The sequence below is a fragment of the Dendrobates tinctorius genome, unplaced genomic scaffold (assembly GCF_039654945.1).
Source record: "Dendrobates tinctorius isolate UK_male_01 unplaced genomic scaffold, ASM3965494v1 ptg000063l, whole genome shotgun sequence".
NCBI lineage: Eukaryota > Metazoa > Chordata > Amphibia > Anura > Dendrobatidae > Dendrobates > Dendrobates tinctorius.
In genome coordinates this window covers 5,599,857-5,730,863 of record NW_027361731.1, presented here as the reverse complement: position 1 = coordinate 5,730,863, position 131,007 = coordinate 5,599,857, and the positions used below count along the sequence as shown (strand labels likewise).

Sequence of the window (131,007 nt, the reverse complement as noted above, 5' to 3'; positions counted from 1 at the left end):
GACTCCCCAATAGCAATGTATATATACACGGTAAGTACAATCACATACTGAAATGGTGGACAAACAAAAACATGGACTTGTTATTTACTCACACAGCCGGTGGGGCCGCCGCACCCACCACCCAGTCAAGAAGAATCTAATGGTCGTCTCATCCTGCCCACCGCTGCCGCCTCAGCCTGCCCACCAAATAAATGGAAAGGGTATATTATTGCATATATAATCACTGATTATACACTACCAAAAATATCTTTATTGGTAATTATTAAAAACCGATATATTATAGAACGTAAATACACCTCAAAACGTAACTGTAAGTGATTATGTAAAAAAAACAAAAATAAATAAAATAGGAGTCAAGAGTAGAGGGCTGAACACCCCATTTATTTAGTTTACTAACTTTTATACAGTCATAATTCAAAAACTCTTTAGGGTATGTTCCCACCATCCATAAACACAACGGTAAAGTTGACCCCTTAAGGAACTTATCTAGATGTGTGGTGAGCACTTTGAACACCTGTATTGCCAACTGTTTAGCAATAAGGTTCGGATACGGCTTTAAAGAAGGCACCACTTGGATATAACACAATTTTATTATACAATGATTAATTTAAATGATAAAACACCAAATTAATGGAATGGCAGATATAATATTATCCTGTTTTGTTAATTAATTTCATGTGAATCATACAATCAATATGAATTATAATACATAGAGAAGTAAGCATCCATACATTACCAAGTAATATTGCAACATCACTTCTCCACTGGAGGAACCACAGTATCAATGAGAAGGAAAAACTCTGGTCTTTTCATCACAGAAACTGTGCACCCATGATAGCTTCTGGAAAATGTCCCTCCTCGCCGAACCTTGTCCACCTTTTTATATACAACCCTCCCCTATAACATATGTGCAGTATGTTTAGGCTGCACCAGAATCTTGAAATTGCGTATTGTGTATCACAATCGGTCCTCGATTATCGATGTCATGCATGACCATTCATGAGACCATAACATTTTGGTCTCTCTTGTCTTCAAGAATCATACTATTATTGAGCACAAGACTTCCTTGTTCAAGCAGCATAAATATTCATTATCTACACAGTTGTTATTAATATCACTTGTGTGCAAATCAGGATAAGGAATCTTTGAAACACAGAGCTTCAAAGACCACAGAACAATTCCTTGTCTTACGGTATTGACACAGAGCAAACGCTTTGTGTCTCAGTATGAAAGTTCAGCATTAATGATATTACACCATAGTATGTTGCAATATAGTGTTTGGATTCAAACAACCATATTTCATATTTGCAATACTTTCCACCCTTGGTCTAGTGACCACACTATATCAAAGCATATAAACAATATATTACAATATGTAGGCTATAAGATATCCATATTTTTAATAGCACCACAATCCACCCTTGGATATCTTATAGCCACACATTATCTATCCAACAACAAACCAATGCATGCATAATTCAAATTACTCCTTAAAGCTATCCTAGAGCTAACACCTGACCCACTAGCTATATTAGTTGGAATATAACGAAAAGTGATATTTCCAAAGGAAAACATCCCACCTCTAGGCAATCTTACATGTTCTGTAAATGATGGAGAGATCACTATTGCCCGCCCTCATAACTGGAGCCACATGTAATAGCCCTCTCCCCATTCCCAGTCTGATTCATCATATTTAACCCCTTAACGACCAGGGGTATTTTTGGTTTTACATTTTCATTTTTCCCTCCCCTTCTTTCCAGAGCCATAACTTTTTTAATTTTCCGTTTATATGGCCATGTGAGGGCTTATTTTTTGCGGGACGAGTTGTACTTTTAAATGACATCATTGGTTTTACCATATCGTGTACTCGAAAACGGGAAAAAAATTCCAAATACGGTGAAATTGCAAAAAAAGTGCAATCCCACACTTGTTTTTTGCTTGGCTTTTTTGCTAGGTTCACTAGATGCTAAATCTGCCTGCCATTATGATTCTCCAGGTCATTACGAGTTCATAGACACCAAACATGTCTATGTCCTCTTTTATCTAAGTGGTGAAAAAAAATTCCAAAGTTTGCTAAAAAAAAAAGAATTTGCTCGATTTTCCGAGACCCGTAGCGTCTCCATTTTTCATGATCTGGGGTCGGGTGAGGGCTTATTTTTTCCGTGCCGGACTGACGTTTTTAATGACACCACTTTTGTGCAGATACGTTCTTTTGATCGCCCGTTATTGCATTTTAATGCAATGTCTTGGTGACCAAAAAAACGTAATTCTAGCGTTTTGAATTTTTTTCTCGCTACGCCGTTTAGCGATCGGGTTAATGCTTTTTTTTTATTGATAGATCGGGCGATTCTGAACGAGGCGATACCTAATATGTGTATGTGGGATTTTTTTTTTACTGTTTTATTTTGATTGGGGCGAAAGGGGGGTGATTTGAACTTTTAGGTTTTTTTAATTTTTTTTTATTTTTAAACATTTTTTTTTTTTACTTTTGGCATGCTTCAATAGCCTCCATAGGAGGCTAGAAGCTTGCGCAACCCGATCGGCTCTGCTACATATGGGCGATGAGCAGATCGCCCATATGTAGCAGATTTACTGCTGTGCTTTCAGTGCCGACCACCGGGTGGCTCTGAAAGCCTTATGCCTGGAACAACCATAGAGGTCTCATAGAGACCTCTGGTTGTCCAGGCAACGTGACGCCGACCCCCGATCACGTGACGGGGGTCGGCGATGACGTCATTTCCGGCCCGGCGGCCGGAAATGCTATTTAAATGCCCGCTGTCAGCTTTGACAGCGGCATTTAACTAGTTAATAGGCGCGGGCGGACGGCGATTCCGCTCGCGCCTATTGCGGGCACATGTCAGCTGTTCATAACAGCTGACATGTCCCGGCTTTGATGCGGGCTCAGCGCCGGAGCCCTCATCAAAGCAGGGGAAATGTCTGATGACGGACTGTGTCCATCATTGGACATTAAGGGGTTAAATGTTTATCACAAGTCCACTGACAGCATGGATTAACTGGCATAATTCTTGGAATCCTTCTGTTAATCATTTCTCCCATTAGACATTTTTTTCAGTACAGTTCACACTTTGGGTCACATCTTCTTGGTCTTTGCCCTTCAAAAATAGCTAGTGTTCATCTGTTCATCCACTGAGCCAAGTAAATCCATAGATTCTGTTTGGTTTTCAGAAATCCACATTTTCCATAGCTGGTATCTGTTTTCTGTCTGAAGATTGCTTGGCTCTTGAAAGCAGTCGCACAAGATGAAAGCAATAATACAACACTTACAGATCAGATTTTGATCTAAAGGGAAAACAAAAAACATTATTATCTGAGATCACACTGACTGCTACTTGAGAAATGACTTGAGCAGATTCTGGACACCGAATTGATTCCACCAAATTTTAGAAATCCACTGGCTGAGCTATTCTAGCTTCTCTCTGTATTATTGACATGTCACTTTACTCAATATTCATACATTTCTGCTGGATAAATAAAATCTATCACGTTACCTCTATTCATTGAAATATCAAACATAACTGTTCAAGATACATCTTACATATGGATTTTACAAACCTATTATGTTCCTAATTGAAAATAAAGATTAAAAAAAACATACATAAAAATAAACCATAGCTAAATACAGTCCAATTCATCACAATGGGATGATTACTTATTTAATTGTTTGCAAACAATTATTTTAACCTTTACCTTTGAGCTCATTAGTCTAACCCCATGTCTTATATATAGCTAAATGCATTGAATCCGTTTCCTCTGAAAAACTGGTTTGTCTAGCCTGGAAAAAGAAAACACAAAGAGAAGGTTAGAATATGTACAAGTCAAATACTGCACTTTGTCCTTATCCTATCTGTACAAAAACAAACAACCTCACTGGACACTGTCTTAAAAGGATAACCCAGGAATGATGACTGGTGACCAAGGTAAAATGATCCAGCCCCATAGACAGAACACAGGAATAGTAGCACCGTCTTTTTGGGGTCTACAATATGACAAGATCTGCTCTTTCCCAGTCTCACTCTTATCCACCGTTGGGATCTGCATTTCTTGCGACTTTTGTGCAGTTGTAGCAAAGTCGGCTTTTTTACAGGAGTCTGTAAATTCAGTATCGTAGATGGCAGGTTCTTCCTTATTCTCAATGCTATCAATCTTCTGGTGCAATGAATGGCTCTCTGGTCTGGGATTACAATAACGTTTAATGTGGCCTATCTTCCCACATTTTAAGCAATACCTAGGCCTGTAAACAGCAGACACATTCTCGGATACTTCATCCTGCTCTTTTGACTCAAGACACCACTCAGTTAATAGTTTTACAAATTTTTCGTATGAACTGGTATTTCTTAGAGACACTCTTGTGGCATAATCTACATTACAATGATTTGCCATTGAAAATAGAAAACTAGGATCATTCTGAGACATATCTGGATGATTGCAAACATTTCTGTACAATGCCAAATAATTACTACAGACCAACATGGGATCATCAGATCGCCTGAATCTGAACCTTGCCAGGGCCTTGCCACCCCTAGTATTTCTTCTACTTAAGGTAGATTGCAACTCAGATCTATTAGACACACTGCAATCTTCTACCTCATTCTGGTCTTGCTTCCCTGTAGCTGTCTCTACAACCTGGGTCTGGCAAATACGATGAGCTTTTAATGGGTTAAGAAGAGGATCCATTTCCATCTCCCCATCAAAATGATCATCCCCCTGTTCTGGGTTGATGACAGTTTCGGAGTCAGTTGACTCCTGTGCATCACCATCCCACTGATCTGGGTTCCTCTCCATCTCTGCTCTGGCCATGGCCAAAGCTTCATTCCTGTTCACCTTCTCTCTCTTCTTTCTGCACTTATACTGTGTTACACATACAGCAGCCTGTCCTGCATCATGCGGAGTTCCAACACATTTGTTCCTTACTAACTTATTCTGACCCTGTGCTGCCACCAATGCATCCTGGGCCTCACATAGCTGTAATTCCAATTCCTGCACTTTAGTTAACATTCTTTGCTTTTCCTCATGCTGTTTTCTATATGCAGATAGCAGGATCCAGCCACACCTACCAAGATCCCATAATTCTTTCCCTTTTTCTACTTTTACTTTCTGCAAGCATTCTGCTACATCAACAGGCTCTGCATCTTGCCCATATTTGTCCCAATGTTCACTTGAACCAACACTGTGTGACAAAATATGATATGGAGTTTCCTCCCACCCTGGAGTCTCAATAGACTCACTTACAACCACTTTTTGTTCCATTTCCGACAACTTTCTTTGCATAGGGGTGTTTTGCTCATGCATATCTCGGTATGCACTGAGTAAAATCCACATACGCCATCCTACAGACACTACATCACCTGCCTGAGCAGGGACACCCCTGAGTACTTCAACAACATCAGTGGGTGCTGACTGCATCACCTGCCTTTGCAGGGAAACCCTCGAGTAACTCACCAACATCGAGGGGTTAACCACATCACCTGCCTTAGCAGGGACACCCCTAAGTACATCAACAACATCAGGGGTTAACTGCATCACCTGCCTTTGCAGGGACAACCTCGAGTAACTTACCAACATTGAGGGGCTAACTGCATCACCTGCCTTTGCAGGGATCCCCATGAGTACACCAACAACATCATGGGGCTCTGAGCCCTTGAGCTTATTCTCCCAGGGTTCTGCCAAGCCACAAAAACGCATTTCCTGTGCCATAATATTGTATGAAGCCCTGGTCCAGCCAGGGATCTCCACACAACCATCCTCTTTTTTCTTAAAGAGAGACATTTTGTACGCAATATCACACAATTTTTCTGGACTATCGGAAGTTTAACAAAAAATTTAATTCTAAGCCTTCTGCGTATCCTGCCGACTACGCCAATTTATGTATTGCCAACTGTTTAGCAATAAGGTTCGGATAAGGCTTTAAAGAAGGCACCACTTGGATATAACACAATTTTATTATGCAATGATTAATTTAAATGATAAAACACCAAATTAATGGAATGGCAGATATAATATTACCCTGTTTTGTTAATTAATTTCATGTGAATCATACAATCAATAAGAATTATAATACATAGAGAAATAAGCATCCATACATTACCAAGTAATATTGCAACATCACTTCTCCACTGGAGGTACCACAGTGTCAATGAGAAGGAAAAACTCTGGTCTTTTCATCACAGAAACCGTGCACCCACGATAGCTTCTGGAAAATGTCCCTCCTCGCTGAACCGTGTCCACCTTTTTATACACAACCCTCCCCTATAACATATGTGCAGTATGTTTAGGCTGCACTAGAATCTTGAAATTGCACAGTTGGGTGTTGCCTTGATAACAGCACAAGACTTCAAGGTTTGTTTGTTATAGACTACTACAATCTTAGTTTGTTTGCACCAACCAGAGATTTGTTTGCCATTAGTATGTCTCTTAACAATAGCACAATGCATCAGGGTTGTTATAACCCAGGCTCTGTTTGCCTCTGGTCAACTTGTCAAAGTTGTCTATCACTGTTCAAAGTTCAACATATGTTGCTTGTTACAAAATTAACTCTTCATGTTCATTGCATAACTGTTGTGAGTTCATTTTCCCCTTCGTCACTGAGGTCTGGTGAACTCCCTATTCTGGTAAAGGAAGGTAATGAGCCTGATTATCAGGCACCTGAGCCTAATGATGATGACTGGCTGAGTGGAGTCACGGACTGGATATAAGGCTGCCGACGCCCTTCTGCCCTGCGGTGATTTCTCTGTGGACTTCTAGGAGACCAGTCTGATTCCTGCTCCTCTAAAGCTAAGTTTTCTTCTTTGCCTTTTTGCATTTGTGTTTTGTTTTTGTTTGCCTTGCTTTTCTGGATTCTGCCATTCCCTGCTGGGGTGAATCTCCTTTTGCCGGTTGCTCTGTCTTCAGAATATTCCTGAGTACTGACATAGTCTTTTTGAAGCCTAGCGTCTTCAGAGCCTTTTTCACTGTCAGTCTGTTGGCTCTTATTTTCATAGGGTTTTTCACGGATTGCAGACAGCAGCCTTCCTGTCCTTACCTATCTAGTTAGCTTGGGCCCCGTCTTTGCTCAGTCTATCTTTCTGTCTGTGTTAGTGTTCTTTCTTCTTGCTTCACCGTCATTATATGTTGGGGGCTGCCTTTTGCTTTGGGGTCTGCTCTGGGGCAGTTTAGATTTCCCTTTCTGTCTTTAGGCTATATAGTCCTCCGGCTGTGATCGAGGGGTCTAGGGCATCGTAGGAACCCCCCACGGCTACTGCTAGTTGTGTTGATAGGTTCAGGGGTCTGCAATCCAATAGCTGCCAACTTCTCTGGTTTTCTGGACTTAGCTAGCATTTCTGTTTTTGCCTCCTACGGTGACTCATTCATAGCAGAATCACCTGCCATACCGCAGATCCTAGGGTACTCAATAGCAGGAAAGAATTGTGTTTAAAAAAAAAAAAAAAAAAGAAAAAAAAGAGTGTGTATATTCTTTCCTCTATATCTCTGAGAACGTAGGGGGAATTTTTTTTTCTCTCAATGGAGATAAAGCAATTGTCTGATCGTGTGGAGCAGCTCGCTGCGGAAGTGCGGGGAATTTCCGCCTACCTTGCTCATTCACATGCTGTTGAACCAAAGATCCCTACACCTGATGTATTTTTTGGGGATCGATCTAAATTTTTGAGTTTCAAAAATAATTGTAAATTATTTTTTGCCTTGAAGCCTAACTCGTCAGGGAGCTCCGCGCAGCAGGTTAAAATTGTCATCTCTTTGCTGCGTGGCGATCCCCAGGATTGGGCGTTTTCTTTGAAACCAGATGATCCTATTCTGACTAATGTGAACGCATTCTTTCAAGCCTTGGGGTTGTTGTATGACGAACCTAATGCTATTGATCAGGCTGAAAAGACCCTGTTGGCATTGAACCAGGGTCGAGATTCTGCAGAGTTGTACTGTCAAAAGTTCCGAAAGTGGGCGGTCCTTACTGCCTGGAATGATAATGCCTTGGCAGCTCTCTTTCGGAAGGGTTTGTCAGAAGCCGTAAAAGATACTATGGTGGGATTTCCTGTTCCCTCTGGTCTGGACGATTCTATGTCATTAGCCATTCAGGTTGATCGGCGTTGACGTGAACGCAGGATTGCACGAGAGGTGTTGCCACCGGTTGAACAGACGTCTGAACCTATGCAATGTGATAGAGTTTTGTCTAGGGCGCAACGTCAGGAGTTCAGAAGGTGTAATAAGCTGTGTTTTTTCTGTGGAGATGCCTCGCATATTATTTCTGTTTGTCCTAAACGAGAGAAACGCTTTGCACACACGTTTTCTGTTGGTGGTGTTCAACCTAAGTTTCTTCTGGCAATTACTCTGATCTGCTCCCTGTCCACATTTTCCGCCAAGGCTTTTGTGGATTCGGGTGCAGCGCTAAACATAATGGACTTGGATTTTGCTAAACGTTGTGGATTTCCGATGACACCTCTGCAGACGCCTATCCCTTTGAGGGGGATTGATGCTACTCCTTTGGCGAAAAATAAACCTCAGTTTTGGGCCCAGGTGGTCATGCGGGTCACCCCAGACCATCAAGAAAATTGCAGATTTTTGGTGTTGCATGGTCTGCATGATGCCGTTGTTCTGGGGTTTCCCTGGTTGCAAATTCATAATCCAGTTTTGGATTGGAAATCTGTGTCTGTGGTGAGTTGGGGTTGTCGGTGTGCCTTTAGTGAGGCTCCGGTTTTTTCCACCTCTCATCAGTCGCATGATGTTCCTGACTATTTGGCGGACTTTTATGATGTATTTAGTGAGAATGAGTCTGCATCTTTGCCTTCTCATAGGAGTTATGACTGTGCAATTGAACTGAGCCCGGGGTGTAAATTTCCCAAGGGTCGGCTCTTCAATTTATCTGTACCCGATAACGAGGCTATGCGATCCTATATTAAGGAGGCGTAGGAGAAGGGTCATATTAGACCATCCTCTTCACCCTTAGGTGCCGGTTTTTTTTTTGTGGCCATAAAGGATGGTTCTTTAAGGCCTTGTATTGATTATCGTGCCCTCAACAAAATTACTATTAAATATCAGTATCCGTTACCCCTGATTTCGGATCTATTCTCTAGAGTTAGAGGTGCTTGCTGGTTTACCAAGCTTGACCTCAGGGGGGCGTATAATCTTATCCGCATTAAGCATGGGGATGAATGGAAGACGGCGTTTAATACTCCGGTGGGACATTTTGAGTACCTGGTGATGCCTTTTGGGCTCACTAATGCCCCTTCTGTCTTCCAGTGCTTCATGAACGATATTTTCCGAGACTTTGTTGATAAATTTTTGATTATCTATCTGGATGATATTTTGATCTTCTCCAAGGATTGGGATTCTCATGTGGAACATATTCGGACTGTGTTCTGGATCTTGAGGGAGAATTCCCTGTATGTCAAAGGATCGAAATGCCTTATTGGAGTACAGAGGATTTCATTTTTGGGATTTATTTTGTCTCCGTCAACTATTGAAATGGACCCGGCCAAGGTACAGGCCATTTATGATTGGGTTCAGCCCACTTCTTTGAAGGCCCTCCAGAAGTTTTTGGGTTTTGCTAATTTTTATCGGAAATTTATAGCAAAATTTTCTAGTATTGCCAAGCCATTGACTGATCTGGCTAAGAAGGGTGCTGATGTGTTGAATTGGTCTCCGGAGGCTGTTGCTTCCTTTCAGGAGCTGAAGCGAAGATTTACCTCCGCCCCGGTTTTGCGGCAACCTGATGTCTCACTCCCGTTCCAGGTAGAGGTGGATGCTTCTGAGATTGGTGCAGGAGCTTTTTTGTCCCAAAAGGATCCTGTAACATCTAAAATGAATCCCTGTGCTTTCTTTTCCCGAAAGTTCTCTCCATCTGAACGTAACTATGATGTGGGGAATCGGGAACTGTTGGCCATGAAATGGGCATTTGAGGAGTGGAGACATTGGTTGGAGGGAGCTAAGCATCAAGTCCTGGTCCTCACTGACCACAAGAATTTGATTTACCTAGAGTCGGCTAAGCGCTTGAACGCTAGACAGGCTAGGTGGGCCTTGTTTTTTACACGTTTTGATTTTGTGGTTTCTTTTCTTCCTGGAACTAAGAATGTCAAGGCAGACGCCCTCTCTAGGAGCTTCTTTGCTGATTCTCCTGTGGTGACCAAGCCTGCTACCATCTTAGGCGAAGGGGTAGTTCTTCCTGCCATCTCGCCCGATTTGAGACTTGCTCTGCAAGAGTTCCAGGAGGACAAACCTGAGCGTTGTCCCAGTGGAAAGTTGTATGTTCCTGACCAGTGGAAGAAGAGAGTGATGTCTGAAGTTCATTGCTCTGCATTGGCTGGTCATCCAGGTATTTTTGGTACTAGAGATCTGGTGAGTCGCTCTTTTTGGTGGCCCACCTTGTCTCATGATGTCAGGAATTTTGTGCAGTCCTGTGGGACTTGCTCCCGGTCTAAATCTTGTTCTCGCTCTAGTGGGTTGTTGATGCCTTTGCCGGTCCCCAGGAGGCCATGGACCCATATTTCAATGGATTTCATCTCTGATATGCCGGTCTCTCAAAGAATGACTGTTATTTGGGTGATTTGTGATAGGTTCTCTAAGATGGTTCATCTTGTACCACTCCCTAAGTTGCCGTCTTCCTCTGAGTTGGTGCCCCTGTTTTTGCAACAGGTGGTTCGCTTGCACGGGATTCCTGAGAACATTGTATCTGACAGAGGAGTCCAGTTTGTGTCTAGATTTTGGAGGACTTTCTGTTCCAAGCTGGGAATTCAGTTGTCCTTCTCCTCTGCTTTTCACCCTCAGACCAATGGGCAGACAGAGAGAACAAACCAGACCTTGGAGTCGTATTTGAGATGTTTTATTTCCGCTGATCAGGATGATTGGGTTTCATTTTTGCCCTTGGCCGAATTTGCTTTAAGTAATAGAGCCAGTTCTGCCACTTTGATGTCACCTTTTTTTTGTAGCTTTGGGTTTCATCCTCGATTTTCTTCAGGGCAGGTGGAGCCTTCTGCCTGCCCAGGTGTTGACACTGTGGTGGAGAGAATGCACCAGATCTGGGACCAAGTGGTGGATAAGTTATCTCTCTCCCAGGAAAAGGCCCAGCGGTTTTCCAATCGACATAGGACCATTGGTCCCCAGTTTAAGATTGGTGATATGGTGTGGTTAGCATTAAAAAATATTGCTATGAAGGTGGCTTCTCCTAAGTTTAAGCATAGATTTATTGGACCTTACAAGATTTTGGAGATTATTAATCCGGTCTCTTTTCGTTTGGCTCTTCCTGTCACATTTAAAATCCATAATGTGTTCCATAAGTCCTTGTTGAAGAGGTTTGTTGAACAAGTTGTTCCTGGGGTGGCACCTCCGGACCCTGTATTGGTTGAAGGTAACATGGAATATGAGGTAGAGAAAATACTGGATTCCCATCTGGCTAGACAGAGACTCCAGTATTTGGTTAAGTGGAAGGGTTATGGTCAGGAGGATAATTCCTGGGTCTCTGCCTCTGACATTCATGCCAAAAGATTGGTGCGTGCCTTTCATCGGGCTCACCCTGATCGCCCTGGTGGCGTGGTTGAGGGTTCGGTGACCCCTCCTCAAGGGGGAGGTACTGTTGTGAGTTCATTTTCCCCTTCGTCACTGAGGTCTGGTGAACTCCCTATTCTGGTAAAGGAAGGTAATGAGCCTGATTATCAGGCACCTGAGCCTAATGATGATGACTGGCTGAGTGGAGTCACGGACTGGATATGAGGCTGCCGACGCCCTTCTGCCCTGCGGGTGATTTCTCTGTGGACTTTTAGGAGACCAGTCTGATTCCTGCTCCTCTAAAGCTAAGTTTTCTTCTTTGCCTTTTTGCATTTGTGTTTTGTTTGCCTTGCCTTTCTGGATTCTGCCATTCCCTGCTGGGGTGAGCTGAATCTCCTTTTGCCGGTTGCTCTGTCTTCAGAATATTCCTGAGTACTGACATAGTCTTTTTGAAGCCTAGCGTCTTCAGAGCCTTTTTCACTGTCAGTCTGTTGGCTCTTATTTTCATAGGGTTTTTCACGGATTGCAGACAGCAGCCTTCCTGTCTTTTCCTATCTTGTTAGCTTGGGCCCTGTCTTTGCTCAGTCTATCTTTCTGTCTGTGTTAGTGTTCTTTCTTCTTGCTTCACCATCATTATATGTTGGGGGCTGCCTTTTGCTTTGGGGTCTGCTCTGGGGCAGTTTAGATTTCCCTTTCTGTCTTTAGGCTATATAGTCCTCCGGCTGTGATCGAGGGGTCTAGGGCATCGTAGGAACCCCCCACGGCTACTGCTAGTTGTGTTGATAGGTTCAGGGGTCTGCAATCCGATAGCTGCCAACTTCTCTGGTTTTCTGGACTTGGCTAGCATTTCTGTTTTTGCCTCCTATGTTGACTCATTCATAACACATAACGCTCTAAGATGGTAGCTATATGGGCAGCATGACTTCCATAATCACCTATTCTGAAAAACTGGATACCTATCGTAACCCAGGCACACACTCATACTTGTATTCATGTGTATCACAATCGGTCCTCAATTATCGACGTCATGCATGACCATACATGAGACCATAACATTTTGGTCTCTATTGTCTTCGAGAATCATACTATTATTGAGCACAAGACTTCCTTGTTCAAGCAGCATAAATATTCATTATCTATACAGTTGTTATTAATATCACTTGTGTGCAAATCAGGATAAGGAATCTTTGAAACACAGAGCTTCAAAGACCACAGAACAATTCCTTGTCTTATGGTATTGACACAGAGCAAACGCTTTGTGTCTCAGTATGAAAGTTCAGCATTAATGATATTACACCATAGTATATTGCAATATAGTGTTTGGATTCAAACAACCATATTTCATATTTGCAATACTTTCCACCCTTGGTCTAGTGACCACACTGTATCAAAGCATATAAACAATATATTACCATATGTAGGCTATAAGATATCCATATTTTTATTAGCACCACAACCCCCAAGTGCTTGACAGAAGTTTATAATGTAGAGCCATAAAAATAAAAAAATTTAATTTTATTTTCACTAAAATGATCTTTTCACCGCCAATGTTTGTTTTTCCCAAGTGTATCTTGAGAAATTGGACCCTAAAAGTTGTTGTGCAATTTGTCCTGAGTAGGCTGATACCCCATATAGGACTATGGGCTGAGCTGCAGCTGGTGACAGTCAACATGATGTTGGTACTGGTCACAGCACAGTCTGTGCTGACTTAAAGGATAGGGCTACAGGCTGAGCTGCAGGTGGAGACAGTCAACAATGTGCCTACTAATCATGGATGCTGGAGATTTTTCCCCCTGGGCCCTGGCTCACCCCATCACCCCCCTGGCTCACTCCATCATCAACCGGGCCTCCTGGCTCCCCCCCATGAACAGCCGGGACCCTGTGCCCCCATGAACAGCCGGGCCCCTGGCTCCCCACAGAACCCCCATGAAGTAACAGCCAGGCCCCTGGCTCCCCACAGGACCCCCATGAACAGCCGGGTCCCTGGCTCCCCACAGGACCCCCATGAAGTAACAGCCGGGCCCCTGGCTCCCCACAGGACCCCCATGAACAGCTGGGTCCCCCATGAACTGCCGGGCCCCTGGCTCCCCACAGGACCCTCATGAAGTAACAGCCGGGCCCCTGGCTCCCCACAGGACCCCCATGAACAGGCAGGCTCCTGGGTCCCCCATGAACTGCCGGGCCCCTGGCTCCCCACAGGACCCCTTTGGACAGCAGGGCCCCTGGGTCCCCCATGAACTGCCAGGCCCCTGGCTCCCCACAGGACCCCCATGAAGTAACAGCCGGGTCCCTGGCTCCCCACAGGACCCCCATGAACAGCTGGGCCCCTGGGCCCCCACAGGACCCCCATGAAGTAACAGCCAGGCCCCTGGCTCCCCACAGGACCCCCTTTAAGCAACAGCCGGGCCCCTGGCTCCCCACAGGACCCTCATGAACAGCCGGGCCCCTGGCTCCCCAAAGGACCCGCATGAAGTAACAGCCGGGCCCCTGGCTCCCCACAGGACCCCCAAGAAGTAACAGCAGGGCCCCTGGCTCCCCACAAGACACCCATGAAGCAACAGCCGGGCCCCTGGCTCCCCACAGAACCCCCATGAAGTAACAGGCGGCCCCTGGCTCTCCACAGGACCCCCACAGCCAGGCCCCTGGCTGGCTTCCCCAACCCTCATGATCAGACCAGATGGGGACGACAACCGGGCCCCGGCGCCGGGGCCCCAGACTCCCCCCCATGATCAGCAACCGGGTCCCGACAGACAGAGACAAAAAAAGAAGAATACAAATACAATCTTACCTGCTCGCACCTCCCTCGCCATCCACCGCACCGACGCCTTCTTCTGCTCTGCCTCCGCTACCCTGTGCAGCCACTCTCAGTCCCACGCCAATGCCACGTGCTGTGTTACGTCACGTGAGCCGGGGGCGGTGCTGGACCATGCTGCACTGGGGGAGGGAGAGAGGAGGAGGAGCCAGGCGCTGATATCCTTCCCTCTGACTCTCTGGCAGCTGCTGCAGCTTAACACACAATGAGGGAGAAGAAGCCAGAGCGGGGGGAGGAGGGAGGGGGAAGGAGGAAGGGAGGGGGGAGGGCCAGGACGCAGCAACGCTAAACAAATTGTAGGGGGGCCCGGCCGGGACCCGAGCGGTGAGCACAGACGGGGCTGCTGCCAGCGGCGTGCCCAGCGTGCTCAGGCACCACCGGGCCTGGGCGGGCCCCTCTAATCACAGGGCCCCATACAGGTGTAATGCCTGTCATGCCCTGATGGCGGCCCTGAGTACACGTACCTTTGTAACCACTGGTAGGTCCTTGTAGGCCCAAAGTTGGCTCCGAATTCATGGGTTTCATTAGCCACTTCTTTGGCCATTCCTCCTGGGATGACCACCTTGCACCTTACTTCAGTGTCTTCCGACTGTTGTCTCTTGCGATATAGTACCGATTCGCGCACCTCCAGCCTATCCCACTGGTATAAGGTACTCTTCATCACAGCATCCAGATTATCCCTCTCTTGTTTGCCTGGCTTCCGCTTCTGCGCTACCCAGTATTTCATCTGTCTCAGCCCTTCGACTTCATCTTGAGCACATCCCCATTCTTCATTGGTACTCTCCAGAGATCGGGGTAGTGAGCAGGCCTCCCTACTTGACTGGACAGCAACCACTGGGGTCCTGAACTTACGGAAGTCTGTGGTTTCTTCCTCTTCGAGTTGTTTATCGAGATCCCCCACTGGTGTTTCCACCATCAATTGTGACAGGCTGTCGGCATTTGCATTGTCAGTGGCAGAGAGATAACGGATGGTAAAGTCAAACTTGGCTAGGCGAGCCACCCACTATTGTTTCAAGGCCCCCAATTTAGCATTCTCAAGGTGTGCCAGGGGGTTATTGCCCGTTCGAACTTGAATCTTGGTCCCTGCCAGGAAGCCTGCAAACTTCTCTGTCATGGCCCACACCAGGGCCAGGAGCTCTAGCCGGAAAGAGCTGTAATTGTGGGGGTTTCTGTTAGGAACGGTGGAATGCACTAAATAAAAATAATAAAAAAGTGCGTTCGCCGCTCAGGGTCCACCGTGCAGTAGGTGATATAACCACTGCTAAGTGGTGGCAGGAGCAATATGGCGGAAATGCGCACAGGGTGAAAGGTCACCCAGTTGCACAAAGCAATCTCTGTTAAGTCACAAAGATGCCAATCCAATACAAACACAAAAGACTGAGCCTGTTAACAATGCAGTGACATACAGTAAAAATGCACACACGGTATCAGGTCACAGGAGTAGCCCGGGATGGCGGAACTACGTCTGTCTAGGCCTACCGTGTGTGCAGCATCGCAGCTGCGGACGCTAAGGAGGGCTGCTACTGCAGCGCGGCGTAGACACTGCCGCTAACGACAAAGCTAAGGTGCAAGCGCAATGTCGGATGCTAGCAGCTGTGGATGTTGCAGCAGAGGAACGCTGGCGCTGATTCTAAATTCAGTCCCTAATCACATACGTAATATCAGAGGGAAGGGGTTTCATAATGAGTCATTTACCAGAATCACACATCCTTCCTCACACACACAGCAGCAAGTAAGACTATACTAGCACATGGCGGAACAGCCATGCGCACCTTTTATAGCAGCCGGGACCTTCCGCATGCTTCCAGATCTCTGAGATGGACCAATGAGATCTGGAGCAGGACCTGAGCACATAACTCCCGATCTCCAATGGGAGATCGTCCCATGAGCATGCTCTGTAGGAGGATGGAAGGACTTAGCCTCAAGAGAGATTTGCTGCAAGGCAAAGGCGAGCTATCATGACTTCTTGGTCCACTCCTCTGCTTACCACAGGCTGAACAATCACCTCCAGCCCATCAAGGTTGCAATGATTCCCCACTGGAAGGTGTAATATACTTTCTCGCTTGGGAGGCAGGAGTGCAGGCTCTTTCTCTGGGGCCCTGATGACCCCTACATCTGATAAGATGGCACACTCTTCTGTGCTCCACAGAGGCGGATCAATTGCTGAAGGGCTTCTTGCGTAGGCTTGTGTGTAGCAGCCTTCTTCCAATAACTGGGTCCCCGTTTGGTAAACATTATCTGATCGAGTTCTCATAGGATATTCATTCCCAGTACTACAGGCACATCTTTTTTGATGGGCTCAGGGACTAGCATGATCCCTTTCTTTCCCACTTCTTGCCCACAGATTCGAATATTCATCCACACGACCCCTGTGACCAGGATCGGTTGTTGATTGGCAGAAATCATTACACCCTGCGAGCCCAAGGAAGGCCTGGAGTTCCCTCACTGTTCGAGGGACTGGCCAGTTCTGGATAGCATCCACTTTTTCCGGTGAGGGTAGAACCCCGTCTTATGACACTTTGTGGCCCAGGTACTCAATCTCTCTCTCTTGAAGAGGTGGTATTTCTATGGCTTCACCTTCAGATCATGAGCCCGCAGTCTTCCAAGTACCTGTCCAAGCCGGGCAAGATGGTCTTCGAATGAGGCAGAGAACACAATGATGTCATCCAGGTAGATCAGGGTAGCCTCAAAGTTAAAGTCTCCCAAACACTTTTCCATCAGCCGTTGAAATGTGCCCAGTGCATTGGAGAGCCTGAAGGGCATCCGGTTAAACTCAAACAATCCCATAGGGACTATGAAGGCGTTTTTTCCTTGTCTTTTTCTGCCACAGCTACTTGCCAGTATCCGCTTGCTAGGTCCAAGGTGGAGAAGTACTTGGCTTTCCCCAACACTGTCAAGGATTCCTCGATGCGGGATAACGGGTATGAGTCTCGCATTTTTCACCAGGTAGAAGCGCACATACGAAACTCGGAGAGAGAGCGCGAAGAGATCTGTCAACAGCTGGGAAAGGAGTGTTTAAAGGTGGCGAGTATGGAAGTCGCCAGCTCCACGCAGTTGGAGCGGCTGCGCCACCTAGAGTCCAAACTCTCGGCAGTCTAGGCCCTGAGACAAACAGTGGAGAACCAAGTTGATGAGCTGGAGAAGGAAGTATTGGAGCTCAGAGGTCACCTGACAATGTGGCAAGGTGTAAATAAGGCTCTAAGAGAAGAGGTGGAAGTGCTCAGAGAAGCAGTGAGAGGTCTTCTGCAAGAGGAGAAGGTGGTGGTCAAAAACTTACAGCGGCCATGCCCAACTGATAGCAAGGCAGAACTGCCAATGCCCATCTTGGAAAAGGGTCCTGAAGAGTGTAAATCTCAGGAAGGTTGTGAGCCAAGAGCTGAACAAGACAGTTACCCGGTCATGGCAGATGTCTTGAGGGAAGTGTCCGTGGTAAACCAGGAGCCATCTGTCCATGAAGAGAGAGAGGCTTTGCTCTTCAAGTACGTGATGGAGGTACCCGAAGACATGCAAGAAGCGTGTGCCAGTGAGGGTGCGCATGAGACCTTTAAAAAGGCAATAAAAGCCTATAGTGTGAACTGGGCCCCGGAGACGAACCAGTTGGTGATACTGGCAGATAGGGAAGTCACAGAGAAGCGGGTGACTATCCTGAAGGAGATGCACCTACAATGTCTCTGCACGAAACAGATGGCTGTGTTGGGTAATAGGAAAGCCACTCGACGCCTGGAACTTGCAAGGAGGGCTCAAAGTCGGCTGGGATATGTGGAAGACATAATTCCGGTACCCAGAAATCTGGCGGGGAAAGTCGTTGGAAGATTTGTAAAGGTGATGCAGGAGATGGTGAATCGATCCGGTGAGAAGAGAGTGATGATCCCACCTGCTGGTGAAATCCAAGTAGCTGTTGAAGATGACATGGTTCCAGTCATTGTTGTTGGCTCAGTGGAAAGCAATGAGAACCTCCGGATGCTCCTGGAATATCAGGTAGCGCACCTGAAGGAGATAGAGCAGCTACGACGGGACTGACTGCAGATGAATAAACAGATGCAGAACATCAGGTAGCATCCACCTCCAACCCAAGATATAAGGACCCGAAGGGATCCTCCAAATGATGAAGTGGCAGGTAGCCGAAGACAAAAATGTTGAGAATCTGCAAGTGGCAGTTCTAATCTTAGTAGCATAGACAGGGGACCCGGTGGTGGACGTAGCGACAAAGGGTCAGATTCAGACCAGCCAGTTAGTTCGACTGGACATGGGACTCATGACCGTACAAACTGGGAGAGCAGACCATTGAGAGAAAGGTTGGGTGGTGGAGCATATGACAGAATTGTGGAGACTAACAAGGGTCTGGTAACACAGTTGGACTGTGACTTAAAGGCCAAAGCTCAAGGCCTGAGTGGAAGATGAGGACGGTCATGCGGGAGCACCAGCCATGCGTAGTTAGGGAAGCGTACTGCAGCTCCAGCCAGATACCTCAGATGAGGATAGATAATGCAGAGTTAGTTAGGTCTGGTCAGTAGGAGCGCATAGAACAGGAGATAATTATTGAAAGTCTTCTTTTATTTCAAGTAATCCACAACGCGTTTCGACAGAATGTTCTGTCTTCCTCAGGTGGCAGTGACAAAATTACAAAGGGGAAGGTATTTAAAGGGGCAGGGACCAATAGGGAGTGATGGGTAACTAATTACATCATAATCAATTGAAACCTGGTGTAATAAATGTATTGGAATAATACATAACAATTAAAACATGACAATTTAAAAGGCAATTAAAAAACATTAAAACAAGCAATCATAATATAAAAAGGAGGAATAAAAAACTGTATAAAAATAAAGTTTGGGTAAGAATACAAGGACAGAACAATGGAAAGGACACCATTGTAGGCATTTACTACAGGCCGCCTGTGCAAGCTGAAGATATGGATGAACTCTTTATGCATCAAATGGCCAAGTTCTCCAAAAAATATGACATAGTTGTCATGGGAGATTTCAACTATCCAGACATTTGTTGGAAATCTCTCTCAGGCAAAACTAACAGGTCAAGGAAATTCTTATCCTCTCTTGCTGACAACTTTATCTTCCAAAAGGTAAGGGAGAAAACAAGGGGAACTGCTACCTTGGATCTAATCCTTATAAACAGGGAGGAAATGGTTGAGGAGGTAAAAGTGGCTGGGACCCTAGGAGGTAGCGACCATGCTATTTTAGAATTTTGGATAACTAGAGGCGGAAGACCTGTGAAGACTCAGACGTCAAGGTTAGATTTCAGAAAGGCAGATTTTAAGGGATTCAGAAAGAGAATTGGAGGGATCCAATGGCTGGATATCCTTAAAGACAAAAATGTCCAGGAAGGATGGGAAATCTTGAAAAATGAAATTCTCAAAGCACAGTTGTTAACAATTCCGAAAAGAGGGAAGAATAGGAAGCATTTAAGGAAACCAGGATGGATGAACACAGAACTTAAGCACATGCTAAAAAGGAAGCAAAAAATGTTTATAAAATGGAAAGAAGGAGGCATATCTAAAGAAGAATATAATGCTGTCTGCAGAACCTGCAAGGCACAAATCAGATTATCTAAAGCTGAAAATGAATTGAGGCTTGCAAGAGATGTCAAAAGCAATAATAAAGGATTTTGGGGATATGTCAAAAGTAAAAGAAAAGTCAAAGATGCTATAGGATTTTTACAGGATGAAAATGATGAAATGGTAAGACAGGATGTTGAGAAGGCTGAACTTTTAAATTCCTATTTTGCATCTGTTTTCTCTCAGAAAGGAAATGTAACATCAACTGTTATTCACTGTCCTATTAAGGGAATAGAAGAATCCAGGATATCTATAAACAGAAAGATAGTGAGGAAACACTTAGCTAACCTAAATGTATTCAAGTCTCCAGGTCCAGATGAATTACACCCCAGAGTACTGAAGGAGATAGCAGAAGAAATTTTTGAACCCCTCTCCATAATCTTTGAAAATTCTTGGAGAACAGGAGAAGTGCCAGAAGACTGGAGAAGAGCAAATGTTGTTCCTATCTTCAAAAAGGGGAAGAAGGTGGACCCAGGCAACTATAGGCCGGTGAGTCTGACTTCTATACCAGGAAAGATCTTTGAACAAATTATTAAACAACATGTATGTCAATACCTGGATAAGAATGAAGTGATTAAACAGAGTCAGCATGGGTTTGTAACTAATAAGTCATGTCAGACTAATTTAATTTCCTTCTATGATGGTATTACTGATTGGGTGGATCAAGGAAATGCTGTAGATATAGTATATCTTGACTTCAGCAAAGCATTTGACAAAGTCTCTCATACAATCCTTATTGAAAAAATGACTAAGTATGGAATGGACAAGGCAACTGTTAGGTGGATTCATAACTGGCTTAGTGATCGGACCCAAAGAGTGGTCGTAAATGGCTGCACATCCAGTTGGAAGAATGTCTCAAGTGGGGTACCACAGGGCTCTGTCCTGGGCCCTGTATTGTTCAACATCTTTATCAACGATTTAGATGAAGGAATTGAGGGTAAACTGATTAAATTTGCTGATGACACAAAGCTAGGAGGGATAGCTAATACTAGAGAAGAGAGAGAGAGGATTCAAAAAGATTTAAATAAACTGGAGAAGTGGGCAGCAACTAACAGAATGGTTTTTAACAGGGAGAAATGCAAAGTACTACATCTGGGCAATAAAAATGAAAAAAGCATATATAGAATGGGAGGAATAGGGCTAAGTGACAGCACATGTGAAAAAGACTTGGGTATACTAATAGATCACAGACTGAATATGAGTCAACAGTGTGATGCAGCAGCAAAAAAGGCAAATGCAATTCTAGGATGTATTAACAGAAGCATACAGTCTAGATCACGTGAAGTAATTATTTCCCTCTACTCCTCTTTGGTCAGACCTCATCTGGAATATTGTGTCCAATTTTGGGCACCACATTTTAAAAAAGACATCAACAAACTGGAGCAAGTTCAGAAAAGAGCGACCAGAATGGTGACCGGTCTGCAAACCCTGTCTTATGAGGAAAGGTTGCAGGATTTGGGAATGTTTAGTTTGCAAAAGAGAAGACTGAGAGGAGACTTAATAGCTGTCTACAAATATCTAAAGGGCTGTCACATTGTAGAAGGATCAACTTTATTCTCATTTGCACAAGGAAAGACTAGAAGCAATGGGATGAAGCTGAATGGGAGGAGACACAGATTAGATATTAGAAAAAACTTTTTGACAGTTAGAGTGATCAATGAGTGGAACAGGCTGCCACGAGAAGTGGTGAGTTCTCCTTCAATGGAAGTCTTCAAACAGAGGCCGGACAGACATCTAACTGGGATGATTTAGCGAATCCTGCTTTGAGCAGGGGGTTGGACCAGATGGCCCAGGAGGTCCCTTCCAACTCTACGATTCTATGATTCTATGAAAGAATAAATAGATAAAGTGCTTCATTAAAAACAAGGAACCAGCGGACATCAGCAAGCTTTGTCAATTGTCAAATTTAACCCCTCTGGTGCCAGAGTTTGAAGATCCAAAAACTCTCTCTCCTAATTAAAATCTCAAAGCGGTTAGCCACATCAACTCGGATCTGTTCAATGATAGTGAGTTTAAGCAAACTTGGGTTTTTGTTATGGACAAGCAGAAAATGTTTAGATAAACTATGCAACAAGAACCCGTTCTTTATGTTATGACGGTGTTTATTAAGTCTGTTGTGCATAGACTGGATCGTCCTGCCAACGTATTGTAGCCCACAATCACATTCGATTAAGTAAATGACGTATCTGGACTGGCAGGTGACATGACAATTGATTTTAAATCTTGTGCCAGTAGTACGAGATTTTAAATGTTGCACACATTAACAATAGACATGCAGCAAAGACATTTAGGGGTTCTGCATGCAAAACACCCTTTGTTATGCAAACTCTGGATGATCGGTGGGTGTCAAAGCCCGGCGGATGTGTTGCTCGGAGCCACAAAATTACGAAGGGTGCGATTTTTTCTGAAGATAGTCATAGGTTGTGCCAGTATATGTGCTGACAATACAGGGTCACCCTTTAAAATAAACCAGTACTTTTTGATTAAGTTGCAAATGGAGGCATGGGATTGTTTAAAGGTAGTGATTAAACTCCATTTCACCAAATCCGAAGGCTCAGCCTTCCTTTGGGGATCAATTCTACTTGTACTTTTGTCTTAAATTTTCTCAATGCAACTTCTTTGTGAGAAATTATTTCCCCTAGTGAAAGCATCATTTAATAATTTTTTAGGGTAACCCTTATCTCTAAATCGATCTTCCAAGATTTTGGCCTCTTTTAAAAAGTCATCATCCTTAGTACAATTCTTCCGGATTCTTCAATATTGCCCATAGGGGATATTTAGAATCCATTTAGGGAGATGGCTGCTCGAGAAATTAAGATAGCTGTTTACATCCACTTTTATAAAATGAGTGGAGGTTGAGATTTGACCATGATGTTCAACCTTGATCATAAGGTCCAAAAATTGGATTCCAGTAGAGGATATATTGGAGGAGAATTTGAGACTCCAAGTATTCAGATTCAAGGACTGGCTGAATTCAAGTGCCTCTGACTCCGACTCGGTCCATATTATAAAGAGGTCATCAATAAAGCGTCGGTACAGGGCTATCTTACCAGTCGCCAGAGGGGACTGCGCGATGAAAACTGACTCAAATGCCTCCATTAACAAATTGGCGTAACCAGTGGCAAATCTCGTCCCCATCGCGCAGCCCCTCATCTGGCAGTAGCAAGTGCCCTCAAAAGAGAAGATATTATTATTAAGCACAAACAAGACAGCTCTTTGTAAAAAATCTTTCTGTGGTGATGGTAGAAGATCATAGTTCGAAAGAAAGTACCGGATTGCTTCCAATCCTAAATCATGGGGAATGTTGATGTATAAGGCCTGAACATCAAGGGTAAGTAGGAGACAGTTGGCCATAGTGGGCAAAGAGAGGAAAATATCAATCAGGTGAGAAGAGTCCTTGAGATATGAAGGAAGACTTAAAACATACTTTTGTAAAAACATATCTATATAGTGGGAAAGATTGCAAGTGATAGATTTGATCCCTGAGATGATTGGACGGCCAGGAGGGTTTATGGGGTCTTTGTGAATCTTGGGTAAAAAATAAAAAAATGGGAGTTTAAACTTTGAGATAGTGAGAAATTTATACTCCTTCAGGTTTAAGATCCCAAGTGACCTGGCATCTTTAATGAGTTTGGTATATTCCTAAAAGATGGAGGATGATGGGTCATGTGTAAGTTTATCATAGTAGTCTGTATCACTTAGTAATCTAAAACCCTCATGATTATAGCGGAGTCTGTCCATAATAACCACCCCGCCCCCTTTATCGGCATTTCTTATAATTATGTCCTTGTTAGCTTTAAGCGAATGAAGCGCTCTTTTTTCAGCAGGGAGTAAAGTAGAAGTTTTTTTTATAAATAGGGGAGAAAGACCGCAAATCTTTCAATATAAGATGTTGGAATGTTTCGACATGTGGGCCCTTGTGGCGGACAAGGTAAAAATTACCAGAGGTGGTTTTAGGGTTGACATGGGTAAATGAGTCATTATTTGTCGCAGGAAGTTCAGGGACTCAATTCTTATTGGCCTCAGTGAGAAAATGCCGCTGTACTGTTATTTTTCTAAAAAACTCGTTTAGGTCAAGGTAAACATTGAATGTGTTAAGAGGTGCATCCGGGCAGAAGGATAGACCCGCTCAAGGAGTGATGTTTCAGAGTCAGAAAGTGTGTACTCTGATAAATTAAAAATATTGGATTTAACTGTTTCACCTCCTAGGTCAATATTGATTTTTTTTAATTATTTTTGGGTTTGGTGTTAGGCTTCGTTTTTCCACTCCCTCTACATCCTCTCCTTCTCTTTTCCTTTTTATTTTTGATGAATGGCCCGGAGCCACCTGAAAAAAATGAGTGATCTTATTTTTATTTTTATTTTTAATGTTCGCTCCCAAAGTGGCCAAGGGAGTGGAGGGGGCAGTGAGGGCCTGGGTAAATCGAGGGGCCTTCAAGGGAAGAGAGATATTATTAGTACAAGATGAGTCCCCTAGATTGTTAATCAGTAGACCTGTGGCTTCCACTCAATAATGTCTCAGTAATTGGTAGTGGGGGAATAGTTGTGCTTAGAGTGGGTGGGAGGGCAAAAAAAGATACTACTGACCGGACTTAACTAACTCTGTAAAGCTCAAGGCCGACATAAGGACCGCTGGGGGCGGGGGAGGCCTAACAGATGGACTCTGAAACGTGAAAGGATAAGATCCGATAATGTGTTGGTCACAGAGAGATACAGTGACAGTGTTGGACTACGTCTAGGGAGCTGACACTCAAAGATGACTAAGAGGGCCCTCTTGACTTGTAGGGCAAGGTGACACGGGTGCCCGGTCTCGAGGCCCCCGGTTTGTGACAAGTGTTCAACCCCACAAGTTTGAACAGAGGGGGGTTATGTGATGCAGTGAACCCTGTGACAGCTAGGGGGCGCTGTATGGGCTTCCCAGGACATGCATGCAGGCGTTTCCTTTATTGTGATGGGGAAATGGTGAGCGGCAGGATTGTAAATGACCGATATGTATCACAAGGGTGGGTGCCTTGTGGTGGAAGCATGAACGTGTGTTGATCAGCAGATAATACTGCTGAGAGTTTGTTACTGTGTATTTGGAAAGATTCTAGGTGACTTGGTGAGATGGGTGGGACCAGTCACCTACAAACCCACCCAGGGGCATGTGTCTAAATGCCCAAAGTAAAACCTGTGTGTGTATGGCTGTGTGTATAAGAGGACCTTTAGTGAGGTCATAACCATGTGATCTGTGGCACCCTGCGTCTTTATCGCCACAAAAGGGTTAAATATGTACTGTTCTGTATGTGTTTTGTGAGCAATGGGAGTTATGCTTTCTCTGTTAAAATGAAAACCTGGCACTCAACTTAGTGCTTAGTGGAACAATTCATTGTAGTACCAGAAAATGTTTCGGTCAGTTTAGACCTTCATCAGTTGCTACAAAGTGAAAAAATAAACAAATAAACACAAATAAAGTATATACAGAGAGTAAATTCTGGTCATAATGGTATAGATAGTACATAGCATACAACTTAATTTCTGAGACCCAAAATATTACTGAAATGGTCAGATTTAGGAGGATAGAAGAATAGGACGTACCGTGCTTAGATATTAAATGTAGTTAATGGAGGGTGTCTTGTAAATGTCCCTATGAAGCCTTTAGGAAAGATGGATGACACTGTTAGAGGTGTAGAGATTGAGGCATGGAAAATAATGTCATTGCCTGATACATACCAGTAATTCATGTACTGCTAAGAGGCAGATGAATCTGTAAGCAAATGCCATATGAGATGCTGTTAGCTAGTGGTAAAATATGCTGGGTGCAGATAGTAGTGAATACTACTGTGCGATAGTCAGGGGAATTACCTTAACACATGGCAGGGAGAGCGCGAGCCTGGTCCTCCTGGATGCGGATTTCCACCGCTTGTCAGAGGGGACAGCGGCGCGGTAGGATAAGTGAAGGATGGGCGGGACTAAAGCCCTGACAAGCACGGAGGTAGGGCCAATGGGCGAGAACTAGATGACGACGTCAGCGGAAATAAGATGGCCGTGCGCTCCGCCATAATCAAGTGTGCGTTTCACCGCAATAAGAGAGCATAAAACTAAAATGAAAGGGGTTTATATGTGATCTTTGTTAGCGGTATGGGAGAGGAGAGGACGAGGAATGTATGGGTAAATCTAGGGGCCATTGTGGCATTGAGAGTGTATGACTGCAAGGGGTGGTTTGTCGAGTCTTTTTTGTTCACAGCAAGGAGCCGGCTCTTTGTATCGGATCATTCACGAACGACACATCACTACTGCTGTGCTGACAGGTATTCAGCTTTTCTGCTGGCGTTGCTCCTTTAAAAACAGGGAACGTTGCAAACAGTAGAACAATTCCCCCCATTAAGTGATTGGAACCTTCCAGATCTGTGAAAGATCTTAGTGATATTACAAGCGGGAGATTCCAAGAGCGCTGGATTCAGGGGTGATCCTGGTGCTGAATGAGCCGCGCGGCCTCCATCTTAGAGAGCGGCCACAACCCCAGACGATGCAGCGGCCGGAGCAATGTTATTGATGGAGAGAATTTCTGCGAGCAGCAGATTAATGAAGAATGTTTTACCGGAACCTCCTGGGGCATCAAGGAAAACCCGTCTCCCATCTCCACAGGTTGTAGTTATTATAGGGAGCAGGGTTAGAAGATGAGGTGGAGCGTGAGTGAGGGTCGCCTCCTGCAATGTCCCAGGGTGCAGCATCTTCCATCAGACCACGCAGACATCTCTACATTTCTGCTTTCTCAGACAAGATGGGGTGCAGAGGGGACATTAAGGAGAGAAAAATGGACTTTACTGAATTTACCAAATGGCTGCAATAAAACAAAGAGTGAAAAATGTTAAGGGGTCTGAATCCTTTCCGTATCCCCTGTATTCCATGGTTTCCCTTCATAGGAGCCTAAGGACTGACAGTGTGACGTGCGCCTGTGAAGACCACCACCCGCTACGGCCTTACATTGGGGTCGGCTTGTTTCCTGGTGTCGGATATCTCCATAATCTATACGTCTTACACGCTGACAGGTAGACGTTACTATCTACCATCTGCACTCCCTCCTGGCTCTTCATCTTTCTCTCCTTTTTTCCTTTCCCTCTCCCTTTTTCCATATAATATGGCACAACTGAAAACGTTCTCATTGACTGTCAGAGGACTGAATGTTCCAGAGAAAAGAGCTCCAGTGTTTTATCAGATGCAGAAACTACACGGACATTGTCTCTCTCTTCAGGAGACCCTCTTTAGGGGCGATCATACACCTCAGTTACTAGCAGATATTATTCATCTTGGAGAAACAGTACAAATGCTGTCTCGAGGTCTAAGGTGCTGAGTATGGGCCGACACAAATCACTGCCGCAGACTATGTTAGAACCACTGTCTGACATGGAGGGGAGGTGTGTGTCTGATAACATCTCCATCTACTCCCAAATTTTGACTTTGACAAACTTCTATCTCCCTAATTGTGACCAAACTAAGACATGCTGTAAATATAAACAACCTAAAACATTTTGTGGATGGCCTTATCATCATTTGAAGTGACTTTAATATTGGTTAGGACACTTCTTTAGACGCGTCCCTGGGCCGGAGTCACCAAGCTAAAACATAAGCAAAAGCTTTACTAAACGTGGTCCGACCTCTCCAACTGGTCGATGTATGGAGGACGCTACATCCAGACATAAAGGATTATACGTATTATTCTCCTTTATACAATACACGGAGCCGTATAGCCCTTCTCTATTAGCCATCACTTGCTTACATGGCAACCTACATCTCAGATAGGTCCTGCTATATGGTCAGATCATGCTCCTGTACCCTGTAATCTGACTGTCCCGGACTCCAAGGCTTCAGATGTTGGATCGGAAATGATAATCTGCTTTAAGACTCACTCGGTGTCTCAGCCTTTCGTGAGACTATAGACTCCTTATAAAATATGAGCATGATTGTGAGGAGCTGGCCACTCAGGGCCGGATGTAAGAGGTGGGTGGCCCGGGGCCCATTTTTCAAGGTGTTGCAATATGTAATGCAAAAACACAAAATGAAACGAATGCAAGTTTATTTACAAAAATCATTTACGCAGAGTAATTCAGGTAAAATCATTCATTTACAATCCAGACACTTTCCTTGATTTTTGTGCTGCAAAATCACTAATGATGTCACTAAAGTCCAATTCACGCAGTATATCTGACTCGATGCTCATGATAGCCAAATTTACAAGTCGGTCCTGCTTCATGGATGTCCTTAATTGGTTCTCAACTAATTTGAGTTTTGAGAAGGAACGCTCACCACTGCAGTTTGTTAACATCAAAATTAGATAAATCCTTAGAGCTATCTCAATATTTGGGAAAGTGTCCTGCACACCCTTTTCCATGATAAGCTTGTACATGAAAAGTTCAGTGCTGATATCTTTTGGATCCTCATCTGTGAATAAATTGGCAAATTTTACAAACTGACACAGTTCATCGATAAATGTAATGTCCAAGTCATCTGAATAAGACCTGACGAGTTACTCTGCTGTGGCCTTAAGCTCGTCTGAAGACAGTTTTTAAGAAGGCTAAAAAAAGTCAAAAATGCTGGATATATCTTTATATGCTTGAAGATGTTGGTCAAGAGAAGTGATAAACTAATCAATGATAGGCAAGAAAGCTTCTGTTCTGTATTTTTCTGAAGGACTGAGTTGTACTTGTGTAAGGGGGTGGCATTGCTATGGACCGCAGAGACAAGCTCCACTTTAAGAGACAGCACCCTCTTGGTTAGAGCAGTGGGAGATTCTGCGCGTCCCTGCTGTAAAGACTGGTGTCTTCTGCCAGAACTGGAGAGGGGAGGGGCTGCTTTTCTGTGTGTGTGGAGAAAGCCGAGATTTCTGCAGGAAACTTTTTTTTAAGCTATTTTTATCTTTATAACTGTAACATATCACTTTTTATTCTGCATTTCTCACCCGTTGCACATTTGCACTTTCACTGGTCACTTGGTGGTGTCACATTTGGCACTTTTCACATGCATTGTTTTGTTTCCTGACACCCCTCACCAGGGCCGGTTCCAGGTTTTTAGGGGGCCCCTGGCGAAAGAGTCTCAGTGGACCCCCTTTAACACATACCAAGATTCATGCCGTGTGGCATCCGTGGTGCCGACCAAAAACGGACTTGTCTCCGTGTGGATCACATGGACACGCATGTGATCCACACGGACACATGCTCTGTGGCAAAACACTTTCATGTGAAAGAGGCTAGTAGTGTACGTATGAAGGAAAGATGAGAAAGACCAGAGAGAGAGAGAGAAAGAAAGACCAGAGAGAGAGACCAGAAAGAAAGAAAGGAAAGAAAGAACAGACAAAGAAAGAAAGAACAGATAGAAAGAAAGGAAGAACAGAAAGAGAAAGATTAGAGAGAGAAAGAAAGAGGGGAAAGAAAGAGAAATAAAGAAAGAAGAGAGCGAAAGAAAGAACAGAGAGAAACAGAATGAAAGAGGGGAAAAAAGAAAGAACAGAGAGGGGGAAGGAAAGAAAGAACAGAGAAAAAGAAAGAGTGGACAGAAAAAAGACCAGCGAGAAAAAGAAAGGGAAAAAAGAACAGAGAGGGAGAGAGAAAGAAAGAAGGGAAAGAAAGAAAGAAAGAAAGAACAGAAAGAAAGAAAGAAAGAAAGAAAGAAAGAAAGAAAGAAAAAAGAACAGAGAGGGAGGGAGAGAGAAAGAGGGGAAACAAATAAAGAAAGAACAGAAAAAGAAAGAGCAGAGAGAGAAAGAAAGAGTGGACAGAAAAAAACAGAGTGGTAGAGCGAAAGAAAGAGGGGAAGGAACAGAGAGAGAAAGAGGAGAAAGAAAGAACAGAGAGAGAAAGATGGGAAAGGAAGAAAGAACAGAGAGAGAGAAAGAAAGAGAAAGAAAGAACAGAGAGAGAAAGAACAGAGAGAAAGAAAGAAAGAGAACAGAGAGAGAAAGAAAGAACAGAGAGAAAGAAAAAAAAGATTAGAGAGAAAGAACAGAGAGAAAGAAACAGAGAGAGAAAGAAATATTCTATAAAGATACCATAGCAGCCTTGCTCCCATTATAGTGCCCACCTGAGCCTCCCGATGCAGGACATATCATGATCCGCTCACATGGCCGGCATCCCCGATTCCAAGGCCATCCCGCTGTTCGTGCTATCGGAGGAGGACATGGTGATGGATCTGAAACATTCCCTGAAGTGCCTCCATGGTTCCGTCAAAATCTCCTCCCGAAATTACCTAATTTCTGGTCAGCTTCCAGGACGTCATTTCCGGTAGAACGTCACATGCGAGTTTTAAAGTGCTCCTTGGGGCTCCGCCTTGTATTCCTGTGTCCGTGGTAAAGTAAGCTCCCGGCTGGAGCAGTCTCTCTCTCAAAATTGAGACTGTCCCACTGGATACAGGATGGTTGGGAGGTATGAATGCTCCCCACCATACACCTCATACACGCACGGCTCCGCACACCTCATACACACACGGTTCTGGTTTGTATGCCTTGTACACACATGGCTCCGCTCCATACACCTTGTACACACACAGCTCCGCTCCATACACATGGCTTCACTCCGTACACACCCAGGTCTGCTCCGCTCCGTAAACACACGGCTCAGTTCTGTTCCGTACACCTCGTACACACACGGCTCCGCTCCGTACACTCACGGCTCCGGGCTCCGCACAGTACACCTCATACACACGCGGCTCCACTCCGCACCTCGTACACATACGTCTTCGCTCCGTACACCTCGTACACATGCGGCTCCGCTCTGTACACCTCGTACACATGCGGCTCCCCTCTGTACACCTCGTACAAATGCGGCTCCGCTCTGTACACCTCGTACACACACAGCTCCGGGCTCCGCACCGTACACATCGTCCACACACGGCTCAGCTCCGCACACCTCGTACACAAGCAGCTCCCCTCTGTACACACAGCTCTGGGCTCTGCACCATACACCTCGTACACACGCGGCTCTGCTACACACACCTCGTACATACGCGGCTCCGCTCCGTACACCTTGTACACACACGGCTATGCTCCGGTACACCTTGTACTGTACACACGCAGCTCCACTCCGTACACATCATACACACATGGCTCCCCTCTGTACACCTTGTGCACACACAGCTTCACACCGTACACCTCATACACATGCGGCTCAGCTCCGCACACCTCATACACACACGGCTCCCCTCTGTACACATCGTACACATGGCTCCGGGCTCTGCACCATACACATCGTACACATGGCTCCGGGCTCTGCACCATACACCTACGTACACCTCGTACACATGCGGCTCTGCTCCGTACACACACGGCTCCCTCTGTACACCTCGTACACATGCGGCTCTGACCGTACACCTCGTACATACATGGCTCCCCTCTGTACACCTCGTACACACACTGCTTCGCACCGTACACCTCGTACACACACGGCTCAGCTCTCCACACCTCGTACACACACGGCTCCCCTCTGTACACCTTGTACACACACGGCTTCGAACCGTACACACACGGCTCAACTGCGCACATCTCGTACACACACGGCTCCCCTCTGTACACCTCATACACACACGGCTTCGCACCGTACACCTCGTACACACGACTCAGCTTTGCACACCTTGTACACACACGGCTCCCCTCTGTACACCTTGTACACACACAACTTCGAACCGTACACCTCGTACACACACGGCTCCGGGCTCTGCACAGTACATCTCGTACACGCACGGCTCCATTCAGCACACCTCGTACACACGCGGCTCTGCGCCATACACCTCGTACACATGCGGCTCCACTCCGCACACCTCGTACACACGATGCCGCTCTATACACCTCGTACACACACGGCTCTGCTCCGTACACACACAGCTCTGCTACATCCCCCCTGTAAACCCCTCCTGACCTCACACATAAACTTCCCTCATCCAGTACCATGATGACCACCAGCAGAGCAGAGTCCTGCAGATATCGAGGCTTCTGATCATGTGACCCCTGATTCCTCCCCTTCTGTGACCTCATCACAGGTCCTGTGCCAGAAGATAACAGCCCAACAGCGATGACTCATTGCTGGCTGTGGTGGGTCTCTAGGAGGGCGAGGATGGGGTTGGTGCATGGGGGGTGTGGCGGTGAGTATCCCAGACAGTGTGAGTGGGCCCCCCGTCTTGCCAGGGACCCGGCCCTTGCCCAGGTGCGCCGGGTTTTGTCGCCGGCCCTGCCCTTCACTATCACTTTACCTGATTGATCGCTACAAGATCGCTCTATGCAGCATTATGCATCTTGGTCTTACCAGCAGGTTTTCATCCTGAACCTCCTGCTTCACTGGGGATGCTGAACACTCCCGTGGTGTGGGCCCGTCTGGTCTCCATGGCAATGCGTCCATCCTGCGTCGTTCCAGTCACACTTTATCCCAGAGTTACTCTCCATGCCTGGATTAGTGCAGGACCTTGGATTGTTGGAAACCCATATAAATACACCTTTGGAAGCACTTATCCATACCCTCTCTGAGGAAGCTGAGTTGCAAAATGCGTGTAAGAGGGAATAGTGGTAAATATGTCATCTTTATCTGTACACTACTGGCATGTCGTCTATAGGATGTGTAGTCTCCATCTCTTGTTAGGATGTTTCCTCCTATAAACTATATGGGCTGTTGTTATGAGTTCATTTTCTCCTTCACCTCTGATGTCTGATGAACTCCCTCTGCTGGTGAAAGGAGGTAGTGAAATTGATCTGGATGGGAAGAACCTGTCATCTGAACAGGTGGAGTGTGATTGGACATCTGGAATTTCTGAGTGGATATAAGGCAGCCGACGCCCTACAGGGTTGCTGATAATCCTTTCTGCTCTGAGCTCTGGCATCCAGTTTAGTTCCTGTCTACTAAAAGCTAAGTTTTTGCTCTGCTATTTTTCCATGAGATTTTGTCTGTTTACTTAGCGTTTGTGTTCAGCCTGCCCTGGTTGGGACGGGCTGAACTCCATTTTTGTCTCTGATCAGTTGATCTCTTTGCTCTGTCTTCAGAATATACCTGAGTGCTGATATAGGGATTTTGAAGTCTAGTGACTTCAGGGCCTTTTCTATCAGACGTGTTGGACATTAATTTTGGCAGGGTTTTTTGCGTGATTGCAGCCAGCATCTTTTCTGTCCTTTCCTATCTAGTTAGTTGGGCCCCATCATTTGCTCATCCTGTCTTTCTGTCTGTGTTTGTGTTTTCATCTGTTTTTCACCGACAATACATGTTGGGGGTTGTCTATTGCTTTGGGGTCTGCTCTGGGGCAGTTTAGATTTCCCCTTTCTTTCTTTAGGCTTAGTTAGTGCTCCGGCTGTGATGAGGGGTCTAGGGCACCATAGGAACCCCACACGGCTACTGTTAGTTGTGGTGAATAGGATCAGGGGTCTGCAATCCGCTAGCTACCAACCTCTCCGGTTTTCTGGACTTAGCTTGTGTTTTTGTTTTTTCCTCCTTCCGGTGACTCATTCATAACAGAATCACCAGCCATACCGCAGATTCTAGGGTACTCAATAGCAGGAAAGAATTGTGAAAAAAAAAGTGTTAGAAATTTTTTTTTTTGGTGTATATTTTTTCCTCTATTTCTCTGAGGCCGTAGGGGGAATTTTTTCTCAATGGAGATTAAGCAATTGTCTGATCGTGTGGAGCAGCTCACTGCTGAAGTGTGGGGAATTTCCGCCTATCTTGCTCATTCACATGCTGCTGAACCAAAGATCCCTACTCCTGATGTATTTTTTGGGGATCTGTCTAAATTTTTGAATTTTAAGAATAATTGTAAATTATTTTTTGCCTTGAAGCCTAACTCATCGGGGAGCTCCGCGCAGCAGGTTAAAATTGTCATCTCTTTGCTGCGCGGCGATCCCCAGGATTGGGCGTTTTCTTTAAAACCTGATGATCCTATTCTAACTAATGTGAACGCATTCTTTCAAGCCTTGGGGTTGTTGTATGATGAACCTAATGCTATTGATCAGGCTGAAAAGGCCCTGTTGGCATTGAGCCAGGGTCAGGATTCTGCAGAGTTATACTGTCAAAAATTCTGAAAGTGGGCGGTCCTTACTACCTGGAATGATGGTGCCTTGGCAGCTCTCTTTCGGAATGGTTTGTCAGAAACCGTAAAAGATACTATGGTGGGATTTCCTGTTCCCTCTGGTCTTGACGATTCTATGTCATTAGCCATTCAGGTTGATCGGCGTTTGCGTGAACGCAAAACTGCACGAGAGGTGTTGCCATCTGTTGAACAAATGTCTGAACCTATGCAATGTGATAGAGTTTTGTCTAGGGCGCAACATCAGGAGTTCAGAAGGTGTAATAAGCTGTGTTTTTTTTGTGGAGATGCCTCTCATATTATTTCTGTCTGCCCTAAACGAGAGAAATGTTTTGCACACACATTTGCTGTGGGTGGTGTTCAACCTAAGTTTCTTCTGGCAATTACTCTGATCTGCTCCCTGTCCACATTTTCCGCTAAGGCTTTTGTGGATTCGGGAGCAGCTCTGAACCTGATGGACTTGGATTTTGCTAAACGTTGTGGGTTTCCTATCACACCTCTGCGGACGCCTATCCCTTTGAGGGGTATTGATGCTACTCCTTTGGCGAAGAATAAACCTCAGTTTTGGACCCAGGTGGTAATGCGGGTCGCCCCAGACCATCAAGAAAATTGCAGATTTTTGGTGTTGCATAATTTGCATGATACCATTGTTCTGGGGTTTCCTTGGTTGCAAATCCATAATCCAGTTTTGGATTGGAAATCTTTGTCTGCGGTGAGTTGGGGTTGTCGGTGTGCCCTTAGTGACGCTCCTGTTTTCTCCACCTCTCCCCAGTCGCATGATGTTCCTGACTATTTGGCTGATTTTTATGATGTATTTAGTGAGAATGAGTCTGCCTCTTTGCCTCCTCATAGGAGTTATGACTGTGCAATTAAGCTGAGCCCTGGGTGTAAATTTCCCAAGGGTCGACTTTTTAATTTATCTGTACCCGAGCACGAGGCTATGCGATCCTATATTAAGGAGTCATTGGAGAAGGGTCATATTAGACCATCCTCTTCACCCTTAGGTGCTGGGTTTTTTTCGTGGCCAAGAAAGATGGTTCATTAAGGCCTTGTATTGACTATCGTTCCCTCAACAAAATTACTGTTAAATATCAGTATCCGTTACCCCTGATTTCTGATCTATTCTCCAGAGTTAAAGGTGCTTGCTGGTTTACCAAGCTTGACCTCAGGGGGCGTATAATCTTATTTGCATTAAGCATGGGGATGAATGGAAGACGGCATTTAATACTCCGGAGGGACATTTTGAGTACCTGGTGATGCCTTTTGGGCTCACTAATGCCCCTTCTGTCTTCCATTGCTTCATGAATGATATATTGTGGATAAAATTTTGATCATCTATCTGGATGATATTTTGATCTTTTCCAGGGATTGGGACTCTCATGTGGAACATGTTCGGACTGTGTTCCGGATTTTGAGGGAGAATTCCCTGTATGTCAAGGGATTGAAATGCCTTTTTGGGGTACAGAGGATTTCATTTTTGGGATTTATTTTGTCTCCATCAACTATTGAAATGGACCCGGCCAAGGTACAGGCCATTTATGATTGGGTTCAGCCCACTTCTTTGAAGGCCCTCCAGAAGTTTTTGGGTTTTGCTAATTTTTATCGTAAATTTATAGCTAATTTTTCTGGTATTGCCAAACCATTGACTGATTTGACTAAGAAGGGGGCTGATGTGCTGAATTGGTCTCCGGAGGCTGTTTCTTCCTTTCAGGAGCTGAAGCGAAGGTTCACTTCTGCTCCGGTCTTGCGGCAACCTGATGTCTCACTCCTGTTTCAGGTAGAGGTGGACGCTTCTGAGATTGGTGCAGGAGCTGTTTTGTCCCAAAAAGATCCTGTAACATCTAAAATGAATCTCTGTGCTTTCTTTTCCCGAAAGTTCTCCCCATCCGAACGTAACTATGATGTGGGGAATCGGGAACTGGAGACATTGGTTGGAGGGAGCTAAACATCAAGTCGTGGTCCTTACTGACCACAAGAATTTGATTTACCTGAGTCGGCCAAACGCTTGAATCCTAGACAGGCTAGGTGGGCCTTGTTTTTCACACGTTATGATTTTGTGGTCTCTTTTCATCCGGGCACTAAGAATGTCAAGGCAGATGCCCTCTCTAGGAGTTTCTTTGCTGATTCTCCTATTGTGACCAAGCCTGCTACCATCTTAGGTGAGGGGGTAGTCCTTTCTGCCATCTCGCCCGATTTGAGACGTGCTCTGGAAGAGTTTCAGGAGGACAAACCTGAGCGTTGCCCCATTGGAAAATTGTATGTTCCTGACCAGTGGAGGAAGAGAGTAATGTCTGAAGTTCATTGCTCCGCATTAGCTGGTCATCCAGGTATTTTTGGTACTAGAGATTTGGTGAGTCAGTCTTTTTGGTTGCCCGCCTTGTCTCGTGATGTCAGGAATTTTGTGCAGTCCTGTGAGACTTGCTCCCGGTCTAAACCTTGTTCTCGCTCTAGTGGGTTGTTGATGCCTTTGCCGGTGCCCAAGAGGCCATGGACCCATACTTCAATGGATTTTATCTCTGATATGCCCGTCTCTCAGAGAATGACTGTTATTTGGGTGATTTGTGATAGATTCTCTAAGATGGTCCATCTTGTACCACTCCCTAAGTTGCCATCTTCCTCAGAGTTGGTGCCCTTGTTTTTGCAACAGGTGGTTCGCTTGCATGGGATTCCTGAGAACATTGTATCTGACAGAGGAGTTCAGTTTGTTTCTAGATTTTGGAGGACTTTCTGTTCCAAGCTGGGAATTCAGTTGTGCTTCTCCTCTGCGTTTCACCCTGAGACCAATGGGCAGACGGAGAGAACAAACCAGACTTTGGAGTCGTATTTGAGATGTTTTATTTCTGCTGATCAGGATGATTGGGTTTCATTTTTGCCCTTGGCCGAATTTGCTTTAAGTAATAGAGCCAGTTCTGCCACTTTGATGTCACCTTTTTTTGTAACTTTGGGTTTCATCCTCGATTCTCTTCAGGGCAGGTGGAGTCTTCTACCTGCCCAGGTGTTGACACTGTGGTGGAGAGAATGCACCAGATCTGGGACCAAGTGGTGGATAAGTTGTCTCTCTCCCAGGAAAAGGCCCAGTGGTTTTCCAACCGACATAGGACCATTGGTCCCCGGTTTAAAGTGGGTGATATGGTTTGATTGTCATCAAAGAATATCTCTATGAAGGTGGCTTCTCCAAAGTTTAAACCTAGATTTATTGGACCTTACAAGATTTTGGAGATTCTTAATCCAGTCTCGTTTCGATTGGCTCTTCCTGTTACATTCAAGATCCATAACGTGTTTCATAAGTCTCTGTTAAAGAGGTTTGTTGAGCCAGTAGTTCCTGTGGTGGCACCTCCTGACCCTGTATTGGTTGAAGGTAATGTGGAATATGAGGTTGAGAAGATACTGGACTCTCGTCTGGCTAGACGGAGACTCCAGTATTTGGTTAAATGGGAGAGTTATGGCCAGGAGGATAATTCTTGGGTCTCTGCATCCGATATTCATGCCAAAAGATTGGTTTGTGCTTTTCATCGGGCCCATCCTGATGGTGGTGTGGATGAGGGTTCGGTGACCCCTCCTCAAGGGGGAGGTAGTTATGAGTTCATTTTCTCCTTCACCTCTGATGTCTGATGAACTCCCTCTGCTGGTGAAAGGAGGTAGTGAAATTGATCTGGATGGGAAGAACCTGTCATCTGAACAGGTGGAGTGTGATTGGACATCCGGAATTTCTGAGTGGATATAAGGCAGCCGACGCCCTATAGGGTTGCTGGTGATCCTTTCTGCTCTGAGCTCTGGCATCCAGTTTAGTTCCTGTCTACTAAAAGCTAAGTTTTTGCTCTGCTATTTTTCCATGAGATTTTGTCTGTTTACTTAGTGTTTGTGTTCAGCCTGCCCTGGTTGGGACGGGCTGAACTCCATTTTTGTCTCTGATCAGTTGATCTCTTTGCTCTGTCTTCAGAATATACCTGAGTGCTGATATAGTGATTTTGAAGTCTAGTGACTTAAGGGCCTTTTCTATCAGACGTGTTGGACATTATTTTTGGCAGGGTTTTTTGCGTGATTGCAGCCAGCATCTTTTCTGTCCTTTCCTATCTAGTTAGTTGGGCCCCATCATTTGCTCAGCCTGTCTTTCTGTCTGTGTTTTCATCTGTTTTTCACTGACAATACATGTTGGGGGCTGTCTATTGCTTTGGGGTCTGCTCTGGGGCAGTTTAGATTTCCCCTTTCTTTCGGCTTATTTAGCGCTCCAGCTGTGACGAGGGGTCTAGGGCACCATAGGAACCCCCCACGGCTACTGTTAGTTGTGGTGAATAGGATCAGGGGTCTGCAATCCACTAGCTACCAACCTCTCCAGTTTTCTGGACTTAGCTTGTGTTTTTGTTTTTTCCTCCTCCGGTGACTCATTCACAACAGGCTGTAATATATTCCTGGAATATTCCATATGGCACTTGCTGCACTTTATATCTCCTGAGACTTTGAAGACTTAGGCAAGAAAGTGGAAGAACTGGGAGTGCAAGTGGTCTTCTCTTCCATCCTCCCAGTGGATGGCCATGGAACAAGGAGGTGGAATAAGATTCTGCAGGTGAACAACTGGCTACGTCGATGGTGCCGACAGCAATGATTTGGATTTCTGGATCACGGAGTGAATTACCTTTACGATGGACTACTTGCTAGAGATGGGGTGCACCTTACGAAGACTGGAAAACATGTATTTGGACGTCGCCTTGCTACACTTGTAAGGAGAGCTTTAAACTAGAACAACATGGGAAGGGAAGCAAAAGACCAGAAAAAGCCATACACCTGACAAATGCTATTGAGAACTCTGCTATTAGAAGTGGAAAGGAAGAACAAAGACAAAAGAATCTAATTAATAAAAATATTGGAGAAAGAGAAACCAATCACAAACTAAAATGTTTCTATACTAATGCACAAAGCATGGGCAACAAACAAGGAGAATTGGAACTACTAACACAGGAAAAGAAATATGATGTCATTGGAATCACTGAAACTTGGTGGGACAATACACATGATTGGAATACAAGACTAGAAGGATACAACTTATTTGCAAGAAACAGACTTGATAAACGAGGAGGAGGTGTCGCATTGTATGTTAGAAACGCGTATATCTGCACAGAGATTGAAGCTTCAGAGACTGGAAGTTCTGTAGAAACTGTTTGTTCTGTCCTTGTATTCTTACCCAATGGAAAGGACACCATTGTAGGCATTTACTACAGGCCGCCAGTGCAAGCTGAAGATATGGATGAACTCTTTTTGCATCAAATGGCTAAGTTCTCCAAAAAATATGACATAGTTGTCATGGGAGATTTCAACTATCCAGACATTTGTTGGGAATCTCTCTCAGGCAAAACTAACAGGTCAAGGAAATTCTTATCCTCTCTTGCTGACAACTTTATCTTCCAAAAGGTAGGGGGGAAAACACGGGGATCTGCCAACTTGGATCTAATCCTTATAAACAGGGAGGAAATGGTTGAGGAGGTAAAAGTGGCTGGGACCCTAGGAGGTAGCAACCATGCTATTTTAGAATTTTGGATAACTAGAGGAGGAAGACCTGTGAAGACTCAGACGTCAAGGTTAGATTTCAGAAAGGCAGATTTTAAGGGATTCAGAAAGAGAATTGGAGGGATCCAATGGCTGGATATCCTTAAAGACAAAAATGTCCAGGAAGGATGGGAAATCTTGAAAAATGAAATTCTCAAAGCACAATTGTTAACAATTCCAAAAAGAGGGAAGAATAGGAAGCATTTAAGGAAGCCAGGATGGATGAACACAGAACTTAAGCACATGCTAAAAAGGAAGAAAAAAATGTTTATAAAATGGAAAGAGGGAGGCATATCTAAAGAAGAATATAATGCTGTCTGCAGAACCTGCAGGGCACAAATCAGATTACTAAAGCTGACAATGAATTGAGGCTTGCAAGAGATGTCAAAAGCAATAATAAAGGATTTTGGGGATATGTCAAAAGTAAAAGAAAAGTCAAAGATGCTATAGGATTTTTACAGGATGAAAATGATAAAATGGTAAGACAGGATGTTGAGAAGGCCGAACTTTTAAATTCCTATTTTGCATCTGTTTTCTCTCAGAAAGGAAATGTAACACCAACTGTTCTTCACTGTCCGATTAAGGGAATAGAAAACAGAAAGATAGTGAGGAAACACTTAGCTAACCTAAATGAATTCAAGTCTCCAGGTCCAGATGAATTACACCCCAGAGTACTGAAGGAGATAGCAGAAGAAATTTTTGAACCCCTCTCCATAATCTTTGAAAATTCTTGGAGAACAGGAGAAGTCCCAGAAGACTGGAGAAGAGCAAATGTTGTTCCTATCTTCAAAAAGGGGAAGAAGGTGGACCCAGGCAACTATAGGCCGGTGAGTCTGACTTCTATACCAGGAAAGATCTTTGAACAAATTATTAAACAACATGTATGTCAGTACCTGGATAAGAATGAAGTGATTAAACAGAGTCAGCATGGGTTTGTAACTAATAAGTTATGTCAGACTAACTTAATTTCCCTCTATGACGGAATCACTGATTGGGTGGATCAAGGAAATGCTGTAGATATAGTATATCTTCAGCAAAGCATTTGACAAAGTATCTCATACAATCCTTATTGAAAAAATGACTAAGTATGGAATGGACAAGGCAACTGTTAGGTGGATTCATAACTGGCTTAGTGATCGGACCCAAAGAGTGGTCGTAAATGGCTGCACATCCAGTTGGAAGAATGTCTCAAGTGGGGTACCACAGGGCTCTGTCCTGGGCCCTGTATTGTTCAACATCTTTATCAACAATTTAGATGAAGGAATTGAGGGTAAACTGATTAAATTTGCTGATGACACAAAGCTAGGAGGGATAGCTAATACTAGAGAAGAGAGAGAGAGGATTCAAAAAGATATAAATAAACTGGAGAAGTGGGCAGCAACTAACAGAATGGTTTTTAACAGGGAAAAATGCAAAGTACTACATCTGGGCAATAAAAATGAAAAAAGCATATACAGAATGGGAGGAATAGGCCTAAGCAACAGCACATGTGAAAAAGACTTGGGTATACTAATAGATCACAGACTGAATATGAGTCAACAGTGTGATGCAGCAGCAAAAAAGGCAAATGCAATTCTAGGATGTATTAACAGAAGCATACAGTCTAGATCACGTGAAGTCATTATTTCCCTCTACTCCTCTTTGGTCAGACCTCATCTGGAATATTGTGTCCAGTTTTGGGCACCACATTTTAAAAAAGACAAACTGGAGCAAGTTCAGAAAAGAGCAACCAGAGTGGTGACCGGTCTGCAAACCCTGTCTTATGAGGAAAGGTTGCAGGATTTGGGATTGTTTAGTTTGCAAAAGAGAAGACTGAGAGGAGACTTAATAGCTGTCTACAAATATCTAAAGGGCTGTCACATTGTAGAAGGATCAACTTTATTCTCATTTGCACAAGGAAAGATGTTATGAGTTCATTTTCCCCTTCACCATTGAGGTCTGATGAACTCCCTCTTCTGGTGAAGGAAGGTAGTGAGGCTGATTACCAAGCACCTGAGCTGGGAGAGGATGAGTGGGCGACGGGGATCTCTGACTGAATATAAGGCAGCCGACGCCCTTCTGCCTCGCTGGTGATTTCTCTGTGGAATTCTAAGAGACCAGTCTGCTTCCTGCTCCTCAAAAGCTAAGTTTTCTGCTTTGCCTTTTTGCATTTGTGTTTTGGTTTTAGTTTGCCTTGCTTTTCTGGATTCTGCCATTCCCTGCTGGGGTGAGCTGAATTCCTTTTTGTTGGTTTGCTCTGTCTTCAGAAAATACCTGAGTACTGACATAGTCTTTTTGAAGCCTAGCGTCTTCAGGGCCTTTTTCCCTGTCAGTCTGTTGGCTCTTATTTTGATAGGGTTTTTCGCAGATTGCAGACAGCAGCCTTCCTATCCTGTCCTATCTAGTTAGCTTGGGCCCCATCATTTGCTCAGTCTATCTTTCTGTGTGTTTTTTCTTCTTGCTTCACCATCATTATATGTTGGGGGCTGCCTATTGCTTTGGGGTCTGCTCTGGGGCAGAATAGATTTCCCTTTCTGTCTTTAGGCTAGGCAGTTCTCTGGCTGTGATCGAGGGGTCTAGGGCATCGTAGGAACCCCCCACGGCTACTGCTAGTTGTTGTTGATAGGTTCAGGGGTCTGCAATCCGATAGCTGCCAACTTCTCTGGTTTTCTGGACTTAGCTAGCATTTCTGTTTTTGCCTCCTACGGTGACTCATTCATAACAGAAAGACTAGAAGCAATGGGATGAAACTGAATGGGAAGAGACACAGATTAAATATTAGAAAAAACTTTTTGACAGAGTGATCAATGAGTGGAACAGGCTGCCATGAGAAGTGGTGAGTTCTCCTTCAATGGAAGTCTTCAAACAGAGGCTGGACAGACATCTGACTGGGATGATTTAGCGAATCCTGCTTTGAGCAGGGGGTTGGACCAGATGGCCCAGGAGGTCCCATCCAACTCTACGATTCTATGATTCTATTTGTATTCCAGGAGTGTAATGCGCTGTTAGCTCTTTATTCTCTATTTATACCCTTTGCTCTGTGTCCTCTCATTATATAAGCTATTCATTTATGAGTGCACAGTAGCTATTGACCTTATAAACCGATATCAGGTGATATATCTACAATCCGTATATATATATATATATATATATATATATATCTCTATCTTTATGTATGTATTTATCTTATACTCAATAAATACAGTGCACTTAATCTTATTTCCACCTTGATAGTGACACTCTCTGGTTACATTTGATGGCACTTTTGCACCACTAGATGGAGCTACATTTGCCTGAATTTTTATATCTACACATGGTTTACACAGATTATATTTTCTTCTCTTAGGCTACTTTCACACTTGCGTTTTTTTGTGCTGCGCACCGTGCCCAGTGCAAATGCACATAAAAAACGCATCATGCGTTTTTGTGCTTTTTTTGTGGTTTTGTGCTTTTTAAAAAAAAAAAAGCATGCGCTTTTTTGCGCTGCCCTGCACATTACCATGCGCACATCAGCGCACCCATAGACTTTAACGGGTGGTTAGGTGAAAAAAAAATGCATTGAATGCGTTTCTTTGGGACATGTCGGACGCACAAAAATTGCAACAGGATGCATTTTGTGCGCCCGAGCGCACACTACAAAAAAACGTATGTGCATACAAACGTGTACAAATGCATATGTATGCGCACCCATGTAAAGTAAAGGGGGAAAAAAACCGCATCCTTTTTTTGCGCAAAAAGACGCAAGTGTGAAAGCAGCCTTAACTATATACTATTTATCATTATAAACTGTGCATTTTTGTAATTATTTATATGTATACATGATTGATTACCACTTCTATCTCTAGAAGAACAATCCCCTTTAACCCCATTCCGACATCGGGTATAAATGTGCGCTGTCGGAATCCCTCCCTTTGATGTGGGCTCCACATCTTTTCCAGCACGATGGATCGGAAATCCCGCCCATTGGTGACCCTGTCACGCGATTGCAGTTCATCAATGGGTTGGCAAGACAACCAGAGGTCTCCAGCAGACATCTATGGTTGTCACTGCTGGATCCTATGAGCGCTGCCCGGTGGTCAGCACTCATAGCAAGTGAGCAACTCTGCTACATACAGGTGATCTTTTCATCACCTCTATGTAGCAGAGCCAGTCAGGTTATGGCAGCTTCTAGTCTCCCATTGAGACTATTAAAGCATGCCAGTGGAGGCATGGGGGGTCAGCGGGCATCCCGGTCCGCTAGCCGAAACTGCATGGACCAGGGATCGTCCCGCCGAAATCCCACTTTCCTTTTAATGTGGGCAAAACGCTACTCAGACAACACAGGGTGAGGGTAAAACAGTGTGGCAATGCTTTATTGAACCAGAAAACAGGCAGATAACACATAGAACAGTCCCAGCAAAATACCCAAGATGGTGCACATTACGGAGTTTTACCCTTCCGCTGACTCGTCGGGATAATAGCGGCTGTGACTTCAGAGCTCCCAGAGTCGCTGCCCCACCTGTGGCACACACACAGAGGAGGTAACGACAAGCATAGGAAGATGACAGTTCATTGAGTCCATACAAGGTACAAGGCCAGTTAATCTGAGGATCACAACCTGGCTTCTCCAAATATATTCATGGTTCAGCAATGGTCAATGGAGCAGATCTGTATTCTTCCAACTGAGGCTGAAAACCCCTAGGTTGTTTCCTATAGAATTATAGATCTGTGTCCCTCGTGATGGAGCCATGATGTAAAATGGCTGCTGACTTGTCTCTGGTCCTTTGGATGTTCGGATGTCTTGGCAGAATCTCTCTGGCTGTTTCTCTTTCTCTCAGTCTCTTTATACAGAGGCATGTAACCTATTTTTAGACTTAACAAGTGTCCTTCATTCAGTATTTACATTAACAGTAAGAATGGAGATGAGATCAAGCAGCATTACTTGATTATTTAAACTATTTACATAGTTTTTGCCTCTCTGCTTTTGAAGTCAACAAACTGGTTCCATAGTACAATGCATAATAAACATATCCGTAGTGATGAGAGAGTATGTTCGGTGCTCGGGATTTCCTGAGCATGCTCGGGTGTTCTCCGAGTATTTGGGTGTGCGCGGAGATTTAGTTTGTGTCGCTGCAGCTGCATGATTTGCCTGTTTGTTAGGGAATCCCTGCATGTATTCAGGCTGTCTACAAGCCGCAAATAATGCAGCTACGGAGACACAAACTAAATCTCTGAGCACACCCAAATACTCGGAGAATGCTCGCGAAAACCCGAGCATACTCGCTCATCACTAAATATCAGCAAATATCACTAGCGATCAAGGATAAGCGCACAATAAAAGTCAATATTACAGACTTACACAAACAAAAGTCTGTTTTCTTTACCAACCAGAAATCAACACTTAAATTTGAAAGCCAACATACAGATAACATTCTATTATTCTTTGTTTGCTAAAAATAGTCATCTGGTTAATTAAGATACAATGCTGTATGTCTCACAATGACAAAAGTAAAAAAAAAATGTCTTTAAAAATATAAAAAAAAAATATAAATGATAAATGTTTGCTTTGGGTCATTTATTTTCTGTTGGTATTTGGTTTATTCTATAAAACTCCCATATAATATTCCATCCTTGAGCGCACGCCGCGCGCATCATGTTTTTGTACAATTTGTCAGTAATATATATATAGGTTCTCCCCGTCTGAGTTATTTTTGAAGGTCAACAAAATATGATTTTCCTGTAATTCATTTCTCACACTCCAGGTATAATAATGACTTCTCTCTGTGTGGGATTTTGATGTTTAAAAAAGGTTGTCCACTACTTGGGCCATCCCTTCTCATTCCTCATGTTTGGTCCTGTTAAAATAAAAATACTTATACAAACTTCCCATCCTGGCGCCGTTTCAGCGGTGTCGGCACTTGCATTCTTAGGGCTTTTTGAGGTTTTTATATCATGTGAGCCCTGTGCCCAATCAGCGCTGGCGTCACTGTCCCCACTTTTGGACAAATCGAGCATCATGAGGAAGTCAGAGAGCAGCTGCAGACCTAGCTTTCTGTTGATGTTCAATACGTCCGAAGTCGGGAACAGTGTAGCTGCCGCTGATTGGGCGCAGGGCTCGTGTGATGTGACAAACTCACATAAGCCCCAGGACAATGAGTCTCGACACCGCTGAAGCGGAGTAGGCATGCCAGCGGAGTTTGACTGTTTTTGTTTTAATGAGGCCAAACACGAGGAATGAGTTCATAATATATATATACACATATACATACATACATATACTCTATATATAATATATAGTCTCGTTTGACTATAGGTCAATATTAAATAAAGTCTCCTGATGAGTCATCTTTGGTGAGGACGATCAAACCCGTAGAAATGAGAGGCTTGGGGAGTGAGTGTGTATACGTCACCTCACCCTATATACTGAGATGTGTGGTATATGTTCCATCTATTAGTCACCTTCTGACTAACCTTCAGGGGGTGAATTATGGGTATAGTTTTACATTTGGAATTAATAGTTTAGTTTTATCCCTTTGTCAGCAAACATGAGGAATGACAAGAGAGACAATCCTTTAAAGAAGATCCAATTTTGGTTAAAACTATTCCAACATTATGAACATAAAGGTTTCTCCCCTGTATGACATCTCTGATGTTTATTAACAGTTGATTTCCAAGTAAAATATTTCCCACATTAAGAAAATGAAAAAGGCTTCTCCCCTGTGTGACTGCTCTGATGTCTAACAAGAACCGATTTTCGGTTAAAATATTTCCCACATTCGGAACAGGAGAAAGGCTTCTCCCCTGTGTGAGTTCTCTGGTGACTAACAAGATGTGATTTCTGGTTGAAACATTTCCCACATTCTGAACAGGAAAATGGCTTCTCCCCTGTATGAGTTTTCTGGTGACTAACAAGAACCGATTTTTGGTTAAAATATTTCCCACATTCGGAACAGGAAAAAGGCTTCTCCCCTGTGTGAGTTCTCTGGTGACTAACAAGATGTGATTTCTGGTTGAAACATTTCCCACATTCTGAACAGGAAAATGGCTTCTCCCCTGTATGAGTTTTCTGGTGACTAACAAGAACCGATTTTCGGTTAAAATATTTCCCACATTCTGAACAGAAAAAAGGCTTTTCTCCCATGTGACTGCTCTGATGTCTAACAAGAACCGATTTCCGGTTAAAATATTTCCCACATTCTGAACAAAAAAAAGGCTTCTCCCCTGTGTGAGTTTTCTGGTGACTAACAAGATGTGATTTCTGGTTAAAAAATTTCCCACATTCTGAACAGGAAAAAGGTTTCTCCCCTGTGTGAGCTCTCAGGTGGTAAACGAAATGTGATTTATGTGCAAAACATTTCCCACATTCTGAACATGAAAAAGGCTTCTCCCCTGTGTGGATTCTCTGGTGCTTAACAAGAGCATTTTTCCAGTTAAAACATTTCCCACATTCTGAACAGGAAAAAGGCTTCTCTCCTGTGTGGATTATCTGGTGCTTAACACAATCTGATTTATTGCTAAAACATTTCCCACATTCTGAACAGGAAAAAGGCTTCTCTCCTGTGTGAGTTATTTGGTGTGTAACAAGATTCCCTTTCTTGCTAAAACATTTTCCACATTCTGAACAGGAAAAAAGCTTCTCCCCTGTGTGAATTTTCTGGTGGATAACAAAATTTGATTTCTGTGCAAAATATTTCCCACATTCTGAACAGGAAAAAGGCTTCTCCACTTTGTGAGTGCTCTGGTGCTTAACACAATCTGATTTGTTGCTAAAATATTTCCCACATTCTGAACATGAAAAAGGCTTCTCCCCTGTGTGAGTTCTCTGGTGAATAACAAGCGCTGATTTCCGGTTAAAACATTTCTCACATTCTGAACATGAAAAAGGCTTTTCCCCTGTGTGAATTCTCTGGTGAATAACAAGCGCTGATTTACTGTTAAAACTTTTCCCACATTCTGAACAGGAAAAAGGCTTCTCCCCTGTGTGAGTTCTCTGGTGCTTAACACAAGCTGATTTACTGTTAAAACATTTCCCACATTCTGAACAGGAAAAAGGCTTCTCCCCTGTGTGAGTTATTTGGTGTGCAACAAGATTCCATTTCCAGTTAAAACATTTTCCACATTCTGAACATGAAAATGACTTCTTTGCTTTAGGAGCAGTTTGTTTTTTAATGCCTCTTTTGTGACTTTGATTTTCCTTAGTAGTCGGTAATGAGTCAGAAGATGGGACCTGTTTCATAGGATCAGATGACAGATCTTTGCTGTGAATGGATGATGGTATATCTGGAGTAACAGCAATCACTCCAGTTGTATCTTGTAGGATCTCAAGATCATCAGATTTAAAAATTGAAGATGTCAGCTGTCCTTCTGATCTCCTGGTACTGTCATCTAAGATAAAAAAACAATAATTATTTTTTAACCCCTTTCCTACAATGGACTTAATATTCCGTCCATGAGACCTGGGAACTAATTCCCATGGATGGAATAATACATCTAGCATGATCAGCTGCGCTCACGGGGGGGGGTGTGGAGCGCAGCTGATTGCGGCCGGGTGACAGCTGATTATCACAGCTGACACCCGGCACGTGTCAGGGGCGGTCACGGATCGCCCCCGACATGTTGGTTGCGGTGTACCGGGGGTTAAAGGAAGCATTGGTAGGGAGGGGGCTCCCTCCATGCCTCCCTGCGACCTCCACAGCAGCGTGATGTGCAGCGCCGCTGCAGGGGTCACCTTCCCTGCAGGTCCCCGGATCCAATATAGCGACGGGGACCTTTGGGGGCCTGCAGGGAGCTAGCTTCCTCACTGCCTGCAGCAGTGCCTGTGACAGATCGCTGATCTGTCACAGCAATCTGTGATGTGACAGATCAGCGATCTGTCACAGGACAGTGATGTCCCCCATGGGACATAATAAAGTAAAAAAAAAAAAAAAAAGTGTAAAATAATTTAAAAAAATATATATTCCCTAATAAATTCATTTTTTGAAAATAAAAAAAAGCAAACAATAAAAGTACACATTTGGTATCCCCATGTCTGTAATGACCCACCCTATAAAACTGTCCCATTAGTTAACCCTTTTAGCGAACCCCTTTGTGGTGTGAAGGGTGGTCGCGTGGTTAATGGGAGGTATATGTCACATGGATGGATGCTCCCTGCGATGCAACCCAGAGTATTTTGTCTATAGTGTACATGAGCACTAAAGATGTAATTTAGTGCACTGGGTCCGGGTTGCGGGTAGCTGAGAGATGGGAGGGTCTGGCTACCCATATTGCCTCACCTTTGGGTGAGGATGCGGACTGTACTCAGTTTTGCCTGACGATATGTGTATGTTCAGGACCTGTGGTGAGGTCCTGACCATGTGACCAGCTCATGTGATCCATACCTCACCTATGGGTGTGGTTACAGGGCTATGTAATTGAGGTGTTTAGCACATGTGAGTGAGTCTGTCAGAGTGTGGACAGACTTCCATGTGTCCAGGTGGGACACAACAGAGTGGTCTGGGTTCTAAGGAAGGAGGAGCCTTCCTGTGTCTGAGGCTGCAGATAGAGCTCTGCTCTGGACATTGCCCTGGACTATGTGCACAGGACTTGAGGGAACCAAGCCCAGCTAAGGACTGTTTTGTGTTGCTGTAAGACTGTTTGCCTTTTGTTCATGCTTCAATGGTTTATGGAGAAATAAACAGAATGGACTTGTTTTAACTCTGCGTGTGCCAGTGTTTACCTCCAAGACCTGCAAAGTGAGTAACCCCCGTCCACAGACAGTGTGGAACCTTACAATTGGTGGAGAATGCGGGCAGCGGTTCCAAGAAGTACATGTTGCCGTACTGGCGGCGCTAAGCCAGGAGAGCAGACGGTCTGGAAAATCATGAGCAATACTGACCGAGGTCAGAGAAAGTGACTGTATTAATATTTGTGGAATACCTCTGAGGAGAAGAGGCATCCAGGAACCTGTGTGGCCATCACCAACAGATAACAGACAGGAGTCTGTGGTATGCTGACCGGGGTCAGGGAAAGTGTATTTGAGAAGTCGCTATAGGGTGCCTCTGTGGATGAGCAGGTAACGGACAGGAATCCATGTTGAACTGACCAGGGTCAGTGAGAGACTGTGCATGTTTTTTTTTTCCTCTGCAAAACCTGAAGGTGTTGCTGTGACTCGGCGAGGTCACAAAGTTTTTCAAGGTAGCTTGCTGTGGCTCAGTGGGGTCACGAAGATGACAAGCGGCTTGCTGTAACTCGGCGGGGTTACGAAGGGGACAAGCGGCTTCCGGTGGATTGGCGGGTCCACGAAGACGGCGCAGCAGCAGCTGCAGTGACACCAGCAGCTGCTTGTGAGCGGCAGCCGGAGGTGCCGGTGATTTGTGACAGCAGGAGCTGTGGCAGTGCCAGAAGGAACTGGTGTGGTGTTGTGCTTAAAGGGCCAGTACCAGCCCAAAAAGACAAACTGTACTGTGTGAACTGTGGCATAAGAAGTTCTGCAGAACGGACATGGGGATATCCTGAAAGGGGGCGGTGGCCCAAAAGGGGGTGGAGTCCCAAAATGGGGTGGAGTCCCAAATTGGCATGGTGGCAAAAAGAGGCGGCGGCGAATGCGCCATTGGACTGTAGCCAGGAGCAGCGAAGTTCCTGCTGTACTGTGGGTAGCTCGGTCAGTGAACCGACACTACAGTGCCCCTTCTGGCTGGATGGAGAATGGGTGATGGGATTGTTAGACCCGGGGAGTCGGGGGTCTGTGCCAAGACCCACTCCTGGACGTTCTGTGTCGCCTGGGACGGTGACTAGAGTGAATGGCTTTGGTGGTGACGATAAAGAACTTTTGACAGCATACCTCTACATTGACACGACTGAGAGTTCCACGTACCATGTAGTGACAGTAGTCCCGGACTTACAGTGTACTATGGTAATAGGGCAGGACTTAGAAGCCCTGTGGGACTGGTGGACAAAAGGAGAAGTGTCTGTTGAAATAATGTGTATGGGAGGTAATGGTGTGGAAAGTCCGCCCCCTAAAGTTGACAGTCCTAAGTTAAGCATGACCAGAGAGAACAGTGCGTCGGCCCAACTTACGGATATGATGTCACCTGACGTGTACCACAGGGGGACCGATAGTGGTGTGGTAATTAAAAAGAGTGGACCTGACACCCGAACAGAGAGCAACATGAGCATTTCCCATATGGTGAGGTGTGACACAGGTACCAGGTGTGACTAATATGTTATTGCTAGTAACAACCACTAGGGCTGAAGACAGTGTTTGTCAGACAGAAGCACGAACCCAGGGTAATGACAGTTTGCACCAGGTAGAAGCGCACCTATGAGACTTGGAGCATGGGCGTGAAGAGATGTGTCAACAGCTGGCGAGGGAGTGTCTGAAGGTGGCGAGTATGGAAGTCGCCAACTCCGCGCAGGTGGAGCGGCTGCGCCACCTAGAGTCCGAGCTCTTGGCAGTCAAGGCACTGAGACAAGTGACTGAGTACAGAGTGGATGAGCTGGAGAGGGAAGTCTGTGAGCTCAGAGGTCACCTGTCAGCATGTAAAACCATGAACAAGACCCTGTTAGAAGATATAGAAGTGCTCAGAGAGACCCAAGAGAAGCATCAACAGGAGATTCTCCTGAGAGAGGATGAGCGTCGCTGCTTGGCAGAGGAGCGAGATGGAGTTCTTCAAGAGCTCAAGATAAAGGAGACTACGGCCCAGCTCCAGAAATCCACGGATGACCGGGAAATCAAACTGTTGCGCTCTGCCGAGCTGATCACAATGAAGGAGAGTGAGCTAGAGAGGCTGACCAAAGAAGGGGCTTCCACGGAGGAAGAAATCCAGCTGGGGAAGTGCCACACAGGTGACCATACAAGGGATGCCGATGTCTTGGAAAACTGCGCTGACACTCAGGACGAGGAGGTCCAACAGTATGTCCAAGAAGGGGAGACTTCACTTTTCAAGTGTATAATAGAGGTACCCGAAGACATGCGAGAAGCGTGTGCCATTGAGGATGGGCATGTGGCCTTTAGGAAGGCTATAGAAGCATGTAGTGTGATCTGGGCACCAGAGATGAAGCAGTTGGTCATACTGTCAACTAAGGAAGTCACAAGGAAGTGGGTTGCTATCCTGAGGGATATGCATCTACAATGCCTCCGCACAAAGCAGATGATCCTGTTGAAGAAAAAAGAAGCCGCTCGACGTCTAGAGTGTGGGAGGAAAGTTCAAAGTCAGCAGGGCATTGCAGAAGACATCATTCAAGTGCCCGGAGGTCTGGTGAGGAAAGTCATCGGAAGGTTTGGGAAAGTGATGCAGGAGATGGTGAACAGGTCTGGCGTGATGAGAGTGAGGATTCCGGCTGATAACGAAGCCCAGGACATGGGTGAAGATGGGATGGTTCCATTCCTCATTGTTGGGTCCATGGAGAGCCTTGGGAATATCCGGATGCTCTTGGAGTATTGCGTGTCATACCTGAAAGAAGTAGAGCAGCTAAGACTTGAGAGGGAGCAGATCAACAGAGAGCTGCAGGAAATAGAAAGAAGATGGCCTCCACTTTCAACTCGCAGTATAGAAAGGCAAAGAGGTTCGCTTAAGACTGGAAGTCCTCAAGCTGGAGATAAGAGAGTACATAGAGATAAATGGAAGGGCTGCTCTCGGGACCATATAGACCTTAGGAGAAATGGCCAGCAGAGAGATGACAGTAGGTGGCCTGATGGAAGAGGAAGTAGTGATGCCTCAGTTAGCTCAGAGCCGAGTGACCTAGGCGGGAGACCCTGTAGAAGACGTGGTGACAAAGAGTCAGTCCAGACAAGAGGTATGGGGGCAAGGGAGTCGCAACACCATACTGACCGCCGGGGATGCGGGTGGTCTGACATGTGCCCATCTTTATTAAATACTCTTATTAAAAAGACAAAAGGAATTAAACCAGCAGCAATAGACATATATAATACCATAAACATTAGGCGTTACATGGTGGACATAGGGCAGATATAATTAGATAACATACAATCCTCATGGAACAGAACATAAAGTGCAATATGGTGAACAGATACATCTGAATAAAAATGCATAATATGTAAACAAGATTATATATACCAGTATAAAGTGCCCAATGCCTCTCCAACTAGTCAGAGTGTGGACAGACTTCCATGTGTCCAGGTGGGACACGGCAGAGTGGTCTGGATTCTAAGGGAGGAGAAGCCTTCCTGTGTCTGAGGCTGCAGATAGAGCTCTGCTCTGGACATTGCCCTGGACTGTGTGCACAGGACCTGAGGGAACCAAGCCCAGCTAAGGACTGTTTTGTGTTGCTGTAAGACTGTTTGCCTTTTGTTCATGCTTCAATGGTTTATGGAGAAATAAACCGAATGGACTCGGTTTAACCCTGCGTGTGCCAGTGTTTACCTCCAAGACATGCAAAGTGAGTAACCGCCGTCCACAGACAGTGTGGAACGTTACACCTTAAAAAATAAAAAACGAAGCAAAGAATGATGAATGATTTATTATCATACTGCCGAACAAAAAGTGCAATAACGCGCGATCAAAAAGATGCATATAAATATCCATGGTACCACTGAAACCGTCATCTTGTCCCGCAAAAAACGAGCCACCACACAGCATCATTAGCGAAAAAATAAACAAGTTATAGCTCGCAGAATAAAGCGATGCAAAAATAATTATTTTTGATGTAAAATTGTTTTCATTGCATAAAACCGCCAAAACATAAAAAAATGACATAAATGAGGTATCGATGTAACCGTACTGACCCGGAGAATAAAATCGCCTTATCAATTTTACCGCTCACGGAATGGTGTTAACGCACCCCCCCAAAAGAAATTCATGAAACACTGTTTTTTGTTCATTCTGCGCCCCAAAAATCGGAATAAAAAGCGATCAAAAAATGTCACGTGCCCGAAAATGGTATCAATAAAAACATCAACTCGTCCATGTGGTGATGCATAAACTGTTTTTACAATAAAAAGCGTCTTTTAGCGTATGACAGCTGCCAAAAATAAAACCCCGCCATATATAGTAAATCAACCCCCCTTTATCACCCCCTTAGTTAGGGAAAAATAATAAAATAATTTTTTTATTTATTTCCATTTTGCCATTAGGGCTAGGGTTAGGGCTAGGGCTAGGGTTAGGGTTGGAGTTAGAATTGGGGGGTTTCTACTGTTTTGGCACATCAGGGGCTTTCCAAACGTGACATGGCATCCGATCTGAATTCTAGCCAAAAAAGTTAAAAGGCGCTGCTTCCCTTCCGAGCTCTGCCATGCGCCCAAATAGTGGTTTACCCCCATATATGGGGTATCAGCGTACTCAGGACAAATTGCACAATAACTTTTGGGGTCCTGTTACTCTTGGAAAAATAAAAATTGGGGGTGAAAAGATCATTTTTGTGGAAAAAATATGATTTTTTTAATTGTACGGCTGTACGTGATAAACTTCTGTGAAGCCCTTGGGGGTTCAAAGTGCTCAGCACATATCTAGATAAGTTCCTTGGGGGGGTCTAGTTTCCAAAATCATGTCACTTGTGAGGGGTTTCCACTGTTTAGGCACATCAGGGGCTCTCCAAACGTGGCATGGCGTCCAATCTGAATTCCAGCCAATTTTGCAGTGAAAAAGTCAAACGGCGCTCCTTCCCTTCCGAGCTCTGCCATGCGTCCAAACAGTGGTTCCCCCCACATATCAAATATCGGCGTACTCAGGACAAATTGCACAATAGCTTTTGCAGTCCAATTTCTCCTGTTACCCTTGGTCAAATAAAAAAATTGAACCTGAAGTAATTTTTTTTGTGAAAAAAAGTTAATATGTTCATTTTTTGTTTCTCTTATTCATTCTCGTCTCGACTATTGTAACTCTCTTCTAATCGGTCTCCCTCTTACCAAACTCTCCCCTCTCCAATCTGTCTTGAATGCTGCAGCCAGGATCATATTCCTCACCAATCGTTACACCGATGCCTCTACCTTGTGCCAGTCATTACACTGGCTACCCATCCACTCCAGAATTCAGTATAAACTTATTACCCTCACTCACAAAGCCCTCCATGGCTCAGCACCACCCTACATCTCCTCCCTTGTTTCAGTATACCACCCTACCCGCGCCCTCCGTTCTGCTGATGACCTGAGGTTAGCATCCTCAATAGTCAGAACCTCCCACTCCCGTCTCCAAGACTTTACACGTGCCGCGCCAATTCTTTGGAATGCACTTCCCAGGTCAATACGATTAGTCCCCAATCCCCACAATTTTAAGCGTGTCCTGAAAACGCATTTATTCAGACTGGCCTATCGCCTCAACACATTAACCCAATCTATCCCTGTGTGGCAGAGCCAAAAGTCTTACCATAACCAGGTTCCCCGCATCATTCTCCCACATGCTTTATGCATCCATTAGCCCTCTGTGTCCGTACTGTCACACACCTAACATTATGGCTGGTCCATACAATCAGGGCAACTGTTACCACCCACCTTTCGTGTCTACCTCTTTCCTCATAGACTGTAAGCTTGCGAGCAGGGCCCTCTTTCCTCTTGGTATTTGCTATAATCTACTGTATGTGATTATTGTTATGCTGTAATGTCTATTGTCTGTACAAATCCCCTCTGAAATGTAAAGTGCTGCGGAATATGTCGGCGCTATAAAAATAAAATTTATTATTATTATTTTTTTTTTTTTTAAACATTCAAAAAATTCCTGTGAAGCACCTGAAGGGTTAATAAACTACTTGAATGTGGTTTTGAGCACCTTGAGGGGTGCCGTTTTTAGAATGTTGTCACTTTTGGGTATTTTCTATCATATAGACCCCTCAAAGTGACTTCAAATGTGATGTGCATAAAAGAGAAAATGGCAGACAGCAACTTCTGGATCCAGGAGAGGCACGTTCAAAGTCCAAAGACCCAGTTGGACATCACAAAATCCAAAATAATGAAGGAGAACAGCATCTCATCCAGGTGAAAAACATATAGACGTGTTCCGAAACGCGCGTTGGGGCGGACACAGGGACCCCCTGTCTGCCATCTGCTTTTGTGTCCAGGTATTATACATTGTCTATATGAATGTTTTTTAACTTTTGCCTGATTTAGTACTATTCAGTCTGGCTATTTATCAGTATATCATGGGCATTATAATATGTAACATTATCTGTTGGGTACATACTATTGCCATGTGACTATTAATACACTTATGTGCAGTACTGGCTACAAGGGCCTCTGCGTCCCTATTCGCTGATTTTATCATTTTTTATGGCTCTTTAGCATGTTGTGTTTGTGCCTTGCCTCACTATGTCCAATAAAGCAATTTTACTATGACCGTTAGTTGTATTTTGGATTCGTCCTCCCCTTTGTGTTTCCTTGCTTTGGCAACACTAAATGTATTTTGGTCCTGCCAATAAAGCCTATTTGAGTCTGAGTTCAACTTTTTATTAATTCTGCCTCCCAATTATCAAATAAAAAGAAACCAATCAATGTTATGTAGGCGAAAATAATAACAAATTCTCATCTCACAAAAAACAAGTCCCCACTCAGGTCCATCATCTGTCAATGGAAAACAGAGGTTCCCACACTATTAGTGGCTGAAAGGCTGATAAAAAGCAACAAGGTTTCTATAAACCGATCCAGCAATATCCGCTCTCACTTGTGAGCCTTGCAGTGTGCTCACACTACATTTAGGATCCCTGTATTTAGCAATATTATAGTGAGAAGAACCCACTTAATTTATAGCGTGTGTCTCCTGGAGCACAATCTGGGCACTATGTGTTGGGTGATAAAATGGCAAATGTGTAATTTTCACTCTCCAACATCCACTGCGTGTTAATTTCCGGAAAGTGGCTGTGGAGTCAAAATATTCAGTCCTCCTATAGATTATAACCCTCAGTGAATTAATTTATAAAATGGAATCACTTTATGGGGATTTTGACTATTCTGGTTTCTGTCATGTGGTTATATTAGGGCTCCTGCATATGGTGTGTCCAATCTCATCTGGGATCTGTTCCTGGGGTCCAGCTGGAGTAATCTGCTCCCTACTTCAGCCAATTGGAAAGTACCACACCCTACTAAACCTCAAAGCATATGGCCGGAATCTGCCAGATACAGCGCTGTTCTCCTCTGGTTCAGTCCTCTGCGCTCAGCTCGCGGTTTGTGTATTTGTCTCCTGCTGTGACCGTGGCCCGTTTACTGACTACTCTTGTGTCTTCTGAATCTGTATTCTGTCCTTCTCACATAAGTGAGGCAGGACAATCCCACCACAATCAAACAAAATGAACAGGTGAAAAAGACATAGAATAAAGAAATATGTTACATCCTTAACAACAACGTACAGTATGTATGAGGGGAGAACTCCAACAGTAAACCGGAGATGCACTCATTAATGGTGGACCATTGGAGCTACTATGGGTCCTGACCAGAAGATTAGAGAAAATAACATTGCTCCCCATTTCAGGAGAGATTGTGCAGTAATCTGAATTTCTTAGGATCGAAAACAAAGTAACTTATGACATGAAGAGAATCCATGAATCCAGGGCTTGAGCCATGCCAACACATCTCCTGCAGGGGTGAATAAATGTATATTACAGCCATCAGCCACACACAGCTTAGAGATATATCATGGCACAGGTGTAATGGTTTTCCTGTAGTTTATCACAATCCTCCTTGAAATTAGTTTTAATACAATCTGAAAAGTCAGCAGGCCCGGATTGATAATCTGCCCAGGCGGGTAGATGCCCGCTGGGCCGGCGGCTCGGAGCTCCAAAATGGGCCGCCGGCCCTTTAAATCTACTGTACAGGCCCTGGTGCGCATGTACTCTCTCGGTGCACATGCTGACCAGGGCCACGGCGGCACGTGTCAGCTCGTGAACGTGGCCCTCGTCAGTGCGGAAAAGCAGGAGAGTGCGCACTAGGGCCTGTGCAGACTGTTGGAAAGTCCGCCACCGCTGCCCTCTCCTGAAGCTTTCCCAGGGGCTTTGTTCCTTCCTGTCCCACAGTGGCTCCCAAGTGCAGCTGCTGCGGTGGTGGTGTTGGTGCTGCTCGCGGCGGCTCCTCCACCCAGCCGGCCCTCCCTGATCCCGGATAATGGGGGTGCAGCCGAGCAGGCACTGAAAGCTGGACGCATCAAGAGGATGGTGCGGCTGGCAGCAGAGCTCCTGCTGCTGCTGGGACTTGTGCTGCTACACTGCACATCACTGTGCTGCGAGGGAGTCCTGCCAGCCCAGCCACTGTCAGCAGCCAGCACTAGGTGAGTCTGCTCCCGGATACCGCACTCCCAGAAAGTTAAGGAAATCTTTACTAGATGCAGGGACAGAGCTAAGTGATGGATGATGCCACCTGCGGCTCCAACCATGGGTGCAGTGTGATGTGGGGAGGGTGAATGCACATGATGTGGGGGGTTAAAGAGTGACTGCACATGAAGTGGTGGGTTAAAAGGAACTGCAAAGGATGACATGGAGTAAAGGGGACTGCACATGATGAATTGAGAGTGTGTTAAGAGGGACAGCAATAGAATTGAAGGTGGGGGGTGGGGATAGCAAATGATGATCTGGAGAGAGAGCAAATAATGAATTTTGAGGGTGTGGGAGTAAATGTTGTATTGAATATGGGGGTAGAGCTGTTGATGAATAGAGGGTTGGAGTGAGAAGACATGACAATGAATTGGGGGGGAAGGGGCACGTAAATATAATGAGTCGGGGGAGCAGGAGGTACATAGTGAGGGGCATTGAGTACGCAGTGACTGGTAATGAATTGGCGGAAAGAGTACAGGTGCTAATTAATTTATGTTTATTAAATGGGGAAAGTGGCTATGTATAGCTAGAAGGGGTTCAGTGGCGTATTATAATTTATATTTGGAATGGTGGGTTGCAGAATAACCATTTATATATTAATGGTGGGTGCATATCTGTATTAAGGTGTGTAGTGTAGAAGAAAGGAAAAAGGAGGGGAATGTGGTCTGGAAGCCGTGCTGTAGGTAACTATTATTTTATGCAGAGATGAGTCCTGGCTGGAAGAAGTGATGGTGGTCTGCGCAGCATGAAAAAGAAAACAAAGATAAAGGACTTCAGCTAGAGACATCACTGGTGAGTCAGTGTATTACCTGTACACTGATACTGTATACTATGTACAGAGTTCCTGTGTATAATGTCACTTAGTATTGTTTTTTTTTTTTTTATTAATGTTCAGTATTGTAGTATTCAGTCACTATGTGGTGGTAATATATCCTCCTCACTAGTTTCACTTTCCATAGATCACTGTTCAGCGTGTCTGGGGGAGGAGCAGCGGGGTGGTTCTGCTCTCTGCATTGAGGCTGCTAGAGGGGGAGGATTTGTTACTGTGTGAGGAGGGATAGTGTTATGATTGAGTCACCGTAGGAGGCAAAAACAGAAATACAAGCTAAGTCCAGAAAACCAGAGAAGTTGGCAACTATCAGATTGCAGACCCCTGAACCTATCAACACAACTAGCAATAGCCGTGGGGGGTTCCTACGATGCCCTAGACCCCTCGATCACGGCCGGAGAATTAACTAGGCCTAAAGAAAGAAAGGAGAAATCTAAACTGCCCCAGAGCAGACCCCAAAGCAATAGGCAGCCCCCAACATATAATGACGGTGAAGCAAGATGAAAACACTAACACAGACAGAAAGATAGACTGAGCAAAGACGGGGCCCCAAAACTACCTAGATAGGAAAGGACAGGAAGGCTGCTGTCTGCAATCTGTCAAAACCTTATCAAAGACATAAGCCAACAAGCTGATATGAAAAAGGCCCTGAAGCAGCTAGGCTTCAAAAACTAAATCAGCACTCAGGTATTTTCAGAAGACAGAGCTAAAGGAATTCAGCACACCCCAGCAGGGAATGGCAGAAATCCAGAAAAACAAAGCAAAACAAAGTCAAGCACCAATGCAAAAGGCCGAGCAGCAAACTTAGCTTTAGAGGAGCAGGAATTCAGACTGGTCTCCAAGGATCCCACAGAGAAATCACCCGCAGGGCAGAAGGGCGTCGGCAGCCTTATATCCAGTCAGTAACTCCACTCGGTCAGTCATCATCATCAGCCTCAGGTGTTTGATAATCAGGCTCACTACCTTTCTTTACCAGAAGAGGGAGTTCCTCGGGCCTCAGTAATGAAGGGGAAAATGAACTCACAACATGATAGGCTTGTTCATGTGGTCGGGGAGGGCCTGTTGCTATGGAGGGTGGGGTTGTTGCTATAGAGGGCATGTTTTTAGTAGAGTAGGAAGAAACGACCAGTTCTCATTTCAATGCCAGAACACAACCCCCCTGGATGTTTTTCTTAAAAGCAAGAGATCATATCTTGGAAACCCTGCAAACTGGCCTCAGAAGGTAAATTACTTATTGTCAGCACTATGCAGCCCAGATATGCACTGAGATTATGTGAAAAGCCCGGACAACCCCTTTAATATTGGTTTATTATTTTCAGGAATACTATGGTAAAATAAGAAATATTGTATTTTTAGGACTATAAGACGCACTTTTTTCCTTACAAAATGTGGAGGAAAATCGGTGGTGCATCTTATAGTCCAGATGTGCCGGCTTTGGCTGTGGTAGGGAGGTGAGGGAGTGGCATTGGCGGAGCAGTGGGTCACAGAGGCAGGAGCCAGCGGCTACGGCTAACTCCTGTGCCCGCTGCTAAAAAGAAATGAATTTTCACTGCATTCCACCCCCATGGACGTGGAGGACAATGAATATTAATTTCTTCTTAGCATCCTGGTATGATTGGCCCCCACCCCCATTCCTGGTATGCATTGCCCCGTCCTTATCCTGATATGATTGGTCCCATCCTTTCTTTATCCTGATATCCATGGCACCATCAGAAAAGATTAAAAAAACAAACCATTACACTTACCTTCCTGGCGCTCCCTTGCAACATCCTGCTCCATTGCCAGCAGCTGCTTAATGCTTGTAAGCAGAGCATGGCAGGGATGTCATGCGCTGCTTGCAAGCTGAAAGGCAGCTGCCGGAATACTCAGTGCTCTGCACGCAGGGACTGTTTGCGCAGAGAGCAGTGAGTATTCATTGCTCTTCAGTAGCGCGCAGTGTCAGCCGGAGCAGCAGGAAGGATACAGCTGAGAATGTGCGCGCTACTGAAGAGCAATGAATACTCACTGCTCTCTGCGATGAACAGTCCTGGCATGCAGAGAGCACTGAGTATTCTGGAAGCTGCCCTTCGGCTTGAAAGCAGCGCATAACGTCCCTGCCAAGCGCTGCTTACAAGTATAAAGCAGCTGCTGGCATCGGAACAAGATGCTGCAAGGGAGCGCTGGGAAGGTAAGTGTATCGTTTTTTTGTTTTTTTTTAATCTTTTCTGATGGGGCCATGCATACCAGGATAAGGAAAGGATGGGATCAGTCATATCAGGATAAGGATGGGGCCATACACATACAAGGACTGGGATGGGGGCCAGTCATACTAGAATAAGAATGGGACCAATCATACCAGGACAGGGATGGGGCCATACATACAAGGACTGGGACAGTCATAGCAGGTAAAGAATGGAGCCCTGCAGACCTGGACAGGGATGGGGCCATGCATACCATTATATGGATGAGGGTGATCATTCCTGCCAGGATAAGGATGAGGTGGACCATTCCTACCAGGATAGGAATGAGGAGCCATGCATACTAAGATAAGATGGGGCCCTGCATACCAGGATAGGGATGGAGCCATGCATACTAGGACGAGATGGGGACCCTGCATATCAGTATAGGTATGAGGGCGATCGTTCCTGCCAGTATAGGGATGAGGAAGCCATGCATACCAGGCTAGGGATGAGGTGGCATGCATACCATGATGGGGATGAGGGGCCATGTGTTTCAGGAAGGAGATTAGGGGATCATATTACAGAATTCACCACATTTTTGCTTCAGTCTTTTTTTCCCCCTAATTTCCTCCTCTAAAACCTAGGTCCGTCTAATAGTCCGAAAAATACAGTGTATATATATTGGAAAACCCATTTAAATGGATTATGCAAAGTAATCCCCTATCCCGAGACCTATGTAGTCGCTGGGGTACGATTACTTGGACCTCCATGATGCCGAGAATCGGCGATCTAAAGAAGAGGTCGATCATGAGCACTGAGATGGCATTCACACATGGCACTTCAAATAACTCCTTTAAGATGAGTGTTGAAGGGCACAACAAAGTATAACAAAATCCACTGATCGGGTGTGGGGGGAGTGTTATAGTATGTGGGCTGGTGGGATTTGTGTGGCAGGGCTGCTTTTTTATCCCAGTCCGTCACTGAAAGTCAGGATAAAGGCAAACTGTTGCTATTGTACAGAAATTCACACTTGGCCTCACTGCACATTTAATGTTGTCAATCATAAAAGCAACTTTTGGCCAGAAAGACAGGACCTGGTCTTGTAGGGACCATATGAGCACATTCAGCAGCACAGAAGGGAGAGAAGGTAGATTTGTCCAATAAGATACCCGGGTTCTAGGAAGCCAACAGCATCATTACCCTCCAATTTCTGATACAGACCCATCATAATATTTTCTTCAAGTAATTTTCTAATTTATCAGAACATTCTATGTACGCTGTCATTTGACTTTGTAGTTTACAGACCTGGGCAGGTAACGGTCAGTGTCTTCTAATCCCAGGGTGTAGATAGATCCTCCAGGTGATAAGTTCTATAGAAAAGGGCCTTCAATGCCGAAAGTTATTTGAACAGTTTTGGGTGAAGGAGAATGTTGTGGTCTAGAGGCAAAATGGTGATCAGGGTAATACGGCCGGACTACACCAACGAAAAGGCAGCCACAGCCGGTGACTGAGAAGAATCTGTGACTTCTCTGCATTTAGTGGTTACCACTCACCTGGGTAGTCATATGTGGGAATCTCCTCTTTACACAGCTCATCACCCCTCACATATGTCTCTGTAGCATTAATATGGGTCAGATCTTCACCCTGAAACAAATATTATAAAAGTCACGTACAGATGGAGAAGTCACATCTATGATCAGCTCTAACCCTGCCATCTCCATTGTTCTCATTACACAAGTATAAAACATTTAATACTGGTGGATAAAACAAGACTGAGCACAAGACCTTCACAGCCGTCTACACATCATAGGGGAGATCTCATGACACCTTCTCTCCATCTACCTGATGATCCTGAGGAGCATAGGGATCTTCTTGTTTACAGTTCTGTGGAAGTAGAGGATGGGGACATCTCTCTGGTGTTGTCATGTTACTGGATAGAACTGGAGGAAACACATACAAGGACTGAATTCATTCTTTTCATATAGATATAGGCCGAGTGTATTTAGTCCTGTCTCTTACCTGGTGATGTGAGGGGCTGGGGAACCTTCATTATGACGTTCTTGTACAGATCTTTGTGTCCTTCTAAATACTCCCACTCCTCCATGGAGAAATAGACAGCGACATCCTGACATCTTATAGGAACCTGACACATACAATGATACCGTCATCCCCCCGATCCCTTCATAGCGTTACTATGTGATGTGCCAACATTCCCAGCAGTGTCACCTCTCTAGTCAGCAGCTCAATCATCTTGTAGGTGAGTTCTAGGATCTTCTGGTCATTGATGTTCTCATGTATCAGGGGGTGAGGTGGAAGTCCCATGATTGGGCTCAGGGTTCTTCCGCATCCCTTAGACACAGGGTCCTGACTGCATTCACTAGAGGTCTTCTTCACTACTGTGTAATCCTGGTTACGGAGAGACTCATTAATAAATCTCACTACAGACATTTCCAGAGTCCTCACCTCTCCAGTTCTGTCCATCTGTTATTCCCATAGATAAGAATGATGTAATGTGACGTCATCAGAATCTCTCACCTCTCCAGTAAGCCGGAAGAGGATCTCTAGGGTGAGGTGTAATATTTTCCCTGCCATCTTTTCTCTGTCCATATCCATCCTTCAGGGGTAAATCAGGAAAATTCTCTTTTGTAGAAGATCTTCACTGAGGGATCCGATATTGTAGAGATCTGAATGAGAAGATGAGCCGATGTAACATCATAAAAATCCTGTGTAATAATACAATTACTGGAGATAATAAGGGAAACATATGAGGAAATTATTTTACACTATTTTACATCTACTAATAAAACCTATATATTTAGGCCACAGACAACAAGCAGTTTCTTCCTCGGAGTCGGCAGCTGAATACGTTTCTCATAGACTCATCTTCCATAACGCTAATTCTCGTCTCATTTACCGACACTGGAATCGGCATTAGCAATACTGCAGGAGATATTCATTACACGTGACAGGAGAAATAACTACTTCATGATGAGGACGACATCTTCATCTTCTACTACACCTCTAGAAACATTTTTGGCCAGAGTCCGTCACTGACTCCATCCCCACCGGCCGTCTATATGAAGGTTTCCCATCTTCCCCGTACTGCAATCTTCTATCACATTAGATCTCAGCTCTGATTCACACACAGAAGTTTGAGGCTTTTATAAAAGCTTTTTTGTAAGAACATCAAGACAGAAGTTCTTTGCTGCCAATGTCTCCATGTAATCTTCCATATATTACATGAAAAACACCAAAAAAAGTGTGAAATATTCCTAAAATAATTATAGTGAAGTGTTGAGGCACCAAATAGAAAGTTTTTACCCAGTATATGAACACACTGAACCAATGTTACAACCTCCACTATATTAAATCTTCAGGGTGACTATTTATAATCAAGACAATGGAATGAAGAAAATCAGCACTCACCCCTTTTGGAAGATACTTCAGTCCTTTCTAATTTATTTGATTCAGGACAATGACAAAAAGTGCAACAGTGCTAGCAGTGTGGCGGCAGGTGCAGCGATTTCCAAAAGAAAAAAAAAAAGATATGACGAACAAACGTTTTGAACTTAATCTACTGGTTCGTGTTCCACTGATCTAAGAACATGGACCAGTAGAAGGACTGAAATATCTTCTAAAAGGGGCGAGTGCTGACTTTCTCCATTCCGTTATCTTGATTGCAAAAATAAAATTGAGGATGGTGGTACTGTGGGAACATTATACAGTGTGTGGGGGGCCAAAAAAGGGGCTCCGTACTATGAGAGTAATAAGGCTATGTGCACACGTAGTGGAAGGTGCTGCGGATATTTCCGAGAGGATTTGGAAAAATCCGCAGGTCAAAACTCTGCACCGTGTGCACTGCATTTTTTTAATTTCCATTGAATACAATGGTACTGTACAATGCAGCAGAATCTGCTGCAGACCCGCAGGGCCAAAAACGCTGTGGATCCGCGGCAGAATCCGCAACGTGTGCACACAGCCTAAATGTGTCATGAATGATCCAGACCAGGTTTTGAGTCCAGTCTTCCACTCTCCCAGTCTGGTCATGTCAAGGGTTAACTTTTCTCTGCCTCGTTCTGGTGTCAGGTCTGCCATTTCTCTGCGCTGTATCCTGCAGCAGTGTCAGTTATATTTTCTGCCTACGGCATGAGTAGCGGACTCTGGTGATACCCTGATTTGTCCTGCTGTGTTTAGCTGACTTTGCCCGTGTCTGTTCCTTCCTCTCTTCCCGCCCCGACTCAGTGTTTCCCTTAGTGTTTGGATTTCCCTGTACTTGACTCAGCTTTGGCTAAGACCTGATCCTGTCTCTTGCTTCTTGTACATCTGCTTCTGACCGATACTAACCTTTTGGCACTCATCAGACTGTGTTTGGTGTTGCCCTTGGTGCTTCGCTTCTCTCTGGTATCGACCCAGCTTGATTGACTACTCTGCTGCCACCTGGTGGTAGCCTCACTGCAGTGGTAGTGGTCTGCTCTGAGCAGAATTGCAATCCTCCCTCCACTTTCCTGCCATCTAGTGGAGTTTGCATTTACCTGCAGAGCTGCAGTGTGACATTATAACTGACCATAGACAGGTTTTTTTCTTTGTTCCTGTCTTTATGGATCCACTTCATACTATGGCGGATCAGATGTCTAATCTGACTCAAATGTTTCAGGACTTGTCTGTGGAACATAGAGCCCTGGCCACTTCCCATAATCAACTCCAGAGGGAACTTTCTGAAACAGTAAAGTCTTTTCAGGGTTCGACTACATAATCAGCCTGTAAGCACTCGGAACCCATAGATGTCTTGCTACACTCTCCTGAACCTACAGTCAGGCTCCCAGATACTTTCTCCAGGGAAAAGGAGAAGTTCCATACATTCAGGGAGAGTTGTAGACTGCTTTTCTCCCTTAGACCCCGATCCTCTGATGATGTGAGTCAATGGGTTGGGATAATCATTTTGTTACTCCGGGAGGGTCCTCAAGCTTGGGATTTTTCTTTACCTGCTACTGCCCTAGAATGTGTGTCTGTGAACACGTTCTTTGAGGCTTTAGGACTGATTTTTGCCATACCGGACCTGGTCAGGGTGGCAGAGGACACAGTCATGGGTCTCTCCCAGGGTGAACTCATTGCCGAATGGTATTGCTCAGAGTTTAGACGGTGGTCCACTGATGTGACCTGGAATGACTCTGCGCTAAGATGTCAGTTCAGGAGTGGTATGTTGGATCATCTTAAGGATGCTCTGGCTCTCCATCCTCCACCCAGTTCTTTGGAGGAGGCCATGACTCAGGCCATTCATATGGATTGGAGATTGCGGAAGAGAGGAGTAATCCAGCGAGAGGTTTCATTATACCCTGTTACGTCCGAGGTGATGCCATATACGGAACCTATGGAGGTTGGGGCAATTAACCTCAAGGAGAAGGAGAGGAAGTGGCGATGCGAAAGGAAACTATTCTTCTATTGTGGAAACCTGGGACACTGGAAGATGGACTCCCCCTCTTGCCCACCGACTAACAAGCTGCCGAGTCTGGGTGATTTTCGAGGAGGTCACCCGGACTCTCAGGTACCTTTTTCCACAATTCAAAAGATTTTTTTGGAGGTGGAACTTTGTTGTGGGGATTGTTACTCACCCACTTCAGCTTTCATGGACTGTGTTTCATCCATGAACTTCATTGACTCAAGCTTGGTGTCCTAGTTTAACAGAGACAGTTAGGCTTGAAACCCCAATTCATATCATTGCCATTGATGAAACACCGCTGGTTAGGAATATTGTTAAACTTGTCTCAGAGGAGTTTCTCCTCAAGGTGGGTTCCTTGCATCAGAAACACATTTCATGTTATGTTCTGGATAATTTTCCAGCGGGACTGGTGTTGGGATTCCCCTGGTTACAGCTGCACAATCCTGTTATTGACTGAGAATCTCGGAATATTGTGAAATGGGGTCCTAATTGTTCAAAGGGTTGTCTTTCTGCTGTGCTGGTGTTGTCCGTTAATCTGGATGGTATTCCAGAGTACCTGAAAGATTTTAAGGATGTGGTTTCTGAAAAAGAGGCTGAGATCTTGCACCCACATCGCCCCTATGATTGTACTATTAATCTCATTCCAGGTGCTAAATTGCCCAATGCCTGTCTGTACAATCTTTCCGACCCAGAAAGTACTGCTATGAAAGAGTATGTCTCAGAAATTTTACAAAAAGGTCATATCCATCCCTCTCTCTCTCCTGTGGCTGCTGGATTCTTTTGTAAAAAAAAAAAAAAATAAAAAAAAAAAAAAAATAATAATGGTGGTTTACGTCATTGCCTCAATTTTCGGGAACTAAATAAAATTACGGTGAGAAATACCTACCCCCTCCCGTTATCCCTGATCTTTACAACCAATTATCTGGGGCTAACTGGTATTCCAAGTTTGACCTCAGGGGAACGTATAATCTTATCGGTATTCGGTAGGGGGATGAGTGGAAAACAGCATTCCTCATCTCTGAGGGTTTGTTTGAAAATTTGGTCATGCCCTTTGGTCTCACGAATGTGCCAGCAGTTTTTCAGAATTTAATTAAAGATGTATTTTCTGACTTCATTGGATTCTTTATGGTGGTATATTTAGATGACATTCTTGTATTTTCATCTGACAAAGAATCTCACATGGGTCATCTACGTGCAGTTCTTCAGAGGTTACGGGAGAACTCTTTATTCGCTAAACCTGAGAAGTGATAATTTTTTGTCCAAGAGCTGTCCTTTCTTGGGTTCATCTTGTCTGCCAAGGGGTTTCGTATGGATCCTGGAAAGGTACAGGTCATTGTTGATTGGGTGCAACCCCGAGACCTTAAAGGTCTTCAGCGTTTCTTGGGTTTTGCCAATTAGTATTTCAAATGTATTAAGGGGTTTTCTAAGGTTGTCAAGCCTCTCACTGATCTCACTCGTAAGGGGTCTGATCTTAAGACTGGTCACCCCCGGCAGTTGTAGCCTTTTCTACATTGAAAAAATGTTTTAATGTCTGCTCCTGTATTGGTCCAGCCCAATCCGTCTGAACCATTCATTGCTGAGGTGGACACATCGGAGGTGGGAGTGGGGGCGGTGCTGTCTCAGGGACCGATCACTTTGACTAATTTAAAACTTTGTGCTTTTTTCTCCAAGAAATTTTCTCCTGCTGAGAGAAATTACAATGTCAGGAATCGGAATTATTAGTCATAAAAGTGGCTTATGAAGGTTTATACTGTTAAGTATTGGTTGATGGTGCTCTGGGAGCTCCTCAACTCTGCTTTCTGTGGGCACCCTGGAGTCTTGGAAACCTGGAGAGCTATTGCTAGACTGTTCTGGTCTTGCTCCATGTCTTCTGACATTGCAGTGTTTGTGTCTGCTTGTGCTACATGTGCAGGTGTTAAAGTCTCCTATAACAGGCTGGGGAATTTGTACCATTGCCAATTCCGGATAGACCTTGAACTCGTAGATCCATGGATTTTATCACTGATCTCCCTCCTTCCAATGGCAAAACTGTGGTCTGGGTAGTGGTTGACAGATTTAGTAAACACGCGCATTTTGTACCTTTGGCAGGACTGCCTAACGCAGAAACACTATCTAAGTTGTTTATTGAGCACATTGTGTGGTTGCATGGCGTGCCTCTGAATTTGGTGTCTGATAGAGGGGTGCAATTTGTATCCAAAGTCTGGAGGGCCTTTTTGTAAGATATTGGATATTAGTTTGACCTTCTCCTCAGCCTACTATCCCGAATCCACTTGTCAGACTGAGAGGACAAACCAGACACTTGAAAAGATATTGGGGTGTCTTGCCACATCACAGCAGGATGATTGGTGTCCCTTGTTGCCCATGGCTGAGTTCACGTTTAATAATCAGGTTAATCAGTGCACTGGCACTTCTCCGTTTTTCTGTAACTACGGTTTTCTCCCCCATTTTGGTGAATTTTCCAGGCTGCATTCGGGGTGTCCAGGGTCTGATTCGGCAGTTTAACGGGTTGGGGAGGTGTGGAGGGAGGTCCAGAAGAACATTGGCTAAGGGCAAACAGAAACATTTTGCTGATAAGCGATTATCTGTAGCACCTAAATTTCTGGTAGGAGATAAAGTGTGGTTGTCTACCAGAAACAAGTTTATTGGTCCTTTCGAGATCATTGAGCGTGTCAATCCAGTTGCCTTTCGCTTATGTTTACCTCTTTTGCTTCGGATCCCCAACGTGTTCCATAAGTTCCTTCTTAAGTCATTTGTACCTTCCTCTGCTGGGTCTCCATCCCCTCTGCCTCCTGTCACTGTAGATGGTCAAAGTTTAACGGATTGTTGATTCTAGCATGATTTTGCAGTTCGCTTCAGTACTTGGTATATTGGAGGGGTTACGGTCCTGAGGATCGATCTTGGGTCCGGGAGCGATCAGTCCATGCTGATCGGTTGGTTCAGGTTTTTCATTCACGTTATCTTAGGAAATCTGGGGGTCCAGTAGCACCCCCTTGAGAGGAGGGTACTGTCATGATCCAGACCGGGTTTTGAGTCCTGTCTTCCCCTCTCCTAGTCATGTCAGGAGTTAACATTTCTCTGCCTTGTTCTGGTGTCAGGTCTCCTATTTCTCTACGCTGCATCCTGCAGGCTGTGTCAGTTATATTTTCTGCCTATGGCCTGAGTAGCTAAGGCCTCTTTCACACATCAGTTTTTGCCTTCAGTCACAATCTGTCCTTTTTTTGAAAAAAATGGATCCAGTGAATGATGCCACTGGTTCCGTTTTTTCTCATAGACTTGCATTGGCGACGGATGGCCGTCCGTTTCATCCGTTGTTTGACGGATCCGTCATAAATTATGGACAAAGTAACTTTTTTTGTGTACATCGAAAAGTCGGACAGCAACGGATCCAGCACTGTCCGTTGTTGGCTATAATGGAGGCCTATGGGCGCAGGATCCGTCGCTGTCCGTCAAAAGACGGAATCCAGCGACAGATTCCGTTTTTTTAAAACTGAGCATGCCCGGAATAATTTCTCTCTTTAATTTAACCCCTACAGCTGCTTTTTCCATTCTGGCACATAAAAAAAAATCTCTCTCTCTCTAGAATTCTGTTCCTTAAAAACTCCTACATCCTTCAACGGATCCGTCAAAAACATAGACCCGGTGCATCAGTTTATTACAATCTGCACAGGATTCACTTTGACGGATTGTGACTGATTCTAAAATACTGATGTGTGAAAGAGGCCCAACTCTGGTGATACCCTGATTTGTCCTGCTGTGTTTAGCTGGATGCTTTTTAAGCACAGCATTTGGCACTACTTCTGCATATCACACTCTTCCCTCTTTTTTGAATGTCGTCCTCGACATTTGCCTCAATTGATTGATCTGACCAATTCAAAGACAGTGGTGGGAGTCATGTCACTTCACATACATATCGGCATAACATTCATAAACATTAATAAAAACCTATTTTTATGACCTTTTACTTGTAGGACTCCTGTAAGAAATAAACAATATCTCTTCAGATGCAAGTTATTGTATATCTTCAACCAGCTCTCTCTCACTAGACTTTAACAGTTCTTCATTTCCACAGTCTTTTAAGGAAAATCAGAGCGATAAAACAAGCTTTTCCACCAGGCAACATCTTCTATACTGCCTCTGGGTGGTGAATACCACTCAAGTGGGCTTACCTGGTCCGTGGGCAGAGATACCTGTCTCCAATCGACAGTCCTTGGTACTCGACTCGGTTCACCAAGTGTCTCATACATCAGCATCACAGGCCTCCTCATTTCTCGAATAGACATCCTACTGGTGGGTTGTTCCTCAGATACCACAGGTTCTTCGGTTTCAGGAATTTCTTCCGCCGCACTCATTTCTCATGCTTCCTCAGATGCTCTTGGAACTGCCTCTGTAAGTTCCTGTACTTCTCCTGAATTCTGTTTCCACACAGTCCAGTAATACCAATCCTCCTGAGTGTCGATCGATCTCTGCAGTCATTGGTGTTCGATCATCAGAACTGAATTGACTTTATCTGAACTCCTTAGTGCAAACTCTGGAGCCTCGGGACTTAGTTCACTCTCTTGAGGATAGTACATCCCGCTCCTTGCCGGTCCAAGAGATACAACAATATGGTCTTCTTCATCGGAACTCTCAAGGTCACTATCCACCTCCGGAGCTTCAGTCTGTGGCAGAGGGCGTGAGGATCTTTTCAAGCACTATTGCTAGTGGTGAAAGGATAGAGTCAGTCAGTGAAACTATAGGTCTGCCCGGTGGTTTCTGTAGCTTTTTATGGACGGTTCTGTCCATATATGCTTCCCAGACGCCAGCTTCTTAACACATTCACAGGCTATCCAGGTATTCCATCTTAGTTATTCTCCCATTGTATGACCACACTTATTTGGTACTATGCTGTGATATGACTGCTATATACATTGTGCTAACTGACTTGGCACACACACGTGGAGATGCAAGTGACAATAAAGTTTTAATAGTACAGTACATACAGTAAACATTTCGGTCAACAGTGACCTTCGTCATTGTACTGAAACAAAGAAATTACAAATAATAAACAAAAGTATATACAATAGAGTACTACTGGGTATAATTATATTTGAAATAGCATTTATGCCGTACACCATAAAAATATTACAGCAAATGAGCAGAGCAATTAGAAATAGGAATCATATTTGCACTGAAGTATACCAAAATTAACAGAGCATGTACCTATATAGTGTACTGAATGTACTTGTTTAATAGGGCCACCTGTCCTATGAAAGAACGGTATTGCTGTTTAACTATTTAGTTAATTATGCCCCAAATCCCAGTGAGCCCATAGTGAGATAGTGGTTTTACATACCATAGGTAACTGTGACTAGGTATAACGGGCTATGCATCTGTGGAATAAGAGAAGGCCCAGGATTAGTAGCGTTCTCCTAATGGAACCTTGTGACCAGTCTGCTATACACATATAACCGGTACCTTACCGATAATGGAGTCGTGAGGTAGATAGTCATATAGACGCGGTTTCCACCGCTTGTCGTCAGTGCTGTATGCAGTGCGCCCGTAGGTGTAATGTATACATGGAGGCTGTTACCGCCAACCGGAAGTTCGGAGGCGGAAGTGCCTTGGCGTGCGGTTCACCAGCGTCATGCTGCGTTCCACAGACAGGAAGAGCATGGGAGAGGGGAGGGGGCGTGTATCATAGCTATCTGTCTAAACCTCTAATATTATAGCACAATCCACTTTATCTACTGATTTCCTCAAAATCCCCCCCAAGGAAACTAGGGGACGGGATCTGGAGAGGGAACTCAGACGGTGCACCAATTTTGAACTACACTGTGCCACACTTACTGAGTATTTAAAGGTTCAAAGGATACCTAGAGGCCTACGTGTTCCTTTGTGCCCTACCCTCTTCAGTGACTCTCAAGACTTCTGATCACGCTTTGAACAGATTATTAATAAATGTTCTTTTGATCTCATAACTGTTACGCTAGAGCACTTGCATCGAGGCATCACCAAGTGTAAAGAAGAGATCAACAATATCGAGAGTCAACTGGCCCCCTCTGTTCCCACAGAGGAATTCAACGCCCTGAAGACCAAAATCAACGGAATCATAGAACAACACCGCCGGGATACGGAAGCAAGAAAAAGAAACAAGTTCGCCAGGGATACGGAGGACTACGAACTTAACAGGGTATATAAATGGCGGGAATCCTCCAATTCTATAAATTCTTTTCCACGCTCCAACTACAGGTCATCAACCGATATTTCCACCTCCGGATCAGAATACGAGAGACAAGCTCCTACAAATTCTTTTTTAGGACAGAGATGTCGACCCAACAGGAGAAGAGGACCCGTAGAGGAAAAAAATCCACGGAGAAACATGGACTACAATCGAGTGACTCGCTCACAGGTAATAGCCCACTTGTAATCAATTTGTCATCTAAAAGTCTGAGTATAGCAGAACATCAGTTGTTACAGAAGGGCCTCTCTTTCTGTCCAAGCTATAAATATAACACATTCAACTTGGACATGGATCTACAGAGATTCTATAGATCATTAAGACTGAAACTACACTTCTCCGAGAACGAGAGAAATATTAATTCTGTGTCTATTCTACCCAGTCCAATTATATCCTCAGATAGCCTGGGTCTCAGAAACAAGAGCAATTATAGGCCCCCTATTGGCTCACATGGTTTAGAGACATTTCCTTTATCGATGATACATTCCAGAATCTCAGGGATGACATCAATAAAGGAAGGGTCCACTTCCCTCGTAATATGTCCTCAATAGACCAACAAGCATTAAAAAATCTACAAGATAGTAAGGAGATAATTAAACCAGCAGACAAGGGGGGGAGCAGTTGTGGTCCTCGACAAATCCATGTACCAAACTGAAATATATCGTCAGCTTGGGGATACATCCACATATCAACCCCTACAGGGAGACCCCACCAATGAAATTCAAAACCAAATTGAGGAGGTATTAATGAAATATATCAATAGAGGGGCTCTTGATAAAAAAAAACCTGTGATTACATCACAAAAAAATGTCCAATCATTCCTGTCTTTTATGTACTCCCTAAAATCCAAAAAACCTTGAAAATCCACCTGGAAGACCTATCGTAGCTTCCACTGAGTCCATTTTTTCGCCAATCTCAAAATATCTAGAAAATTTTTTACCACCACTTATCAGACGTACAACATCTTTTATATTGGACACAGGTGCTTTTCTTGACCTCATCCATAATCTGGGACAAATTCCTAAGGAGGCCTTACTCGTCACCTTTGATATAAAAGATCTATACACATCAATACCACATATAGAAGGTCTGAGATCCATGCGTAGGCTATTGGAACTATCCAATTTTAACCCTGAACAAGTGAACCTCTGCTGTGACCTTCTCTGGATCCTTCTTACAAGGAATTACTTTTTGTTTGAAGATACTTTATCTTCAAATCAGAGGTACAGCTATGGGGTCAAACACTGCACCCATCTAATGCAAACTGCTATGTAGCACACTATGAAGAAGACATTATCTACTTGGATGACCTCTTCCGCACACATGCTTTGGTGTGGAAGAGGTATATCGATGATGTCTTAGGGTATGTGCACACGCTGCGGATTCTGCTGCGCTTCCGCAGCGTTTTTGGCTCTGCAGAAACGCAGCAGATTTTGCTGCGTTGTACAGTACCTTTATTTCCTATGGAAATAAAAAAAAGCTGTGCACATGCTGCGTTTTTTTCCACGCTGTTTTGCTGCGGTTTACAATCCGCAGCATGTCAATTGTTTGGTGCAGAAACACTGCGGTTTTACACCTCATCCATTATGAGGTGTAAAACCGCAGGGCAAAACCGCAGAAAAAACGCAGATAATCCGCAGATAAACCGCAGAAAAACCGCAGCCCTTTGTCCTGCGGATTTCCTGCGGTTTTCTCTACAAAATCCGCAGAGACTAAAAACTACGTGTGCACATACCCTTATGCATTTGGGGTGGCACTCTGGACACACTGAATTATTTCTTTTCTCACCTGTGTTCCTCTTGGCCGGGCCTAGATTTTACAATGTCACACAGTCATCAAAAGATAAATTTCCTGGACACCCTGGTCATTAAAGACGAAAATGGCATTCTTTCAACAGATTTATACGTTAAACCTACGGATCGCAATAGCCTGCTCCATTATGAGAGCTTTCATCCAACCAGAATGAAAAATGCCATTCCAAAATCTCAAATGAGAAGGGTACAGAGAATAGTATCTAATCGGGACATTCGGGAGCAACGAATGGAGGAAATGGGTTCAAAGTTCATGGAGAGGGGATACCCCAAAAAATTAATGGTGTTTTCGGAGACTCCACCTAAACCAAAAATGGAAAACCGTATCCCTTTTGTCCATTGTCCATGACTATCACCCCTTGGCATATCGCCTTCATAGCAACATACGCAAACATTGGCACCTTCTTAGTGCGGCTTATCCTAACGTCAAGGAATTCAAGGAGCTATTTCTTCCCTGTTTTAGGCGTCTGCAAAATATATGGGACCATTTAGTTAGAGCAGATATTGGCTCCGCACGCCCCCCTAAAAAACAACGTTTTTTAATGAATCTGAAATTTGGCACCTTTCCCTGCCTACAATGCACCAAGTGCAATAATGTACTCAAAGGGAATCATTTTTTTCATCCTTATGCGGGTAAAAGATATGACATTAAGGATTATTACACCTGCAATACGTCTTTTGTGGTTTATTTGATAAAATGTCCATGTGGACTTCTCTATGTGGGAGAGACTACACAACCCATAAAAGACAGAATCTCAAAACACAAATCTACAATCAGGTGTAAAAATCTACTTCTTCCCATTCCATCACATTTTGTCACAGCGGGTCATAATATTGCCCAACTGAAATTTCAGGTAATAGAGCAGGTTCAGACACCACGCAGGGGAGGCAACCGTATCAGCCTATTAAAAAGGAGAGAAGCATATTGGATTCATGAATTTAATTCATTGGCACCCAAGGGGTTAAACAAAGAATACGATCTGCAATCCTTTTTGACATCTTAATACATTATTACTCATACAATTGTTCTCCTGATGTCTCTTTTGGTTTGATTTGTCTAAGATGTCTCTTCTATATGATTAAGTAGATATAATCTCTAATATGGAATATCTCGTGATATAACGGTCAATTATATAAGACTGATAATCTTAATCTCTATTTCAGAACGCCCGGAATTGAATGCTATGAAACACTATCTGTGAGCACGGACCAACACTGAGCACGGACCAACACTGAGCACATCCCCTTCTGCACAGCGTAATGCATATATGGCCAGAATATCTATTGCCGCACTAAACACATACTGAGCACCATAGCGCTGGGATCATGACCACAATCCACTATGACAGACAGCTATGATACACGTCCCCGCCCCTCTCCCATGCTCTTCCTGTCTGTGGAACGCAGCATGACGCTGGTGAACCGCACGCCAAGGCACTTCCGCCTCCGAACTTCCGGTCGGCGGTAACAGCCTACATGTATAAATTACACCTACGGGCGCACTGCATACAGTACAGCACGGACGACAAGCGGTGGAAACCGCGTCTATATGACTATCTACCTCTCGACTCCATTATCGGTAAGGTACCGGTTATATGTGTATAGCAGACTGGTCACAAGGTTCCATTAGGAGAACGCTACTAATCCTGGGCCTTCTCTTATTCCACAGACGCATAGCCCGTTATACCTAGTCACAGTTACCTATGGTATGTAAAACCACTATCTCACTATGGGCTCACTGGGATTTGGGGCATAATTAACTAAATAGTTAAACAGCAATACCGTTCTTTCATAGGACAGGTGGCCCTATTAAACAAGTACATTCAGTACACTATATAGGTACGTGCTCTGTTAATTTTGGTATACTTCAGTGCAAATATGATTCCTATTTCTAATTGCTCTGCTCATTTGCTGTAATATTTTTATGGTGTACGGCATAAATGCCATTTCAAATATAATTATACCCAGTAGTACTCTATTGTATATACTTTTGCTTATCATTTATAATTTGTTTCAGTACAATGACGAAGGTCATTATTGACCGAAACGTTTACTGTATGTACTGTACTTATTAAAACTTTATTGTCACTTGCATCTCCACGTGTGTGTGCCAAGTCAGTTAGCACATGTGTATGGTTTGGGATCCTACTTGTGCACCACCATTCTAAGAAGTTGTGCCAACGATCTTTATATCTGCTATATACATTGTGTCACGTCTTTTGCATTATCACTTAGAGCCTCCATTTTGCCTTCAGACTCTCTACTTTGTCCTCTTTGGCTAGCAGTTAAAGGATTTATCTGATTCAGGTATTGATTTGAATTCTATTCCTAGCCTTCTTGGAAGCACTAGAATGCACATGTATGATATACCGCTATACCTATATCCTTTGAAGCACAAGGTCGCACTATATTACCACCAATATTCGGTCTGTGTAGTCCTCTATGCTTAACCATACTCACGTATTGGCTCCCTCTTCCTTAACAACCAGCACAGCACTTTTGGAGTTACCATCACCTGACTCAGTAAAGCACCCTTGGATAGTACCTCCACTAGCCGACTCTTTCTCCTTGGAAGTTTGTTGACGAAGTTGGAACATATATTTAGTCATGTCTTTAGTTAGTATGTATTTCTGTGATGATGCAGAGAGCAGTTAACATTTTGTTTTTGTTCTCCTTTTGTATGTATATTTCAGTAAACAAGATTGTTCTGACAAAGGTCCTATAGTGGACCGAAAACATTTAACCCTTTCTGTCTGGATGCACGAAATAAAAAGAATCTGAATATTTCACACATTGAGTGCCAAGATTTTTGTCATTTTGATTTGATGGGTTGGACACCCGACTTGAGCACCGATAACTGAGCTATTCCTGAGTGCCGTGCTCTCTCTACAAGTTTGTCTTTGAAGGCCAGTTTCGGAGTGATTTCTGCTGGGTTCATGGTATATCCTTCCCAGGACACAATTATTCTTAGAAATTGGACTTGACTTTTGAACATGCTGAAGTACGGTCCTCACATGTTCTACATGCTCACGAAAGGTTTTGCTGTGCACCACATTGTCATCCAAGTACGGATGGCAGATTTCATCACTCAATCCTTCTAAACATGTCTCCATGCTCCTCTGGAATTCTGCTGGAGCTGGACTGAGCCCAAAGGGTATGCGGATCCACTCATAGTCCCCATGGTGTGATGAATGCTGTCAAAGGTCTACTGGATGCCTCGACAAACCCCTGGTGGTATGCCTTACCCTGATCGAGGACAGAGAACCAGGTACTTCCTAAAAGGCTATACAGAATATCTTGGATCTTTGGTATCGGGTGTGTATCAGATACTGACTTTCGGTTTAGTTCCTGGATATCACCGCAAAGTCTCAACATACCGTCCTTCTTCCCAACACAGACAATATTAGAGGAATAAGAGACTTCGATTTTTGGACCCAACCTCTGTTGATTAGATCTTGTAAATACTCTTTCACTTCACGGTGTAATGGTTTCGGCACCAACATGTAACTTTTGGCTACTGGGGTCTTTTCTTTCAAATTGATTTTCAACTACAATCTCGGAATACAGCCTATATCAGAGTCATCTTTAGAGAATGCATGACACTCTTCTCTCAGCATCTATTTTGCTACCGCTAGATCTTCAGCACATAAGTGTTCCAGGGGTACTGGGAATTCCAGGATCTTGAGGTGGGTGACGTAATTTCCTCCCCTGGGCAAGTTTGGTTCCTTGTTTGGGGGGCTGAATTCATTGTAGACCACTGGGCGGGTCTCACACAGGCTGGATATACCACTTGGACGGTTTTGATGTGACCTAACACAGTCTTCAGATCCAGTCTAATTTCGTGCTTTTTGGTAATCATCCCCGGCACTGACACAGGCAAAGTCACCTGTAGGAATTGTAAGCACAGTCTTACCTTGAGTTAGGCCTTCTGGAAGTTCAGAGGAGTCTTTTTGGTCTCTTCTGGACTTTTCTTCTTCCCACCCAGACTCCACATCTCCCACCATTTGGTTTGCAGAGATGATGGATGGGCGCAGGCATACTATGACTTCTTTCAGGTCCATTGTATTCTGTGCTTTCTTTACTCTATGAATCACGTTTTCTACCACAGCGTTGGGTATGGCGAATGATGCGGCAATTGCATCCATGATCAGTTTCCCTGACTTTTGTTTCGTGATGACCTCACTGATTACATTACAACCCAGGATAGGATCTTTTGCCATGTTCTGATCACTGGTCACGAGAAAAGGTACCAAAATCTCAATGGTGTTGCTGTTCTTTGTGGCCCTGAGTTGGAAAGTCACTTCCACCAAGCCTATGAAAGTTATTTTGGTCTGGTTGATGGCTTTGCTCTGGAGTTCCACTGGTCCTAAGAGTTCCTTTAGCAACCGAAGGCAGATATGTGGCAGGTGGCGCCTTCTCCATTTAAAAGGCTCGCTTGTGATCCTGTTTCCGACAGTGCACTTACCAGGAGTCCTATAGCACCTTTCACCGATTAGGCTGATGAGGCTATCTTTACTGACCGAGGAATCCTCCTCCGAGTAGTACAACATTAGACCTCTGCACTGGGCATTAAGTAACTGATGCCCCTATCTCTCTTACAGCTGTTGTAGATTGGAACACATTTGGGGATAGTGCTGAAACAGCTGTCTATCCTCATGCGTCATTCTGGGGGTTCGTGGGATTTGCATTTGCTTCTGGGGCATCCTCGGTGTCGCGTTTACGAGTCGCCCTGCACTAGCAACCTTCAGTCTTTTAACCCAAACGACCGTGACCATTGGCATTCCTTGGCATAATATCCTTCTGTTAGGGATCGGCTCTCTGGCACCACCACTTGCTCCAGGAGAGTCATGGAACTGCACTGAGGGCAAATAGTCGCCGGAAAGGCTTCCCTTATAGGTATGAGTTAGTGAGGCACTCCCAGTGAGGGGGGATATACATCACCAGTCCAGGGTGGGGATATATAGATAAACCTCAAGGCCGTCACTGCCAGAGTTTCTCACTAAAACAATACGGTATTTTGCTACCAGTTCCTCATTTGAAATATGCCCCATCCGACAGCAGGATATTGGGTCAGAAACCAACCCGGGTACCATATAATATCCAACTGAGTGTGCGGATTCATGAATCAAGATAAAAGGGCAGCCCAAGATTAATTTTATATTTAATCGCCTAAAAGGCGCACTAGAAGTATACAAACTGTGGTACAGTAAAGGGTGTTTTACTGGATGGGAGATACATTTCTCCCAGCAGATTAATATTTGGCCTGGTTTTTCCCTAAAGACAGGACCTGCGATGTTGTCATGGTCATGTGATCAGCCCATGTGATGTCTACCTCACCGGTGGGAGGCGTTATGGGCTATGTAATGAAGGGTGGTATTTGGCACATGTTGAGTGTGTGTCTGGAAGTTACAGGAACTTGGCTGGACTTAGCCTGACTTGTATACAGGATCCCCATGCTGCAGGACTATAGCAGCAAGCCTCTCAACAACCCTGGGAATGGCACCTGGCGGATGCTGCAGGACCTGGCAGCCACTTAGTTAAGCCCGTCCCATGCAAGGGGTGAGTCTGGGACCAGTGGTTCTCCAAGCTGGAGTACATTTATGTTTTTCCTGATTTTCTGTTAACCTGGTGTTTGCAAAGTGGCATTAAACCACTGAAATTAGACTTTAAGCCTGTGTGTTGTCTCGTGACTGCAGCCCTGCCATTACATACCAGAGCGGATCCCTACAAAGCATATATTTGCAGAACAATATACAAATATGCAGTCAGGAGTGTAGTACAAAGGATAGGGTACAGATAGGTTGCAATTACTGTGTTATGTAGCATGTGCCCACAGGGAGGTGCTGATGGATCACAGGTCCAAATCTTAGATACAGACTTTCCTGGCTGTGTCAGCTAACATATCCTCCGGCCATTAGAAAAAAAATGCACTACAAAATGAGGGTCTGCCTAATATCTCCTAGGCTGTTCTCTCCCACACTCTGCTCCCACCCCTGATCTGGGCTGCCTCCCTCCTCCCATGTCTGAGAATAAGATTTTCTGTCCAGAATCATGAATGACCCACAACTTTGCACCTGAAGCTTTGAATGGGTCGGCTGCGCTGCCACTGGGCTCCGCCGGATTTTATCTGTGCATTATGTGCTCGGCTGGTCTCAGAGATATTGCATTCTGTTATTATAGGTCTTTTTCCAGATTCAATACCTCATAGCAGTGCTGTGACCTGTGGTGCCTGATGAAAGCCTGAAGGATCAATGGGAGCCAGCTGGCTGCAGATTTCACACCATTGTGTTAAGAGCTTCTAAGAGTTTCCTCCTAGCTTTTTAATTAAAGATAAACACTGCATGGCTTTTTATGGCCTTGGGGGATGCAAGGGTGGGGCACATTTCAGGCGGGGAGACACCTGCACTTCATCCCTCACACCTCGCCGCTTTAGAGGGCGCTAGGGGGCATCATATTCCTGGGTTCCACGAGCGCGCTCCAGCAATCTCTCCATGCTGAGATAGCCCATCAGCATTGCCATGGTCGCAGCCCCTTATGTGGCGAATGGAGAAGTGGTACTGCTGGAGCACAGGCTACAATGCAGCAACCTCCCATTCATCCCAGAGACCATGTGAAACCAGCAGAGAGGGTTGTGGTCCGTATGCCAAGTATGGTTGCAGACGCTGCAGGGCAGGGCCACACAATTGCCAGGCACTCCTTTTCCATCGTGGAGTAGGCCACCTCTCTCGGCAATAGCTTTGCTCAGGTACAGGATGGGATGCTCCTGGCCCGCTGCACTGACCTGGCTGAGCACGGCACCAAGGCCAAAGTCACTGGCATCGGTCTGTACTACAAATGCCAACGCAAAGTCAGCATCTTGTAGTACTGGGGAGCTGGAGACAGTGGTCTTGAGTGCCTGAAAAGCGGTCTTGCAAGTGACTGACCAGTCTACTGTGAGGCAGCTTCTTCTTGGTGAGGTCTGTCAGGGGCTTGGCCAGGGTGCTATAGTGTGGAACAAACCTCCTATAGTTCCCATCGGTCCAGAGGATGGACATCTCCTGGTTCTTGGTCGTGGGGGTGGGCCACAATGCGATGGCATCCACCTTCCCGGGTTCTGGTTTCAGAACCCCCCACCTATCCGTTGATCCAGGTAGAGAGCCTCACTCATGCCCAGCTGGCACTTTTCTGGGCTTGATGGTCAAACCTGCCCCGTGGATCCGCCTAAGCACCTGCATCAGATGCTCTAGGTGATCATCACATGTGGGACTGAAGATGGCAATATCGTCCAGGTACGCAGACACGTATCCTTCAAGTTCCTTGAGCAGCATGTTGACCATCCGCTGAAAAGTGGCTGGGGCATTCTTCATGCTGAATGGCATCACGGTGGACTCATACAGTCCAAACAGGGTTGATAAAGGGAGAGCACTCCCGGGCCTCATGGGTCAGAGGGATCTGCCAATTTCCCCAGCACAGATCCATGATGATCAGGTACTTAGCATGCCCATGGCTGCCGTAAAGTGAGGTGTGCAAGTGTCGTGCCCAGACATATGCCTCCACTAAGGAAAATGGCAGCCTCCAGTGGCAAAAGTAAAAGTCAATAATTAAAAAGTGTTAAAAGTAGTTCATTTAATTTGTATTAAAAATAATTCATTATATAATCAATAATTATTAATACAAAAACTAAATTCACAGCACCTTCCCTTTAAACAGTGGACACATACTTAGTGTTGAGTGATACCACCCGATACTGAAAAATATCGGATTGGAATGGATCGGCCGATCTAAAAAAAGTATCGGGTATCGCCGATTCCGATCCCAGAAGTCCCATTCAAGTCAATGGAACAGAAATATTGGAATTAAAAAAAACCCTTTCTTTCCCTGTCGGTTAATTGTACATGAAGAAAAACAACTACTAATAATGTAGAATGTATTGTGGGAGGTGTAGGAGACATTAAAGCCATAGAGGTTTAGCCCAATCAAATGGAATAGCAGGAATTTGTTTTTTTTTTTTAAAGACGTTCGTAGTTACAAAGATATTGACTATGTTAAAGTCTTTAATTTTTTGTCAGACATGTATGTTTCACTACTTCCATGCTCTTCACCTTCTTTTTTACTTCTCCCACACTTTCTCCTTCATCATCTTCAGCAGCAGCAGTATATTCTTCTTCTTCCTATTCTTCTTCTTCTTCCTATTCTTCTTCGTGTCAGGCATTCCTGTAGTTGTTATCTATAAAAGTTTGAAGATTACACCTTCCGTTCAGCCTGTCACAAAAGATTTACAACAGGATTTGTCCGCGTTCAGTTTGGCCTGCAGTAGCAGGCCTTTTCCAGGGGCACCACGAGGAGGAACAGACTCACCCCCATACACTGTTTAGTCTTCTGCTTATAAATTTGATAATCTCATTTGCTCAGATTTTTAGTCTTATGCTTAATGTTCTTCTGCTTTTGGTTTTTATGCTTCTTGGTCTTCTGTCTCTTGTTGTTCTGCATCTTAGTGGTTGTCTTCCTGTTCTTTGTCCTCTTGGTCATCTTCTTCAGGGTCATCTTTTAGGTATTCTTCTATGTGGTCTTCAGGGTCGTCGTCTTCAGGGTCATTGTCAGGGAGATCCAGAGTGAGAATCAAAAACCATTTCCACAAGCTTGAACTTTGAAAAGTAGCAGAAGTTACAAAAAGGCTGCTGAGGAACTGGTGAGAACCAGCTGATGGTACTGGAACCCGGAGTGGCAGCAGAATGAACAAGAGCCAATGGCACAACCGTGGACCAGCTGACGGTGCTGGAACACGGTTACTAAGCAGGAGGTACCTGTGCTCCAAAGCACTACCAAGGACATGCAGATGTTGGTGGAACTCGGATACCGAGAAGGAGGCACCTCGGCCAAAGGCACTGCCGAGAACCAGCTGACGGTCCAGGAACCCGGATGGGTAGCAGAAGCTGCAAGAGCAAATGAAACTAGTGAGGACCAGCTGACGGTGCTGGAACCCGGAGGGGCAGCAGAAGGAACAAGAGCCAATGGGACAACCGTGGAACAGCTGACTGTGCTGGAACACGGTTACTAAGCAGGAGGTACCTGTGCTCCAAAGCACTACCAAGGACCAGCAGACGTTGCTGGAACTCGGATACCGACAAGGAGGCACCTAGGCCAAAGGCTCTGCCGGGAACCAGCTGACGTTGCTGGAACCCGGATGGGTAGCAGAAAGTACCCATGATTAACAAAGTGTCGCGTCCGCGAGCAGGCCGCAGTTACTGAAACCCACAGTCCTACAGGGGGTGCTTTTCCTATTGGCACTATGGAACCAGCTTTTGTTACCAGAACTCGTAGTCCACATAGGAAGCACCGAAACTGCAGGCACCATAGACTCGGCTAACCCGACCGCAACACGACAGGACAACGTATCAGTGGCAAAGTGACGTTGACACTACCCAGAAACAGCAGGCGTGCTGTAACCAGGCTGGGCAGGAGGGAGTGCCCGTGCCAAAGACACTTCCGAGAACCAGCTGACGGTGCTGGAACCCAGAGGGGTAGCATTAGCTACAAGAGTAAATGGAACTACCGAGAACCAGCTGATGGTGCTGGAACCCAGAGTGGCAGCAGAAGGAACAACAGTCAATGGCACAACCGTGGACCAGCTGACGGTGCTGGAACACGGTTACTAAGCAGGAGGTACCTGTGCTACAAAGCATTACCAAGGACCAGCAGACGTTGCTGGAACTCGGATACCAAGAAGGAGGCATCTAGGACAATGGCTCTGCCGAGAGCCAGCTGATGGTGCTGGAATCCGGATGGGTAGCAGAAGCTGCAAGAGCAAATGACACTAGCGAGGACCAGCTGACGGTGCTGTAACCCGAAGGGGCAGCAGAAGGAGCAAGAGCCAATGGGACAAATGTGGAACAGCTGACGGTGCTACAACACGGTTTCTAAACAGGAGGTACCTGTGCTACAAAGCACTACCAAGGACCAGCAGACGTTGCTGGAACTCGGATACCAAGAAGGAGGCACCTAGGACAATGGCTCTGCCGAGAGCCAGCTGATGTTGCTGGAACCCGGATGGGTAGCAGAAGCTGCAAGAGCAAATGACACTAGCGAGGACCAGCTGACGGTGCTGTAACCCGAAGGGGCAGCAGAAGGAACAAGAGCCAATGGGACAACCGTGGAACAGCTGACGGTGCTACAACACGGTTTCTAAACAGGAGGTACCTGTGCTACAAAGCACTACCAAGGACCAGCAGACGTTGCTGGAACTCGGATACCAAGGAGGCACCTAGGCCAAAGGCTCTGCCGAGAACCAGCTGACGGTGCTGGAACCCGGATGGGTAGCAGAAGGTACCCAGGAAAAAAACAAAGTTGCAAGGCCGTGAGCCGGCCGCAGTTACCGAAACCCACAGTCCTACAGGGGGTGCTTGTCCTATTGGCACTACGGAACCAGCCTTTATTACCAGAACCCGCAGCCCACATAGGAAGCACCGAAACTACAGGCACCATAGACTCGGCTAACCCGACCGCAACACGACAGGACAACGTATCAGTGGCAAAGTGACATTGACACTACCCGGAAACAGCAGGCGTGCTGTAACCAGGCTGGGCAGGAGGGAGTGCCAAAGACACTGCCGAGAACCAGCTGACGGTGCTTGAACCCGGAGGGGCAGCAAAAGGAACAAGAGCCAATGGCACAACCGTGGACCAGCTGACGGTGCTGGAACACGGTTTCAAAGCAGGAGTTACCTGTGCTCCAAAGCACTACCAAGGACCTGCAGACGTTGCTGGAACTTGGATACCAAGAAGGAGGCACCTAGGCCAAAGGCTCTGCCGAGAAACAGCTGACGGTGCTGGAACCCGGCTGGGCAGGAGGAAGTACCCGTGGCAAACACACTTCTGAGCAGCAACATGCGATGTTGAAGCCCAGGGGTTAATCATGCAGCAGGCTGAGGCCAACTTGGAGCGAGTTTTATATTGGTTGTACACAACTACTGATTGTAACCCTGCTCCACTTTGGCCTCTGGCTCTACTGTCTCTAGTATTTCATCTGGCCTCCAACCATGCCAGTTGCTGCTCTGCAGTGTTGTCTGCACAATCTACACTTGTTCCTGAGTTACTGGGGCTCAGTCACGTCCGTTGATCCCCTGATGTGTGTCCGGCAAGGTGTCCTGCTCTGTCCACATTCCCACAACTATTAATGGGAATGGGGACAGAGCAGGAGACATTGCCGGACACACATCAGGGGATCAACTGATGTGACTGAGCCCCAGTAACACAGGAACAAGTGTGGATTGTGCAGACGGCACATCAGAGCAGCGACTGGCGGGCTTGGAGGCCAGGGGAAATACTAGAGACAGTACAGCCAGAGGCCTAAGTGGACCACAGTTAAAAGTCAGTAGTAGTGTGATGTTGGAGGCAGCAGTAGACTTTGCCATCCGCACAGCAGGGGAAAAGCTGGTGTTACTGAACCCCACAGACACAGGAGCGAGTGTTTCTATCTGTGCGGACGGCACTTCCAGGCTACAACTGGCTGTGTTGTAGCCCAGGATCAATGCTCCGAGCAGGCTGAGGCCTACTTGGAGCGAGGAGAAAAAGCGTTGTAGTGTGAGTTTGGAGGCAGCAGAAGACTTTGCCATCCACACAGCAGGGGAACAGCTGGCGTTACTGAACCCCACTAACACAGGAGCGACTGCTTATATCTGTGCGGACGGCACTTCCAGGCTACAACTGGCTGTGTTGTAGCCTAGGATGAAGCATGCAGCAGGCGGAGGACAACTTGCAGCTGGTTTTATAGAGGTTGTAGACTACTACTGATTGTCACCGTGCTACACTATGGCCTCCGGCTCTACTGTCTCTAGCATTTCCCCTGACCAACAACCCCGCCAGTTACAGCTCTGAAGTGGCGTCTGCACAATCCACACTTGTTCCTGTGTAACTGTGGATCAGTCCCATCTGTTGATCCCCTGATGTGTGTCTGGCAAGCTCTCCTGCTCAGTCCTCATTCACACTACTAGTAATGTGAATGTGGACAGAGCAGGAGACCTTGCCGGACACACATCAGGGGATCAACTGACGTGACTGAGGCCAAGTAACACTGGAACAAGTGTGGATTGTGCAGACGCCACTTCAGAGCTGTAACTGGCGGGGTTGGAGGCCTGGGGAAATACTAGAGACAGTGGAGCCAGAGGCCTAAGTTGAGCACAGTTACAAATCTGTAGTAGTTTGCATGTGGATGGAGCAGGAAACATTGCCGTCTACACAGCAGGGGAACAGCTGGCATTACTGAACCCCACTAACTCAGGAGCTAGTGTGTGTTTCTCTGTTAAGACGGCACTTCTGAACACCAACTGGCATTGTTGGAGCCCAGGATGAGGCATGGAGCAGGCTGAGGCCTGATGGTGTTGGCATGTGGAGGCAGCAGGAGACTTTGCCGTCTACACAGCAGGGGAACAGCTGGCATTACTAAACCCCACTAACACAGGAGCTAGTGTGTGTTTCTCTGCGAAGACGGCACTTCTGAACACCAACTGGCGTTGTTGGAGCCCAGGAGGAGGCATGGAGCAGGCTGAGGCCTGATGGTGTTGGCATGTGGAGGCAGCAGGAGACTTTGCCGTCTACACAGCAGGGGAACAGCTGGCATTACTAAACCCCACTAACACAGGAGCTAGTGTGTGTTTCTCTGCGAAGACGGCACTTCTGAACATCAACTGGCGTTGTTGGAGCCCAGGACGAGGCATGCAGCAGGCTGAGGCCTGATGGTGTTGGCATGTGGAGGCAACAGGAGACTTTGCCGTCTACACAGCAGGGGAACAGCTGGTATTACTGAACCCCACTAACACAGGAGCTACTGTGTGTTTCTCTGCGAAGACGGCACTTCTGAACACCAACTGGCGTTGTTGGAGCCCAGGAGGAGGCATGGAGCAGGCTGAGGCCTGATGGTGTTGGCATGTGGAGGCAGCAGGAGACTTTGCCATCTACACAGCAGGGGAACAGCTGGCATTACTAAACCCCACTAACACAGGAGCTAGTGTGTGTTTCTCTGCGAAGACGGCACTTCTGAACACCAACTGGCGTTGTTGGAGCCCAGGATGAGGCATGCAGCAGGCTGAGGCCTGATGGTGTTGGCATGTGGAGGCAACAGGAGACTTTGCCGTCTACACAGCAGGGGAACAGCTGGCATTACTGAACCCCACTAACACAGGAGCTACTGTGTGTTTCTCTGCGAAGACGGCACTTCTGAACACCAACTGGCGTTGTTGGAGCCCAGGATGAGGCATGGAGCAGGCTGAGGCCTGATGGTGTTGGCATGTGGAGGCAACAGGAGACTTTGCCGTCTACATGGCAGGGGGAAAGCTGGCATTACTGAACCCCACAGACACAGTAGCGAGTGTGTTTTTCTCTGCGAAGACGGCACTTCTGAACACCAACTGACGTTGTTGGAGCCCAGGATGAGGCATGGAGCTGGCTGAGGCCGACTTGCAGCACGTTTTATAGAGGTAGTAGACTACTACTGATTGCAACCGTGCTCCACTATGGCCTCCGGCTCCACTGTCTCTAGTATTTCCCCTGGCCTCCAACCCCGCCAGTGACAGCTCTTAAGTGGCGTCTGCATAATCCACACTTGTTCCAGTGTTACTTGGCCTCAGTCACGTCAGTTGATCCCCTGATGTGTGTCCGGCAAGGTCTCCTGCTCTGTCCTCATTCACACTACTAGTAGTGTGAATGAGGACAGAGCAGGAGACCTTGCCGGACACACATCAGGGGATCAACTGACGTGACTGAGGCCAAGTAACACTGGAACAAGTGTGGATTATGCAGACGCCACTTAAGAGCTGTCACTGGCGGGGTTGGAGGCCAGAGGAAATACTAGAGACAGTGGAGCCAGAGGCCTAAGTGGAGCAGGGATAAAAATCAGTAGTAGTTTGAATGTGGATGGAGCAGGAGACTTTGCCGTCCACACAGCAGAGGAGCAGCTGGCATTACTGAACCCCACTTACACAGGAGCTTGTGTTTTTCTCTGTGCAGATGACACATCTGAGCAACAACTGGCTGTGTTGAAGCCCAGGGATTATAGTTCAGGTGGTAGAAACATGAACACAACAGGAGACCTGTATACAGTTGCCAAACAATTATTTAGTCGGGAAGAGGACTGGCAAATTCTGGGGAGATCCAGGCCTTGTTCATTTTCAGAAAAGTAAGCCGGTCAACGTTATCGGAAGAAAATCGCGTGCGACGGTCTGTTAGTACACCACCTGCGGCACTAAAGACGCGTTCCGATAATACACTGGCAGCAGGGCAAGCCAGCACCTCCAATGCATACTGGCTAAGCTCTGGCCATGTATCCAGCTTAGAGACCCAAAACTTGAAGGGGGAAGAGCCATCTGGGAGTACAGTCACAGGGCAAGACATGTAGTCTGTCACCATCTGACGGAAACGTTGCCTCCTGCTGACTGGAGCCGTCAGTGATGGTGTAGACAATTGTGGCGGACACACAAAACTTTGCCACATTTGGGCCATAGAGGTCTTGCGGCGCTGCCTCTGCTCCCTCTTTGTGCCGAGTTTCCTCCACTGGCTCGACGCACAGAGGTGCTTTGTAAAGCACTAGCACCACTGCTGTCGGGTGGAATGGAAAACATGATGGACTGCACCAGTGTGTCTTGTACTCCCGCAGTTTACGCTCCCGGTTCAACGTTGGTATGAGGGTTTGCAAGTTGTCCCGGTAGTGAGGATCTAGGAGGGTGTACACCCAATAATCAGCAGTGTAGAGAATGTGGGCGATGGGGCGGTCGTTTCTCAGGCACTGCAGCATGAAGTCAACCATGTGCTGCGGACTCCCAACTGCCAAAGAACCGCTGTCCCCTGCTTGAGGCGTGATCTCTGCCTGCTCTGCATCACCCCACCCTTGCTGTACATACTGACTAGAGCTTTGTGTACCTCCCTCCTCTGGAGAGATGTCTTCCTCCTCCATCGACTCCTCCTCATCCTCCTCACAAAGTGTCCCCTGCCTAGGCCTTTTTGAGGAAGTACGTAGCGCAGACTGTCCAGAAGCAGATGGCATTTGGGACTCCTCCACCTCTTCCAAAACCTCATCCCTTAGTGCTTGCAGTGTTTTTTGAAGCAGGCAGATAAGGAGGACAGTCATGCTGACTAGTGCATCATCTGCACTCGCCATCCGCGTGGAATCATCGAAGGCACGCAAAACGAGGCAGATGTCCTTCATAGAGGCCCACTCAGTGGTGCTGAAGTGTGACCGGCGCACATTGCGACTTGTTTGCGCCTGATGCAGCTGGTACTCCATGACTGCTGCCTGCTGCTCACACAACCGCTCCAACATATGTAACGTAGAATTCCACCTGGTGGGTAGGTCACATCAATGTGATGTTCTGGAAGGCGTAATTGGTGCTGCAGAGCAGCAAGGCGCGATCTTGCCGTGCTGAAACGCCGCAAGTGAGCGCACTCTATGCGGACCTTGTGCAGCAGTGCATCAAGATCCGGATAGTCCCTCAGAAAGCTCTGCACGACCAAGTTGAGCACATGTGCCAGACATGGGATGTGAGTGAGGTTGCCTAGGCCAAGAGCTGCCACCAGATTTTGGCCATTGTCACACACTATCAAGCCCAGCTGGAGATTCGCTGGCACAAACCACACATCGCTCTCCTGCTTAATGGCATTCCAGAGCTCCTGCGCTGTGTGGCTTCGATTCCCCAAAGAAATTAATTTCAGTACGGCCTGTTGACGTTTGGCCACGGCTGTGCTCATATCGGTCGTAACAGGCTCCTGCTGCGCTGTTTCAGAGGAACTGGAGGAGTCAATATGTACATACTGGATTCCTGCAATCCGTGGAGTTGGCAGAACACGTAGAGCGCCACTCTCCAGATCTGTACCCAGCTCCACAACACTGACCCAATGGGCAGTGAGGGAAAGGTATCGTTCCTGTCCATGGTTATGGGTCACGCATCAGTGGTCAGGTGGACCTTGCTACTGACGGCGTTTAGTAGCGCATGTTTTATGTTTGCCTCCACATGCTTCTGCAGGGCAGGGACTGCTCGCCTGCTGAAATAAAAGCGGCTGGGCATGGTGTATTGTGGGACTGCCAATTCCATGAAGTCCCGGAAGGTGTCAGTCTCCACCAGCCTGAATGACAGCATTTCAAGTGCCAGTAGCTTGGCAATGCCAGCATTCAGAGCCTGTGCTCGGGGATGGTTTGCCGAGTATGGCCGCCTTTTCTCCCATGCCTGTGCTACCGATGGCTGCCGAGCGGCCTGGGAGTGAGGATGACTTGGTACGTGGTGCTGTGGGTGGAATGTCACAGGGTCTCCGGACAACAGTGCTAGAGGTTCTTCCTTGGCGATCCTGTGAGGAAGCCGAACCAGCTGTGTGTGAGCTGGAGGAAGAGGCCCCAACACGAGCTGAAGGTGAGGTAGGTGGTGCTGTACGTTGGCCTACATCTTCAGTGTGTCTGTGTAACTCCAGCTCGTGCTTGGTCCGCACGTTTCCACATATTAGTGGTATTGAGGTTGCTGACATTTTTCTTCTCTTTTGACTCTGATGACACAGCTTGCATTTGACAAAGCAAATGTCATCTGCAACTGTCAAAAAAGGACCACGCACTGCAAGTCTTGGGAGCGCCCGTTTTGCCTTTTGAAAGTGGAATGCTCCTAACAGGTGCCGAAGTGGAGGCTACAGGCAACCAAGTCTGCACCCTCCCTCTCCCTCCGGTTTTGGCCGTTCGGGGAATCTCTTCCTCAGAGCTGCTCCCAACACCTTCCTGTTCCTCACGCCATGATGGGTCAAGGACATCATCATCTACACTCCCCTCTTCAAACACCTGCTTCTCCTGGGTTGTCTCGCCAGCACCATACGCACCAGAAAGTGGTAACTGAGTCTCGTCATCATCTGATGCGTACTGAGGTGTGCTGACCATAGGCACTGGCCCACCCGCCTCTTCAGATTCAGAGGGACAAAGAAGTTGCGCATCACTGCATACTCCCTCTTCTTCACATTCTGGAATGCTGCTTGGCTGGCCCCCTCTTTCCAAACCAACAGATTCCGAGAACAGAAGTAGAGACTGTGATGGCTCCTGTCAAGGGCTCTCTGACTGCCTGGGCACTTTGGCAGGTGAAGAGATAGATGGTTGCTCTTCGGTGCTCTGGCCCTGAGAGGATGTGGAAGTAATTGAAGTCGATGCGTTAGCTGCCATGCATCCGACAACGGCTTCAATTTGTTCCTCCCGCAGCAGTGGGGTACGGTGAGGTCCTACAAAGCTGCGCATAAAGGACTGTTGCCTGCTAAAACTAGGGGATGCTGACTCACTGGTGCCAACAGCAGGCACAGAATCCCCACGTCCTCTCCCTGCAGAATCCCCACGTCCTCTCCCTGCAGAATCCCCACGCCCGCGTGCCTTACTCCCTGCCTTCTTCATCTTGCTAGACTGAGAAAGATAGGCAGAAAAGTACAAAGGGGGCCTTAGTGTGCTAATTCCTGAACAGCTGGTTACAGGTACAGTTGTGGCCAAAAGTATTGATACCCCTGCAATTCTGTCAGATAATACTCAGTTTCTTCCTGAAAATGATTGCAAACACAAATTCTTTGTTATGATTATCTTCATTTAATTTGTCTTAAATGAAAAAACAAAAGGAATTGTCCTAAAGCCAAATTGGATATAATTCCACACCAAACATAAAAAGAGGGTGGACAAAATTATTGGCACTGTTCGAAAAATCACGTGATGCTTCTCTAATTTGTGTAATTAACAGCACCTGTAACTTACCTGTGGCACCTAACAGATGTTGGCAATAACTAAATCACACTTGCAGCCAGTTGACATGGATTAAAGTTGACTCAACCTCTGTCCTGTGTCCTTGTGTGTACCACATTGAGCATGGAGAAAAGAAAGAAGACCAAAGAACTGTCTGAGGACTTGAGAAACCAAATTGTGAGGAAGCATGAGCAATCTCAAGGCTACAAGTCCATCTCCAAAGACCTGAATGTTCCTGTGTCTACCGTGCGCAGTGTCATCTAGAAGTTTAAAGCCCATGGCACTGTGGCTAACCTCCGTAGATGTGGACGGAAAAGAAAAATTGACAAGAGATTTCAATGCAAGATTGTGCGGATGTTGGATAAAGAACCTCGACTAACATCCAAACAAGTTCAAGCTGCCCTGCAGTCCGAGGGTACAACAGTGTCAACCTGTACTATCCTTCGGCGTCTGAATGAAAAGGGACTGTATGGTAGGAGACCCAGGAAGACCCTACTTCTTACCCCGAGACATACAAAAGCCAGGCTGGAGTTTGCCAAAACTTGCATCAACATAGAGTTTACAGGAGAAAAAAAAGAGGCATTCAAAGAAAAGAACACGGTTCCTACAGTCAAACATGGCGGAGGTTCCCTGATGTTTTGGGGTTGCTTTGCTGCCTCTAGCACTGGACTGCTTGACCGTGTGCATGGCATTATGAAGTCTGAAGACTACCAACAAATTTTGCAGCATAATGTAGGGCCCAGTGTGAGAAAGCTGGGTCTCCCTCAGAGGTCATGGGTCTTCAAACAGGACAATGACCCAAAACACACTTCAAAAAGCACTAGAAAATGGTGTAAGAGAAAGCACTGGAGACTTCTAAGGTGGCCAGCAATGAGTCCAGACCTGAATCCCATAGAACAACTGTGGAGAGATCTAAAAATGGCAGTTTGGAGAAGGCACCCTTCAAATATCAGGTACCTGGAGCAGTTTGCCAAAGAAGAATGGTCTAAAATTCCAGCAGAGCATTGTAAGAAACTCATTGATGGTTACCGGAAGCGGTTGGTCGCAGTTATTTTGGCTAAAGGTTGTGCAACCAAGTATTAGGCTGAGGGTGCCAATACTTTTGTCTGGCCCATTTTTGGAGTTTTGTGTGAAATGATCAATGTTTTGCTTTTTGCTTCATTCTCTTTTGTGTTTTTTCATTTAAGACAAATTAAATGAAGGTAATAATACCAAAGAATTTGTGATTGCAATTATTTTCAGGAAGAAACTGAGTATTATCTGACAGAATTGCAGGGGTGTCAATACTTTTGGCCACAACTGTATAAGAAACACTAATTTTATGAAGTGTGTGTGTCGACTACACTTTAATGGGAGCTAATATGGCCTACACAACTTTCAAATGTAGTGTTTGGTGAACTTTGTTGTTTTTTTTGGGGGAAAAAAAAATAAAAGGATGTGACCAAAGATTTGAAAGTCAGAGTATCACCAACTTTCTGGAGCTATTACAATGCAGGCAAGTAACCTACAATGCAAAAGATGAGGCTCCAAAAAAATTGGGTAATACTAATCTGGCTGCAGCTGAAGGGCACAAGCCAGAAAAAAGGCTCCTCTATCTACTCCTATATAGTGTTTGCAACCAACCAATGTAGATGGATATGGATGGATGCACACTAATAGAAGAAAAAATGAGCTGCAATTAAAGAAAAATATGTGTGAGGCAGTGACGCACGCTGAGCGGCCTACAACCAGACGTAGCTGCAGGACACACTACTCAGCGTGAGCTGCACTCACACACAGTCAGAGACCTCTCAGACAGCCGTGAACAGTGCAGCTAAGTGGGCACTAGCACTGAAAGGCTGCAGAAAGGCTCCGCTGTCTACTACTAGTGTTTGCAACCAACGTATATGGATACGGATGGAAGCACACTAGATAGAATTTTTTTAAATTAAGCAGCTCAAAAAGAAAAATATGTATGAGGCAGCAGTGAGGCACGCTGGGCGGCCTACAACCAGACGTGGCTGCAGGACCCACTCCACAGCGTGAGCTGCACTCACACAGCCCTTGCAGACAGCTGTGAACACTGCTGCTAGGGAAAAGAAAGCTACAGTGGTGGTTTATGTAGCCTGGGTAAAGCACAATATTTTTTGGAGAATCGCTATATCTAACTGTCCCTCATAGTCTTCAACAGCAGCCTGTCCCTAACTGAATTCACAGCAGAGTGACCAGAAATGGCGGCGGCGGTGGCTTTTATAGTGCATCATGACATCATTTCAGCAGCCAATCACAGCCATGCCAATAGTTAACATGCCTAACAGGATGTGCCCACACTTCTGAGGATTCCCATTGGATGAATCAAAGCGAGCGGGCTGATAGCATTATGGGAACTTCCGATTCCGGTATCCGATATGAAAAAAGTATCGGAAGTCAGTATTGGAATTCCGAAACAGCTAATATCGGCCGATACCCGATACTTGCGGTATCGGAAAGCTCAACACTACACATACTGCACTCTGATTGGATGAACGGCATGCCTCACAAGCCGGGTATCTTCTGTTTTCGAACCCACACTTGGGTCTAAGAGCTACAGATCTTGGCCTGGAACAAATCAACTCTTTCCCTCCATCAGCTTGCAGTTCTCCTATTACTTCTTCCCAGTCAGGTCTGGCTGTCCTCCCTTTTTGTTGGTGGTCAAAGGTTCTCTCTCAGCCGTGGTACTGAAGACTCTTCATCATGATCTTTGGACCGGCAACCGGGTGTCTCCAACTTCAGCTGACTCATTTTGGTGGCTTTAAGAGCAGAGCCCTTCTTTAACTTCTGCTCGCTCGCTGACTCCAAACTAGCTGCCTCATTCATTTTTTCAAATAGGACTTCGTCCAGAATGCCAGGATCTTCTAGGTAGTGTTTCAGCTGTAACTTAATATATTTGCTGATTAAGCCCGTTCCCAGCGATTTCAAGAACTTCTTCTGGACTATCCCAGCATCTCCTCCGCTCTTACATCTCTGGATGTGAACAACAGTCTATAATTAAGTTCAATCGCTCTGAACAAGAAACTTTAGGGTGATTGATTATTGTCCTGCGAGATGTTAATGAGTCAGTGGAACAATTCTGAAGTACGGTACGCTCTTCTTTATAGTGCCCTTTTAAAATCAATCTTCAACTGTGGTAGGATAAATTGACTTCATCTCTAGCATACTGCGGAGGTTCAGTCCTGGGTTGATTGCTTTCACCACCCCCTCAATGATCTTATCTGGCTGGTAGCCTTCCAATAAGTCCACCCCCCTGCTTCCTCTCTCTGGAGCACTATGGAATGCCAGCTCCATCAGCTCCGTCTGCAAAAAGCTCCATGTGATCCACAATCTGTTTACTTCCCTCAACCTTTCCTTCCTGAACCTCACTGATACCTGACTGACACCCCTGACATGGCATCCACTGCTGCACTGAGTTACAGTGGCCTCAATTTTACCCACACTCCTTGCTCTGGCAGCAGACATGGTGGAGGAGTGGATTTTCTTCTTTGAAAAAAAACTGTTCCTTCAACCCTATCCAATCCCCACCTTCCCTTATCCTCCCTTCTTTCGAGGTTCACTCTGCCTGTATCTACTCTCCCTCTAATCTCCAAACTGCTGTCATATACCGACCACCAGGCTCAGCCACTGCCTTCATTGACCAATTCTCCACCTTGCTTCTTCACTTTCTCTCGGCTGACATCCCCACCATCATCATGGGTGACTTTAATATCCCTACTGACACCCTCCAGCCAGCAGCCTCCAAACTCCTCATCTTTTGGATTTACTCAGTGGTCCTCCACAGCCACCCATACAGACGGAAATACACTAGACCTCATCTTCACCCGCCTGTTCCCTTATCTAATCTCTTATCCCTATCTGACTACCATCTACTCACCTTCTCATCCTTGTCCTCCTCACTCGACCCCCATGTCCAGCCACTAGCACATCCTCACAGAAACCTCGCACAGCTAGACATTCACAGACTCTCTTCTACCTCTGTCCTCTATATCTTCACTCCATGACACGGACAGTGCCACCGCTTTCTAAAAGTCACCCTCACATCAGCTATAGACTCAATCGCCCCTCTTATGCATGGCAAAATGAGACAAATCAAAAGGCAACCCGGGCACAACAATCTCACCAAAAAACTTCGACAAGCATCCAGGGTCGTGGAGCGGCATTAGAAGAAAACACGCCTGCCAGATGACTTCACTGCTTTCAAACAAGCTACACTTGCCTTCAACTCTGCTAAACAGGCCTATTTAACAAACCTTGTATCTTCATTATCCTACAACCCAAAACAGTTCAGCAACTCTCTCCTCCGCCCACCACTGCCACCTCCAACATCCCTCATCTCTGCGGAGGACTTTGCCATCTACTTCAAAAATAAGATCGACCAAACAAGGCAAACCTTTATTGTTCCACCACCCCAACCGCTCCACATACCAGACCTCTGCCCTTTCCTAATAACCTCCCTCTCCAACATCACTGAAGGAGAGCTTAATCACCTCCTTTACAAATCACATCTCACCACCTGTGCACTTCACCCCATCCCTTCCCACCTGCTCCACAACCTCACTAAGACGCTGTGATAAAACACTCCGGGATCGCCTTTGCTGGGGTCAAAGGTCACGTGCGTTCAGCATAAAACTCAGGCGCAGAGCTGGGATTCGGGTATAACTGACTCTGGGTCAGGTTTATTAATGGTGAAAGCAATGCATAAAGAAATAAAACATAAAACAAATCCTGGCCTGTCCGGCACTAACTAAACAAAGTACAACCTAACTACCAGCTGGCGGGCTTCTCCCGTCCAGCCAAACCACAGTTGCCGTGGGCACTGCTTCCACTCACGTGTATCTCTCACACAGACAGGCTCTCTGTGTTCCCAGGCTGAGACACTCACACAACCACCTGGCATCCTTTTATATCCACCTCCCATTATTTATTAGCAAGCAGGTGCGATACTGACCAGACTAGGCCACATAGGAAAGGAATCTGGGCGAGATATACCTGCCCTCATCCACTATTCCCACATGATTCTCACATATCCCGCCCCCCCCTCTGCTCAGACCACTCCGGTCGAGCAATGACACCCGCCAAACAGTGCACTCGGGACAGGGCATCTGCATTCCCCATCTGTACCCCTGGGCGGTGCTCCACCGTAAAAGTGTAGGCCTGCAGTGCAAGGAACCACCGGGTCACCCGGCTATTCCGTTCCTTGTTCAAGTGCATCCACTTGAGAGGGGCATGGTCAGTGATCAGCCTGAACTTTCGGCCCACCAGGTAATATTTGAGGGCCTCGAGAGCCCACTTAATGGCGAGGCACTCTTTTTCTACGACTGCATACCTTTGCTCGTGTTTATTCAGCTTCCTGCTGAGATAGAGGACTGGGTGTTCCACTCCGTCCCTCACTTGTGACAGTACGGCCCCAATACCGGTATCAGAGGCATCCGTTTGTACCACAAACTCGCTGCGGAAGTCCGGAGTCACCAGTACGGGCTGAGAGCAAAGTGCCCGTTTTAGGCTATGGAAGGCATCTTCAGCCGCTAAACTCCATTTAATCATGACGGAGTCTTTCCCTTTTGTAAGATCCGTCAGGGGGGTAGCGATGGCTGCAAAATTGGGTATGAACCGGCGATAATAGCCGGCGATCCCCAGTAAGGCTTGCACCTGCTTCTTGTTGACAGGTTGTGGCCAGTCCTGAACCGCCTGAATCTTATCAACCTGGGGTTTAACAACACCCCTCCCAATTACATACCCCAAATACCGGGCTTCTTCTAGCCCGATGTGACATTTCTTGGGGTTCGCGGTTAGACCTGCCTCCCAGAGGTCGTCAATCACAGCTTGTACTTTATGGAGATGAGTCTCCCAGTCCAAGCTGTAAATGACAATGTCATCCAAATAGGCCGAAGCGTACTGCTTATGTGGCCTTAGGACTTGATCCATCAGTCTCTGGAAGGTCGCCGGTGCTCCGTGCAGTCCAAACGGCATATACACATACTGAAATAGACCCTCTGGGGTAGCAAATGCCTTCTTTTCAGAGGGATCTGCCAATACCCTTTTGTTAGGTCTAGGGTCGTAATATACCGGGCTTTTCCTAACCGATCTATTAACTCGTCGACCCGGGGCATAGGGTAGGCATCAAATTTTGAGACCACATTCAGTTTCCTGAAGTCATTGCAGAACCGGATGGTGCCGTCCGGTTTAGGAATTAGCACAATCGGGCTGGACCAAGCACTGTGCGATTCCTCAATGACACCTAACTCTAACATTGCCTTCACTTCTTGGGAAACGGCTTCACGGCGCGCTTCCGGGATTCGGTAGGGCTTTACGTGAACTGTGACACCAGGTTCCGTTACAATGTCATGTTTCATTAGCGTAGTCTGCCTGGGTTTTTCTGAGAAAAACTTTTGGTTGTGAAGAAGAAACTGCCTGACCTCAGTCTTTTGCCGCTCTGAGAGAGTCTCTGCAACCCGTACCTCCGGTACGGTATGCGAGCAGACGGGACGGGCCAGCTCCGCTGACAAGGCAGACCGATCTTTCCAGGGTTTTATCAGATTTACATGATAAATCTGTTCAGGTTTTCGTTTACCTGCCTGGTATACTTTGTAGTTTACTTCACCAACTCTTTGCTTAATCTCAAAGGGGCCCTGCCACTTTACCAGGAACTTACTGTCCACCGTGGGGACCAGGAACTTACTGTCCACCGTGGGGACCAGGATCAACACCCTATCTCCGGGTGCAAACGTACGGATCTTGGCGCCCCTATCATAGATTCTTTTTTGGGCTCCTTGAGCCTGTATCATGTGTTCTTTGACGATAGGCATAACAGCCGCAATATGGTCCTGCATTTGTGTGATGTGATCTATCACTGTTTTAAATGGTGTGACCTGACCCTCCCAGGTTTCTTTTGCAACGTCTAACAGTCCGCGAGGACGTCGGGCGTACATTAACTCGAAAGGCGAGAATCCCGTGGAAGACTGGGGTACTTCCCTGATGGCAAAAAGCAAATACGGAAGTAAATAGTCCCAGTTCTTCCCATCCTTGTCTATCACCTTTCTCAGCATCTGCTTCAGTTTTATTGAACCGTTCGACCAACCCGTCTGTTTGAGGGTGATACACGGATGTGCGTAACGGTTCGATTTGTAACAATTGGCTGAGCTCCTTCATTACCCTGGACATAAAGGGGGTCCCCTGGTCCTGGTCGGTGAGTATCTGTTTTGGTATACCGACCCGACTAAACACATGCACCAGTTCCTTGGCAATCGTCTTGGTGGCCGTGTTACGCAAAGGGATGGCCTCCGGGTAACGAGTGGCATAATCCAAGAAGACCAGGATATGTTGGTATCCACGTGCAGACCGTGGAAGGGGCCCAACTAAATCCATCCCAATCCTCTCAAACGGGACTTCAATAATAGGTAGGGGTACCAAAGGGCTACAGAACCGGGGCTTAGGTGCAGAGGCTTGACAGTCAGGACAAAACTCACAATATACACGAATATCGTGATGCATGCCTAGCCAAACAGTGTAATATCCTTTCGGTGGTTTTCTGGACTCCCAGGTGACCTCCCATCACATGTCCGTGGGCCAGGTCCAGCACCTGCCACCGGTAGGGTTTTGGCACGACTAATAGTTGCACCGTATCTTCCCCCTTTTTCTCTATCTGATAGAGTAGATCATTCTCCAGAACCATGTAAGGATATGCCAGCCTAGAGCCAGGTTCTACGGGTACCCCATTTATCACTTTTACATTTGTCCTAGCCTGAGAAAGGGTAGGATCCTTTATTTGCTCACTTTGGAAGTCATCTTTCTGAACTTCTAAATCCGGCAAACGGGGAGGTGGACGGCTGTCGGCCTCCTCCTCTTCCCCGGTCTCCTCCGTATCACCCACCATAACTGAAAACGGGAACTGCAGGTCATTTCCCACAGACTCTTCCCCCCGAGTCTTCCGGGGAGACATCTTCCAGGGGTTCGAGACCCCCACGTGCCCTGGGAGAAGAATCATGTACACTATTACCCGAGGGCATCAACTGATTCTCCCACAATTGCCAGAAGTGGGGAAAATCCCGGCCAAGGATAACATCATGCAATAACGCCGGGACGAGTCCCACTTTATGTTGCACAGACCCATAGGAAGTAGTAATGCATATGACCATGGTGAGGTACAAACAGGCGTCTCCATGCACACACGTTACAGAAAATTTGTCTGATGGTCCAGTCGGGGCTGACACCAGACTGGCCTTCACCAGAGTCACCACACTTCCCGAGTCTAACAATGCCACCACATTTTTGCCATCAACAGTTAAATCACACAAGTGTTTTTCCACATCCTTTTGACCGGCATTCACACTCACTACCCGTGCAACCATAGACATGCGGTTTTTAGAGTCAGTGATGTCGCACTGCATGGGTTCAGTAGTGACCGGACAGTTCGCAGCAATATGTCCCATCTCTTGGCAGCGGAAACACCTAACGGGCCCCTTGCTTAGACCATAGTTCGTTACTCTCGGCCTCGCAGGGCGGGCAGTCCCATTTTCCTCCCCCACTGTCTTAGTGATTTTTCCATCTCCCCTACTCCCTGGAACAGTCTTACCGGTTCCAAGTGGAGATGATGAAGAACGAGGTGGGGTAGCGTCGTCTCGGAGTCCTTCCGCCACGGAGTAACGTTCAACCAGATCCACCAGTTGATCTGCCGTCGTAGGATTTCCATGGCTTACCCACTTCCTCAGGGCTGGCGGTAGAGCTCTCAGGTACTTGTCCATGACGACTCTCTGGATTATCTCTGGCGCTGTCAACACCTCGGGTTGTAGCCACTTCTTCGTCACGTGGATCAGGTCGAACATCTGTGACCGCGGTGGTTTATCCGGCTGATAAGTCCATTGATGCACTCTCTGTGCACGGACAGCGGTCGTCACTCCCAGCCGGGCCAAGATCTCGGCTTTCAATTTGTCAAAGTCCTGCGCAGCTTCAGGTTCCAAGTCATAATACGCCTTTTGGGCCTCACCGGAAAGAAACGGGGCAATCAGGCCGGCCCATCGTGCCTTCGGCCATTTTTCTCGCACCGCCGTCCGTTCAAACGTGGTCAGGTATGCCTCGACGTCATCTTCGGTCATCATCTTCTGCCAGTACCGACTCACGTGAATCACTCTCGACTCTGCTTCCAGGTTAACCTCAGGTAAGCTTGCCAGGCACTGCGCCACCTGCTGGAGAAGCGATCGATCGGTAGTTGTCATGTCCACCAACTCCTTCAGCTGGGCCATCATCACCCGATTAGCTTCTTGCTGGACGGTGGTGGACTGTACCAGCGCTTTCAGCACGTCCTCCATGCTCATGCTTGCAACGTGATGCCCGCGTTCTCCACCACAATGTGATAAAGCACTCCGGGATCGCCTTTGCTGGGGTCAAAGGTCACGTGCATTCAGCATAAAACTCAGGCGCAGAGCTGGGATTCGGGTATAACTGACTCTGGGTCAGGTTTATTAATGGTGAAAGCAATGCATAAAGAAATAAAACAAATCCTGGCCTGTCCGGCACTAACTAAACAAAATACAACCTAATTACCAACTGGCGGGCTTCTCCCGTCCAGCCAAACCACAGTTGCCGTGGGCACTGCTTCCACTCACGTGTGTCTCTCACACAGACAGGCTCTCTGTGTTCCCAGGCTGAGACACTCACACAACCAACTGGCATCCTTTTATATCCACCTCCCATTATTCATTAGCAAGCAGGTGCGATACTGACCAGACTAGGCCACATAGGAAAGGAATCTGGGCGAGATATACCTGCCCTCATCCACTATTCCCACATGATTCTCACAACGCTTATTCCAGCCTTAACCCATCTCTTCAACCTATTGCTATCTTCTGGTACCTTCCCCTCTACCTTCAAACATGCCACCATCACACCCATCCTCAAAAAAACTAATCTTCACCCAACTGCTCTGCTCAGCTATCATCCTGCTTCCGTTTGACTCCAAACTCCTTGAACAGCATGTCCATGCTCAACTTTCCTCCAACCTGTCATATAACTCTCTCCTTGACATCATATCGGTCTGGGCCAAATGGAAAAGACGGGAAATGTGAACTATTCAATCAGAAAGAAAGTTAGCTGCAAGTCATTATCTGTAACTTGCTCTGATCTCTTATATGTTCCATAGGACTGGTATCTACCACTGACCATATGGCGGTAACATTAATATTGGTCTTTATATAGAGATTATTTTCAGCAACAGCGCGGTCATCTTAGAGGTTCTCCTACATCCACTATTACGGTGCGTCACCCAGTTGTGATCAAGGTTACCTGGTTAGGGGCCCACTCAGAAGCTTCACCCCCGAACCAAAACCCTAGGTACTCCTCTGCTGTTACGTCACTGTTCACACCACACAGAGACCCCAAAAAAGTCTCAATGATGAAGGAGTTAATGTCAGCTGCACCCAGTAATGAGGAATCTCCCGCACCGACCTCCACCCGCAGAGCCGCACTCCACATAGAGAATAATGGAGCCTCCAGCACCGACCTCCACCCGCAGAGCCGCACTCCACATAGAGAATAATGGAGCCTCCAGCACCGACCTCCACCCGCAGAGCCACACTCCACATAGAGAATAATGGAGCCTCCAGCACCGACCTCCACCCGCAGAGCCACACTCCACATAGAGAATAATGGAGCCTCCAGCACCGACCTCCACCCGCAGAGCCACACTCCACATAGAGAATAATGGAGCCTCCAGCACCGACCTCCACCCGCAGAGCCACACTCCACATAGAGAATAATGGAGCCTCCAGCATCTACCTCCACCCGCAGAGCCGCACTCCACATAGAGAATAATGGAGCCTCCAGCACCGACCTCCACCCGCAGAGCCGCACGCCACATAGAGAATAATGGAGCCTCCGGCACCGACCTCCACCCGCAGAGCAACACTCCACATAGAGAATAATGGAGCCTCCAGCACCGACCTCCACCCGCAGAGCCGCACTCCACATAGAGAATAATGGAGCCTCCGGCACCGACCTCCACCCGCAGAGCCGCACTCCACATAGAGAATAATGGAGCCTCCGGCACCGACCTCCACCCGCAGAGCCGAACTCCACATAGAGAATAATGGAGCCTCCGGCACCGACCTCCACCCGCAGAGCCACACTCCACAGAGAATAATGGAGCCTCCAGCACCGACCTCCACCCGCAGAGCCGCACTCCACATAGAGAATAATGGAGCCTCCAGCACCGACCTCCACCCGCAGAGCCGCACTCCACATATATGGCTGCTCTGTGCGCACAGGACCTGTGAAGAGGTCACAGGAGGGGAGGAGTCAGGGGTCACATGATCAGGGGCCTCAGTGGATGCAGGACTCCACTGTAGTGATGGGAAGTTCGGCTCTTTTTGATGATCCGACTCATTCGGCTCCGCTCACCATAAAGAGCCGACTCTCTTGGCTCTTTAAATGCCTCATTTTTTATTTTTAAATAGAAATACGTTTTCCACAGTCCTCATTCTAGGTCCTAGCCTGTAAAGTGAGAGCCTCATTATACCCCTGTATAAGGATCTAGTGACGCAGTGTAGACTGTTATTCAGTATTGCTGTGTCCTCAGATTGTCAGCTCTTGTGATCAGGCCCCTGCTCCTCGCTCCGGTCTCTCCTGTACAGTGAGGCCTCATTATACCCCTGTATAAGGATCTAGTGATGCAGTGTAGACTCTTATTCAGCATTGCTGTTTCCTCAGATTGTCAGCTCTTGTGATCAGGCCCCTGCTCCTCGCTCCAGTCTCTCCTGTACAGTGAGGCCTCATTATACCCCTGTATAAGGATCTAGTGACGCAGTGTAGACTTTTATTCAGCATTGCTGTTTCCTCAGATTGTCAGCTCTTGTGATCAGGCCCCTGCTCCTCGCTCCGGTCTCTCCTGTACAGTGAGGTCTCATTATACACCTGTATAAGGATCTAGTGACGCAGTGTAGACTGTTATTCAGCATTGCTGTTTCCTCAGATTGTCATCTCTTGTGATCAGGCCCCTGCTCCTCGCTCCGGTCTCTCCTGTACAGTGAGGCCTCATTATACCCCTGTATAAGGATCTAGTGACACAGTGTAGACTGTTATTCAGCATTGCTGTTTCCTCAGATTGTCAGCTCTTGTGATCAGGCCCCTGCTCCTCGCTTCGATCTCTCCTGTACAGTGAGGCCTCATTATACCCCTGTATAAGGATCTAGTGACTCAGTGTAGACTGTTATTCAGCATTGCTATGTCCTCAGATTGTCATCTCTTGTGATCAGGCCCCCGCTCCTCGCTCCGGTCTCTCCTGTACAGTGAGGCCTCATTATACCCCTGTGTAAGGATCTAGTGACGCAGTGTAGACTGTTATTCAGCATTGCTGTGTCCTCAGATTGTCAGCTCTTGTGATCAGACCCCTGCTCCTCGCTCCGGTCTCTCCTGTACAGTGAGGCCTCATTATACCCCTGTATAAGGATCTAGTGATGCAGTGTAGACTGTTATTCAGCATTGCTGTTTCCTCAGATTGTCAGCTCTTGTGATCAGGCCCCTGCTCCTCGCTCCGGTCTCTCCTGTACAGTGAGGCCTCATTATACTCCTGTATAAGGATCTAGTAACGCAGTGTAGACTGTTATTCAGCATTGCTGTTTCCTCAGATTGTCAGCTCTTGTGATCAGGCCCCTGCTCCTCGCTCTGGTCTCTCCTGTACAATGAGGACTCATTATACCCCTGTATAAGGATCTAGTGACGCAGTGTAGACTGTTATTCAGCATTGCTGTTTACTCAGATTGTCAGCTCTTGTGATCAGGCCCCGGCTCCTCGCTCCGTTCTCTCCTGTACAGTGAGGCCTCATTATACCCCTGTATAAGGATCTAGTGACGCAGTGTAGACTGTTTTTCAGCATTGCTGTCTCCTCAGATTGTCAGCTCTTGTGATCAGGCTCCTGCTCCTCGCTCCGGTCACTCCTGTACAGTGAGGCCTCATTATACCCCTGTATAAGGATCTAGTGACGCAGTGTAGACTGTTATTCAGCATTGCTGTTTCCTCAGATTGTCAGCTCTTGTGATCAGGCTCCTGCTCCTCGCTCCGGTCTCTCCTGTACAGTGAGGCCTCATTATACCCCTGTATAAGGATCTAGTGACGCAGTGTAGACTGTTATTCAGCATTGCTGTCTCCTCAAATTGTCAGCTCTTGTGATCAGGCCACCGCTCCTCGCTCCGGTCTCTCCTGTACAGTGAGGCCTCATTATACCCCTGTATAAGGATCTAGTGACGCAGTGTAGACTGTTATTCAGCATTGCTGTTTCCTCAGATTGTCAGCTCTTGTGATCAGGCCCCTGCTCCTCGCTCCGGTCTCTCCTGTACAGTGAGGCCTCATTATACCCCTGTATAAGGATCTAGTGACGCAGTGTAGACTGTTATTCAGCATTGCTGTCTCCTCAGATTGTCAGCTCTTATGTTCAGGCCCCTGCTCCTCGCTCCGGTCTCTCCTGTACAGTGAGGCCTCATTATACCCCTGTATAAGGATCTAGTGACGCAGTGTAGACTGTTATTCAGCATTGCTGTTTCCTCAGATTGTCAGCTCTTGTGATCAGGCCCCTGCTCCTCGATTCGATATCTCCTGTACAGTGAGGCCTCATTATACCCCTGTATAAGGATCTAGTGACGCAGTGTAGACTGTTATTCAGTATTGCTGTGTCCTCAGATTGTCAGCTCTTGTGATCAGGCCCCTGCTCCTCGCTCCGGTCTCTCCTGTACAGTGAGGCCTCATTATACCCCTGTATAAGGATCTAGTGATGCAGTGTAGACTCTTATTCAGCATTGCTGTTTCCTCAGATTGTCAGCTCTTGTGATCAGGCCCCTGCTCCTCGCTCCAGTCTCTCCTGTACAGTGAGGCCTCATTATACCCCTGTATAAGGATCTAGTGACGCAGTGTAGACTTTTATTCAGCATTGCTGTTTCCTCAGATTGTCAGCTCTTGTGATCAGGCCCCTGCTCCTCGCTCCGGTCTCTCCTGTACAGTGAGGTCTCATTATACACCTGTATAAGGATCTAGTGACGCAGTGTAGACTGTTATTCAGCATTGCTGTTTCCTCAGATTGTCATCTCTTGTGATCAGGCCCCTGCTCCTCGCTCCGGTCTCTCCTGTACAGTGAGGCCTCATTATACCCCTGTATAAGGATCTAGTGACACAGTGTAGACTGTTATTCAGCATTGCTGTTTCCTCAGATTGTCAGCTCTTGTGATCAGGCCCCTGCTCCTCGCTTCGATCTCTCCTGTACAGTGAGGCCTCATTATACCCCTGTATAAGGATCTAGTGACTCAGTGTAGACTGTTATTCAGCATTGCTATGTCCTCAGATTGTCATCTCTTGTGATCAGGCCCCCGCTCCTCGCTCCGGTCTCTCCTGTACAGTGAGGCCTCATTATACCCCTGTGTAAGGATCTAGTGACGCAGTGTAGACTGTTATTCAGCATTGCTGTGTCCTCAGATTGTCAGCTCTTGTGATCAGACCCCTGCTCCTCGCTCCGGTCTCTCCTGTACAGTGAGGCCTCATTATACCCCTGTATAAGGATCTAGTGATGCAGTGTAGACTGTTATTCAGCATTGCTGTGTCCTCAGATTGTCAGCTCTTGTGATCAGGCCCCTGCTCCTCGCTCCGGTCTCTCCTGTACAGTGAGGCCTCATTATACCCCTGTATAAGGATCTAGTGATGCAGTGTAGACTCTTATTCAGCATTGCTGTTTCCTCAGATTGTCAGCTCTTGTGATCAGGCCCCTGCTCCTCGCTCCAGTCTCTCCTGTACAGTGAGGCCTCATTATACCCCTGTATAAGGATCTAGTGACGCAGTGTAGACTTTTATTCAGCATTGCTGTTTCCTCAGATTGTCAGCTCTTGTGATCAGGCCCCTGCTCCTCGCTCCGGTCTCTCCTGTACAGTGAGGTCTCATTATACACCTGTATAAGGATCTAGTGACGCAGTGTAGACTGTTATTCAGCATTGCTGTTTCCTCAGATTGTCATCTCTTGTGATCAGGCCCCTGCTCCTCGCTCCGGTCTCTCCTGTACAGTGAGGCCTCATTATACCCCTGTATAAGGATCTAGTGACACAGTGTAGACTGTTATTCAGCATTGCTGTTTCCTCAGATTGTCAGCTCTTGTGATCAGGCCCCTGCTCCTCGCTTCGATCTCTCCTGTACAGTGAGGCCTCATTATACCCCTGTATAAGGATCTAGTGACTCAGTGTAGACTGTTATTCAGCATTGCTATGTCCTCAGATTGTCATCTCTTGTGATCAGGCCCCCGCTCCTCGCTCCGGTCTCTCCTGTACAGTGAGGCCTCATTATACCCCTGTGTAAGGATCTAGTGACGCAGTGTAGACTGTTATTCAGCATTGCTGTGTCCTCAGATTGTCAGCTCTTGTGATCAGACCCCTGCTCCTCGCTCCGGTCTCTCCTGTACAGTGAGGCCTCATTATACCCCTGTATAAGGATCTAGTGATGCAGTGTAGACTGTTATTCAGCATTGCTGTTTCCTCAGATTGTCAGCTCTTGTGATCAGGCCCCTGCTCCTCGCTCCGGTCTCTCCTGTACAGTGAGGCCTCATTATACTCCTGTATAAGGATCTAGTAACGCAGTGTAGACTGTTATTCAGCATTGCTGTTTCCTCAGATTGTCAGCTCTTGTGATCAGGCCCCTGCTCCTCGCTCTGGTCTCTCCTGTACAATGAGGACTCATTATACCCCTGTATAAGGATCTAGTGACGCAGTGTAGACTGTTATTCAGCATTGCTGTTTACTCAGATTGTCAGCTCTTGTGATCAGGCCCCGGCTCCTCGCTCCGTTCTCTCCTGTACAGTGAGGCCTCATTATACCCCTGTATAAGGATCTAGTGACGCAGTGTAGACTGTTTTTCAGCATTGCTGTCTCCTCAGATTGTCAGCTCTTGTGATCAGGCTCCTGCTCCTCGCTCCGGTCACTCCTGTACAGTGAGGCCTCATTATACCCCTGTATAAGGATCTAGTGACGCAGTGTAGACTGTTATTCAGCATTGCTGTTTCCTCAGATTGTCAGCTCTTGTGATCAGGCTCCTGCTCCTCGCTCCGGTCTCTCCTGTACAGTGAGGCCTCATTATACCCCTGTATAAGGATCTAGTGACGCAGTGTAGACTGTTATTCAGCATTGCTGTCTCCTCAAATTGTCAGCTCTTGTGATCAGGCCACCGCTCCTCGCTCCGGTCTCTCCTGTACAGTGAGGCCTCATTATACCCCTGTATAAGGATCTAGTGACGCAGTGTAGACTGTTATTCAGCATTGCTGTTTCCTCAGATTGTCAGCTCTTGTGATCAGGCCCCTGCTCCTCGCTCCGGTCTCTCCTGTACAGTGAGGCCTCATTATACCCCTGTATAAGGATCTAGTGACGCAGTGTAGACTGTTATTCAGCATTGCTGTCTCCTCAGATTGTCAGCTCTTATGTTCAGGCCCCTGCTCCTCGCTCCGGTCTCTCCTGTACAGTGAGGCCTCATTATACCCCTGTATAAGGATCTAGTGACGCAGTGTAGACTTTTATTCAGCATTGCTGTTTCCTCAGATTGTCAGCTCTTGTGATCAGGCCCCTGCTCCTCGCTCCGGTCTCTCCTGTACAGTGAGGTCTCATTATACACCTGTATAAGGATCTAGTGACGCAGTGTAGACTGTTATTCAGCATTGCTGTTTCCTCAGATTGTCATCTCTTGTGATCAGGCCCCTGCTCCTCGCTCCGGTCTCTCCTGTACAGTGAGGCCTCATTATACCCCTGTATAAGGATCTAGTGACACAGTGTAGACTGTTATTCAGCATTGCTGTTTCCTCAGATTGTCAGCTCTTGTGATCAGGCCCCTGCTCCTCGCTTCGATCTCTCCTGTACAGTGAGGCCTCATTATACCCCTGTATAAGGATCTAGTGACTCAGTGTAGACTGTTATTCAGCATTGCTATGTCCTCAGATTGTCATCTCTTGTGATCAGGCCCCCGCTCCTCGCTCCGGTCTCTCCTGTACAGTGAGGCCTCATTATACCCCTGTGTAAGGATCTAGTGACGCAGTGTAGACTGTTATTCAGCATTGCTGTGTCCTCAGATTGTCAGCTCTTGTGATCAGACCCCTGCTCCTCGCTCCGGTCTCTCCTGTACAGTGAGGCCTCATTATACCCCTGTATAAGGATCTAGTGATGCAGTGTAGACTGTTATTCAGCATTGCTGTTTCCTCAGATTGTCAGCTCTTGTGATCAGGCCCCTGCTCCTCGCTCCGGTCTCTCCTGTACAGTGAGGCCTCATTATACTCCTGTATAAGGATCTAGTAACGCAGTGTAGACTGTTATTCAGCATTGCTGTTTCCTCAGATTGTCAGCTCTTGTGATCAGGCCCCTGCTCCTCGCTCTGGTCTCTCCTGTACAATGAGGACTCATTATACCCCTGTATAAGGATCTAGTGACGCAGTGTAGACTGTTATTCAGCATTGCTGTTTACTCAGATTGTCAGCTCTTGTGATCAGGCCCCGGCTCCTCGCTCCGTTCTCTCCTGTACAGTGAGGCCTCATTATACCCCTGTATAAGGATCTAGTGACGCAGTGTAGACTGTTTTTCAGCATTGCTGTCTCCTCAGATTGTCAGCTCTTGTGATCAGGCTCCTGCTCCTCGCTCCGGTCACTCCTGTACAGTGAGGCCTCATTATACCCCTGTATAAGGATCTAGTGACGCAGTGTAGACTGTTATTCAGCATTGCTGTTTCCTCAGATTGTCAGCTCTTGTGATCAGGCTCCTGCTCCTCGCTCCGGTCTCTCCTGTACAGTGAGGCCTCATTATACCCCTGTATAAGGATCTAGTGACGCAGTGTAGACTGTTATTCAGCATTGCTGTCTCCTCAAATTGTCAGCTCTTGTGATCAGGCCACCGCTCCTCGCTCCGGTCTCTCCTGTACAGTGAGGCCTCATTATACCCCTGTATAAGGATCTAGTGACGCAGTGTAGACTGTTATTCAGCATTGCTGTTTCCTCAGATTGTCAGCTCTTGTGATCAGGCCCCTGCTCCTCGCTCCGGTCTCTCCTGTACAGTGAGGCCTCATTATACCCCTGTATAAGGATCTAGTGACGCAGTGTAGACTGTTATTCAGCATTGCTGTCTCCTCAGATTGTCAGCTCTTATGTTCAGGCCCCTGCTCCTCGCTCCGGTCTCTCCTGTACAGTGAGGCCTCATTATACCCCTGTATAAGGATCTAGTGACGCAGTGTAGACTGTTATTCAGCATTGCTGTTTCCTCAGATTGTCAGCTCTTGTGATCAGTCCCCTGCTCCTCGCTTCGATATCTCCTGTACAGTGAGGCCTCATTATACCCCTGTATAAGGATCTAGTAACGCAGTGTAGACTGTTATTCAGCATTGCTGTGTCCTCAGATTGTCAGCTCTTGTGATCAGGCCCCTGCTCCTCGCTCCAGTCTCTCCTGTACAGTGAGGCCTCATTATACCCCTGTATAAGGATATAGTGACGCAGTGTAGACTGTTATTCAGCATTACTGTGTCCTCAGATTGTCAGCTCTTGTGATCAGGCCCCTGCTCCTCGCTCCGGTCTCTCCTGTACAGTGAGGCCTCATTATACCCCTGTATAAGGATCTAGTGACGCAGTGTAGACTGTTATTCAGCATTGCTGTTTCCTCAGATTGTCAGCTCTTGTGATCAGGCCCCTGCTCCTCGCTCTGGTCTCTCCTGTACAATGAGGACTCATTATACCCCTGTATAAGGATCTAGTGACGCAGTGTAGACTGTTATTCAGCATTGCTGTTTACTCAGATTGTCAGCTCTTGTGATCAGGCCCCGGCTCCTTGCTCCGTTCTCTCCTGTACAGTGAGGCCTCATTATACCCCTGTATAAGGATCTAGTGACGCAGTGTAGACTGTTATTCAGCATTGCTGTCTCCTCAGATTGTCAGCTCTTGTGATCAGGCTCCTGCTCCTCGCTCCGGTCTCTCCTGTACAGTGAGGCCTCATTATACCCCTGTATAAGGATCTAGTGACGCAGTGTAGACTGTTATTCAGCATTGCTGTCTCCTCAAATTGTCAGCTCTTGTGATCAGGCCCCCGCTCCTCGCTCCGATCTCTCCTGTACAGTGAGGCCTCATTATACTCCTGTATAAGGATCTAGTGATGCAGTGTAGACTGTTATTCAGCATTGCTGTCTCCTCAGAATGTCAGCTCTTGTGATCAGGCCCATGCTCCTCGCTCCGGTCTCTCCTGTACAGTGAGGCCTCATTATACCCCTGTATAAGGACCTAGTGACGCAGTGTAGACTGTTATTCAGCATTCCTGTGTCCTCAGATTGTCAGCTCTTGTGATCAGGCCCCGGCTCCTCGCTCCGCTCTCTCCTGTACAGTGAGGCCTCATTATACCCCTGTATAAGGATCTAGTAACGCAGTGTAAACTGTTATTCAGCATTGCTGTTTCCTCAAATTGTCAGCTCTTGTGATCAGGCTCCTGCTCCTCGCTCCAGTCTCTCCTGTACAGTGAGGCCTCATTATACTCCTGTATAAGGATCTAGTGACGCAGTGTAGACTGTTATTCAGCATTGCTGTTTCCTCAGATTGTCAGCTCTTCTGATCAGGCCCCGGCTCCTCGCTCCGCTCTCTCCTGTACAGTGAGGCCTCATTATACCCCTGTATAAGGATCTAGTAACGCAGTGTAGACTGTTATTCAGCATTGCTGTGTCCTCAGATTGTCAGCTCTTGTGATTAGGACCCGGCTCCTCGCTCCGGTCTCTCCTGTACAGTGAGGCCTCATTATACACCTGTATAAGGATCTAGTGACGCAGTGTAGACTGTTATTCAGCATTGCTGTCTCCTCAAATTGTCAGCTCTTGTGATCAGGCCACCGGTCCTCGCTCCGGTCACTCCTGTACAGTGAGGCCTCATTATACCCCTGTATAAGGATCTAGTGACGCAGTGTAGACTGTTATTCAGCATTGCTGTTTCCTCAGATTGTCAGCTCTTGTGATCAGGCTCCTGCTCCTCGCTCCGGTCTCTCCTGTACAGTGAGGCCTCATTATACCCCTGTATAAGGATCTAGTGACGCAGTGTAGACTGTTATTCAGCATTGCTGTCTCCTCAAATTGTCAGCTCTTGTGATCAGGCCACCGCTCCTCGCTCCGGTCTCTCCTGTACAGTGAGGCCTCATTATACCCCTGTATAAGGATCTAGTGACGCAGTGTAGACTGTTATTCAGCATTGCTGTTTCCTCAGATTGTCAGCTCTTGTGATCAGGCCCCTGCTCCTCGCTCCGGTCTCTCCTGTACAGTGAGGCCTCATTATACCCCTGTATAAGGATCTAGTGACGCAGTGTAGACTGTTATTCAGCATTGCTGTCTCCTCAGATTGTCAGCTCTTATGTTCAGGCCCCTGCTCCTCGCTCCGGTCTCTCCTGTACAGTGAGGCCTCATTATACCCCTGTATAAGGATCTAGTGACGCAGTGTAGACTGTTATTCAGCATTGCTGTTTCCTCAGATTGTCAGCTCTTGTGATCAGGCCCCTGCTCCTCGCTTCGATATCTCCTGTACAGTGAGGCCTCATTATACCCCTGTATAAGGATCTAGTAACGCAGTGTAGACTGTTATTCAGCATTGCTGTGTCCTCAGATTGTCAGCTCTTGTGATCAGGCCCCTGCTCCTCGCTCCAGTCTCTCCTGTACAGTGAGGCCTCATTATACCCCTGTATAAGTATATAGTGACGCAGTGTAGACTGTTATTCAGCATTGCTGTGTCCTCAGATTGTCAGCTCTTGTGATCAGGCCCCTGCTCCTCGCTCCGGTCTCTCCTGTACAGTGAGGCCTCATTATACCCCTGTATAAGGATCTAGTGACGCAGTGTAGACTGTTATTCAGCATTGCTGTTTCCTCAGATTGTCAGCTCTTGTGATCAGGCCCCTGCTCCTCGCTCTGGTCTCTCCTGTACAATGAGGACTCATTATACCCCTGTATAAGGATCTAGTGACGCAGTGTAGACTGTTATTCAGCATTGCTGTTTACTCAGATTGTCAGCTCTTGTGATCAGGCCCCGGCTCCTTGCTCCGTTCTCTCCTGTACAGTGAGGCCTCATTATACCCCTGTATAAGGATCTAGTGACGCAGTGTAGACTGTTATTCAGCATTGCTGTCTCCTCAGATTGTCAGCTCTTGTGATCAGGCTCCTGCTCCTCGCTCCGGTCTCTCCTGTACAGTGAGGCCTCATTATACCCCTGTATAAGGATCTAGTGACGCAGTGTAGACTGTTATTCAGCATTGCTGTCTCCTCAAATTGTCAGCTCTTGTGATCAGGCCCCCGCTCCTCGCTCCGATCTCTCCTGTACAGTGAGGCCTCATTATACTCCTGTATAAGGATCTAGTGATGCAGTGTAGACTGTTATTCAGCATTGCTGTCTCCTCAGAATGTCAGCTCTTGTGATCAGGCCCATGCTCCTCGCTCCGGTCTCTCCTGTACAGTGAGGCCTCATTATACCCCTGTATAAGGACCTAGTGACGCAGTGTAGACTGTTATTCAGCATTCCTGTGTCCTCAGATTGTCAGCTCTTGTGATCAGGCCCCGGCTCCTCGCTCCGCTCTCTCCTGTACAGTGAGGCCTCATTATACCCCTGTATAAGGATCTAGTAACGCAGTGTAAACTGTTATTCAGCATTGCTGTTTCCTCAAATTGTCAGCTCTTGTGATCAGGCTCCTGCTCCTCGCTCCGGTCTCTCCTGTACAGTGAGGCCTCATTATACCCCTGTATAAGGATCAAGTGATGCAGTGTAGACTGTTATTCAGCATTGCTGTATCCTCAGATTGTCAGCTCTTGTGATCAGGCCCCGTCTCCTCGCTCCGGTCTCTCCTGTACAGTGAGGCCTCATTCTACACCTGTATAAGGATCTAGTGACGCAGTGTAGAATGTTATTCAGCATTGCTGTTTCCTCAGATTGTCAGCTCTTGTGATCAGGCCCCAGCTCCTCGCTCCGGTCTCTCCGGTACAGTGAGTCCTCATTATACACCTGTATAAGGATTTAGTTACGCAGTGTAGACTGTTATTCAGCATTGCTGTTTCCTCAGATTGTCAGCTCTTGTGATCAGGCCCCTGCTCCTCGATCCGGTCTCTCCTGTACAGTGAGGCCTCATTATACACCTGTATAAGGATCTAGTGACACAGTGTAGACTGTTATTCAGCATTGCTGTCTCCTCAGATTGTCAGCTCTGGTGATCAGGCCTCTGCTGCTCGCTTCGATCTCTCCTGTACAGTGAGGCCTCATTATACCCCTGTATAAGGATCTAGTGACGCAGTGTAGACTGTTATTCAGCATTGCTGTCTCCTCAGATTGTCAGCTCTTGTGATCAGGCCCCTGCTCCTCGCTCCGGTCTCTCCTGTACAGTGAGGCCTCATTATACTCCTGTATAAGGATCTAGTAACGCAGTGTAGACTGTTATTCAGCATTGCTGTGTCCTCAGATTGTCAGCTCTTGTGATCAGGCCCCTGCTCCTCGCTCCAGTCTCTCCTGTACAATGAGGACTCATTATACCCCTGTATAAGGATCTAGTGACGCAGTGTAGACTGTTATTCAGCATTGCTGTTTCCTCAGAATGTCAGCTCTTGTGATCAGGCCCCTGCTCCTCGCTCCGGTCTCTCCTGTACAGTGAGGCCTCATTATACCCCTGTATAAGGATCTAGTGACGCAGTGTAGACTGTTATTCAGCATTGCTGTGTCCTCAGATTGTCAGCTCTTGTGATCAGGCCCCGGCTCCTCGCTCCGCTCTGTCCTGTACAGTGAGGCCTCATTATACCCCTGTATAAGGATCTAGTGACGCAGTGTAGACTGTTATTCAGCATTGCTGTTTCCTCAGATTGTCAGATCTTGTGATCAGGCCCCGACTCCTCGCTCCGCTCTCTCCTGTACAGTGAGGCCTCATTATACCCCTGTATAAGGATCTAGTAACGCAGTGTAAACTTTTATTCAGCATTGCTGTTTCCTCAAATTGTCAGCTCTTGTGATCAGGCTCCTGCTCCTCGCTCCGGTCTCTCCTGTACAGTGAGGCCTCATTATACCCCTGTATAAGGATCTAGTGACGCAGTGTAGACTGTTATTCAGCATTGCTGTTTCCTCAGATTGTCAGCTCTTGTGATCAGGCTCCTGCTCCTCGCTCCGGTCTCTCATGTACAGTGAGGCCTCATTCTACACCTGTATAAGGATCTAGTGACGCAGTGTAGACTGTTATTGAGCATTGCTGTTTCCTCAGATTGTCAGCTCTTGTGATCAGGCCCCTGCTCCTCGCTCCGGTCTCTCCTGTACAGTGAGGCCTCATTATACCCCTGTATAAGGATCTAGTGACACAGTGTAGGATGTTATTCAGCATTGCTCTTTCCTCAGATTGTCAGCTCTTGTGATCAGGCCCCGGCTCCTCGCTCCGGTCTCTCCTGTACAGTGAGGCCTCATTATACCCCTGTATAAGGATCTAGTGATGCAGTGTAGACTGTTATTCAGCATTGCTGTTTCCTCAGATTGTCAGCTCTTGTGATCAGGCCCCTGCTCCTTGCTCCGGTCTCTCCTGTACAGTGAGGCCTCATTATACCCCTGTATAAGGATCTAGTGACGCAGTGTAGACTGTTATTCAGCATTGCTGTTTCCTCAGATTGTCAGCTCCTGTGATCAGGCCTCTGCTCTTCGCTCCGGTCCCTCCTGTACAGTGAGGCCTCATTATACACCTGTATAAGGATCTAGTGACACAGTGTAGACTGTTATTCAGCATTGCTGTTTCTTCAGATTGTCAGCTCTTGTGATCAGGCTCCTGCTCCTCGCTCCGGTCTCTCATGTACAGTGAGGCCTCATTATACACCTGTATAAGGATCTAGTGACACAGTGTAGACTGTTATTCAGCATTGCTGTTTCCTCAGATTGTCAGCTCTTGTGAGCAGGTCCCTGCTCCTCGCTCCAGTCACTCCTGTACAGTGAGGCCTCATTATACTCCTGTATAAGGATCAAGTGATGCAGTGTAGACTGTTATTCAGCATTGCTGTGTCCTCAGATTGTCAGCTCTTGTGATCAGGCCCCGTCTCCTCGCTCCGGTCTCTCCTGTACAGTGAGGCCTCATTCTACACCTGTATAAGGATCTAGTGACGCAGTGTAGAATGTTATTCAGCATTGCTGTTTCCTCAGATTGTCAGCTCTTGTGATCAGGCCCCAGCTCCTCGCTCCAGTCTCTCCGGTACAGTGAGGCCTCATTATACACCTGTATAAGGATTTAGTGACGCAGTGTAGACTGTTATTCAGCATTGCTGTTTCCTCAGATTGTCAGCTCTTGTGATCAGGCTCCTGCTCCTCGCTCCGGTCTCTCATGTACAGTGAGGCCTCATTCTACACCTGTATAAGGATCTAGAGACGCAGTGTAGACTGTTATTCAGCATTGCTGTTTCCTCAGATTGTCAGCTCTTGTGATCAGGCCCCGGCTCCTCGCTCCGGTCTCTCCTGTACAGTGAGGCCTCATTATGCACCTGTATAAGGATCTAGAGATGCAGTGTAGACTGTTATTCAGCATTGCTGTTTCCTCAGATTGTCAGCTCTTGTGATCAGGCCCCAGCTCCTCGCTCCGGTCTCTCAAGTACAGTGAGGCCTCATTATACACCTGTATAAGGATCTAGTAACGCAGTGTAGACTGTAATTCAGATTTGCTGTTTCCTCAGATTGTCAGCTCTTGTGATCAGGCCCTGGCTCTTTGCTCCGGTCTCTCCTGTACAGTGAGGCCTCATTATACCCCTGTATAAGGATCTAGTAACGCAGTGTAGACTGTTATTCAGCATTGCTGTTTCCTCAGATTGTCAGCTCTTGTGGTCAGGCCCCGGCTCCTCGCTCCGGTCTCTCCTGTACAGTGAGGCCTCATTATACACCTGTATAAGGATCTAGTGACGCAGTGTAGACTGTTATTCAGCATTGCTGTTTCCTCAGATTGTCAGCTCTTGTGATCAGGCTCCTGCTCCTCGCTCCGGTCTCTCCTGTACAGTGAGGCCTCATTCTACACCTGTTTAAGGATCTAGTGACGCAGTGTAGACTGTTATTCAGCATTGCTGTTTCCTCAGATTGTCAGCTCTTGTGATCTGGCCCCTGCTCCTCGCTCCGGTCTCTCCTGTACAGTGAGGCCTCATTATACTCCTGTATAAGGATCTAGTAACGCAGTGTAGACTGTTATTCAGCATTGCTGTTTCCTCAGATTGTCAGCTCTTGTGATCAGGCCCCTGCTCCTCGCTCCGGTCTCTCCTGTACAGTGAGGGCCTCATTATACCCCTGTATAAGGATCTAGTGATGCAGTGTAGACTGTTATTCAGCACTGCTGTTTCCTCAGATTGTCAGCTCTTGTGATCAGGCCCCTGCTCCTCACTCCGGTCTCTCCTGTACAGTGAGGCCTCATTATGCCCCTGTATAAGGATCTAGTAATGCAGTGTAGACTGTTATTCAGCATTGCTGTTTCCTCAGATTGTCAGCTCTTGTGATCAGGCCCCTGCTCCTCGCTCCGGTCTTTCCTGTACAGTGAGGCCTCATTATACCCCTGTATAAGGATCTAGTGACGCAGTGTAGACTGTTATTCAGCATTGCTGTGTCCTCAGATTGTCAGCTCTTGTGATCAGGCCACGGCTCCTCGCTCCGCTCTCTGCTGTACAGTGAGGCCTCATTATACCCCTGTATAAGGATCTAGTAACGCAGTGTAAACTGTTATTCAGCATTGCTGTTCCCTCAGATTGTCAGCTCTTGTGATCAGGCTCCTGCTCCTCGCTCCGGTCTCTCCTGTACAGTGAGGCCTCATTATACTCCTGTATAAGGATCTAGTGACGCAGTGTAGACTGTTATTCAGCATTGCTGTTTCCTCAGATTGTCAGATCTTGTGATCAGGCCCCAACTCCTCGCTCCGCTCTCTCCTGTACAGTGAGGCCTCATTATACCCCTGTATAAGGATCTAGTAACGCAGTGTAAACTGTTATTCAGCATTGCTGTTTCCTCAAATTGTCAGCTCTTGTGATCAGGCTCCTGAACCTCACTCCGGTCTCTCCTGTACAGTGAGGCCTCATTATACCCCTGTATAAGGATCTAGTGACGCAGGGTAGACTGTTATTCAGCATTGCTGTTTCCTCAGATTGTCAGCTCTTGTGATCAGGCCCCGGCTCCTCGCTCCGTTCTCTCCTGTACAGTGAGGCCTCATTATACCCCTGTATAAGGATCTAGTAACGCAGTGTAGACTGTTATTCAGCATTGCTGAGTCCTCAGATTGTCAGCTCTTGTGATTAGGCCCCGGCTCCTCGCTCCGGTCTCTCCTGTAAAGTGAAGGCCTCATTATACACCTGTATAAGGATCTAGTGACGCAGTGTAGACTGTTATTCAGCATTGCTGTTTCCTCAGATTGTCAGCTCTTGTGATCAGGCCCCGGCTCCTCACTCCAGTCTCTCCTGTACAGTGAGGCCTCATTATACACCTGTATAAGGATCTAGTGACGCAGTGTAGACTGTTATTCAGCATTGCTGTTTCCTCAGATTGTCAGCTCTTCTGATCAGGCTCCTGCTCCTCGCTCCGGTCTCTCATGTACAGTGAGGCGTCATTCTACACCTGTATAAGGATCTAGTGACGCAGTGTAGACTGTTATTGAGCATTGCTGTTTCCTCAGATTGTCAGCTCTTGTGATCAGGCCCCTGCTCCTCGCTCCGGTCTCTCCTGTACAGTGATGCCTCATTATACCCCTGTATAAGGATCTAGTGATGCGGTGTAGACTGTTATTCAGCATTGCTGTTTCCTCAGATTGTCAGCTCTTGTGATCAGGCCCCTGCTCCTCGCTCCGGTCTCTCCTGTACAGTGAGGCCTCATTATACCCCTGTATAAGGATCTAGTGACGCAGTGTAGACTGTTATTCAGCATTGCTGTTTCCTCAGATTGTCAGCTCCTGTGATCAGGCCTCTGCTCCTCGCTCCGGTCCCTCCTGTACAGTGAGGCCTCATTATACACCTGTATAAGGATCTAGTGACACAGTGTAGACTGTTATTCAGCATTGCTGTTTCCTCAGATTGTCAGCTCTTGTGATCAGGCTCCTGCTCCTCGCTCCGGTCTCTCATGTACAGTGAGGCCTCATTATACACCTGTATAAGGATCTAGTGACACAGTGTAGACTGTTATTCAGCATTGCTGTTTCCTCAGATTGTCAGCTCTTGTGATCAGGCCCCTGCTCCTCGCTCCGGTCTCTCCTGTACAGTGAGGCCTCATTATACTCCTGTATAAGGATCTAGTAACGCAGTGTAGACTGTTATTCAGCATTGCTGTTTCCTCAGATTGTCAGCTCTTGTGATCAGGCCCCTGCTCCTCGCTCTGGTCTCTCCTGTACAATGAGGACTCATTATACCCCTGTATAAGGATCTAGTGACGCAGTGTAGACTGTTATTCAGCATTGCTGTTTACTCAGATTGTCAGCTCTTGTGATCAGGCCCCGGCTCCTCGCTCCGTTCTCTCCTGTACAGTGAGGCCTCATTATACCCCTGTATAAGGATCTAGTGACGCAGTGTAGACTGTTTTTCAGCATTGCTGTCTCCTCAGATTGTCAGCTCTTGTGATCAGGCTCCTGCTCCTCGCTCCGGTCACTCCTGTACAGTGAGGCCTCATTATACCCCTGTATAAGGATCTAGTGACGCAGTGTAGACTGTTATTCAGCATTGCTGTTTCCTCAGATTGTCAGCTCTTGTGATCAGGCTCCTGCTCCTCGCTCCGGTCTCTCCTGTACAGTGAGGCCTCATTATACCCCTGTATAAGGATCTAGTGACGCAGTGTAGACTGTTATTCAGCATTGCTGTCTCCTCAAATTGTCAGCTCTTGTGATCAGGCCACCGCTCCTCGCTCCGGTCTCTCCTGTACAGTGAGGCCTCATTATACCCCTGTATAAGGATCTAGTGACGCAGTGTAGACTGTTATTCAGCATTGCTGTTTCCTCAGATTGTCAGCTCTTGTGATCAGGCCCCTGCTCCTCGCTCCGGTCTCTCCTGTACAGTGAGGCCTCATTATACCCCTGTATAAGGATCTAGTGACGCAGTGTAGACTGTTATTCAGCATTGCTGTCTCCTCAGATTGTCAGCTCTTATGTTCAGGCCCCTGCTCCTCGCTCCGGTCTCTCCTGTACAGTGAGGCCTCATTATACCCCTGTATAAGGATCTAGTGACGCAGTGTAGACTGTTATTCAGCATTGCTGTTTCCTCAGATTGTCAGCTCTTGTGATCAGGCCCCTGCTCCTCGCTTCGATATCTCCTGTACAGTGAGGCCTCATTATACCCCTGTATAAGGATCTAGTGACGCAGTGTAGACTGTTATTCAGTATTGCTGTGTCCTCAGATTGTCAGCTCTTGTGATCAGGCCCCTGCTCCTCGCTCCGGTCTCTCCTGTACAGTGAGGCCTCATTATACCCCTGTATAAGGATCTAGTGATGCAGTGTAGACTCTTATTCAGCATTGCTGTTTCCTCAGATTGTCAGCTCTTGTGATCAGGCCCCTGCTCCTCGCTCCAGTCTCTCCTGTACAGTGAGGCCTCATTATACCCCTGTATAAGGATCTAGTGACGCAGTGTAGACTTTTATTCAGCATTGCTGTTTCCTCAGATTGTCAGCTCTTGTGATCAGGCCCCTGCTCCTCGCTCCGGTCTCTCCTGTACAGTGAGGTCTCATTATACACCTGTATAAGGATCTAGTGACGCAGTGTAGACTGTTATTCAGCATTGCTGTTTCCTCAGATTGTCATCTCTTGTGATCAGGCCCCTGCTCCTCGCTCCGGTCTCTCCTGTATAGTGAGGCCTCATTATACCCCTGTATAAGGATCTAGTGACACAGTGTAGACTGTTATTCAGCATTGCTGTTTCCTCAGATTGTCAGCTCTTGTGATCAGGCCCCTGCTCCTCGCTTCGATCTCTCCTGTACAGTGAGGCCTCATTATACCCCTGTATAAGGATCTAGTGACTCAGTGTAGACTGTTATTCAGCATTGCTATGTCCTCAGATTGTCATCTCTTGTGATCAGGCCCCCGCTCCTCGCTCCGGTCTCTCCTGTACAGTGAGGCCTCATTATACCCCTGTGTAAGGATCTAGTGACGCAGTGTAGACTGTTATTCAGCATTGCTGTGTCCTCAGATTGTCAGCTCTTGTGATCAGACCCCTGCTCCTCGCTCCGGTCTCTCCTGTACAGTGAGGCCTCATTATACCCCTGTATAAGGATCTAGTGATGCAGTGTAGACTGTTATTCAGCATTGCTGTGTCCTCAGATTGTCAGCTCTTGTGATCAGGCCCCTGCTCCTCGCTCCGGTCTCTCCTGTACAGTGAGGCCTCATTATACCCCTGTATAAGGATCTAGTGATGCAGTGTAGACTCTTATTCAGCATTGCTGTTTCCTCAGATTGTCAGCTCTTGTGATCAGGCCCCTGCTCCTCGCTCCAGTCTCTCCTGTACAGTGAGGCCTCATTATACCCCTGTATAAGGATCTAGTGACGCAGTGTAGACTTTTATTCAGCATTGCTGTTTCCTCAGATTGTCAGCTCTTGTGATCAGGCCCCTGCTCCTCGCTCCGGTCTCTCCTGTACAGTGAGGTCTCATTATACACCTGTATAAGGATCTAGTGACGCAGTGTAGACTGTTATTCAGCATTGCTGTTTCCTCAGATTGTCATCTCTTGTGATCAGGCCCCTGCTCCTCGCTCCGGTCTCTCCTGTACAGTGAGGCCTCATTATACCCCTGTATAAGGATCTAGTGACGCAGTGTAGACTGTTATTCAGCATTGCTGTTTCCTCAGATTGTCAGCTCTTGTGATCAGGCCCCTGCTCCTCGCTTCGATATCTCCTGTACAGTGAGGCCTCATTATACCCCTGTATAAGGATCTAGTAACGCAGTGTAGACTGTTATTCAGCATTGCTGTGTCCTCAGATTGTCAGCTCTTGTGATCAGGCCCCTGCTCCTCGCTCCAGTCTCTCCTGTACAGTGAGGCCTCATTATACCCCTGTATAAGGATATAGTGACGCAGTGTAGACTGTTATTCAGCATTGCTGTGTCCTCAGATTGTCAGCTCTTGTGATCAGGCCCCTGCTCCTCGCTCCGGTCTCTCCTGTACAGTGAGGCCTCATTATACCCCTGTATAAGGATCTAGTGACGCAGTGTAGACTGTTATTCAGCATTGCTGTTTCCTCAGATTGTCAGCTCTTGTGATCAGGCCCCTGCTCCTCGCTCTGGTCTCTCCTGTACAATGAGGACTCATTATACCCCTGTATAAGGATCTAGTGACGCAGTGTAGACTGTTATTCAGCATTGCTGTTTACTCAGATTGTCAGCTCTTGTGATCAGGCCCCGGCTCCTTGCTCCGTTCTCTCCTGTACAGTGAGGCCTCATTATACCCCTGTATAAGGATCTAGTAACGCAGTGTAAACTGTTATTCAGCATTGCTGTTCCCTCAGATTGTCAGCTCTTGTGATCAGGCTCCTGCTCCTCGCTCCGGTCTCTCCTGTACAGTGAGGCCTCATTATACTCCTGTATAAGGATCTAGTGACGCAGTGTAGACTGTTATTCAGCATTGCTGTTTCCTCAGATTGTCAGATCTTGTGATCAGGCCCCAACTCCTCGCTCCGCTCTCTCCTGTACAGTGAGGCCTCATTATACCCCTGTATAAGGATCTAGTAACGCAGTGTAAACTGTTATTCAGCATTGCTGTTTCCTCAAATTGTCAGCTCTTGTGATCAGGCTCCTGAACCTCACTCCGGTCTCTCCTGTACAGTGAGGCCTCATTATACCCCTGTATAAGGATCTAGTGACGCAGGGTAGACTGTTATTCAGCATTGCTGTTTCCTCAGATTGTCAGCTCTTGTGATCAGGCCCCGGCTCCTCGCTCCGTTCTCTCCTGTACAGTGAGGCCTCATTATACCCCTGTATAAGGATCTAGTAACGCAGTGTAGACTGTTATTCAGCATTGCTGTGTCCTCAGATTGTCAGCTCTTGTGATTAGGCCCCGGCTCCTCGCTCCGGTCTCTCCTGTAAAGTGAAGGCCTCATTATACACCTGTATAAGGATCTAGTGACGCAGTGTAGACTGTTATTCAGCATTGCTGTTTCCTCAGATTGTCAGCTCTTGTGATCAGGCCCCGGCTCCTCACTCCGGTCTCTCCTGTACAGTGAGGCCTCATTATACACCTGTATAAGGATCTAGTGACGCAGTGTAGACTGTTATTCAGCATTGCTGTTTCCTCAGATTGTCAGCTCTTCTGATCAGGCTCCTGCTCCTCGCTCCGGTCTCTCATGTACAGTGAGGCGTCATTCTACACCTGTATAAGGATCTAGTGACGCAGTGTAGACTGTTATTGAGCATTGCTGTTTCCTCAGATTGTCAGCTCTTGTGATCAGGCCCCTGCTCCTCGCTCCGGTCTCTCCTGTACAGTGATGCCTCATTATACCCCTGTATAAGGATCTAGTGATGCGGTGTAGACTGTTATTCAGCATTGCTGTTTCCTCAGATTGTCAGCTCTTGTGATCAGGCCCCTGCTCCTCGCTCCGGTCTCTCCTGTACAGTGAGGCCTCATTATACCCCTGTATAAGGATCTAGTGACGCAGTGTAGACTGTTATTCAGCATTGCTGTTTCCTCAGATTGTCAGCTCCTGTGATCAGGCCTCTGCTCCTCGCTCCGGTCCCTCCTGTACAGTGAGGCCTCATTATACACCTGTATAAGGATCTAGTGACACAGTGTAGACTGTTATTCAGCATTGCTGTTTCCTCAGATTGTCAGCTCTTGTGATCAGGCTCCTGCTCCTCGCTCCGGTCTCTCATGTACAGTGAGGCCTCATTATACACCTGTATAAGGATCTAGTGACACAGTGTAGACTGTTATTCAGCATTGCTGTTTCCTCAGATTGTCAGCTCTTGTGATCAGGCCCCTGCTCCTCGCTCCGGTCTCTCCTGTACAGTGAGGCCTCATTATACTCCTGTATAAGGATCTAGTAACGCAGTGTAGACTGTTATTCAGCATTGCTGTTTCCTCAGATTGTCAGCTCTTGTGATCAGGCCCCTGCTCCTCGCTCTGGTCTCTCCTGTACAATGAGGACTCATTATACCCCTGTATAAGGATCTAGTGACGCAGTGTAGACTGTTATTCAGCATTGCTGTTTACTCAGATTGTCAGCTCTTGTGATCAGGCCCCGGCTCCTCGCTCCGTTCTCTCCTGTACAGTGAGGCCTCATTATACCCCTGTATAAGGATCTAGTGACGCAGTGTAGACTGTTTTTCAGCATTGCTGTCTCCTCAGATTGTCAGCTCTTGTGATCAGGCTCCTGCTCCTCGCTCCGGTCACTCCTGTACAGTGAGGCCTCATTATACCCCTGTATAAGGATCTAGTGACGCAGTGTAGACTGTTATTCAGCATTGCTGTTTCCTCAGATTGTCAGCTCTTGTGATCAGGCTCCTGCTCCTCGCTCCGGTCTCTCCTGTACAGTGAGGCCTCATTATACCCCTGTATAAGGATCTAGTGACGCAGTGTAGACTGTTATTCAGCATTGCTGTCTCCTCAAATTGTCAGCTCTTGTGATCAGGCCACCGCTCCTCGCTCCGGTCTCTCCTGTACAGTGAGGCCTCATTATACCCCTGTATAAGGATCTAGTGACGCAGTGTAGACTGTTATTCAGCATTGCTGTTTCCTCAGATTGTCAGCTCTTGTGATCAGGCCCCTGCTCCTCGCTCCGGTCTCTCCTGTACAGTGAGGCCTCATTATACCCCTGTATAAGGATCTAGTGACGCAGTGTAGACTGTTATTCAGCATTGCTGTCTCCTCAGATTGTCAGCTCTTATGTTCAGGCCCCTGCTCCTCGCTCCGGTCTCTCCTGTACAGTGAGGCCTCATTATACCCCTGTATAAGGATCTAGTGACGCAGTGTAGACTGTTATTCAGCATTGCTGTTTCCTCAGATTGTCAGCTCTTGTGATCAGGCCCCTGCTCCTCGCTTCGATATCTCCTGTACAGTGAGGCCTCATTATACCCCTGTATAAGGATCTAGTGACGCAGTGTAGACTGTTATTCAGTATTGCTGTGTCCTCAGATTGTCAGCTCTTGTGATCAGGCCCCTGCTCCTCGCTCCGGTCTCTCCTGTACAGTGAGGCCTCATTATACCCCTGTATAAGGATCTAGTGATGCAGTGTAGACTCTTATTCAGCATTGCTGTTTCCTCAGATTGTCAGCTCTTGTGATCAGGCCCCTGCTCCTCGCTCCAGTCTCTCCTGTACAGTGAGGCCTCATTATACCCCTGTATAAGGATCTAGTGACGCAGTGTAGACTTTTATTCAGCATTGCTGTTTCCTCAGATTGTCAGCTCTTGTGATCAGGCCCCTGCTCCTCGCTCCGGTCTCTCCTGTACAGTGAGGTCTCATTATACACCTGTATAAGGATCTAGTGACGCAGTGTAGACTGTTATTCAGCATTGCTGTTTCCTCAGATTGTCATCTCTTGTGATCAGGCCCCTGCTCCTCGCTCCGGTCTCTCCTGTACAGTGAGGCCTCATTATACCCCTGTATAAGGATCTAGTGACACAGTGTAGACTGTTATTCAGCATTGCTGTTTCCTCAGATTGTCAGCTCTTGTGATCAGGCCCCTGCTCCTCGCTTCGATCTCTCCTGTACAGTGAGGCCTCATTATACCCCTGTATAAGGATCTAGTGACTCAGTGTAGACTGTTATTCAGCATTGCTATGTCCTCAGATTGTCATCTCTTGTGATCAGGCCCCCGCTCCTCGCTCCGGTCTCTCCTGTACAGTGAGGCCTCATTATACCCCTGTGTAAGGATCTAGTGACGCAGTGTAGACTGTTATTCAGCATTGCTGTGTCCTCAGATTGTCAGCTCTTGTGATCAGACCCCTGCTCCTCGCTCCGGTCTCTCCTGTACAGTGAGGCCTCATTATACCCCTGTATAAGGATCTAGTGATGCAGTGTAGACTGTTATTCAGCATTGCTGTGTCCTCAGATTGTCAGCTCTTGTGATCAGGCCCCTGCTCCTCGCTCCGGTCTCTCCTGTACAGTGAGGCCTCATTATACCCCTGTATAAGGATCTAGTGATGCAGTGTAGACTCTTATTCAGCATTGCTGTTTCCTCAGATTGTCAGCTCTTGTGATCAGGCCCCTGCTCCTCGCTCCAGTCTCTCCTGTACAGTGAGGCCTCATTATACCCCTGTATAAGGATCTAGTGACGCAGTGTAGACTTTTATTCAGCATTGCTGTTTCCTCAGATTGTCAGCTCTTGTGATCAGGCCCCTGCTCCTCGCTCCGGTCTCTCCTGTACAGTGAGGTCTCATTATACACCTGTATAAGGATCTAGTGACGCAGTGTAGACTGTTATTCAGCATTGCTGTTTCCTCAGATTGTCATCTCTTGTGATCAGGCCCCTGCTCCTCGCTCCGGTCTCTCCTGTACAGTGAGGCCTCATTATACCCCTGTATAAGGATCTAGTGACACAGTGTAGACTGTTATTCAGCATTGCTGTTTCCTCAGATTGTCAGCTCTTGTGATCAGGCCCCTGCTCCTCGCTTCGATCTCTCCTGTACAGTGAGGCCTCATTATACCCCTGTATAAGGATCTAGTGACTCAGTGTAGACTGTTATTCAGCATTGCTATGTCCTCAGATTGTCATCTCTTGTGATCAGGCCCCCGCTCCTCGCTCCGGTCTCTCCTGTACAGTGAGGCCTCATTATACCCCTGTGTAAGGATCTAGTGACGCAGTGTAGACTGTTATTCAGCATTGCTGTGTCCTCAGATTGTCAGCTCTTGTGATCAGACCCCTGCTCCTCGCTCCGGTCTCTCCTGTACAGTGAGGCCTCATTATACCCCTGTATAAGGATCTAGTGATGCAGTGTAGACTGTTATTCAGCATTGCTGTTTCCTCAGATTGTCAGCTTTTGTGATCAGGCCCCTGCTCCTCGCTCCGGTCTCTCCTGTACAGTGAGGCCTCATTATACTCCTGTATAAGGATCTAGTAACGCAGTGTAGACTGTTATTCAGCATTGCTGTTTCCTCAGATTGTCAGCTCTTGTGATCAGGCCCCTGCTCCTCGCTCTGGTCTCTCCTGTACAATGAGGACTCATTATACCCCTGTATAAGGATCTAGTGACGCAGTGTAGACTGTTATTCAGCATTGCTGTTTACTCAGATTGTCAGCTCTTGTGATCAGGCCCCGGCTCCTCGCTCCGTTCTCTCCTGTACAGTGAGGCCTCATTATACCCCTGTATAAGGATCTAGTGACGCAGTGTAGACTGTTTTTCAGCATTGCTGTCTCCTCAGATTGTCAGCTCTTGTGATCAGGCTCCTGCTCCTCGCTCCGGTCACTCCTGTACAGTGAGGCCTCATTATACCCCTGTATAAGGATCTAGTGACGCAGTGTAGACTGTTATTCAGCATTGCTGTTTCCTCAGATTGTCAGCTCTTGTGATCAGGCTCCTGCTCCTCGCTCCGGTCTCTCCTGTACAGTGAGGCCTCATTATACCCCTGTATAAGGATCTAGTGACGCAGTGTAGACTGTTATTCAGCATTGCTGTCTCCTCAAATTGTCAGCTCTTGTGATCAGGCCACCGCTCCTCGCTCCGGTCTCTCCTGTACAGTGAGGCCTCATTATACCCCTGTATAAGGATCTAGTGACGCAGTGTAGACTGTTATTCAGCATTGCTGTTTCCTCAGATTGTCAGCTCTTGTGATCAGGCCCCGGCTCCTCGCTCCGGTCTCTCCTGTACAGTGAGGCCTCATTATACCCCTGTATAAGGATCTAGTGACGCAGTGTAGACTGTTATTCAGCATTGCTGTCTCCTCAGATTGTCAGCTCTTATGTTCAGGCCCCTGCTCCTCGCTCCGGTCTCTCCTGTACAGTGAGGCCTCATTATACCCCTGTATAAGGATCTAGTGACGCAGTGTAGACTGTTATTCAGCATTGCTGTTTCCTCAGATTGTCAGCTCTTGTGATCAGGCCCCTGCTCCTCGCTTCGATATCTCCTGTACAGTGAGGCCTCATTATACCCCTGTATAAGGATCTAGTAACGCAGTGTAGACTGTTATTCAGCATTGCTGTGTCCTCAGATTGTCAGCTCTTGTGATCAGGCCCCTGCTCCTCGCTCCAGTCTCTCCTGTACAGTGAGGCCTCATTATACCCCTGTATAAGGATATAGTGACGCAGTGTAGACTGTTATTCAGCATTGCTGTGTCCTCAGATTGTCAGCTCTTGTGATCAGGCCCCTGCTCCTCGCTCCGGTCTCTCCTGTACAGTGAGGCCTCATTATACCCCTGTATAAGGATCTAGTGACGCAGTGTAGACTGTTATTCAGCATTGCTGTTTCCTCAGATTGTCAGCTCTTGTGATCAGGCCCCTGCTCCTCGCTCTGGTCTCTCCTGTACAATGAGGACTCATTATACCCCTGTATAAGGATCTAGTGACGCAGTGTAGACTGTTATTCAGCATTGCTGTTTACTCAGATTGTCAGCTCTTGTGATCAGGCCCCGGCTCCTTGCTCCGTTCTCTCCTGTACAGTGAGGCCTCATTATACCCCTGTATAAGGATCTAGTGACGCAGTGTAGACTGTTATTCAGCATTGCTGTCTCCTCAGATTGTCAGCTCTTGTGATCAGGCTCCTGCTCCTCGCTCCGGTCTCTCCTGTACAGTGAGGCCTCATTATACCCCTGTATAAGGATCTAGTGACGCAGTGTAGACTGTTATTCAGCATTGCTGTCTCCTCAAATTGTCAGCTCTTGTGATCAGGCCCCCGCTCCTCGCTCCGATCTCTCCTGTACAGTGAGGCCTCATTATACTCCTGTATAAGGATCTAGTGATGCAGTGTAGACTGTTATTCAGCATTGCTGTCTCCTCAGAATGTCAGCTCTTGTGATCAGGCCCATGCTCCTCGCTCCGGTCTCTCCTGTACAGTGAGGCCTCATTATACCCCTGTATAAGGACCTAGTGACGCAGTGTAGACTGTTATTCAGCATTCCTGTGTCCTCAGATTGTCAGCTCTTGTGATCAGGCCCCGGCTCCTCGCTCCGCTCTCTCCTGTACAGTGAGGCCTCATTATACCCCTGTATAAGGATCTAGTAACGCAGTGTAAACTGTTATTCAGCATTGCTGTTTCCTCAAATTGTCAGCTCTTGTGATCAGGCTCCTGCTCCTCGCTCCAGTCTCTCCTGTACAGTGAGGCCTCATTATACTCCTGTATAAGGATCTAGTGACGCAGTGTAGACTGTTATTCAGCATTGCTGTTTCCTCAGATTGTCAGCTCTTCTGATCAGGCCCCGGCTCCTCGCTCCGCTCTCTCCTGTACAGTGAGGCCTCATTATACCCCTGTATAAGGATCTAGTAACGCAGTGTAGACTGTTATTCAGCATTGCTGTGTCCTCAGATTGTCAGCTCTTGTGATTAGGACCCGGCTCCTCGCTCCGGTCTCTCCTGTACAGTGAGGCCTCATTATACACCTGTATAAGGATCTAGTGACGCAGTGTAGACTGTTATTCAGCATTGCTGTCTCCTCAAATTGTCAGCTCTTGTGATCAGGCCACCGGTCCTCGCTCCGGTCACTCCTGTACAGTGAGGCCTCATTATACCCCTGTATAAGGATCTAGTGACGCAGTGTAGACTGTTATTCAGCATTGCTGTTTCCTCAGATTGTTAGCTCTTGTGATCAGGCTCCTGCTCCTCGCTCCGGTCTCTCCTGTACAGTGAGGCCTCATTATACCCCTGTATAAGGATCTAGTGACGCAGTGTAGACTGTTATTCAGCATTGCTGTCTCCTCAAATTGTCAGCTCTTGTGATCAGGCCCCTGCTCCTCGCTCCGGTCTCTCCTGTACAGTGAGGCCTCATTATACCCCTGTATAAGGATCTAGTGACGCAGTGTAGACTGTTATTCAGCATTGCTGTCTCCTCAGATTGTCAGCTCTTATGTTCAGGCCCCTGCTCCTCGCTCCGGTCTCTCCTGTACAGTGAGGCCTCATTATACCCCTGTATAAGGATCTAGTGACGCAGTGTAGACTGTTATTCAGCATTGCTGTTTCCTCAGATTGTCAGCTCTTGTGATCAGGCCCCTGCTCCTCGCTTCGATATCTCCTGTACAGTGAGGCCTCATTATACCCCTGTATAAGGATCTAGTAACGCAGTGTAGACTGTTATTCAGCATTGCTGTGTCCTCAGATTGTCAGCTCTTGTGATCAGGCCCCTGCTCCTCGCTCCAGTCTCTCCTGTACAGTGAGGCCTCATTATACCCCTGTATAAGGATATAGTGACGCAGTGTAGACTGTTATTCAGCATTGCTGTGTCCTCAGATTGTCAGCTCTTGTGATCAGGCCCCTGCTCCTCGCTCCGGTCTCTCCTGTACAGTGAGGCCTCATTATACCCCTGTATAAGGATCTAGTGACGCAGTGTAGACTGTTATTCAGCATTGCTGTTTCCTCAGATTGTCAGCTCTTGTGATCAGGCCCCTGCTCCTCGCTCTGGTCTCTCCTGTACAATGAGGACTCATTATACCCCTGTATAAGGATCTAGTGACGCAGTGTAGACTGTTATTCAGCATTGCTGTTTACTCAGATTGTCAGCTCTTGTGATCAGGCCCCGGCTCCTTGCTCCGTTCTCTCCTGTACAGTGAGGCCTCATTATACCCCTGTATAAGGATCTAGTGACGCAGTGTAGACTGTTATTCAGCATTGCTGTCTCCTCAGATTGTCAGCTCTTGTGATCAGGCTCCTGCTCCTCGCTCCGGTCTCTCCTGTACAGTGAGGCCTCATTATACCCCTGTATAAGGATCTAGTGACGCAGTGTAGACTGTTATTCAGCATTGCTGTCTCCTCAAATTGTCAGCTCTTGTGATCAGGCCCCCGCTCCTCGCTCCGATCTCTCCTGTACAGTGAGGCCTCATTATACTCCTGTATAAGGATCTAGTGATGCAGTGTAGACTGTTATTCAGCATTGCTGTCTCCTCAGAATGTCAGCTCTTGTGATCAGGCCCATGCTCCTCGCTCCGGTCTCTCCTGTACAGTGAGGCCTCATTATACCCCTGTATAAGGACCTAGTGACGCAGTGTAGACTGTTATTCAGCATTCCTGTGTCCTCAGATTGTCAGCTCTTGTGATCAGGCCCCGGCTCCTCGCTCCGCTCTCTCCTGTACAGTGAGGCCTCATTATACCCCTGTATAAGGATCTAGTAACGCAGTGTAAACTGTTATTCAGCATTGCT

General features: G+C 46.6%; 1 protein-coding gene and 1 long non-coding RNA gene across 3 annotated transcripts; both read right to left on the bottom strand.

Annotated features, from left to right (window-relative positions):
* Positions 1-586: 586 nt before the first annotated feature.
* Positions 587-14,353, bottom strand: LOC141094391 (uncharacterized). The gene is made up of 3 exons (XR_012233058.1): positions 14,276-14,353; positions 3,709-3,793; positions 587-3,300 (listed from the first exon to the last, which is right to left on the bottom strand). It is a non-coding gene; the product is annotated as an uncharacterized lncRNA (long non-coding RNA).
* A 29,394-nt stretch (positions 14,354-43,747) lies between these two features.
* LOC141093982 (uncharacterized) lies at positions 43,748-103,016 on the bottom strand. Of its 2 annotated transcripts, XM_073579657.1 has the most exons (7): positions 102,905-103,016; positions 63,150-63,298; positions 62,841-63,020; positions 62,634-62,757; positions 62,457-62,554; positions 62,168-62,258; positions 43,748-47,786 (listed from the first exon to the last, which is right to left on the bottom strand). In XM_073579657.1, the coding sequence occupies exons 2-7, from the start codon at positions 63,225-63,227 to the stop codon at positions 46,093-46,095; spliced, it is 2,265 nt and encodes a 754-aa protein (XP_073435758.1). In that variant the 5' UTR covers positions 63,228-63,298; positions 102,905-103,016; the 3' UTR covers positions 43,748-46,092. The 2 variants fall into 2 exon arrangements, with proteins under 2 accessions (XP_073435758.1, XP_073435757.1); XM_073579656.1 differs by lacking the exon at positions 102,905-103,016 and having other exon boundaries at positions 63,150-63,421.
* Positions 103,017-131,007: the final 27,991 nt, after the last annotated feature.

What these genes read in the sequence shown, in the direction of transcription:
- LOC141093982 (XM_073579657.1), bottom strand. Translation starts at nt 63,227, where the DNA reads ATGGATATGGACAGAGAAAAGATGGCAGGGAAAATATTACACCTCACC. An exon ending in TCTTCCGGCTTACTGGAGAG is followed by an intron (nt 63,021 to 63,149) that starts GTGAGAGATTCT and finishes CTCCGTAACCAG; the next exon opens with GATTACACAGTAGTGAAGAA. An exon ending in CCAGCCCCTCACATCACCAG is followed by an intron (nt 62,555 to 62,633) that starts GTAAGAGACAGG and finishes TGTTTCCTCCAG; the next exon opens with TTCTATCCAGTAACATGACA.